At 37.1% G+C, this 144,179-nt stretch overlaps 10 protein-coding genes, 1 long non-coding RNA gene and 1 other non-coding gene across 35 annotated transcripts in view; 5 read left to right on the top strand and 7 right to left on the bottom strand.

Moving 5' to 3' along the window:
- The window catches only part of LOC110889499 (protein DETOXIFICATION 54), a 5,529-nt gene extending 1,021 nt beyond the window's left edge, over positions 1-4,508 (bottom strand). Inside the window, exons 1-4 of the mRNA XM_022137034.2 lie at positions 4,461-4,508; positions 4,245-4,333; positions 3,283-3,767; positions 1,797-2,184 (exon numbers count right to left, since the gene is read on the bottom strand). Coding sequence (XP_021992726.1) covers positions 1,797-2,184; positions 3,283-3,767; positions 4,245-4,289 — 918 coding nt within the window. The 5' untranslated portion in view covers positions 4,290-4,333; positions 4,461-4,508. The remainder of the gene's footprint in view (positions 1-1,796; positions 2,185-3,282; positions 3,768-4,244; positions 4,334-4,460) is intronic.
- A 10,679-nt stretch (positions 4,509-15,187) lies between these two features.
- On the bottom strand, positions 15,188-33,277 carry LOC110889498 (long chain acyl-CoA synthetase 9, chloroplastic). 2 transcript variants are annotated; one of them, XM_035979576.1, is made up of 12 exons: positions 25,647-25,841; positions 24,606-25,073; positions 23,380-23,460; positions 23,031-23,300; positions 22,128-22,259; positions 21,199-21,372; positions 19,610-19,839; positions 19,388-19,505; positions 18,715-18,846; positions 17,290-17,424; positions 16,549-16,755; positions 15,188-15,591 (listed from the first exon to the last, which is right to left on the bottom strand). In XM_035979576.1, the coding sequence occupies exons 1-12, from the start codon at positions 25,647-25,649 to the stop codon at positions 15,424-15,426; spliced, it is 2,118 nt and encodes a 705-aa protein (XP_035835469.1). In that variant the 5' UTR covers positions 25,650-25,841; the 3' UTR covers positions 15,188-15,423. The 2 variants fall into 2 exon arrangements, with proteins under 2 accessions (XP_035835469.1, XP_021992725.1); XM_022137033.2 differs by lacking the exon at positions 25,647-25,841 and adding an exon at positions 33,117-33,277 and having other exon boundaries at positions 15,190-15,591.
- A 4,806-nt stretch (positions 33,278-38,083) lies between these two features.
- LOC110889497 (ribosomal RNA small subunit methyltransferase, mitochondrial) lies at positions 38,084-41,905 on the bottom strand. Of its 2 annotated transcripts, none has more exons than XM_022137030.2 (3): positions 41,810-41,905; positions 40,675-41,051; positions 38,084-38,927 (listed from the first exon to the last, which is right to left on the bottom strand). In XM_022137030.2, the coding sequence occupies exons 1-3, from the start codon at positions 41,862-41,864 to the stop codon at positions 38,211-38,213; spliced, it is 1,149 nt and encodes a 382-aa protein (XP_021992722.1). In that variant the 5' UTR covers positions 41,865-41,905; the 3' UTR covers positions 38,084-38,210. The 2 variants fall into 2 exon arrangements, with proteins under 2 accessions (XP_021992722.1, XP_021992724.1); XM_022137032.2 differs by having other exon boundaries at positions 40,675-41,016.
- Positions 41,906-71,734: 29,829 nt separating this feature from the next.
- On the top strand, positions 71,735-84,865 carry LOC110889495 (sister chromatid cohesion protein PDS5 homolog A). 4 transcript variants are annotated; one of them, XR_002563635.2, is made up of 24 exons: positions 71,735-71,913; positions 73,399-73,599; positions 73,672-73,853; positions 73,955-74,075; positions 74,279-74,500; positions 74,599-74,815; positions 74,900-75,045; positions 75,134-75,288; positions 75,792-75,968; positions 76,042-76,090; positions 76,243-76,431; positions 76,544-76,723; positions 76,851-76,993; positions 77,076-77,202; positions 78,509-78,688; positions 78,796-78,932; positions 79,061-79,178; positions 79,247-79,384; positions 79,461-79,636; positions 79,711-79,858; positions 79,941-80,075; positions 83,202-83,388; positions 83,487-83,560; positions 84,607-84,865. XR_002563635.2 is itself a non-coding variant. In XM_022137028.2 (24 exons), exons 1-23 carry the CDS (start codon positions 71,803-71,805, stop codon positions 83,545-83,547), a joined length of 3,492 nt encoding a protein of 1,163 aa, XP_021992720.1. In that variant the 5' UTR covers positions 71,735-71,802; the 3' UTR covers positions 83,548-83,560; positions 84,607-84,865. The 4 variants fall into 4 exon arrangements, 3 of the variants coding, with proteins under 3 accessions (XP_021992720.1, XP_021992721.1, XP_021992719.1); XM_022137028.2 differs by having other exon boundaries at positions 76,246-76,431; positions 83,492-83,560; XM_022137029.2 differs by having other exon boundaries at positions 83,495-83,560.
- Positions 84,866-86,273: 1,408 nt separating this feature from the next.
- On the top strand, positions 86,274-95,834 carry LOC110889494 (chlorophyllide a oxygenase, chloroplastic). 4 transcript variants are annotated; one of them, XM_022137025.2, is made up of 10 exons: positions 86,372-86,497; positions 88,544-88,612; positions 88,710-88,958; positions 89,043-89,147; positions 89,621-89,902; positions 90,370-90,517; positions 90,622-90,806; positions 92,664-92,776; positions 94,427-94,721; positions 95,385-95,834. In XM_022137025.2, the coding sequence occupies exons 1-10, from the start codon at positions 86,423-86,425 to the stop codon at positions 95,547-95,549; spliced, it is 1,686 nt and encodes a 561-aa protein (XP_021992717.1). In that variant the 5' UTR covers positions 86,372-86,422; the 3' UTR covers positions 95,550-95,834. The 4 variants fall into 4 exon arrangements, with proteins under 4 accessions (XP_021992718.1, XP_021992717.1, XP_035835467.1 ...); XM_035979575.1 differs by lacking the exon at positions 86,372-86,497 and adding an exon at positions 87,583-88,473; XM_022137026.2 differs by lacking the exon at positions 88,544-88,612 and having other exon boundaries at positions 86,274-86,497.
- Positions 95,835-99,241: 3,407 nt separating this feature from the next.
- On the top strand, positions 99,242-103,207 carry LOC110889493 (BTB/POZ domain-containing protein At1g21780). Its single transcript, XM_022137024.2, has 4 exons — positions 99,242-99,483; positions 99,608-99,753; positions 101,826-101,941; positions 102,400-103,207. The coding sequence occupies exons 1-4, from the start codon at positions 99,371-99,373 to the stop codon at positions 103,003-103,005; spliced, it is 981 nt and encodes a 326-aa protein (XP_021992716.1). The 5' UTR covers positions 99,242-99,370; the 3' UTR covers positions 103,006-103,207.
- A 1,142-nt stretch (positions 103,208-104,349) lies between these two features.
- Positions 104,350-107,812, bottom strand: LOC110889492 (alpha-(1,4)-fucosyltransferase). The gene is made up of 3 exons (XM_022137023.2): positions 107,110-107,812; positions 105,932-106,105; positions 104,350-105,139 (listed from the first exon to the last, which is right to left on the bottom strand). The coding sequence occupies exons 1-3, from the start codon at positions 107,605-107,607 to the stop codon at positions 104,570-104,572; spliced, it is 1,242 nt and encodes a 413-aa protein (XP_021992715.1). The 5' UTR covers positions 107,608-107,812; the 3' UTR covers positions 104,350-104,569.
- A 7,985-nt stretch (positions 107,813-115,797) lies between these two features.
- On the top strand, positions 115,798-118,720 carry LOC110889491 (GDP-mannose 4,6 dehydratase 1). The gene is made up of 2 exons (XM_022137022.2): positions 115,798-116,546; positions 117,872-118,720. The coding sequence occupies exons 1-2, from the start codon at positions 115,975-115,977 to the stop codon at positions 118,410-118,412; spliced, it is 1,113 nt and encodes a 370-aa protein (XP_021992714.1). The 5' UTR covers positions 115,798-115,974; the 3' UTR covers positions 118,413-118,720.
- Positions 118,721-120,847: 2,127 nt separating this feature from the next.
- On the top strand, positions 120,848-120,920 carry TRNAK-CUU. Its single transcript has one exon. It is a non-coding gene; the product is annotated as a tRNA-Lys (tRNA).
- A 569-nt stretch (positions 120,921-121,489) lies between these two features.
- On the bottom strand, positions 121,490-122,098 carry LOC110887721. The gene has a single exon (XM_022135293.1). It carries the CDS (start codon positions 122,096-122,098, stop codon positions 121,490-121,492), a length of 609 nt encoding a protein of 202 aa, XP_021990985.1.
- On the bottom strand, positions 121,864-127,430 carry LOC110891730. 7 transcript variants are annotated; one of them, XM_022139330.2, is made up of 10 exons: positions 127,071-127,429; positions 126,825-126,943; positions 125,741-126,074; positions 124,711-125,222; positions 124,312-124,625; positions 124,154-124,238; positions 123,933-124,069; positions 123,621-123,829; positions 123,387-123,507; positions 122,290-123,285 (listed from the first exon to the last, which is right to left on the bottom strand). In XM_022139330.2, exons 5-10 carry the CDS (start codon positions 124,396-124,398, stop codon positions 123,091-123,093), a joined length of 834 nt encoding a protein of 277 aa, XP_021995022.2. In that variant the 5' UTR covers positions 124,399-124,625; positions 124,711-125,222; positions 125,741-126,074; positions 126,825-126,943; positions 127,071-127,429; the 3' UTR covers positions 122,290-123,090. The 7 variants fall into 7 exon arrangements, with proteins under 7 accessions (XP_035835465.1, XP_021995022.2, XP_035835461.1 ...); XM_035979568.1 differs by having other exon boundaries at positions 124,711-124,812; XM_035979572.1 differs by having other exon boundaries at positions 121,864-123,282; positions 124,711-126,074.
- Positions 127,431-141,804: 14,374 nt separating this feature from the next.
- LOC110889490 overlaps positions 141,805-144,179 on the bottom strand; it is a 5,497-nt gene continuing 3,122 nt past the window's right edge. The window contains exons 7-10 of one of the 10 annotated variants that reach the window (XR_002563631.2): positions 144,036-144,096; positions 143,862-143,911; positions 142,861-142,957; positions 141,805-142,290 (exon numbers count right to left, since the gene is read on the bottom strand). This is a non-coding gene — a long non-coding RNA (uncharacterized LOC110889490). Of the gene's footprint in view, positions 143,912-144,035; positions 144,117-144,179 lie in introns of all 10 variants that reach the window. The other 9 variants (XR_004871990.1, XR_002563628.2, XR_002563629.2 and 6 more) reach the window with 9 other exon arrangements.

Raw genomic sequence — 144,179 nt, 5'->3', positions numbered from 1 at the left:
ATTATTTTCTTATTTTAATTAATTTTTGTGAAAAAGAAAAAAGAATATTTAAAAAGGAAAGTAGGCTCATGGTTGCCATGGTTTAATCCATGCCAACCATGGTGGATAAAGCAAGAGGATGGTGTAGCAATTTAATAATGGTCCTATGTGGCATTGATGATCCAACCTATGCCCCCCACACCCTTTAGCCTTATGCGATTCTTACATTTCTCTCTTTTTTTTTTTTTTTTTTTTTTTGAATTTAACACCCCCTATGTAAATTAAATATATAAGTTTTAATAATTATTTAACACTCTAAAAGGACAAAAGAAGAACAAACCTTGAAAAGGCAAAATCAAAAGTTTATCAATATATTTTACACCTGACTTACATAAAAACAAAATACTTTTTTGTTCTTTATGAGTAGAATAGCTCCAAATAGGAACGCAATATCCATTGTAATCATTAGGAATCGTTTTTTGATATTCCTATATTTATTTTTCTAAAAAGAAAGGATATTTCCTTCTATAAAAATCCTTGTCACCTTTGTTAATAAATTTTTTTAAGATTAAAAAAGATTCACTAGCGCTATTATGTTTAAGATTAAAAAGTATAAATGGACACTTTTAAATTGATTTATTATTTTCTTTATAAATAAACAAATTCTAAAAATAGATTAAAAAAGTGGATAGACATATACCCATAACCTAATCTAACCCAACCCGACCTGATCAATATCAATATGTGTTAGAAAAGACGTGTACGTGACCTAACCCAACCCGACCTGATCTATTTCGAGAAGAAAATATATCCATTTTAACATCTTTAGTATTATCTATATATTTTAGTTTCAAATAATTAATATATTATACACTAATGTATCTATTTTCACTATTGTATTGGATATATATATATAAACACATTAAAAATAAATAATACGTGAATTAAAATTTACATAATCATAAAAAATGTCTTTTAGGATATCATAAGACTTGTTGGAAAGAGTGAAAGTTAAAAAGGTAAAAGATAAAAAAAAATATAAATTTAAGTTATATATCATAAAAAATAAAAACTAAAGAGGTTGTTTTCCTTGGTTTGTTATACATATTTACAGAACAATTTCACATCTCGGTTGAGAAGTTATTTTTATTTGCTTAATGTCATGTACTTTTTTTTAAAAGCCAACAAAGTCTTTAAGTGGCTACTGACGAAATTTATCACATCAGGATACACTTATTTCCGAATAAAAAAAACCTCATCTAGGGCCGAAGCTCGTGAATACTTGCCCGAATGCACGACAGTGCGGTAAGCTAAAACCCGCTTAGTTCAAATATCGAACTAGCGATCGTCGCCTATATGCCTAGTCTCCCATTGTCGCCTCTTTTATCCACAGATACCGTATCAATGGCAGATTATACTAAGTAGTGTTATTAGATACTTAATAGCTAAAAAAGTGTCAAATAAGCTGGTGGTGGAGTAGTAAAAAAGACCTAGTGTTCCAAGTGATCGAGGTTCGATTCTTGTCCCCATCATTTAGTTTCGACAGCGCCTGATGATGATGGGAGACTAGCCGAATAGGTGGCGTGCCTTCGGACGAGTATTCACGAGCTTCGGTCCCAGATATGGGTTTTTCCTGATTCAAAAGCGAGTGCATCCCGATGCAATGAATTCCGTAACTAACATTTGTCATATGCTTGTTTTGTAGGCATATGTGTGGTAACCCAAAAGATAACAAACAATAATAATAAGCTATTCCTGGAGAATAATAATAGTAATAATGATGATGGAACACAAAGATTCTCATGCCAGAAACTTACTCGTGCAGAAACACACCCAGCCAACGCCATGGGAACCGTGTACATCAAACTCGTCGTCTGTATCAATATCCCAGTTCCCGCCACTGCCAGCCGTGGATCTGCCAGATATCCAGCAAGAACGGTCACGATCTCATACCACCACCACTCCAAACATATTCCCATACAACTCGTCACAGACAATCTCACCAACTCCCTCATCCCAATACCCTCCGTCCATCTCCACGTCCACCTCCACTTCCCATACACCCACACGTACCCTATCATTAACCCCATCATGTTCAAATTCGTTAGCACCGTTCCCATCGCCACCCCGCTCACACCCAATCCTTTCTCCACTACTAACACGTAGTTTATCGGCACGTGGAACGCAACCGCTATTAAGTTGCACCTGCGTCCAGTAATTTAGAATTATTGGTGTAAAGTTAAGTATGTCAGAAGAGTAACACTTAGGGTGACAATTCTTAACACGGAAGTTTTTTTTATTCAGGTCGGGTTCAAATTTACCTGTTTTAAAGACATGTCGGGTTCGGGTTGACCCGTTTAAGTATTTAAAAATATATATATTTGTATAACTTTTATTCTCGGTTTTTCATTTTTATGAAGATACACGTGTAATTTTCAATCTATTTTTTGATTTTTAATATTAAAAAAAAACTATTTATATTACTCATTTTACAACTTCACTTTTTAAAAAAATGAGTTAAACGGGTCGTGTTCAGAGTTTAGATTGACTGAAAATTATGTGTGTATAGGTTAGAGTTGAGAACTTTAACACGAATAACAATATGGGTAGGGTTTAGGGTGACAATTCTTAACACGACCCAAAATCCAACCTGAACCCCACCTTCGAAAAGATAAAGGTTTTGGGTTAGTTAACACGATATGTTTTTTATTTGGGTTTACCTGTTTTATAAAAACAAGTCGAGTTTGGGTTGACTCACATAAAAAAGGGTTGAGCCGTTAACTCGTTAAGTATTTTTATTTGGGTTTACCCGAATTTTATATGTCTGCAGGTTAAGGTTGAGAGCTTTGACACAAATAACAATATGAGTAGAGTTCAAGTTTGAGGTGTACAAAAAAAAAAAAAAAAAAAAAAAACAGTTTTAGGATTGAAACCGGAAATAAAAAAATAAAAAAAAACCGAAACTGGTCTTTTTTATTAACAGGTTTTTCTAAAATCTGTTTTCAACCTGCACCGAACCGGCGGTTTGTATACTGGTTAGTATTCTTGAACTTTGAAACCAGTTTTTTTTGGCCGAAATTGGTTTTTAACTGAACCGAATCGTTTAGTACCAGTTCGGGCTCCCACCATGTAAAACCGGTTAAAAAACCGAAGCGTTTTTTTAAACCGGTTTATTTCCCCCCCAAAAAAAAGGTTGGGTTTAAAAACCGATTTGTACACCTCTAGTTCAGGTTGCACATTTCAACCCGTCAACCTGACACAATTTACACTAACATTTTGCGGTTACAAAATGAAAAGCCGTACCACATCAACGGTTTCGTGACTCCTTGTGACCGTAGATAAACCCGTAACGGCTGTAACAAACAGTTTGTTAACAAATCCGGTAGAGAATAATAACAGTACGTCGCGGCTGCTGACGTAATCGCTGCATCCTGTCCCATAAACAACAGAATCGGTTCTAGATTTAACCATAAGAACCCAATAGGTATGATCGCCACCAGTAGTATGAAGATCATTCGAACTAAAGAATTAGACAATAACTCCCACTTGTTGCTCCCGTTGCTACCGTACGCCTGGCTGCACACCGGCTCCAGCCCCGACGCCAACCCGACCAGGACTGAGTAGCCGGTGATGTTAGTGAAACCTAAGGATAACGAACCGCCAGCTAGCTCTAGGCTCCCGAGCCGGCCTAGAAACAGCACGGAAATAACAGCTCGGAGGAATACGAGACAATTTGCTGCGGTTATTGGAATCACCATACGTAGAAGATCATTTAGTTCTTCTACTACCTGTACGTGATTACATCGTTTAAGATTAATCAAATTTTAAACGATGTAATCACGTAATTCGTACAGGTGATAGATTTAGCTCACATATCACCTGTACGAATTATGTGATTACATCGTTTAAAATTTGATTGGATAAAGTGACGATTGATTATAAATCAATAATCAAATTTTAAATGATGTAATCACATAATTTGTAAAAGTACTAATGATAGATAAACTAAATGACCACCTTTGGTGGTGGTCATTTAGTTCATCTACCACGTGCACGAATTATGTGATTACATCGTTTAAAATTTGATTATTGTTTTGTAATCAATCGTCACTTTATTCAATCAAATTTTAAAGGATGTAATCACATGATTCGTACAGGTGATAGGTGAGCTAAATCTATCGCCTGTACGAATTATGTGATTACCTCGTTTAAAATTTGATTGAATAAAGTGACGTTGGTATGAACAAAGTTGGGATTAGATTAACCTGTGAAGTGGTGAACCCTTGGAAGTTGTTATTGGAGTTCTTCATGACCGAAAGTTATCGGAAATGATTCAGGTGATCGATTTAGGAATCTGCAAATAAAAAAAAAAAGTTGAAGGAGAAGAAGAAGAGGTAAATGAAGATTTTGTAACGGAAATTGATATGATTTTGTGAAATTATGGTTATAGATATTGTGTATAAAAATAAGATGAAACATACTAAAAAAAGAAAAGGTGAACCGTTAAGTGGCAAGTGAAGAGAGTGGTTGCGTAGAGAAGGCGAGCTCATGTTTTGGTGGAGAAGTATAATATATAGGGAGGGAGCTTTAATACATTATCATACTTTTGCTAAGAAAAAAAAAAATTAAAATGATGTAAGGACCAATGAGCGAGCGTTAGCGAATAAAAATTAAATCGAGTCAACCAATTAAAACAAAACACTACCATGAGTTTGCTAAAAAAGCGATGGCAAGAATATAATTTTGAACTGGGTAGAAAATCGTAATTTGTCAAAAGCTATAATGATGGCAAGACTGGAATTTTAAACTGGGGCAAAATCATAATTTTGACTGGGGTAAAATCATAATTTGTCAAAAGCTACAACGATGGCAGATCTGTAATTTTGAACTGCGGACAAAATCATAATTTGACTGGGGTTGAAATCGTAATTTGTCAAAAGCTACATAGATGGTAGATCTGTAATTTTGAACTAGGAGTAAAATCGTAATTTTAAACTGTAGGCAAAAGCATAATTTTAAACTGGATGCAAAATCATAATTTGACCGGGGCATACTCTTTAAATATATATGTAACTAGTTTTTCTACCCGTCGCGCGTTGCAGCGACGCCGTGTACACGATGTGAGAAATTATAGACTACAATTAACCTAGCTCGTTTTCAAACTAAATTTACGCTGAAGCGTAGAGTAATTCGAATTCATACCGTTGACTGAAAGTTTATTATATTTGACCCGACTTATTTAGAAAAAAACATTATGTCAAAACATAGAACAACTCAAAACGGACATAATTTAAACATGTGCGGTGGCGTCGTACACAGTGTGATAAAGTTATAGACTACAATCGACCCTACTCGTTTTCGTACTAAATTTACCTCGAAACATATAGTAACTCAAAGTTATAGTGCCGAATAAAAATGTATTGTATTTGACCCATTTTGTTTCTAAACAAAATTTACGTCAACATATAGTCCAAATCAAAATGTACATAAAAAAATAAAACATTTTATAACTGACCCGATTCATTTCCAAAAAAAATACGTTAAAACGTAGACGTTATGTGAATTAAAATACGTATTTTGGTGTAAAAGAAATTAAAAAACCATTCAAATACTTAATTTTGGTGTAAAATAAAAGTTAAAGAAACATTAGTTAAATAATATGATAAAATTAGTATGTTAAATAATAATAACCAGTGAGAACTATAAGGTAAATAATAGGATAAAATTAGTATGCTAAATAGTAATAGAGTTAATTACATAGATGGATCATGTGGTTTATAGCTAGTTTTGTCTTTGGGTACTAATTTTATTTTTTTTAACATGTTCAGATTTCATGGTTTTAATCTTGTAACACATTTGAGTACTAACACCAAACTTATTTAAATTTTATGTTAAATTTTAGTAAAATAACTAAAATACCCTTCCATTTTAAAAGGATCATTTATGTCATTATTGAACAGTTCTGTAGTTTTTATAATTATGCCATTTCAATCATCATTTCACTTTCAATTTTCAAAATTTATTCATTCAATCATCATTTCACAGTTCTGAATGATATCGCGAATTCAGTCATTTCATTGTTCTGATATCTACACGCACCATTAAGAACCGAAGCAAAAGTATTAAACCTTGGATTTAATTTTCTCTTAGACATTTTGTCGAACAGGTGTAATGCAACTTCAAACTTTCCCATTTCGCAACAACAATCTATCACTAAATCATATATCAACAGATCATTTACACCGATATCGATCAATCAAATCATTGCATCAACCTTCCCCTATCTGCTAAACACTTGAGTGATTCACGTTTGATGATTTTTTCAATACATAGAAAATATAAATAGTGTATAAAAATAATACTTATTGTTGCTATGTTCAAACGTAATATTTAAAAAAAAAATTATGTGACTGGATAACCACTTTTTTTTCTCTACGTTCAAACGTAATATTTAACAAAATTTATGTGACTGGATAACCACTGTTTTTTTCTCTACATCAGCCTAGCCATCACTATGTAATATGTATACATAATTTATATTAAATGTGCATCATTATATACGCATAAAGCTTGTAACTTGTAAGTATAATATTTGTTTGATGTTTATAAAATTACAAAAAAGATGATTTCATGCCTCTAATAAAGATTGTAACTTGTAAGTATAATATTCATTTGGTGTTTACTCTTTACAAATATAAAAGAGATGATTACATGCCCCTAACAATCAACCAATACAATTCATTCTACAAATTTGAATTTCCATATCATCATCATTTACTCATTACTTCAACATTTATTTTCCATAAACATTTTTTTAATACTAGTCTCAGCATCTAAAATAAATACAACTAGTCTTTGAGACCTCACGTTGCGGCGGAGGCGTAAAAAGAGTAAAAAGAATAATGTTAAAGGTTTCAGTGAACTCGTTGTTGATAACATACGTGATTTTATTCGAAAGTTTATATAAAAAACAAAACTGTCACAGACCCGTACGTTGTGTCTAATAATATTTGAAACCTTATAAAAAAGAAAAAAATGAGAAATGAGAAACAATAAATAGATAAAATTAGTTTGTTAAATGGACTTTGTAAATCTCTAATTTCTCCTACGATTTTCACTCAAACCATTACCTTTTCAATGTCATTTCTCAATGGCTAATTTCTCCTACGATGACTTTGGTATTTTTATTACCGCCCGACGATTTTGAAGACAATATTTTGTCAACCGATAGTAACTTAATTTTTTTCAAAGAGATGCTTGAGGAAGCCGAAGCGTAAGACACAACAATGTCGTCGTGCATTCCTGAAAAAAATCGTCAAACGTGATCATGTACAAGGTAAAGAAAATCTTATGAATGATTATTTTGTTAATGAACTAAAGTATGATCAGGAAACATTTCACTGTCGGGTTCGTATGTCGAAACAATTGTTCTTAAAAATTGTTGGTGATGTCAGATGTGGAAGCACAATATTCTTGGTTTCAAGAGGGATATGACGGGAGGTTGAAAAGAGTTTTACGGCAATACAAAAAGTTGCATGCTCCGTTAAACAACTCGCGAGCAGCAATAGTCCCGACGAGAACGATGAGTATTTACAAATGTCCGAAAGGACTTCGCGGGAATGCCTACATTTTTTTGTAACGTCGTGAATCAATTGTATGGTGATGAGTTCTTGCGTAGGCCGACAAGCAACAACGTAATGAAACTGTACAAAAATCACGAAGATAAACACCACATTCCACAGATGTTAGGTAGCATCGATTGTACACATCTTGTTTGGAGGACGGGTCCTAATGACATCAATGAGCTCAAACAATCTCCGATATATCTCGCTGAATGGAATGGAACCGCACCTAAGTATCCATTTCAAGTAAATGGACATACATACAAACATGGATATTATCTAACCGACGAGATCTACCATACTTCGTCAATGTTTGTGAATACGTTTTCATATCCCGCCGATCATAATGAAAAGATGTTCAAGAAATTGTCAGAATGGGCAAGAAAAGATGTGGAGCGTGCTTTTGGTGCGCTAAAAGGAAAATGAGGCATACTTAGGAGACCCATGCGTGTTATGACTGAGGACAAGATTATTAGCGTGACGTATACGTGCATCATACTGCACAATATGATCTTAAAGGACGGCGCGCATACATTCTCACCGGTCCACATCCGAGATCCAGTCGTCTAACCCGTTTTGACGATACTGTTATTGCGAGTTGTTTGATCGAGATACGCATTTTCGACATAGAAATGATCTTGTGGTCCATCTTGCAACTTAAGATCTACGATACCTCGAGCACGAAAACAAGGAGTAGTTTGTTTCATATTTTTATTGTTTTTCTATTTTTATTTTAATTGTGTGTTTTTTTATTTTATTAGTTTGTTTAATTTAATTTGTTATTTAATGAAATTTCAACTATAGATAAATTTAATTGTTGAATTTATTAAAACTAAAAAAAAAAGTCTATGGCAAGGGTTGTGCGCCGTCAGTCAGTGTTTGTGGCTTAAGGGTATTTTGACATGGTGCAATTTTATTGGTTGGGCAATTGTTGGTGATGTCAGATGTGGAAGCACAATATTCTTGGTTTCAAGAGGGATATGACGGGAGGTTGAAAAGAGTTTTACGGCAATACAAAAAGTTGCATGCTCCGTTAAACAACTCGCGAGCAGCAATAGTCCCGACGAGAACGATGAGTATTTACAAATGTCCGAAACGACTTCGCGGGAATGCCTACATTTTTTTGTAATGTCGTGAATCAATTGTATGGTGATGAGTTCTTGCGTAGGCCGACAAGCAACAACATAATGAAACTGTACAAAAATCACGAAGATAAACACCACATTCCACAGATGTTATGTAGCATCGATTGTACACATCTTTGTCACACCCCGATTTCCACGTGTATCACCGGTGGGCCCGGTGGGGGATTACCGTGACGTAGTTGGCAACAATATAGTCAAACCACACAATATATAAATGCACAGCGGAAGCATAAAGATAAATATATTTCAACTATTGAATGTAATATCCAAGTATCACTATCGTCGAAATGTAATCCACAGGGGATCAAAATAAGATAGAAAATAATTGTTCAACAGATATTGGCATCCCAAGCTTGCGAGACTCTAACGATGCTAAGGAGTGGCCAGCCTATTACGAGTAGAACTTGCATTAATCTTTTTGGGGAAAATACGTCAGTTTACACTGGTAAATACATTCAACCGACACTTTTGTAAAATGTTTAATAAAAATTGATTTGAATGCACATGGCACAAACTCTTTATAACTTGGGATAATTTATAATTAAATCTTGTAAAAGAATTACATGTTCACTATGCGTTCGGTCGCCCGGGTCGTGCCGGGTTTAAGGCTAATAGACACGCCACAAAGCATAAAGCCGTGGCGGGAAAACCAACGGTTATACCTTTAATTAATATAGACACATTGCCGGGTGTACGCCTACACCCGCGTGTCGAGGTCGTGGCCATTTCATAAAATGATGCCAAGGATATCCGGGACATGGTCATTAAGCTCCCAAAGGCGTAAAGCCAACAAAACCAATTTTTAAACGGGTCACATTGAAATCACCCGACTACTAATGAGTTGGGGACAATTGCCCGACCAAGCGGTATTTTAAATACCGTAACCCAAGCCCGTATAACGGAAAATAAGTTAAAAGTATTTACCTGAGCAAGTAATATCCTTAATAAACAAATGCAAGTTTCTTTTACTGGTCTCCTACTCTGGAACGAAGGTTTAAACAACCTATTAGAATCCTAACGGGTCTTTAATTTAGCCTTAGCTTAGACCGGTTAGTTTCAAAGGATAATTACGGTTTAATCGCGTGAAAGGCGAAAACCGGGAATGGAATGTGGTTTGGACCCAACAAGTTTGAAGACTTGTTTTATGTGGGTAATATAATCACACTCTGGATTTTGAGGTCAAAACAATAAGGTTTGACCCGTTTCGGCTAGTTTATGTAAACTAGTTACATAAGCCGAACCGTGCGCGTATAAGGCGTAACGGGTAACCGTAAGAGTCCTACACAAGTTTCCTAAGTCAATATGCTTTAAAGAGGTTGTGGTATCAGTAGGATACCTTCCATAATGCCCGTAACGAGTTTAAATCCATTATATGCCCCGTAGGGGTATTTCGGTCATTTTAAAGATTATAAAAGAGGTTTCTGAGTTCTACAGGAAATCTGAGTTTTCCGAACAGTTTATAAAGTCCAAAATACTCTATTTATTATTTAAAATCAGTAGCAACTGGAATCGGGTCAAAATACCTTGTAGAACTCAAGTTATGCTCGAAAAGGGTATATTCGGTATTTACCGAACCGATGCCATAACCGCAGGTTATGAGCAGGTTAAAAATGATTAAAAATCTTTAAAAATCTCAAAATATTATTTTACATCAGTGTGTAAAAGGTTTGGTGTCGAAATTTGGGTTTAGATAGGCTTTACGCTAAATGCGTCGTTTTATTACTAAAGTTTCCGTAATTGCGCTATTTAGCATAACTCTTATTCTAGACCTCGGATTGACGTGAGATTTTAGGGACATGCTTAGAAATCAGTAACTAAGGTTATTGTCCCTTCACATGTCCAAAATTCACGTTTTAAAGTAAAAAGGGCGTTATGGTCAACTTTTAAGCTTTTAACGGAAATGTGCTAAAGACTCGGACAAACCACACCGGTCACAGAGGGTTATACCATCATGTAACCTGGTCCTAAGAGAGTCCTAAGGCATATCTAAATTATACCAAAACGGGTCAGAACTGAAGTCAAAGCAAAAGTCAAAGTTTTGCGACTTTCGGTTCCGAACCGGGTCAAAACAGTAAATGGTCGGATCAAACAAGCTTAGACTAGTTAATATACTTATTATCATGTTATATGGGTGTTAAAACAGGTTACACGCTATCTACATTACCGATTATGCATAAAATCGCAAAATAGCATTATGTTGACTTTTTCTAAGCAAGTTTGACTCGACATTCGGACTAGTTAGAGTGGAAATCAGAGGGTGCCCTTTTAGGGGTTTAAAGCCTACATGATTACCAACATATAACTACCTTTGATTCGACAAACCACTGGACCATTCGTGATTTATCGTAAAGTCAATCGTTAATTACGACGGATTGACTTTTAAGCTAAAACTATGTAAAAACTAAACCACAAAGGGTTAGGCATACTTACAGAAGCTTGGTACACGACCAGAGATGTTAGAAGAGTGCTCTTGAGCTCCAGAAGTGATCAAAAAAGCAGGTTTGAGGTGTGGTTACAATGTGTGCACTACATGGCCTTTTATAGTGAAAATTGGAGCACAAGATCATTACAACTAGGGCTATAATTGTTCATGGATGATCAACATGTGTCCCTGAGTGCTAGGGGACGTTTAGGGGGCGCCCATGCTGCCATAATTGCCATATAAGTCGGTTAAAATAGCAAACAGTGCTTCTGTCCCAGTATTCTGCATTTGGCGCCTTGACGCGGCCCGCGTGAAGGATCAGGCTACCCTTACGCGGGTCGCCTGGATCCTCTTGTCAGGCAACGAATCTGCATATGGCTCGCGGCCCGCGTGAGCTTCCTTGTTTCTCTTACGCGGGTCGCCTGAGACCTGATTTTCAAGATTTTCAAATCTTTTGCCATTATTACCCTGGCCTCTCGGTTCCGAAGGGGTAACTTTGCGTTTTGGGCCTCGTTTATTTACGAATAAGGGCCTCGCGACTTTTACCCGCATCGTTAAGTCCCCGGTTAGTTTAATTACTATCCGAAAAGCCCTAACTTTCATTGTTGACGCTTCTAACCCCTTGCATACGAAATTGATCATAACTTTCTCGTTTTAAAACGGAACTTCGCGAAATTTATATCGTATATTCTAGTGAGCGTAATCTACTGTTACAAAGCCTCGGGTATGTTAAAGGGTCACTCAGAGGTATAACTTAAACATGTTGACACAATTAACCCCTGTAGTTTGTAATCTCTCACTTTCTTCCGCATTTCGTTCAGTACGATCCATGATTTATCCGTTTGAAGGTACGAGCATCATTTAGGGTTACTGTACAGTGTATTTATCCCTCGTTGACATTCTTAACCCTCGAATTTACATACTTTCTATGTTTGTCAACTTTAGTCCTTCCTGTAGTATTTAACACCACGCGTAAACTTAAGACACGTGTCAATACATCATTAGACGCAAAATTTCGAGGTGTTACAATCTTATTTGGAGGACGGGTCCTAATGACATCAATGTGCTCAAACAATCTCCTATATATCTCGCTGAATGGAATGGAACCGCACCTAAGTGTCCATTTCAAGTAAATGGACATACATACAAACATGGATATTATCTGACCGACGAGATCTACCATACTTCGTCAATGTTTGTGAATACGTTTTCATATCCCGCCGATCATAATGAAAAGATGTTCAAGAAATTGTCAGAATGGGCAAGAAAAGATGTGGAGCGTGCTTTTGGTGCGCTAAAAGGAAAATGAGGCATACTTAGGAGACCCATGCGTGTTATGACTGAGGACAAGATTATTAGCGTGACGTATACGTGCATCATACTGCACAATATGATCTTAAAGGACGACGCGCATACATTCTCACCGGTCCACATCCGAGATCCAGTCGTCTAAGCCGTTTTGACGATACTGTTATTGCGAGTTGTTTGATCGAGATACGCATTTTCGACATAGAAATGATCTTGTGGTCCATCTTGCAACTTAAGATCTACGATACCTCGAGCACGAAAACAAGGGGTAGTTTGTTTCATATTTTTATTGTTTTTCTATTTTTATTTTAATTGTGTGTTTTTTTATTTTATTAGTTTGTTTAATTTAAATTGTTATTTAATGAAATTTCAACTATAGATAAATTTAATTGTTGAATTTATTAAAACTAAAAAAAAAAAGTCTATGGCAAGGGTTGTGCGCCGTCAGTCAGTGTTTGTGGCTTAAGGGTATTTTGACATGGTGCAATTTTATTGGTTGGGCAAGGGTACTACCCTTTGGTGCCCCTCCTCCCCCCCCCCCCCTTAAGACCACACGAAGTGGTCGTGGGATTTTGGTGTGGTGCCCTCTCCACGCCGTGCACACCGGCGCGTGTACAATCGTGACTTCAAACATGTTTCGGTATGGTAGATAATTAGATTTTTTGTTTAATTATGTTTTGGTTAAACGATTAATTTTAAGTAGGTAATGTTTTTTACTTTATTTCGTGTGTGTTTTTTTAGTTTCGTTTTTTAACTTATGTAATGTTTTTATTTTTTAAATTATGTGTTATTTTTTTTATTAATGTTATTTCTTTAATTAGTATTAATGTTCTTGTTTAATTAAATTTAATAGATTTTATGTAATTTTTAGATATGAAATAATGATAAAAAGTGTGTGTCACGTCGAATAACGCCACTTTTTTACGTCCTATTCCACTTCTCTTTTTTGCACTATGTCATTTTTCTGACATGTGCTGATGTGGCTGTCACATGTGTTTTAAGCCCTCAAACTCCGTATAAATAGAGAGACAAAGAGATATGACAGGAAATAGAATTATAAAAGTGGACTAATAAAATGATAGGAAATTAAATGGTGTTTTAGTGAGAAAAAGAAAATATCTAAATTAATATAAGAAAATACAATTAAGAAAGTATATCCAAGTATTGTATAAAATATTTATAACTCTTATACAACTAAGACAAAATATTAAAATACAGAAAGACAATAAATGAAACATTACATGCTTACCATTACAATAAGTTAAATGTTGGAACCGCTCTTCAACGGATTTATGGGTTTTGAGTTGACTAGTTGAACGAATGAGACATTTATTTGTGTCGAAGAAATCAACTATAACTTGTTATATGTGTAACCCGAATATGACTCGTTTAACATATATATCTAATTCAGTAAAAAATGCATGTTGAAAGAAAAAAACAAAAGACTAAAGGTTTTGAGAAGTCCTTTATCACAAACTTTAGACTCAAATATAGGGGTCGTGGACCTTCCATCATCACCTTTTATGCAACTTTTATTAATAAAACATTAAAATATCCTAGATCCTATGAAGCATAAAACACTTTAACATTTTTATATTATTGTTTATAGCATGTGAATTTATCAAACTCTCATTAAAACATAAAACTTAAATCATATAATACACCAAATTTTGTATTTTTGTTATGTTATACATATATGGATGCGGTGTAGATGAAAATGAAAATAGAGACGAGGTTAAGAGAACACATAAGAGGAGACGAATAGTGGATTTTCACATTACTTGTGCGGAACTTCGAGGGTAGATCAAGGCGATATGTAGTGGATCCTATGTTGCCCAGTATCATAAACGGGCCAAAAATACTTCGGCAACAACTTCAAATGCTTATCGTGCCGATTCCCAAAGAGTGATTTGAACATATGGATGTAGGTTAACGATCACCCAAGTACCAACTTTTTTCTTCTGTACGACGCTTAAATAATTTAGAAGAACCTTTATAGATCCTTACTAATGATTTATTGCCGACATGATCTAATTGCTTCGGTGAAAAATCACGACAACTCTAATACTAATCATAGTTTTTAGAGTGAGAAAGTTAATACATGCAACAATATTAAACTACTGTATAGTTAAGATTTATCTATTTAATTAGATCAACTAATTTCTTATGTATATTGCATTATTTGGTTCCAAGTTAATCAAAGCCTATATCAATATGGCTTTCTTGTAATCACTTTATTCATTCAAATTAACCAATACCAAATTCTCTAAAACCCATTGGGCTCTACAAGCCCGAGTTTGAGCCTGAAATATGACTCATTTAGTTATCAAGCTCGAGCTTTACATACAAAGCTCGTTTACGCTTGCAAACCTAAAAAATCCCAAACAAATTTTATATTATTTTTTTTATATATAATACACCTACTAAACTACTATTTAACATTGGCAAGCCGAGCTTTGGCTCGTTTAAGCTATCGAAGCGAACTCGAGCCGAACTTTTAGCTGGTTTAAAATTGTTTTCAAATTACATCGAGCCGAACTCGAGCTCTTGGGTTTTATTTTCGAGCCAAGCTCGATCTCAAAATAGTAGACTCAAACCAAGCCGGGCCGAGTTCGAGCCTAGCCAGGCTCGACTCGGCTCGTTTACACCCCTACCCACCACCCCAGTTCCTTACCGATTAAAACACACAAAATCAGACCCAAATCGAAACGTAAACCACAAATGAGAACAAACTAAGTACAACGACTAAAACGATACAAATGTTAAAGTACATTGGTATTTTATGAGATGTGGCCAAATATTTCTGTCCACCCTACTTCATGATGAATATGGATAGCAAAACTGAGCAGATAAAACTAACAAAATTCAGTTGAATTAATAGATAGGGGAAAAACAAAACTAGTACATAAACAAACTATTTAGACGATCGTATCGTTTACGCCATCAATCAAGAAAGATAAAACTTTGCCAGCTCATCTGAGAAAGTCTTTCTGATAATGTCTCTTTTGAGCTTTAGTGCTGCAGTCACCAGTCCTGATTCAGGAGTCCATGCGTCCGGAAGCAGCTTGATCTTCGCCGGAATCTCAAACTTCTCCAATCGCCCCGTTTTTGCAGCCTGTAAATGTTTTTTTTTTTTTTGTTGGATCAAATGTGACATCTACTGCAACTTTATGTACATATATAAAGGACGGATCATGAGAAAACTAGTTTAAATGAGAAAATTAAAAAACTACCAAGAAAAGTTTAAAAAACACACCAAAATTATCATTTTTTACAACTTTTTTATTAAATTCCGGGATTATTAGTATATATAAAAAATATTTAAAAAATAGTACTAAGGCTAAATTGCATGTACAACATATATACATATAATGCACATGTGCAGTACTAATTTTTGTTAAATTTTTTATACATTAAAAATCGCGATTTTTAATAAAAAAAAAAATGGTGTGTTTTTTAGGTTTTTTTGGTAGTTTTTTAGTTTTCTCATGATCCTCTCCGTAAATCCATAATACTATAATAGTGGATTAGGATCAAATACAAAGGATCCTAATTGTAAGAAGTGTAAGAAGGATTTATAGAGTGACAAGTGTCCAATAACCTAAAAAAAACCCACTACACAAAAAAACCCCACTACAAAAAAAAAAAAAAAAAAAAAAAAACCTTAAACATCCACCACCACCAAAAACCTAAACCCCCACCCCCACATCACCCACCCTAAAAAAAAAAAAAAAAAAAAAAAAAAAAAAAAAAATTTTTTTTTTTTTTGCCGAGGGGGTGGGGGGTGGGGGTTTAGGTTTTTGGGTGGGGGTGGGGGTGGGTGTTTAGTTTTTTTTAGATTTTTTTTTAGGTTTTTGGGGGGTGTGTGTTGGGGGGGTTGGGGGGGGGGGGGGGTTAGGTTTTTGGGTGGTGGTGGGGTGGGGTGGGGGTTGGTGTTTAGGTTTTTGGTGGTGATATGTGGGTTTAGTTTTAGGTTATTGGACACTTGTCACTCTATAAATCCTTCTTACACTTTTTACAATTAGAATCATTTGTAGAATAACTTGACCCATATAATAGTATATACACTTACCTTCACCAGGGAACCATAAACTTCCTTCACGGTTTCCGACATTTCACACAAACTTGCGAAATCGACAACCTTGATACCTTTCTGCAAAGCCCACGATTCTAACGCAGATTGTGAAGCGACCACAATGGCAACGCAGTAACTGTGGAATGAATTGGCGTACACCATGATGTTATCGACGTAAGGGCTAACACTCAGAACCGCCTCGACCTGTAAGAATAATGTATTAATTTATAAAGAGAAAATAGGGCAAATTGCATTTTACGTCCTTTAAGTTTGAGTATTGCTGGCGTGTTTCTTTAACTCCCGAAATTACAGTGGATGTCCTTTATGTTACAGTTTCTCATCATGTGGTGTCCTTTTACAGTTTTACCCTAACCAACTTATTTTTTGTGTTAACTCTAAATATGTGCCACTCACATGAGGGTCTAATGGTCACTTTCACTTAAAATATATCTTCCTCTTGAAGTTTCACGGGTAATTTTTATTTTTTTTGTTTTAGTTATTAAGTGAAAATGACCATTATGCTCTCATGTAAGTGGCACGTGTTAAGAGTTAACAGAAAAATTTAACCGGGTTGGGGCAAAAGGACACCGCATGATGAGAAACTGTAACATAAAGGACATCCAATGTAATTTCGTTAGTTAAAGGACAGCGCATGCAATTTTGCTCAAACTTAAGGACATAAAATACAATTTACTCATAAAATTAGAAAAAAGAACAAATCTGTAAAAGAATATGTACCTTTCCTAGAGAAACATATTCTCCATGTTGAAGTTTAACGATATCCTTTTTACGATCGATTATCTCAAGGCAACCGTCTTTATGGAATTGTCCGATATCACCGGTGTAGAACCACCTCAAGCCTCTCTCATCAACCTTTATGCACCAACAAAGTTAAAAGTTAGGATTAATTTCATATATACCCTCACAAACTTTAAAAACTTCATATATACCCAACCAAAACTAAAAATATCATATATGCCCTTACAAAATAGGTAAAATATCATATATACCCAATTTATTAAAAACAATCTAATAAATGATAATTTTACCCATGTTTTTTTAACTTCAAGTTTTCATAAATGCTCAACTTTTTAACTTCATATTTTTATATAATACATTTTTAGCTTAAATTTATTTTTTACCCTTTTTTATTTTATTTTTTTTATTTTTACGCATAAACAGTAGTAGGGGAGGGTTATCTTGAGAACGCTAAATATTGCGAGAACCGTGAGAACTAATGAAAAAATCAATCAAAACCAATTTTTTAATACAAACCTCATTGTAATTAAGATACAACATCAAAAAAAGAATTTACAACATCAAATAATTCACTTCTTCTTTCAAAATCACTCTTTTTAGATTTTTTACACGTGTAAATATAACAGATTTACACATGTGTAAATGGCAAACTTACACATGTGTAAATTTTCTTTATTTACGAATTCACGTAAATTTAAACGTGTAAATTAAATTTCTAACATTGTATTCGAATAATAATAATAAGTGTAGAAAAAAAAATTGAATTTGAATTGTTTTTGACAAAGTTCTCGCGGTTTTTTCATTTGTTCTCACGTATTAGACTAATAATCAGCCCTAACAATCAGCTGAGACTTATGATAATTAGAATAATGTTAGCCAAGATTTATGCTTAGCTTTAGAATAGAGATTTTCATATTTACCTATATTTACCTGTAATCATCTCTATTTATACTCCTTATGTATTCTGCTAATTCACATCAATAAAACACAAAAATCTTTATGTTTAATATCACGGTTCTCACAATATTTAGCGTTCTCATTTAAACCTTCCCCAACAGTAGCATACTCCATATATAACATTTAAGCTAAATACATTATGCTAGAAATAAGTAAATATAATATTTGAAGTTAAAGGTCATAGCTGAGATTTCAAAGTTTTAGAAAAATTAAGGGTAAAATTGTCATTTATTATATTGTTTTTAATAAATTGGGTGTATATGATATTGCAACTACTTTGTAAGGTTATATATGATATTGCAACTACTTTGTCAGGTTATATATGATATTTTGCAAGTTTGTAGGTGTATATATGAAATTGCCCCAAAAGTTGCATAAGAGGTGGCAACATTTTCTGCACGACTCTCGCAGAATATAAAGCATTTAGCATTAAAAGAGGAAGATTACTTTGTATACTTCCTTCGTTTTTTCGTCATTTTTGAAGTATCCAAGAGTAACATTTGGCCCACCGATCACTATTTCTCCACGAGGCATAGGTGAATCGCTGGTTAAGTAACCACCTTCGGGCCAATTTATTAACTGCAGAAAAGTAATACAACCAAAGATTAAATGCAACAAAATTGATCGAGAACATACAAGGTGAAATGCTTTATATACAATAATATATACTACATGTAGCCAGATAAATTAACGTTTCAATAAATCAAAATTTTAGAAGTAAAGTACACCGATGGTCCCTATGGTTTACCAAAATTTTGGATTTGGTCCCTAGCTTTTCAAAAGTACACGGATGGTCCATATGGTTTGCATTTTGTAACGCAATTAGTCCCCAACCAACAAAAAAATCCAAAGGATTCAGCAGGTCCAAGTTAGGGACTAAATGCGTCATAAAGTGCAAACCACAAGGACCATCCATGTGACTTTTGGCAAAGTTGGGGACTCAATGCATTACAAAGTGCAAACTATAGGGACCATCCGTGTACTGTTGGAAAGCTAGAGACCAAATCCAACATTTTGGTAAACCACAGGGACCATCCGTGTACTTTACTCAACTCAAAAGTCAACCAAAAGTGTCCAAAGTACCAAAATTATATGTGTGTGTGTGTGTTCAAATGGATACCTTGATATAGGAGCAAGGAAGGGGTGCACCAACACGACCAACGGATGTATCATCATACTCCGAAAAAGTCCCACCGGCACACGTCTCCGTAAGACCATAACCTTGACCTATTGGAGCACTGGTAATCGTCCACATAAAAACACGGTAATATCATGAAAAAAAAAAAAAAAAAAAAAAAAAACATATAGTATAAATGATCAATTAGAAATTGTTAGTACTAACCCAAAACAAATGTTGATAAATCTTTGGGTATCAGCAGACAACGGGGCTCCACCGGACAGAATAAAGCGGATACGACCCCCTAAAATGGCTCGAACCTTTCTAAATACTAAATAATTCCATAGAAGCTTTTCTAAACCCCATGCCCCAAGCCAACTTCCATTAATTGCAGACAACCGACGATTATACGCTAAATTAAACAACGTCTTTGATAGCCCACCTGCCGAATCTACCTGAAAATATTCAGCCAAATTTCATACAAATTTTCTACCTTGGCTGCAAGTACCGAGCTTTTTTTAAAGAGTAAAGTACACGGATGGTCCCTGTGGTTTACAAAATTTTGGATTTGGTCTTCCAAATGTACACAGATGGTCCCTGTGGTTTGCACTTTGTAACGCATTTAGTCCCCAGCCAACAAATCTAAAGTTTTTAGCATGTCCAACTTAGGGACTAGATGCATTACAAAGTGCAAACCACAGGGACCATCCATGTACTTTTGGAAAAAAGTTGGGGACTAAATGCGTTACAAAGTGCAAACCACATGGACGATCGGTGTACTTTTGGAAAGATAGGGATGGTCCCTGTGGTTTGCACTTTGTAACGCATTTAGTCCCCAGCCAACAAATCTAAAGTTTTTAGCATGTCCAAGTGTACAACTTAGGGACTCGATGCATTACAAAGTGCAAACCACAGGGACCATCCATGTACTTTTGGAAAAAGTTGGGGACTAAATGCGTTACAAAGTGCAAACCACAGGGACGATCGGTCATCGGTGTACTTTTGGAAAGCTAGGTAGGGTTGTAAACGAACCGAACGTTCAGCGAACAGTTCATGAACCGTTTGGCGGGAAGTTCGTCTATGTTCGTTCGTTTAATAAACGAACGAACATGAACAAGAAATTTCGTTCGATTAGTTAAATGAACGAACATGAACAGAGGTCTCGTTCGTTCGATTGTGTTCGCGAACGTTCGGTAAGGTGTTCGTGAACATTCGTTGATTTGCGTTCGTTTATGTTCGTATGTTTGTGTTTTAATTGAAGATCTTTGTACTTTCTTATATTTTATTTGTACATTTATATTATTAAACTTTTATTTATTTTATTACCCTAACAATTAAACTAGCAAACCTACTTTTACCTTGTTTATGCACCATTTCCCTTTCATTTCTCATTATTTACATCGTCGAATACGATCAACCTCTGTTCCACAATAAGGGATTCAAGTTCGAGTGCTACTCTCTGGGCCATCTATCTTTATCCTTCGCCGCGTTCGCCAAATTTATTTGTGTTCGTTTTTGTTCGTGAACCGTTCACGAACACGCTCATTTCCTTAATGAACGAACACGAACATAAAATCCCGTTCGGTAAGTGTTCATGAACCGTTCGTGAACACATTTATTTCCTTAACGAACGAACACGAACAAGGCCTTGTTCGTGTTCGTTCGGTTCGTTTACAGCCCTAAAGCTAGGGACCAAATCCAAAACTTTGGTAAACCACAGGGACCATCGGTGTACTTTACTCTTTTTTAAAAGGACATAAAAAGGTAGTGATATCAGAGTGATAATACTATATACGCGTGGAACTTCAACCAACCTTTTTCCTCACGCCGTCTCTGACACGATCAAGAATAGCCGGAACAGCTGCCATTAACGTTGGTCTTAAAACAGACGCATCGCCCTTTGTGCCCCTCTTAATCTTGCTTGATGTATCCGTAAGAGTTAAAGGAGATCCATAACCTATCGAACTTCCTACAGCCGCTATTAAATTCTGTAACATGAAAAATAAAATTTACACAAACATCAGTATATACGTTAATTATATTATAATATTTTTTGTAAGAGTTAACTGCCATTTTCAACCCTATGGTTTGTCCAATTATGCCCGTCCATGTCAAATTTCATTTTTGTACCATTTCCGTCCCTGACATTCTTGAAACATGTCAGTTCCGTCGAAAACTTATCGTCTGTTAAAACCTGCCGTTTAATGAAGGGTAAAAACGTCCTTTATCCTTTTTTTTATTTTCCCTTTTTTTCTTAAACCCTATTAATAGGGTTTAAAAGAAAGGATTAAAAGGGGTGGGATTTTAATAGGGTTTAATATAGGGAAAATAAAAAATGGAAAATGAGGGTTTTACACTTCATTAATAAGCAGGTTTTAACAGACGTTAGTTTTTTGGACGGAACTGGCATGTTTCAAGAATGTCAGGTACAGAAATGGTACAAATTTAAATTTGGCCTGGACTGACATCAAGGGCGCAGCTTTGTGAGGGCGGGAGGGGGCGGCCGACCCCCCGAACTTTTCGCTCATTAGTGGAGAGTATCTAGTTTTCGTATAGAAATTTTTTGGTATATACGTTTTTGGCCCCCCGTTTTTATAGAAATTTTTGGTATATATGTTTTCGACCCCACGGTCAGAAATCTCAAGCTTCGCCACTGACTGACATAGTTGGACAAACCACAGGGACGAAAATGGCAGTTAACTCTTTTTAAAAATACATCATATTTTTTAAAGAGTTGGTATACCTCGGCTGCAAGTTCAAGAATATGTGCCAGTGGTAAGTAGGCTAAATAAACATCGTTGCCTCCAAGGCCCGGCACAATGGTCATTACAGCGGAAACGGTAGCTAAAACATTGCCATGTGTCATCATAACACCCTGCACAAAGCGAAACAACATATATATTTATAAATTATGGGTCAAGTTATTCTACAAAGGCTTCTACTTGTAAGAAGGATTTATAGAGTGACAAGTGTCCAATGACCTAAAACTAAACCCACTACATCACCACCAAAAACCTAAACACCCACCCCCACCCCACCCCACAACCACCCAAAAACCTAACCCCCCCCCCCCCACCCCCACCCAAAAACCTAAACCCCCCACCCCACCCCCCACCCCCCCGGCAAAAAAAACAAAAAAAAAACTATACCTCACCAAAAAACCCCCAAAAAACCTAAACCCCCCCCCCCCCTCACCCCCCGAAAACCTAAAAAAAACCTACCCCCCCCCATCCCCCAAAAACCTAAAAAAAAAAAACTAAAAAAAACTAGACACCCACCCCCACCCAAAAACCTAAACCCCCACCCCCTTGGCAAAAAATATATATATATATATATATATATATATATATATATATATATATTTTAGGGTGGGTGATGTGGGGGGGGGGGGTTTAGGTTTTTGGTGGTGGTGGATGTTTAAGGTTTTTTTTTTTTTTTTTTTTTTTTTTTGTAGTGGGGTTTTTTTGTGTAGTGGGTTTTTTTAGGTTATTGGACACTTGTCACTCTATAAATCCTTCTTACACTTCTTACAATTAGGATCCTTTGTATTTGATCCTAATCCTATAAATTATAATGTTATGTAATTAAGTTAATAAACTACTAAAATGACCAACCAAAATACTAGCTATCGTAATTTTCTACTAACCTTAGGCAAGCCGGTACTTCCGCTAGTATACATAACCACCGCCACATCAGCAGGGAGTGGTAGATCTGCTTCAACAGCGTTCTCTCTACCGATTTCTTCTACTTCGGAAAACGGAAAGATTTTCCAACTGCTGCTTCCGTCAGTTAAGAAAGGACTTGAATATACTTCGTCGTCCATGCATATTACGCGTTGTACTGTGTCTATTTGTCCGCTTATATCTATAAGCTTCTTCAGCTCTTTGTTTCCACAAATTACGGTAGTAACCTCCGTCTGTAAAACAACTTAAAACGTAATCAAACGGTTGTATTATTCAGATTTTATACAACTTGTCCTCATAAAAAAAACGTACCTCGTTTAATGAGTGGCAAATGGCTTCTTCTCCCAAAGATGCATACATGGTCACAACGGTGACGTTGCGCCTGAAACACGCCTGATTGACAATATAAGATTATTAGTTACAACACTTCACAACTCGAGAAATCTTACTAGCCCTGTAAATGAACCGAACGAACACGAACATATAATCGGACACATTTTTTTGTCCATGTTCGTTTATTAAGAAAATGGATGTGTTCGTTTATGTTCATTTGTTTAAAAACTAAACGAAAAGTTCACGAACGTAAACGAACATAAACAAACAAACTTAAACGGACATAATTTAATAATACAAATGAACATAATTGAACAAACATAAATGAACACAAATGTCTAAACATAAACGAACATAAAGTAATTTTTTATATAAATTAGTGATTAATTACGATAAATTCCATTGGATAACCCATTCTTATTACTAAAAAGCCCAATTACCAATTAGTTATATTTATATAAGTAGTTAGAAAGTTAATATTTAAATAAATATAACTACTTAGTGTGAGGTTCACTGAGGAACACTAACAAAGTGGGGAACCGGGGACACTCTTAAAAATTTAACTTAACATATTAAAAATTAATTTTTTAAAAATCTTTTTCGGCGCTTCTCCTTATATATACCTGTAGAAGCATTTTTAATAAAAAAAATCAAAAACTTAAAATATTAAAAAAAACAATTAAAAAAAGGCTAATTTTTTTTTTAGAAAAATTATTTTTTTATTCGACCAGTTTCTCCTCCTTTTTATAAAGAAAAGCGCTGAAATTTTTTTTTTAAAAAATGATTTTTAACATGTTAAGTTAATTCTATAAGATATAACTGTTTTTTAAACATTTTTTTATATTTTTAGTTTTTGATTTTTTTTATTAAAAATGTTTCTACTTGTATTTATAAGAAAAAGCGCCGAAAAAAATTAGAAATTTTTTTTTTAACATGTTAAGTATAATTTTTAAGAGTGTTCCCCTGTTCCCCACTTTTTTAGTGTTCCCCAATGAACCCTCCCCTAACTACTTATGTATTTAAATTAAAACGAACAAACATAAACAAATGTAAATAAACAAACATAAATGAACGAAAATACACGGGCGTTCATGAACATAAACGAACTTCCCGCCGAACAAGTTCACGAACAGTTCATGAACGTTCGGTTAGTTTACAGGCCTAAATCTTACTGTTAAGTTAACGGCAGAGTGAATATAAATTACCTGCAATGCAATAAACCATTCTTCCCGTGTATCTGCAAAGATTGCAACACGTTCACCCGATTTATGCCCGATTTGCACGAGGCCCGATGCAAAATTACACACAACTTGATACACTTGACCATAGGTCATCCACTCGTAATCACCTAAATGAAGCTTTTCAAATGATCTCCCGTCTTGATTTACTTCGGTCTCTCTAGAAATTATTTTTCGCGTTCCGAGTAGATTCTTGTCACCGTGCTTTTTGCATGCTTGTTCAAAAAGATCTGCAAGAGTTTCGATCCCGGCCCATGCGGTTTCAACCGGAGATGTAAACCGGTAGTTTCGGATCGCGTACCCCGGTTCTCCGCTGACATCAGCGGGCAAACCTCGGCGTTTTTCTTTTTTTAAGTTCCGAAGGGCGAGAGTGAGTAGAAGAGGAGCCAAGACACCAACTACATATGCACTCATGTCCAAATTACTCTTGTAATCCTAGAAAATCGATAATTTCACCGATCAAGAATAATTTATAATCCAGAGAACAATACAATATTAAGACTGCATGTTGCTAGTAGCGAATAGCGACAAATAGCGATAATATGCTACATAGCGAATAGCGATAAATAGCAGGCGCTATTTTATAAATAGCGATAAACTAGAAAAAAATATTTAAAAAATTTATATGCATATTATATCAAAATACCCTGGTATATACGCTATTTTACATGTACATTTAACAAAAACCTAAAATCCAGCTATTTATAGCTATATTTAATCGCTATTTATATTAAAAAACAAAAAATAAATTAAAGGCCGCTATCTATCACTACAGACCACATGGCGAGCATGGACCTATACGCCACGCTATTCGCTATAAAGGCTGTAGCGATCGCTATTGACAACTATGCTCGCTCCTTATTTTAAGCTCAATGTTGTTATGTCATCGAAGAACAAATATGCAAGTAGCAAAGAACCAAACTTATCATGTAAGAACAACGCATTTTAACGTCATTTCGTACGATAGAACTTGGAAGAAGGTGGAACAAGAGTCCAGAAGACCCGTACCATAAAGAATCATGCAGATATGCTGACGAAAGTATCGGTTGCAATCAAGTTGAATTCTTGTTTAGAGTTTGAACAGTATTGAGAAAATTCGAAGGCTCGTTTGAAGACACAAACGGTGGCCGAGGGATTCGATATATTGGCGTTTTTCCAAGGTGGATATTTGTTGCGTTTTGCTCATTTAGATAGTTTCACGTCAAAGGCGCATGAAAGAAAAAAGGAGGAGTTACGGAGAAAGTAAGCAACAAACTTTAGGTTGTATTTATTTATTTATTTATTTTTCCTTTTTGTGATATATTCCTTAAAGAAACATATATGTGGGTGGTTTTGGAGGAAGTAGGCAGAATTTGGTTGAACCTCATCAAGTTCTTGTATTCATTTATATATTGTCAGTTAGTTATTATGGTTATAGCATCAATTTTACGTGATAGTGCGATTTTTAGTTCAAGTTCATACTATTTACCAATTAGTATTATTTACTGAGGAGCTTGCAGCAAGTTGACCTGAATCATGAAGCAGCCACACGCACACAACGCGCGCGCGCACATACACACACACACATATAGAGAGAGAGAGAGAGAGAAGAGTTTATAAAACTTAACAGATACTAGAAAATTTTGAGAAAACCGCAACAAAAACCTATATGTAGGTCGCGAGATACATATATGTAGCTTGTAAACTACATACATGTACCTCGAATGAGATACATATATGTAACTTCGCAAAGTACATATATTTAAAAAAAAGAGTAAATTACGTTTTTGGCCCCTGCGGTTATATCACTTTTACTATATTAGCCCAAAATAAGAATTTTTAACATATCTGCCCCCATGGCCTCTAAAACTAACCATTTTGGCCCCCATGATCTCTAGACTTAGGGACCAAAATGGTTAGTTATAGAGACCATGGGGGCAGATATGTTAAAAATTCTTATTTTGGGCTAATATAGTAAAAGTGATATTACCACAGGGACCAAAAACGTAACTTACTCTAATTTATAACTAAAAAACAGAAAAAGAAATATATAAAAAAAATTTGATTAGTAGTAGTTTTCTCGGTTTTCAAGTTTTAGTAGTTTTCTGATGAACCTAACCCTATATATGCGTGTGTGTGTGTGTATATATCACATTGACCTCAATAAGAAATAGTCAAAACTATGAAAGTTCAAGATGATAAAATATAGAGTAAATTACTTTCTGAGTCCTTGTGTGTTAGCCTGAATTGAGAGAACACAGAGAGAAAGGGAAGGAAAACCCAAATCAAGCATGGTTGTTAGCTTGTGGGCAGTTGTCTTTATTAACTGTCATAACAAACTCACTTACACACATTACAACTTTAGTCCCTCTATTACTATTCTATTACAAAAGTAGTCCTTAGACTATTAAGCTATTCTATTATGTAACAATTACCCCCTCCTTATCAAGATTTTTTGACCTCAAAAAGTGAAATTAGGGAATCTGATCTGCATATCTTCCAAAAATTCCCAGGAAGCTTCAGTTACAGGCAGGCCTTCCCAATGAACCAAAACCTTCATAGTTGCTTTGTTTCCTCTCTTAACCATCTGTCTATCCAGCACTGCTCTGGGCTGCAACACAAATCTTGGACCTTGTGGTAGTTCAGCAGTAAGTGTAATTGATCCATGAGCCCTCTTTAGTAAAGAAACATGAAAGGTATGATGAATTTGAGCAGTGTTTGGTAGGTCCAACTTATAAGCTACCTTCCCCACCCGTTGAAGGATCAAAAATGGCCCAAAATACTTAGGTGATAGTTTTCTATTATGATGATTCCTTAAAGAATTCTGAGCAAAGGGGTGCAGTTTTACATAGACCCATTCTCCAACCTGAAATTCTCTGTCAGTTCTGTGGGCATCAGAAAATTGTTTCATTCTGTTTCTTGCAGACTCTAAGTTCACCTTTAGTTTCCGAATCATGGCTTCTCTTTCTCTATGTAATTCTTCCACAGCAGCTATGGAAGTATCACCAGGTATGTAAGGAATATGAAGACTTGGTTTGATTCCAAACAAAGCTTCATAGGGTGACATTTTAATAGAAGAATGCCAAGAGGTGTTATACCACCATTGAGCAAGAGGTACCCACTTGACCCATGTTAAAGGAGCATCCATACACATGCTTCTTAGATAAGCTTCCAGGCATCTATTCAGTACCTCTGTCTGTCCATCAGACTGAGGATGATAGGCTGAAGACATTGCCAATTTTACCCCTTGGAGTTTCATAAATTCTTGCCAGAAAGCACTGATAAACACTGGATCCCTGTCAGACACAATGGTGTCAGGATTCCCATGGATTTTAAAGATATTATCCAAAAACACACTGGCTACCTTAGCAGCTGTATAGGGATGGCTTAAAGGTATGAAGTGACCATACTTAGTAAACCTGTCCACTATTACCATGATTGTGTCTTTACCCTGGATTCTAGGCAATCCAGAAATGAAATCCATTGATATGTCACTAAAAATGGTTTTAGGAACTGGTAAAGGCTGCAGTAGTCCCGGATAAGCTACTGTTTCATTCTTAGCTCTTTGACAAACTGAACATTCTTTCACAAACCTTTGCACATCTTTAGCACACCCTTTCCAATAGAACAACTCCTTGATTTTTATATTGGTAGGAATTACCCCTGAATGGCCACCCATAGGAGATGAATGGTAAAGGGTAATAATGTCTTTTCTCAGTTCCTTGTCATCAGCTATCAACAGCTTATTCTTTCTTTTCAACATTTTTCCATCCCAAGTTCTATTTTTAATCACTATTCCCTGTTGTAACTTGTCAATTAAATCTTTGGTGATGGAATCTTTTTGCCATGCTTCTTGAATTCTTGGCCATAATACCGGATCCACTGCACTAATGCTTATCTCAAACAATGTCATACCTTGTACCCTTGACAAGGCATCCGCCACTACATTTTCTACCCCCTTCTTATAACAGATCTCATAGTCATATCCCAGCAGCTTAGACAGCCACTTTTGCTGTAAAGGGGTGACTATCTTTTGTTCAAGCAAGTGTTTCAAACTTTGATGATCAGTTTTGATCACAAAGTGTCTGGTCACCAAATAATGGTGCCAATACTTAACTGCCATAATGATGGCAAGTAATTCCTTCTCATAGACAGATAGACTTTGCTGTCTATTAGAAAGAGCCTTGCTAATGAAGGACAAAGGATGTCCTTCTTGCATTAAAACTGCCCCCATTCCCCTGGTTGATGCATCTGTTTCTATGACAAAAGTTTTTGAAAAATCAGGCAGTTTTAACACAGGTGGAGAACTCAGTACCTGTTTCATGTGATCAAAAGCTTTTTGTGCCAACCCATCCCATTTGAATCCTTCCTTCTTTAACAAATCAGTCAAGGGTCTAGCCAACAATCCAAAATTCCTAATAAATCGCCTGTAATAGCCTGCCAGGCCCAAAAATCCCCTTAACTGTTTGATATTGATAGGTGCAGGCCACTCTTGTATTGCTTTAATCTTTGCAGGATCAGTTGATACCCCCTCTTTGGTAATGATATGCCCCAAATATTCAACCTTTTCACCAGCAAATGAACACTTAGACTTCTTTGCTTTTAAGGAATTTTGCCTCATTAATTCCAATACAGTCCTTAAATCAGCCAAGTGTTGGGCCCAACTGTTGCTGTATACTAATATATCATCAAAGAATACTAATGCACATTTCCTTAAAACTTCTTTAAAGGTAGCATTCATTAATGATTGGAATGTGGCCGGAGCATTTGTCAGACCAAAAGGTAACACCAGGAATTCATAATGGCCTTGATGAGTTTTGAATGCAGTCTTGTGAATGTCAGGTTCATACATTCTTACCTGATGATAGCCTGATCTGAGGTCTAACTTTGAAAAGATTACAGCCCCTTGTAGCTCATCTAGCAGTTCTTCAATGAGAGGAATAGGGAAGACATCTTTCACTGTAGCTTCATTAAGTCTCCTATAATCAACACACATCCTCCATGAACCATCTTTCTTCTTCACAAGGACCACAGGAGCTGCAAATGAACTGTTGCTGTGCCTAATTACTCCTGAGTCCAATAACTCTTGAGTCATTTGTTCAATCACATCTTTTTGAGTACTATGGTATCTATAGGGTTTCAAATTAAGATTGGTCTTTTCATCCTTGAGCACAATTCTGTGATCAAATGGTCTTGCAGGGGGCAGCCCTTTTGGTACATCAAAAATATCTTCATATTCTTTTAACAACTCATTCAACTCTTCATTTTCTTGCCCTTTACTAATTATTGGCTGATACATGCTTTGAGAACTAGTTGAGTCTTGAATCATGAACAGCTGAGCTTGTACTATCTTCTCTTCATTTTGAATCAAACTTGTAATTTTCTCCATAGAAGATAGATTTACATTGTTCCTTTTTGCTCCTTTTAACTCAAAATCTTGGCCAGCTACATTAAATTTCATAGTGAGATTCTTGAAATTCCACACTATGTCATTCAATGTCTCTAACCATTGTATGCCCAACACAATATCGTAATTGTCTAAATCAATGACCATCATATCAGCTGTAAACCAATTTCCCTGCATGACCCATTGAAAGTCTTTACACAAGTTAACACACTCCACTTTGTTACCATCAGCCACTGTCACTTGCACATTGGAAATTTGTGTTATGGGACACTTTAATTTCTGAGCCAAAGCTTTGCTCATGAAATTGTGGGTTGATCCACTGTCCAACAAGATGTACAAATATCTTGTTCCAACCATACCCACTACTTGCATAGTTGAGTAAGATGGGATTCCCATTAGTGCATTTAATGAAATTTGTGGTACACCTGGAATCAGTTCTTCCTCTTCTATTGACTGATCCTCATTTCCCTCCTGATATTCCTCAACCTCAACTAAGAACAACTGTTTTTTCCCTTTACAAACCCTACTATGACCTGCCACATATTTCTCATTGCAAAAGAAACACTCACCTTTGGCCCTTTTATCATCCAAGTATTTATTACTTACTTTCTTTGGTACAATAGCATTGGACGGAGCTGTATTGACAGGGGTTGCCAAAACAGGTTGCTTCCCAATGTTTGTCAAATTGTTAGTTCTTGAAGAACTGTATTTGTGGCTAGAGTATCCTGTACCACTATTACTACTCCCTACACCCAGTATCTTATTGGACTGATTTTGCATTCTTGCCAAAGAGTATGTTTCTCTTAATGTTTTTGGCTTAAACATTCGTACATGACACTTAATTTCTGGTTTAAGGCCCTCAATGAACAAACTGATTGTATATTCATCAGGCAGGGTCACCTTATTCAACAACAAATCAAATTCATCACAATAGTCTTCCAACTCACCTGTCTGTGTCAGTGCCTTCAATGCACCCATGGCATCCTCTATTAAGGTTGCTGCAAATCTTGTTGATGCATTTCTTGTGTACTCATCCCAAGTCACATCACAAATCTGCTTCCCAGTGGATTTCATAAAACCTTGATGCCATTGCAACGCTCTTCCCTCTAAATGGACAGCAGCATATCTGACTTTGTACTTCTCAGGGGTATCATCGATTGAAAAGAAGTGTTCACATTTATACAACCATCCTTCGACATCATCACCATTGAACTTGGGAAATTCCACCTTTGTTAAACGATTGCTACTTAGTCTATCCCCCTCATTTCTTGGAATCAAAGTGCCTTGTTGTTCCATCTTTGAAAACGTTGCTTGCATCTGATCAAAGGCTGCTTTCAAACTCATCAACGTTTCTTGATTTTGTGTTGTAAAAGCGTCTATTCGGTTGATGTCTTTTGCCAGACGTTCAACTTCCTGATTTCGAGTAGCCATATTACTGATTTAGCAAGAATGAATGGAATTTGTAGAGTTGAAATGAAAACAAGAATCAAGAATCAGGCAACTGATTAATGATATGGAATAGAATGATCAACAACTGATCACTCCTCGAATCAATGAATTGAATAAGAATTTTGAACGAATCGAAGAATTGCTGAAGAAATTGGAAGGAATACGCTGAAAAAGATGATCGGAATACTGGTGGTAGCCGGAATCAATGAACTCCGATGAGAATCGGGTAGCTCTGATACCAATTGTTAGCCTGAATTGAGAGAACACAGAGAGAAAGGGAAGGAAAACCCAAATCAAGCATGGTTGTTAGCTTGTGGGCAGTTGTCTTTATTAACTGTCATAACAAACTCACTTACACACATTACAACTTTAGTCCCTCTATTACTATTCTATTACAAAAGTAGTCCTTAGACTATTAAGCTATTCTATTATGTAACAGTGTTTTAGTGGTTTTAACTATTTGAGTCCAAAATCAAAATGTTTAACGCCCTGAGTCCCTGACGCTTTTTTATAACCATTTGAGTCCTTTTGAGTTGAATTTTTAACCTTTTGAGTCCATTTTTTCTAACAAAATTGGACTCAAAACATTATAAATGAACAAAATTGGACTCAAAATGTTATAAAATGAGCGGTTAGGGATTCGGGGCGTTAAACTTTTTGATTTTGGACTCAAGTGGTTAAAACCACTAAAACACGGGACTCAAAAAGTAATATAGCCTCTTCTTAAAACATACTATTTATAAAATTTATAGGCAGCCTTGTAGATTAAGCCCTTTGGTGTTATATAAGATCCCACAATGTAGCTTCACATATATACACAAAAAAAAGAGTTAATTACTGTTTTCGTCCATGTGGTTTGTCAAAAATCATTATTTCAGTCCATTAGTTTAAAAATTGTGATTTCAGTCCCTGTGGTTTCACCTTCGTAACCATTTCAGTCCACCTCGTAACCATCGGTCCCTGTACTTAACAGAATAATGGATTGAAATGGTTACGAAAGTGTAACCACATGGACTGAAATGGTTACGAAAGTGAAACCAATGGGACTGAAATCGCAATTTTTAAACTAATGGACTATTTGATTTTTGACAAACGGACGAAAACAGTAATTAACTCAAAAAAAAGAGTTAATTACTGTTTTTGTCCCTGTGGTTTGTCAAAAATCACTATTTCAGCCAATTAGTTTAAAAGTTGCGATTTCAGTCCCTGTGGTTTCACTTTCGTAACCATTTCAGTCCCTGTGGTTTCACTTTTGTAACCATTTCAATCCATTATTCTGTTAAGTACAGGGATTGAAATGGTTACGAAAGTGAAACCACAGGGACTGAAATTGCAATTTTCAAACTAATAGACTGAAATAGTGATTTTTGACAAATCACGGGGACGAAAACAGTAATTAACTCCAAAAAGAAAGAAGAACAAAATTGGGAAGAGAAAACACAAAACATCCAAGCCAAGTGATGTATGATCTAAAGAATTAAAACCATAAAACAAACAAACATGTAATAATCTGAGTCAGAATCATAGCAATTATATTGTAGAATTAATATATAATATGAATTTGGGGGATAAAAAAGAAGTTGAATGTATATAATCATACAGAGAAATTGCATGGCAAATTGGGGATTAGGAAACATACATACCTGGAGAGTTGCTGTTTAAGACCCAACTCAGAATAAAGGGTTTTTGGGGATTTTAAGGTTGTTGGCGGATGAACATGTAAAAGGCGCGTGTGGGCGACGGAGAAACCGAGGAGGAACTTGTAGTTGTTTCAGACGGTCGTTCGTGCAAGTGTTGAGGAGATTCTGTTTTTTTTTTTTATTTATTTATGTTTTTTTTTATATGTATTTTTCATTTTCAAGCGTAAATAGGTTGGCTTTTTTGAGTTAATTACTGTTTTCGTTCATGTGGTTTGTAAAAAATTACTATTCCAGTCCATTAGTTTAAAAATTGCGATTTCAGTCCCTGTGGTTTCACTTTCGTAATCATTTTAGTCCACCTCGTAACCATTTCAGTCCCTGTACTTAACAGAATAATGGATTGAAATGGTTATGAAAGTGAAACCACAGGGACTGAAATGGTTACGAAAGTGAAACTACAGGGACTGAAATCGCAATTTTTAAACTAATGGACTGAAATAGTGATTTTTGACAAACCACAGGGACGAAAATAGTAATTAACTCGGCTTTTTTTTACCCATAAATTTCCTTTAATCCGTATCGTTTATGAGACTTGAACTTATTTAGTGTAAATAGTAAGCGTTAAGTAATGTTTTTGACTAATTTTAATGCTTTTGATTAGTTTTAAGTAGAAAATTGTGTGAATATAGTTAGTTACATGTAAAATGGGAGAAAGAATATAACGGGTTATTATACAATTATATTTATATTGCTGTATTATTTGTCGTAGTTTAAGCAGCGGCAGCAATAACGACCTTACCCGGTATAACCCTAGTTACAGCCAAACTATTGATAGGGTATGGGGAGGGTAGGATGTAGTCAAGTCTTACCTCTATTCCAGTGAATAGAGAGAATGCTTCCACTGAGATCCGCAGCTCCAAAACTACAACTAAGACCTATGATTTTGGAAAATATACATAAGCACACAACCACTAGAAAAGGTAAAAATAAAAATAATAAAAACAAACACATAAATAAATTAGTATTTCTTAGTAAAACTACGACACCAAGAATAGATGAGAAGTTATAAAACGCTATATAACACCTTATACAAACTGAAAATTAAGCTCCTACGACAGAACCTATAACAAAGCAAAGTCAACCTCCTAAAAGTCCTTAACCCCAATCCTACGTCTCCAAAGAGTTCTATCCTATACCACGTCCTTAGAGGGGTGCAATCTAAATGTTTACATGGTATTTGGGTTCTGATGTATGTATCTACACCTGAATATTTAAACGTAAAATTGTGGGGACTACATGAAAACTTTTACGTAACTTTTGTCATAAGGGTAACCGGTTTTAAGTTAAAAATTGCAAGAGCTTCATAATGATTCTCATATAAAGTGGGAGAGAGACAGTAACTAGTTACACGATTACATAACCACATTATTTGTCATAGTTGAAACAACATATATAAATGTTTACGTGGCACTTGTAATTCTCTGCTACATTAAACAATCGTGTATGTATCTAGACGTGGAATAAACTTTTTAAAAGTAAGATATCGGATTGTTTGTTATATAAAGTAAGGGGAATGTAACTAATCATACAATTGCATTACCGCATTGTTTGTTATAGTTTAAACCAGGAGCGAACCGGTTTGGGGGAGGGGGGGTTAAAAATCTAGTGTATTTTATAGGTAAAAATCTTGATCGTACCCCTTAAACGTTTGATTGAACCCCTCGTTTGTACCCCTAAAAAATATTTTTTAGATTCGCCACTTGTTTAAACAATATGCATAAGGTGTTTACATGATAGTTGCAAGTTTTCTGCTGCATTAAAGGATCTCCAATGTATCTAGAAATGGAATAACTATTTTAATAAACAGTTTGACAATGTTAATTATAATTATAATATTTGTAAACTTGAATAATATAAAAGATTTACTATAAACTCCAAATACAACCTGAAATATTGAAGTTTGAGTAGACCAATTGGTGTTTGAGGAAAACAAGAAGAAAAAAACAAAACAAACTTAGGTGTCTACAAAGTCCAACCAGGTGGACACCATCGCCATGGGTCCAATCATATCAACTTTTCTTTAAAAAAATCACCTTTAATAATATTGTTGTCTTATTGTTTAATTTGGTAAAGCATATATCAGAATTCTTAAAAAAAAAAAAAAACAAACTCAAAATGGTGTGTTGTTGTAGGTGTTAAAATCAAGTTTCAAACCGGTTTGGGATCCGATCCGATCCAAAACCGATAGTGAAACCGACCTCAATGTGATATGACCCGCCATTTTAAAATTGGTCTGAGAATATATCGTTGAAAGTGGTTTCAATTTGATCCGGATTTCCCCTCTTATAAACTAGTTTCTTACAAGAACCGGTTTGGTCGATCTGTTTGACTTTCTTTGACTTGATCCGAACCGGTTTATGCACCTCTATGTAAAGTTGAATGCCATGAATATGATATGGTTAGATGTATAAAACTTAGTGTCAAATGAGAGAAGAAAACACGCTAAAGGATGATCAAAGGTCCTCAAACGCCTTAAAAATGGCCCAAGATGTACTCAGTGCACGCACCCAACGATGTGTCTCAACCACCAACTTAGCCTACATGTTTTACATAACTCCAATTATGCATGTTAATATATATTGGTGCTCAAATTATCTCTATTTGATTATGATTTAATGATCAAATCACTTTGAAAATAAAAATGGATTAAAGTTGAATGTTTGAATTTCAATCCTCTTCAATATTATGACTTTCCCATTAGTTTGACCTTTTACGTAACTTTGTACCAACTTGTAAACATTGTTCTTGTAAAAGGTACAATGATCAGTAGCTTCTATGATATTTATTAATGTTTGCTTAGGTGCTGTTTGTTTTTACAGAGGTAAAACAGCTGCAGTCTGCGGACCACATCTGCAGACATCTATAGCAGAAGAGATGGACCAAACATTTGCAGTCTGCAGGAAGAAGACTATTTGTTTTTTAACATCTGCAGACATCTATAGCAGAAGAGGTGTTAACTACTCATTTGCATAAGATTATAAGTTTATAACTATAAATTGTAGTTGGATATTAGCTTAATCAATTTGCTTAATTATGAAAACGGAATTTAAACTTGTGATTAACTACGTAGTTTGTTTAAAAATAGTTGTGAAACTATTAATACTAACGAAATTCATGATAGTTACTTCAGAGGTCACGCTAAACTTGAGACTATCGATCCATCACGCTTAACGCGTGATTTGAGGTGGTTAGAAATATTGAAAAAAAAATGCATACATTAGTTAAAAACAACCAACCAATGGGGTGGTGATCGATCCATTGGCAAAGACAAAGCCTTTAAACACCTAGATTTAGGAGGGGAGGTCTAGGATTAACACCTATGGGTATTAGAGTATACCAGACGGCTTAATTGCAATCACAAATAGTTACCTTTAAAAACTCACCATTATTATCATCACTAATAGTCCTTAAATTGTTATTTTGTGTCAAGCTCTATCGATTAATGTTGTTATTGACCTCATTACCTTAGATATTGGTTGGTGCTTATGGTGTTATGAAATGCATAGGGGATTTGTATTTGTGTATGTGTATGTTCATGACTAATGAACATACTAGACCACAATAACAATTAACAACTATGTAACACATCTAATTGATATAAACTTTAACGCGCTACAACGTGTACCCCTTGATTCAATGTTGGGATTGACAAGTTTGTGACCCATGTGTTACGCGGTTCATAATTTATCATTTGTGAAGACTTGAGGTTAACAAGTAAGTCGGTATATATTTAGTCTGTGTAACATATTTTAATGATTTAACGTCTGGTACGCTTGCCTTGAAACATGCCTTTAGCAAGTATGTTCATTTGGATTAACTTGCTTCAGATTGAATTTGAACACGTGATAGGATTGACGCTCCCGCTTGAGTTGCCCTTGATTGACAACCACAAGACAAAATTTGGTTGTCACTATAGAATTAACATTGTATTGAACAGTACAGGGTCGTTGTCTATAAGTGCATGTTGGTTCGGATTGGACTAGCCTTTTAGTTACGAGTACAAAACAATAGTATTACGGTAATAATCCAAATCTTTAGATACCAAGTTTACGCATAAAAAGTTACTTTGGACGCCTTTCAACCCCTAACATGTTTATGCAGCCTGTGGCTCGATAAGTTGGCTTGTTTCTTTTAAATAATGGTCTTGTATGTTTTTTTATACAATACTCGATAACAGTTTAACAACAATCTTAGATTATACAAAACTAAAAAACACAGTACTAAACTATTACTACTAATGTACAAGAAAAATCAAAGATGAAGTTTATCCGAGCGAGCGAACTTGGCTCAAGCTCGACTCAAATATTATACAAGCCAAATCAACTCAAGTTGAGTTACGAGCAAGCCTTTACAAAATGAGTTACATGTAGGGGTGCAAACGAGCCAACCGGCTCGCAAGCTGCTCAAGATCGGCTCGAGAAAAAGCTATAAACGACAGCACGAGCCAAGCTTGAGCCTGAATTAAAGCTCGTTTATTTATCGAATCTGTCATGTGAAGCTCGTCAGGCTCGTCGAGCCTTATTGTTATACTAGTTTTAATTAATATTTAGTTACACTTGCCCCTTATTTAAAGTTGTCTTGTAAACGAGCAGAGCCGAACTTATTCAAACCTTTTTACGACCCCCAGCCCAAACTAAAAATAAAGTTTTTTTAGTAAACGAGCCCAAGCTTCCCTTATCAAGCTCGCCAGCCTAAACGAGTCTATTAATTATATTGTTTTTACTTAATATATTAATTAATAGATATTAAACGAGTCGAGCCCGAGCTCAAGAAACTACCAACCAGCCGAGCTTGAGCGTTGAAAACAAAGCTAGAACCGAGTAGAACTCGGTCTCTCATAAACTCGTCTCGTTTGCACCCCTGGTTACAAGCCACAAGCCAGTTGGAAAACCCTACCCACAATACACTTATAAGGTTGTGAGGATATTGTCAATAATAGCCAAAATCATATGAGAAGTCCAGAATTACCAATTCAACAAATAAATATTACAGGTATATAGTAACACAAACAAAATCAATGAGCCATATTATCTTACATTATAATCCAGCAAATGCTGCATTGATATCCCTTGGCTTATCCTGATCACGGAACCATATTCCCGCCTGGTTGAATAACGAAAGCAAATACATTAACTCGTCATTCGATAGTTTCGACGGTCTCTTATCTTCAAGCCCAGCGGTTCTAAGAATCCCAACAAGTTTTTCCTTAAACAAATTCACATCCGTTCCCGAAATGTTACATTCATCTTCACCGTCATCACTTTCATTACAACATTCACGCTGCACAACATCTCCATCAACGCTTGTTAATTTTGACAGATTCAAAAGCTCCGCAACTTTTTTCTTCTGCCTGAATGTCGCACCCAACGTCTTGTTTTTCTTACCAAAACAGGTTTTAGTGAACGCCCACCACTCGTTTAGATTTACATCCGGGATTTCGGTTTTCAAACGGATTTTAACAACTGAGGAGTCGACTTTTGGTATGGGTACAAAATCTTTTTTGCTTACGTTCATGACGTGCTCAACATCAGCTACCAGTTTCACGTTGACAGCCAGTCGATTAAACTCTGAGTCACCGGGATTAGCCAAGAGTCGAGTAGCAAACTCTTTCTGGAGAAGAAGAGTTGCACCTCGAAAACTGTACCCGCCAAAAACCAGCTTCGCCACTAGCGGTGATGATATTCCGTAAGGAATGTTTGCCACCACAAGATCAAAATCAGGAAAATCTGCCTTTAGTGCATCCTTACATATAATCTGCACAAAAAAAAACAATTCAATTATAAAAATTCAATAGAATGAAGGTTTTATCTTTTATTCTATGCAGTTAATATCGCGATATCTCAGTCCTCTGTTGAGATAATATCGGAACCGATATTTGACCGATTTTCTCGATATTAGTACCTTTCTTCTTAGTTCTACCATTCGTCGTTCTTCTTATTGCTGCTATAAGTGTTTTAAGTCTTAGTTGTTAATTGTTAGTGTTATAATTCTTAATCAGTTCCTACGTGCTACAATTGTTAGTGTTTTGCAAGTTGCAAAAAATTAATTTGTTAATGGTAGGAAAGTATACTGAATTGTTAGTGTTAAATTGCTATATATATAAATTCAGCATGATATTAAAATTACCGATATCCCACCGCGATAACCGATATCTCAAATATCAGTCCTTGACCGGTATCCGATTTTTTAGCGCACTAACTGCATAGCTTTTTTTGAGGGGTAAATATCATTATAAACCAACATACTTTTTCATTGTTCATGAAAAAGTCACTATATATATTTTTGCTATAGAAAAGTCCCTCCACGTGTCAATAAAAACAGGAAAAAGTCCGCCCCCCTCCCCCAACCCAGCTTCTTTAAAGTCCATACACTTGTTTAGAATGCATGTACTTGTGAAAAAAATAATAATGACGCTAAATTTGACGAAATGACGGTCAATTTTTTGCAAAAGAAACTTATATAAATCATATTTTGAGAAACTGAAAAATTATATCGTACAATTGGTCTTAACGTACATTACGTACGCGATTAGAAATCGCACGTTCATAACATGAAATCGCATGGGAGAATCAAACTTCGCATGTGCAAAAAACCAACCATTTTCGCATGTATATATTTATAAATCGCATGGATGTATAAAAAAATCATTATCGCATGTTATAAAAGAAAACCCAAATCGCATGACGTTCAATAATACCAAAATTGCATGTTGATAATGCCTCGCGTACGCAATGTACGTTAAGCCCTATTGTACAATAAGCGGCCTCTTGAGAAACTTAAGGGGTAATGAGTCATTGTTTTAAAAACTTTTCACAAGTAGATACATTTTAAACTAGTGTAGAGACTTTTTCAAGTTTGACTTTTATATAACAAAAATCAGTGTTGTAAAAATCGCGACTAGGCGGCGATTAATCGCTAGTCGGCCAGTAACTGAGTAATTTTTCATTAATCAGTCTATTAATCGCTAGTCGGGCCTAGTCGGACCTAGTCGGCCAGCCAAAAATCGACGAATCCGACCAGATTCCGGCAAAAAACCTGTATATTCTGGCCAAAACCTCTAAATTCCGGGCAGTTTCCAACCAAACCATGTGAATTCCAACAATTAATCTTGTATACTTAAAAAAATGAGTTGAGTTAGAGTTAAAACCTAGGTATTTAAAATATTTACCTATAAAAATATGTATAAGTATATGTATATGTATACATAAAACTGAAAAATACATATAAAAAACCCGATCCGATTAATCCCGAGTAGTTGCTAGTCCCCACCTCACCGGCCGACTAGAACTAGCGAATTCTCCAACCTTGACAAAAATATATTGAGTGATTTTTCTGTGAAAACGTGAGAAAGTGTGGGGATTTTTCCTGATATGAACCGTTTACTGAATAGACTATGGTAGCATCTATACATACATGTTACTACTGCAAAGACAATTAACACATATTCTGCGAGGCATTTCATCAAACACTTTATAAGCAACTCATTGTTACAAAAACATACCGTCAACTTTTCACGAAGCCCACTTTCAGAAACACGAGTGTGAAGAATCTCCACCATACGATTATCAACTTCCACCGCAACAACTTTTTTAGCAGCTTCAAGAAGCCTCATGGTAAGGTTTCCAGTACCCGGACCGATTTCGAGCACGGTATCAGTTGGGCCAACTCCAGAGTTCCTGATAATGGAATCAAGGACTCTTGGGTTAGTCAAAAGATGTTGCCCCCAGCTTTTGTATAGCTGCAAATGATCTTGTTGAGTGTCCTTTCTCTTTCTAACATTGTTCTCATCTTCATCGTTGTATCGGTTTTTGAAAGGGGGACGACTGTAGTTCGCATGAAGTTGCTGAAATTGGATAGAGAGTTGGTGAAGAAAGTAACCTGAACGATGATTGACAGATGATTTCGCACATTGAAGCATACTGAACGAACACGAACAAGACCTTGTCAGTGTTCGTTTGTTAAGAAATATATGTGTTCACGAACTGTTCATGAACACTTACTGAACGAGATTTTATGTTCGTGTTCGTTTGTTAAGGAAATGACCTTGTTCGTGTTCGTTTGTGTTTGTTTGTTAATTTTAGGCAATACATGTTAACGAACACAAATGGAAACAAACGAACACAAACAAACGTTTATAGACAGAATATATAATACACACACTTATTAAATATTTTATTTGTCGGAATTTTGAAGTATTTAAATAAGATATAAAAACTAAAAACGCTAATGAACTATGGAACAGGTTACCGAACGTTCAAGAACATAAATGAACGAACGTGGCCAATGTTCATGTTCGTTCATTTTAACTAAACCAACGAAATTTCTAGTTCGTGTTTGTTTGTTTAATAAACACGAACGAACACAAACAAACTTCCCTGTTCGCCGAACTCAAACTAAACTACATGTTGCTATCAAAACTAAACTCAAACTAAACTACATGTTGCTATCAAAACTGAAAAGTTTAAAGACCAATTCAAATCACATTTTATAAAACGAGAATATTGTTAATTCAAATCAGGAAACAATACTTTAAACAAACGGTAAACTCTATATTAGTGATTCACAACAATAGCATATAAATTAGGTCAAAATCGATAGAAATTGGATAAGGGTAGTCAAGTGAAACAAGGTTTTACCAGGATTGGAACCAAAATCGGACCAAGTTCCAGTCAAAACGCGTCTCAAAATCATCCCAGCTGAGGCCTGCAGAATTTGGGGGTCTGATAGGGATTAGGTTTAAATGTTTAATAGAGTTTGGGTATTTTAAATATCGAGTAAAGTGCAATTTCCCCCCTGAGGTTAGGGGTCATTGGCATGTCTACCCCTAAGGAAATAATTGCAATTTTACCCCCCACTGTTCACCCTTATGTCGCACTTTTACCCCCCGGCGTCAAAATGGGTAACAGAACTGTTAAGTCTAAGTTGAAATGACTATATTACCCTTACATTTTACCCCCCAACATTCCTGTTAAGTCGCACAATTACCCCCCACTGGTAAATTACTAATTTGTCCTTTGTTATTACCCCCTGTACTTTGTGTTAAGACACAACATTACCCCCTGCAACTTCGAAAACCCTTCCCGCCAAAATCAAATACCTGTTCTATGATTCTATAATACAAAATCTGAACCTGGTAAATTAAATACCAAACATCTGTTATAAGAACTGGTAAATTACTAACAAGCAAAGACTCCAAAACTGGTAAATTACTAATTCTGAACCTGTTCTATGCATCTGTTATAAGAACTGCAGGTCCAATGTGAACAAATCACCCTCCAATACTTGCTGCAGATATATTGATACACTTAGTTCACATTTATATAAGGTGTTCAAATATGATCAACCAGTGCACCAAATGTCACACCCTAACCGATGGCGGAATCATCGGGGCATGGCACTGAGCGAAACGGATTGTTCAAAGAAATTCCATAACAACTATTATTACCGAATAGTTTAAATATCACGTCCCATACCGTGACCCATAAGATAAATTTAGTTATTACAGACATAGATATCCTTCAAACAAAACATGTTCCGACAACTCATATTTAAGTACATAAATATAAAGTGTCTTGGTTTCTAGACTCTTTCCTAGCCTTTATTTCACAGCAGGAAGAGCAAGTAAGCATCCTATATACCTGTCACATACGTTAAAATAAAGTCAATACATACAATGTAAAGGTGAGCACACAAGTTTGATAATAGCATATAGAGTTCGAATAGTTTACGCATAACCAGCACGTACACAGAGAGAAAGGATGCATGTTAATTATCGACATGGATCTATCGATACCAACGTCTGCGGGTTGACTGTCCGGGACAGTTCGCAATACATGATTACCACCGTAATCCATGCAAGTAATTGTCCTTAACAACCCCCGTGTGAACGGGTGCTGAGTCCAAACTATAGTACTACGTTGCTAAGGCAGGTAGACAGCATACCACGTGTAAACATAACAACAAGCATTCATTTAGTCACGTAACACATGCGATCGGTTAGCGTTCAAATAGTTTGAATAGTGTGTTCGATTTTGATAAATAACGTATGTAACCCCCAAAAGTGTTAAAGCAAAAAGGGATTCGAGTGTACTCACAATGGTTGATTATGGATTGAAGGGAGCGCTGAGAGTAGGGTTAGCCTGAATAGTTCGATAGCACAATAATGAGTAACGCGGAAATGCAAACGAGTGTAAATGGATCGAATAGCCTAGTCGATCGACAGCAGGTTCGATCGAACGGGCTGTTCATTCGATTTGAAAGTCCGTTTGAACAGTCCTGTTCGATCGGCCGGTAGGCTCGATCGGCTGGACCATCCGAGTGGATTGTTTCTTCCTCTGATGTGTTTGTGTATGATGGTTTGAACTTTTGAAGTTTTCGTTGTAGTATTTGAGAACACTGAAGTGTTCTTACCTTTCAGGTCAATCGATCGAACGGCCTGTTCGATCGGCCGGCTTAACCGATCGGTTATACACTTCGATAGTGGTTCCTTAGTTGGATGTCGCTCGATCGAGTAGCAGGCTCGATCGGGTGGCACCCCATACTACGAACGAGTTGTAGAATCGATTAAGTGCTGAAGCATAGTATCTCATGATCCGAAGAGTAATGTTTACCAATCGAGTAGCATATTCGATCGAACATCACTTCGTCAATAGCATACTTCATGAAGTTTGAAAAGTGTGGGACCATGTGCTAGCCGATCGGCTGGCCCGGTCGATCGCTGGTATGTCCGATCGGCTGGGCTGTTCGTTCGGACAGCCTAGCCGTTCGACCAGCAATTCTGACCTGGTCGGCCTTTCGTCTACCACTTGGCTGTTTTGATTGTTTTGATATGATTTTGAGGTATTTTGACAACGAGTTGAACCATAGAACGTGGCTGGCCTGTTCGATCAGGGTGCTTCCTGTTCCATCAGCAACCCTTTTCGAGTGTTTCGCGACGGTTTTCGATATTTCGATTTCGATGGACGATGATACGAATACGATAGAGTTCCTAGTCAAATTACTTTCAGTCCCAACCACTATATCTAACATACAATCATCTTTAATTCACCGTTCGACTTCGATTTTGATTGAGTTTCGAGTTTCGGTTCGAGTTTCGATTGATTACCACACAAAACATAAAGTAAACACTCACAAGTAACACATAAGGCACACACACGTAAGTATTACCACACCAGTTTCGCATAGTTCGAATCTCGAGTTCGATTGATGAGTCGATTAGCTTGATTATTGATTGATTAACTTTATCGCATTGTTACTTCCTACTATTCACAGTCGTAAATCGGTCGCATTGATTAAACATTAGATCATTTTATTTAACACTTACTCCACATAATACAAAAATAAGGAAAGACCATTAACAGTCAAAGAAGTCTAAGTTGACTTGGACTTTGACTTTGACATTCGAAAACACGGGGTGTTACAGCCTCCCCTTGTTTAGGGAATTTCGTCCCGAAATTAGGCTCGAAGCTGCACATCACCGTGAGTCATTTTACCAATTTGATGCTTCAGATCTTTATTCAAAGAACTGCGGGTACTTGGCCTTCATGTCGCTTTCGAGTTCCCAAGCGAACTCCGCGCCTCGTTTGCCTTCCCATCGGACTTTCACGATAGGGATGCGTGAGCGCCTGAGTTGCTTGGTTTGGCGATCCATGATTTCGACAGGCTTTTCCACGAAGTGTAAGGTTTCGTTGACCTGAAGATCGTCGAGTGGTACGATTAGATCATGATCAGCAAGGCATTTTCGGAGGTTAGACACATGGAAAGTCGGGTGGACGTTACTGAGTTCTTCCGGTAGTTCGAGTCTGTAGGCGACTTTTCCGATCCTTTCCAGAATCTTAAAAGGTCCAACATACCGAGGCGCTAGTTTCCCTTTCTTGCCGAATCTGACTACACCATTCCAAGGGGATACCTTTAGGAGTACATAGTCGCCAACGTCAAATTCAAGGGGCTTGCGTCTTCTATCGGCGTAACTTTTCTGTCTACTTCGAGCTTTTACCAAGTTGTCTCGAATCTGGAGGATTTTGTCAGTCGTTTCTTGTAGTATCTCGGGACCGGTTAGTTGCGAGTGACCGATCTCGTGCCACACAATAGGCGAACGACATCTCCTTCCATATAAGGCCTCGAAGGGTGCCATTTGGATGCTGGCATGGTAACTATTGTTGTACGAGAATTCGACTAATGGCAGGTGTTTGTTCCAACTACCACCAAAGTCTATGACACACGCACGGAGCATGTCTTCAAGAGTACGGATCGTTCTCTCAGTCTGTCCGTCGGTTTGAGGATGGAATGCGATACTCAAATTAAGCGACGTGCCAAGCGCTGCTTGAAATGTTTCCCACAGTCTCGAGGTAAACCGAGCATCACTGTCACACCCCAACCGATGGCGGAATCATCGGGGCGCGGCACTGAGGGGAACAGATTGTTCAGAAGTTTCCATAACAACTATTTATATAATCCAGTTAAAGATACGTCCCATACCGTATCCAGAATAAACAAACATGTCATTACAGTTAATCATCCAAACAAGAAATTCCGTTCCGACAACTCAGATTCAAATATTATTACAGCAATGGTTTATCTGCTTCTAGATCCCTATTCTGTTGACTTCCTGGCTGTAATGCCAGAGGACAAGATCTACAGACAACTATGCCTCAGATGCTTGTTCTTGGCAGACAACTATTTGTTGGGGGCCTTCTAGAAACTTATTCTAGCCTTGCTTTCCTAGCAAATAAGCATCCTAATTACCTGTCACATACGTTAAAATAAAGTCAATACATAAAATGTAAAGTTGAGCATACAAGTTTGATAATAGCATATAGAGTTCGAATAGTTTACGCATAACCAGCACGTACACGGAGGAAAACGAAGCATGTTAATTATCGACATGGACCTATCGATACCAATGACTGCGGGTTGACCGTCCGAGACGGTTCGCAATACATGATTACCACCGTAATCCATGCAAGTAATTGTCCTTAACAACCCCCGTGTGAACGGGTGCTGAGTCCAAACTATAGTACTACGTCGTTAAGGCAGGTAGACAGCATTCCACGTGTAAACACAATCAACAAGCGATCATTAAGTCACGTAATACATGCATATTGGTTAGCGTTCAAATAGTTTGAGTAGTGTGATCGTTTATGTTTTGATATAAGCAACGTATGTAACACCCAAAAGTGCTAAAAGCAAAAAGGGATCGAGTATACTCACAGTGATTAATTATGGATTGAAGGGAGCGCTGAGAGTAGGGTTAGCCTGAATAGTTCGATAGCACAACAATGAGTAACGTGGAAAATAAGACAAGTGTGAATGGATCGAATAGGCTGGTCGATCGAACGGCAGGTTCGATCGAACGGGCTGTTCGATCGGCTGGTAGGTCCGTTTGGACAGTCCTGTTCGATCGGCCGGTAGGCTCGATCGGCTGGGCCATTCGAGTGGATTGTTTCTTCCTCTGGTGTGTTTGTGTTTGAGGATTTGAACTTTTGAAGTTTTCGTTGTAGTATATGAGAACACAAAAATGTCCTTACCTTTCAGGTCGATCGATCAAACGGTCCGTTCGATCGGCCGACTTAATCGATCGGCTGGGAACCTTAGAGTGATGCTCAACAGGATGTCGCTCGATCGAACGGACTGTTCGATCGGCTGGCATTCCATACTACGAACGAGTTGTAAAAACGATTAAGTGTTGAAGCATAGTATCTCATGATCCGAAGAGTAATGTTTACCAATCGAGTAGCGTATTCGATCGAACATCACTTCGTCAATAGCATACTTCATAAAATTCGAAAAGTGTGGGACCATGTGCTAGCCGATCGGCTGGCCCGGTCGATCGGCTGGCATGTCCGATCGGCTGGGCTGTTCGAACAGCCTAGCCGTTCGGCCAGCAAGTCTGACCTGGTCGACCTTTCGTCAAACCCGTGGCTGTTTAATTACTTGTCGTCATATCGAGGTAGTTTTGATAACGAGTTGAACTATGATATCCTCTGTTCCTACTCGTTTCTTCGACTCGGACAGGAATCACCCAAGTCCGGCCAGTGAACGGTTCGGAACGTCGGTTTAGAGTTTAACCCATCGTCGGTGAACCTAGTATATAGAATCCGAATCTTGAACCTCTTAACTGTTAGAATGATTAGTTAGCCGGTTCAAGCTCCGTTTCTACCGGTTTTAAGGTTTTGAGTATAAAAGGTTGAAGAAAGTTGGAAATTATTCATAAAATGTTAAGATTTGTAAGAATCTTAGTTTGTTTATGTGGAAATCGGTCAGATCTAAGCTATTCACGGTTGAATGAGGCCAAAGTTTGGTGTTCTTCAAGAACACCATGATGACATCACCCAAGAACACTTGGATCTTGGTGATTTCACGGTTAGAAATCGAGTTTTGAAAGATAGAAAGGTGTAGAATCATGTAGTGATAAAAAACGTACAAGAATTAGAGTGAAAACTTACCGGAGTTGAGAGAAATCTGAGAAAAGGTGAAGAAGAAGGCTGGTTCGGTCAGAGCTTTCCAAAAATGGAAAGTGTGACAATGACAGCCCTATTTATAGGCTCCAAAAGAGGAAAGTGGCAGCCGATCGGCCAGGAGCTCCGATCGAATGGGCTGCTCGATCGGCTAGGAAGATGCTAGCCGATCGGCTGGCCTGTTCGATCCGGATGTCTCCTGTTCGATCCGCGACCCACTTTGAGTATTTCGCGACGATTTTTGATGTTTCGATTTCGATGGACGATGATACGAATACGATAGAGTTCCTAGTCAAATTACTTTCAGTCCCAGCTACTATATCTAACATACAATCTTCTATAAGTCACGTATCGATGTCGGTTTCGATTGAGTTCGATTGCTTTCCGAGTTTCGATTCGATTTTTGATTGATTCGCTTGAATACCACACCAAACATATAAGTAAACGCGCACAAGTAACACATAAGGCACACACACACGTATAATAACACCAGAGTTCACATAATTCGAGTCTCGAGTTCGATTGAATCGATTAGCTTGATTATTGATTGATTAACTTTATCGCGTTGTTACTTCCTACTATTCACAGTCGTAAATCGGTCGTATTGATTAAACATTCGATCATTTCATTAGACAACACTTACTCCACATAATACAAAAAGTAAAGAGAAACATTAACAGTCAAAGAAGTCAAGGTTGACTTGGACTTTGACTTTGACATTCGAAAACACGGGGTGTTACAATCACGGTCTGAGATGATGTCGCGAGGCGTACCATGATTACAAATGATCTCGTCGGTGTAGATTTGGGCTAGTCGTTCCACCTTGTAGTCTTCTCGTATTGGCAAGAAGTGGGCTGATTTGGTCAGACGATCAACTATAACCCAAATACTGTCGTGACCTGATGGCGTGGGCGGGAGTTTCGTTATGAAATCCATAGCTATACTCTCCCACTTCCATATAGGTATCGGCGGTCGTTCGAGTAAGCCAGAAGGTCTTTGATGTTCAGCCTTGACTCTTGCGCAAGTTAAGCAACTTCCAACGTAAAGAGCGATATCCCGTTTCATACCCGGCCACCAGTACTTATAACGCAGGTCCTGGTACATCTTATCAGCACCGGGATGAATAGAATATCGGGATTTGTGGGCTTCGTTCATGATAATCTTTCGCAGATCAGTTCGTTTAGGAATCCAAATTCGATCCAGATAATAGAATATCCCATCTGCCTTGCTTACAAGTTGAGCTCCATCGTGATAAATCCTTTCTTTCTTCAAGGTGCGTTCATTAAAACACGCATGCTGGGCTTCGCGGATGAGGGCTTCGAGATTATGCTGGGCTTGAACGTTTCGGATACTGAGCACATAACTCTTTCTGCTGAGTGCGTCGGCAACCACATTCGCCTTGCCTGGGTGATAACGAATCTCACAGTCGTAATCGTTGAGGAGTTCTACCCATCGGCGTTGACGCATATTAAGTTCCCTCTGATTGAAGATATGTTGTAAACTCCTGTGATCGGTGAAGATCGTATACTTGGTACCGTACAGGTAGTGTCGCCAAATCTTTAATGCAAAGACAACTGCGCCTAGCTCGAGGTCATGGGTTGTATAGTTCTTCTCGTGGATCTTGAGCTGATGAAATGCGTAAGCTATAACCTTGTCTCGTTGCATGAGAACACAACCAAGGCCAAGGTTGGAAGCATCACAATAGACAACGAAGCCGTCGCTTCCGTCGGGCAGTGTAAGAATCAGAGCGTTGCACAACATGTGCTTGAGGGTTTGAAAGGCAGACTCTTGTGCATTTCCCCACACAAAAGGCTTGTCTTTATGAGTAATAACGGTAAGCGGCACAACGATCTAGGAGAATCCTTCAATAAATCGTCGATAATAGCCCGCTAGTCCGAGAAAAGAACGAACTTCAGACAGGTTCTTAGGCGTAACCCAACTTTTGACGACTTCAATCTTCGCGGGATCGACGTGTATTCCCTGACTATTCACAATGTGACCCAGGAACTGAACCTCCTCTAACCATAATTCACACTTGGAGAACTTGGCATAGAGTTGGTTCCCCTGAAGTAACTCGAGAACCAAACGTAGATGTTGCGCGTGTTCGGTCTTCGATTTGGAATAGGTTAAGACATCGTCGATGAACACGATGACGAAACGGTCTAATAAGGGCTTACACACGCGATTCATCAGATCCATGAAGACCGCGGGTGCGTTAGTTAGACCAAAAGGAATAACAACGAATTCATAATGGCCGTATCGGGTTCGAAAAGCGGTTTTGGGGATGTCTTCCTCTTGAATCCGCAATTGATGGTAGCCTGAACGCAGATCAATCTTCGAGAAACATTGGGCACCTTGCAGCTGATCAAATAAGTCATCGATTCAAGGCAAAGGGTATCGGTTCTTAATGGTTAGCTTATTCAACTCCCGATAGTAAATGCACATCCTGAACGATCCATCCTTCTTTTTGACGAAAAGGACTGGCGCGCCCCAAGGAGAGGTGTTCGGGCGAATAAAGCCTTTTTCGAGTAATTCCTAGAGTTGGTTTGAGAGTTCCCGCATTTCGGATGGAGCGAGTCGATACGGGGCTTTGGCTACAGGGTTAGCTCCAGGAATAAGGTCAATACGAAAGTCGATATCTCGACTTGGCGGTAATCCAGGAAGTTCATCAGGGAACACCTGAGGAAACTCGCGGGCCACTGGAACATCTTTGACTTCGGCTTTCTTTTTCTTTTCCTTCTCCGCTACTACAATGTTGGCCAAGAAGGCTCGGTATTCCTTGCGGAGATACTTGCTGGCTTGAACACATGACATAAGCTTGAGACCTTTCGACGCTGTTTCACCGTATACACATAGAAGATCACCATTTGCGAGAGAAAATCGAATCATCTTATCAAAACACACAACTTCAGCATGGTTTTCGCGAAGAAAGTCCATGCCTACTATGATGTCGAAACTTCCGAGTTGCATCAGAATAAGGTCGATTGGAAAGATGTGATTGTTGAGCTCCAGAGTACAATCACAGAGAACCGAGTTAACGGCGATAGTTCTTCCAGTAGCGACTTCGACTTCGAATGACGAGGACAGATAAGAGCGCTTACGACTAATGAGCTTCTCGAATTCAAACGACACAAAGCAGTTATCGGCTCCAGTATCAAACAAACATGATGCATACCATTCACAAGGAACGTACCATTAACCACGTTGTTATCCGCCTGAGCCTGGCGGGCATTGATGTTGAAGGTTCGAGCATGGGCTGCTTGCTGCTTTTGCTGAGGCTGCTGTTGTTGCTGCTGGGGCTCTTGCTTTACCACCCTGTTCGGACACCTGTTTGCAAAGTGGTTAGGATCACCACATGCAAAGCAGACTCGAGCATTGATTGCATTGGCCTTGAGGGGCGGGGAGCAGAGCTTGGTTGACAGTAGCTTGCACTGGGCCTTGACGGGGACCAAAGCGACAGTTCGTAGTGAAATGACCGTAAAGGTTGCAGTGAGCACAAAAATGACAGGCTAGACTCACTGGATGATGATACGAGCATGTCGGGCAGAGCGGGTGAGGGCCTGTGTATGCACGCTTTGCTGGCGGTGCATTGATCACTGGAGCTGAGCGGTGCTGCTGAGCTGGTACAGCTTGTAGAGGAGCAGCAGTTGTTGCGGCAGCACAGCTCTTGTTGCTGGAGCTGCCGTTGTTGTGCTTCTTCTTTCTTCTTGATGACTTGGAGGATTGAGCAGTGGCGGTGTCGGTGGATGCTGTTGCGGTGGCTTGGTGCAGAGACTTGGTTTACTTATCCCAGAAGCCAGACTTCACTCGCTTGTCATTGACCTCAGCGGCGAGTAGGTAAGTCTGTTTAATCGTTGCTGGCTTGGCGGCGTGAACAAAGTCGGCTACACAATCGGGCAGAGCTCGAATGTACTTCTTGATGGTTTGATCTGGGGTCTTGACTTGATCGGGACATATGATGCTAAGCTGCTTGAAGCGAGCAGTGAGAGCAGCGTTGTCTCCATCCTTCTGATTGATGGTCCAAAACTCGTCCTCCAGCTTTTGGCGTTCATGAGGAGGGCAGAATTCGTCGATCATAATTGCCTTCAACTCCTCCCATGTTAGCTCGTAAGCTGCATCATTTCCGCGCTTGTTCCGTTCGGCCGTCCACCAGTCCAGGGCGCGGGACTGGAAGACGCCTGTAGCATTGAGAGTGTGGAGATTTTCAGGACATCCGCTTTGGCGGAGAGTGACTTCAACTGAGTCGAACCAATGGAACATGGCAGTAGGGCCATCTTCTCCGGTGAACTCTTTGGGTCCGCATGCTTTGAATTGCTTGAAACTGAAAGCAGTCTTGTTTGCATCTTTGGGAGCGTCTGTTCGCGATTCTTCAGATGACTTGCTGGCGGTTTCATAAACGTTGCTCACAGCCTTTGCTACACTTTTGGCGATGATGGCGGCGAGACGCTTATCTCTCTTTTCCTGTGGTGTCGGGATCCAGACGACGACATGGTCTGCAACAGACATCGTCACAAATCGAATCCCACCTCACACGTCTAGACTACTAAAGCTTAGGAACACGTCGAAACACGTATCACATAAACACATAGGCACATAACCACATATTTACGTAGTCACAGAAACACATAAGCACGCAGGCACGTAGATCACAGAAACTCTGAAGCACAGAAACATAGAAGCACATACGCATTCAGTCACAGAGGCTGTCTGTGACAACTCGTGTTTCGAACCTACTTTGTGTAACGATACATGCTTGTGTGAACCTTGTTGATTTAAATGAATGATTATTATGATTATTTACTTTGTGTCTTGTAATGTATATATCTATGTAAACGGCCCAAACCCACAACACACGCACGATCGCACATGTCATTTGGGCCACACAACTTGTATTCGGTCCAAGGGCAGCCCAAGCAAGGGCCGGCCCACTTCTCTTATACGTACAACATACACACAACCTTAGGGAGGGTCGTTTCTCATTTGTTACTAAACACCCACACACACTAAAACCCTAGACTTCCTCTCTCTCTCGTTTTGCTGGGAACCCGACGGCAAGCATTCTCTTTCTCTTCAAGATCGTTCCTCCTATCGGATTACACACTATCAATTGGTTAGTGTTTTACTATTTGTGATTTATGTTATGTGATCACACATGTTCTAGATGATGCCTGATTGTTGATTATGATGCTATTGGTAGTGTTCTTCTTATTCGGCCATATGTGTATGTTGATTTAATGTTCACATAAATCGGATTGTATGATATAATCAAGTTGAGTGTAGGTTGTTAATCGGCTGTTATGATTAGTAACCATAGTCAATGTGAAAGCTTGCAAATCTTGTGTTTGAGGTTGAATCTTGTGGCATATGTTCATAAAAATCGTTATGTCATTGTTCATACGATTGTATTAGGGTTCATACGAATTAGTGATTTATTTGCTTGTTTGATCGATGTTTGGCTTGATGGGAAGTTGTTAATTGATACTATAAACTTGGAAACTTTGGAATAATTGTAACCGATTGCTTGAATTATGGAAATTAGTTCAAACCATCGCACAAGACTTCTTGGCCGTCCAAGAAGTCCAATCGCACAACGAATCAATCACACAAGAGTCCTTGATCGCACAAGGACCCATAACGCACAAGTTGATGATCTGTTCGCACAAGATGTTACCAGTCGCACAAGGTTCACTGGACCTCATCGGTTGTAATGTTGTTAAGCAGTGGGCCGATCAGCCCAAATAGAACCGCACAAGTCCAATCCAGTCGCACAACCCAAGCAGATCGCACAAGTCTGCTTGGATCGCACAATGTCATTTATATGTTATCTTTTGGGCCGTACACTATTGGACTGTTATGTTGGGCCGGGTATTATAGTTGGGCTGGTTTGGATCGCACAACCCAAAGGGTTCGCACAAGACTTAGGTGTTAATTAATTGGGCCAGGTATTGTTTGGGCCTAGATGTGTATCACACAAGATGGTTGGGCTCGCACAAGCTCAACGGCCCAACCATCCGAGACGCACAAGTAGTGAATGTTATGCTTTGACTGTTAAACGTGCAATACGTGATTCATATGGTTTATACGTGCATTACTAGAACAAAATCTGACTTGTATGGTAACCCTGTTAGGACGTGGTTGACCACTTTAGTTCAAGAAACCCTCTTTGTGTATCTGCCGAGCAACCCAAGGTGAGTTCACACAGCCAAGGCATGGGGTTCCCAGGGTGGGAATGGGATTGGATGATTATTTCGTGCGTACCTAGTTAATGGAACCTAATGATATAGTCCTCAGGGTGAGGATGGTAAATGATAAGATACGGCTAGACTAGTATACCTACTTGAACTGATCTTCGCACACACGCCAAGGGTTGGCTGCGATAATTATGACTGATCTTCGCACACATGCTTCGGGGAGGCTGCGAACTATAGAAACTAAATCTTCGCAAGTAATGCCAGGGTGGCCGCGATACAAATATACATAGTCTAGGATATTTGGGAGTATTAACCCAAATCTTCGCATACATGCCGAAAGGGCCCGCGATGGAAACCAATACTATACATGAACAATGAACGAACATAATACGACTCCTACAATTACTATTACTGAACTTACTTACTGTGAACTCGCTCAACTAGTTGTTGACTCTCTGCTGCATGCCTTGCAGGACCTTAGGTACTAATGGAGCTTGCACAAGGAGGAGCAGGTCGTTGTGGGCAATGGATTGATAAACACTTTATACGTTTCAAACATTTATTACTTATGATTGGGTTTTTACTTTAATGCTTCCGCTACACTTAATTATGTTGGTTTTGATAAACACCTTTCGTATTGATGGATAACTATTACTACTTATTACATGTTCAATATGATTGGTGGCTTGATCCTGGTCATGTCACGCCTCCAAGCGGTGGTACTCCGCGTGTGGGATTTTGGGGGTGTGACAGATTGGTATCAGAGCCATTGGTTATAGAGAACTTGGTTTTAATATGGGGAAAACGTTTTATTAAAACCAGACTATAAGCAGAACAGTGCTCTCAACGATCCACAACGACGCTTCGCTCTACGTGCAAGACTCGACATCCTAGGTAATAAGGTTTATGTTTATTGCCTGTATGGTAGAACTATATAGAACTTTGCTCGCATTACGCTTAGATACACCTGACTTTATTACATGAGAATACCTACGTGCTTACGCTTTTCTGTCATCGCCCTACTCGCGAACCATTCTCACTTACGCTACTTTTACAATGAAGATCATGTCTGGACGAATTAACATGACACAAGCCCAGCTAGAGGCTCTCGTTCAAGCTCAAGTTGCTGCGGCACTTGCAGCCGCACAAGCAGGTAGTATATCCTGTAGTCATAACTTACACTAGGATCTTTAGATCCTACACTCCTAAACTAGCCCTTGTATTTAAACTTTGCCCTATTCGTACACAATAGGTTAACACGCGCAGCAACCTGTCTGCACTTTTAAGAACTTCATGGACTGTCGTCCAAGTACTTTCAGCGGCACAGAAGGGGCAGTGGGACTCCTCCACTGGTTTGAAAAGCTCGAGTCTGTGTTCGAGATGTGTGAATGCCCTGAGGCTCGCAGGGTGAAATACGCCACTGGCACGCTAGAAGGAATAGCACTAACTTGGTGGAACGCCCAAGTTCAGATCTTAGGGTTGGCAGCTGCTAACGCCACACCCTGGAACGACTTCAAGGAACTCATTAAGAGGGAATACTGCACGCGTGATGACATCCACAATTTGGAAAACGAGCTTTATCACTTGAAAATGACGGGGTCAGAGATTGAAGCCTATACAAAGCGGTCAAACGAACTGGCCATTCTGTGTCCAACTATGGTGGACCCTCCAGTGAAGCGCATTGAGTTGTATCTCAAGGGACTTGCGCCAGAGATCCAGAGCCATGTTACATCGGCAAACCTCGACAACATCCAAGACATCCAGCGTCTTGCTCATCGACTCACAGATCAGGCAATAGAACAGAACAAGCTGCCCAAACGCGTCAGTGCAACTACTACTCCAGCTGCTACTTCTGCTACACCCAACGACAACAAACGGAAATGGGATGGGGATTCCAGCAGGGGATCGGTTTCCGTTCAGTCTCAAGCACAGCAGCTGTAACAACCCTCGTCAAAAATATTATTTATTGTATTATTTTGTCCAATAGGAAACCCTAATTGAGACCCCCAAGTAATACTGCATGACCCCTAAAATTTTCAGAACAATTGGAATCAGGATCAGGGCCCCTAAAACTCAGGGTGGGTATTTCCTAGTTAGTATTATCCAAACTGTTTCGATAGAAATTGAATTTTAACAAACCGTCGACTCACACAAGCTACTGAGACGCGTGGCTACCCCATATTAAAAGTGACCTCTCGCGCCACGCGAGAGCCTCTCGTGACACGCGAGCGCGCCGTTTTTCCAGTATAAATAGAGGAGTTTGGCACTTGATTTCCTGCGTTGGTTCGACGGTAAAATTCAATTCGTACACCCAGATATCGTCGAAATACTACAAAAACCCACATAATCTCGAAATTCTGCCGCGATAACAGGGTAATAACTCGATCGCTATTACGATTCAACGTCCGATCGATTGTAACTATCCAACGATTGTCCGGGTGCTGCTCAAATTGAGCTTATACTTTGTTATTCATCGTGATTTCGACTTGAATATTTGAGTGTTGTTCGAATTCGGACTATGCTCTGTTATTCGTTGCGAATCCGATTGAATTGTTAAGTATTGCACTTGTTAAATCGTTGTGAGGGTTTAATCTCGTGAATTGTCGTAACTGTTGTATTAGTTACAACCCCGTTTGTGTGAATTAGGTTAATCAATAGGCTAGACTCTGCCCAAATTGAATCAGCAATATATCAAGGCTTATCTGTAGACTAAACCTTGCCCGTAGAAATCTGCAATGTGAGTTCATTTCTCTTTTCTCACCGTTTGTGAGTCCATACTCTTTTATCACATTTTTATCACCTTTTTGTGATACAATTATGTTTACAAATGCTTTCTAAAATCCTAAATGGTTACCTGTTATACTTACAGTGATTAGATTTTTATATTCTATGAATAAATTGCTGGTATAGGAAGTTTTATACATTATTTGATCCTCGTTACTATTAGCCAGAAGGTTAGCTAATAATAGCATGACCACAATTATAACTAATATTATCTTAACATTAATTTGTTAATAAATTTAATGTATGTTTAAGAATAAATCTAAATGGTGGATACCATAATAAAGTCAAGCATAATGTATTCTATTTGTAGTCAGGTTACTATATCATGATATTACAATTAGTGAATTGACATATTGGATAAGTTATAATAGTTGACATAAAATGTCATTATTCTGGATTACATGATTTTGTGCCATAAACAATATATTTGACAAAGTAATGTCATAGGACATCATCATGTCCAGCGTCACTAGTTGAAAGAATGATCAACAGTGATATGACCAAAGACACTAATTGAGAGAATGATCAACAGTGTTATAATTAGAATCACTAGTTGAAAGAATGATCAACAGTGATATAACCGGAGTCACTAGTTGAAAGAATGATCAACAGTGATATGATCCCGTCATAGGAATTGCCTAATGACAGATAAATTGAATAATAGTAAAGTATAGTTATTTGATAAATTCACTATTGGACGAAAGTAAGCCAATGAGTGATATTATTGCTGTTATATTGGAACTGCCATCATGTGACAAAATACTGATTGAGTGGGGTAAATACAAATAAATATAAAAACTTTAATACTGTAAGGTATAACAATATATTTTATAAAAATGGAATGATCTCACTCAGCATTTTCCGCTGACAAAACCTTTTTCAAACATGTTTCAGGTAATTACCATAGATTGGAATAAAGACTGGATACGGCACTGAAAGGCATCAAGAAATGGCTTATTTTAATCAAATTAAGAAATATTGTTCTATGAAATAAAATTTATCTTTATTAAAGCTACCATTGTAAAATAGGGATTTATCCCATCTATTTAAATCAAATCCGGTGTTTTCTAAACTCTGATATTTTTCCTAACTCACGGTCCTGATGAAAATTCCGCTGCAACGTTTTTCAAAAATAATCACCGGTACCACTGGGCTGTTCGCGGCTCCCGATTCCGTCCAGGGTGGGGTCGGGGGTCGTGACAGCAGCTCAGGACGAATGACTACCAGAATTCGAGTCAGCAATCATGTGGCAGTCAGGGGCAGGGTGGATACCGGGGAGTCCACCCACTATGCAACAAGTGTAATAGGCACCACAGCGGAAGGTGTCGCAAAGAACGTTGTCAGAGATGTCTCAAGCTAGGGCACGAAGCCAAAGATTGCAGGAGCTCACGACCTGCGAACCAGAATCAGCAACTTCCGCCACCAGTTCCTCAAAACCCACAGCAGCAGCAACCACAGCGTGGAAACCGGGGATGTTTCCAGTGTGGAGCAGAAGGTCATTACAAACGCGATTGTCCTCAGTTGAACCAGAATCAGAACCGCAACAACAATAACCAGGGCAACGGGCACAACAACGGTGGGAACAACAACAACAATGGCAACGAAGCTAGGGGACGCGCTTTTGTGCTAGGTCGAGGTGACGCAGTGAATGATCCCAACGTAGTTATGGGTAAGTTTCTCCTCGACAATATTTATGTTACTGTTTTATTTGCTTCGGGTGCGGATACAAGCTATATTTCTGTGAAAGCCAGTAAATTGTTAAAACGTACATCAACACCCCTAAACACCAAACACGTCGTAGAACTAGCTAATGGTAAGAATTTAGAAGCCACGCAGATAGTCAGGGGTTGTAGTATTGTCATAGCCGGTCAAGTTTTCTCCATCGACCTTATTCCCATAGTCTTGGGAAGTTTTGATGTCGTCATAGGGATGGATTGGCTGTCCCAACATCAGGCAGAGATCTTATGCAGTGAGAAGATCGTTCGTATTCCACGTTCTGGTCAAGAACCTCTCGAAGTTCAAGGAGACAAGAGTGGTGCAGTGGTAGGCATCATCTCTTTCTTGAAGGCTCAGAAGTGTCTGCGGAAGGGTCACACCGCAATCTTGGCACTCATTTCAGAGGCATCAGTGAAGGAAAAGAAATTGGAGGATATTCCAATTGTTCGCGACTACCCTCAGGTGTTTCCTGAAGATTTACCTGGTTTACCGCCACATCGTCAGGTCGAATTTCAAATCGAGCTCGCTCCAGGAGCAGCACCCATAGCTCGCGCACCATATCGTCTAGCTCCATCAGAATTGGAAGAATTGTCAAAGCAACTACAAAAGCTCTTGGAAAAGGGCTTCATTCGTCCAAGCTCTTCGCCTTGGGGAGCTCCAGTACTTTTCGTGAAGAAGAAGGATGGCACCTTCAGGATGTGTATAGACTACAGGGAACTCAACAAGGTAACGGTGAAGAACCGTTATCCTCTTCCACGCATAGACGACTTATTCGACCAGTTGCAAGGGTCGTGTTACTATTCGAAGATAGACCTGAGGTCAGGTTATCATCAGTTGAGAGTCCGGGAGAAGGACGTCTCCAAAACAGCATTCAGAACTCGCTACGGCCACTACGAGTTTCTTGTCATGTCGTTCGGGTTAACGAACGCGCCTGCCGTATTTATGGACCTTATAAACAGGGTGTGCAAACCCTACCTTGACAAGTTCGTCATTGTCTTCATCGACGACATCCTGATCTACTCCAAGAGTCAGGAGGAACACGAGCAGCACCTACGCCTTATTTTGGAACTCCTTCGGAAGGAACAGCTGTACGCCAAGTTTTCTAAATGCGACTTCTGGCTTCGTGAAGTCCACTTCTTAGGCCACGTAGTGAACAAGGATGGGATCCATGTCGATCCATCCAAGGTAGACTCGATCAGAAACTGGCCTGCACCACGTACGCCAACGGAAATACGCCAATTTTTGGGTTTGGCGGGGTACTACAGACGGTTTATCAAGGATTTCTCGAAGATTGCTCAGCCGCTTACACTACTGACACAGAAGGGTGTCACCTACCGTTGGGGGAACACGCAAGAAACTGCTTTTCAGCACTTAAAGGATAGACTTTGCAGTGCACCTATCCTCTCATTGCCAGAGGGCACGGATGACTTTGTGGTCTACTGTGATGCATCCATCCAGGGTCTTGGATGTGTGTTAATGCAGCGCGACAAGGTCATTGCTTACGCCTCGCGCCAACTTAAGATTCACGAACGGAACTACACGACGCACGATTTAGAGCTGGGAGCTGTTGTTTTCGCGCTTAAGATATGGCGACACTACCTGTACGGTACCAGGTGCACGATTTACACCGATCACAGGAGTCTCGAGCATATCCTTAAGCAAAAGGATTTGAACATGCGTCAACGAAGATGGGTTGAACTACTTAACGTTTACGAATGCGCCATCAAATACCATCCAGGCAAAGCCAATGTTGTGGCTGATGCCCTCAGTCGGAAAGACACTCTACCACGGCGCGTGCGAGCGCTACAGCTTACGATTCAGTCTAGACTTCCCGCACAAATACGAGATGCTCAGGTAGAAGCATTGAAACCAGAAAACGTCAGGGCTGAAGCCCTACGCGGCTCAAGGCAACGGTTAGAACAGAAGGCAGACGGCGCCTACTATGTAACGGGGCGTATTTGGGTCCCACTTTATGGCGGTCTACGCGAACTTGTAATGGATGAAGCTCACAAGTCTCGCTACTCGGTACACCCAGGGTCGGATAAAATGTACCACGACATCAGAACTACTTATTGGTGGCCTAGCATGAAGGCCCACATTGCCACTTATGTCGGCAAATGCTTGACCTGTGCGAGAGTCAAGGTGGAATACCAGAAACCAGCGGGTCTACTTCAGCAGCCCACGATACCGCAATGGAAATGGGAAGAAATTTCCATGGATTTCGTTACAGGCCTACCTAGATCCCAGCGTGGGAATGATACCATATGTGTGATCGTGGATCGACTCACAAAGTCTGCACACTTCCTGGCTATAAAGGAAACGGATAAGTTCTCCACTCTCGCAGACGTCTATCTTAAAGAAGTTGTTTCGAGGCACGGGGTGCCCACATCCATCATTTCGGATCGCGATGCACGATTCACGTCAGAACTATGGCAAGCGATGCACAAATCTTTCGGCTCACGATTAGACATGAGCACAGCATATCATCCTCAGACGGATGGGCAGTCTGAGCGAACGATTCAAACTCTTGAAGACATGCTTCGGGCATGTGTTATCGATTTCGGCAACGGCTGGGAAAAGCATCTCCCTTTGGTGGAGTTCTCATACAATAACAGTTATCACACCAGCATACAAGCCGCTCCATTCGAGGCATTGTACGGACGTAAATGCCGGTCACCTCTCTGTTGGGCAGAGGTGGGGGATAGTCAGATTACGGGTCCAGAGATTGTAGTGGACGCCACAGAAAAGATAGCACAGATACGACAACGCATGGCGGCAGCACGCGACCGTCAGAAAGCCTACGCGGACAAGCGTAGAAAGCCTTTGGAATTTCAGGTCGGGGACCGGGTTTTACTTAAAGTTTCACCCTAGAAGGGTGTGGTTCTTTTTGGCAAACGGGGCAAACTAAATCCGCGGTACGTCGGACCGTTCGAAATCATTGAGAAAATCGGCAAAGTGGCCTACAAGTTGAATCTACCAGCTGAACTCGGTGCAGTTCACAATGTCTTTCACGTGTCGAATCTAAAGAAGTGCCTGTCAGATGAGACCCTCATAATTCCTTTTAAAGAACTCACTATCGACGAGCGGTTGCAGTTCGTCGAGGAACCAGTCGAAATCACGGACCGGGATGTAAAGGTCCTCAAAAACAAGAGAATCCCTCTTGTTCGAGTACGTTGGAACTCCAAACGTGGTCCAGAGTACACCTGGGAACGCGAAGACAGGATGACAGAAAAGTACCCCCAGTTATTCGGAACCAATGCAACCACTACTGAGGCTGAAGCTACTACTGCGGAATTTCGGGACGAAATTCCAGATCAACGGGGGGAGGATGTGACACCCCAGGAAAAGCCAGTGAACGATTGAACCTACCTAGCTTCCTCAGTGAGTGCATACCAAATTTTGGGACGAAATTTCTTTTTAGTTGGGGATAATGTGACAACTCGTGTTTCGAACCTACTTTGTGTAACGATACGTGCTTGTGTGAACCTTGTTGATTTAAATGAATGATTATTATGATTATTTGCTTTGTGTCTTGTAATGTATATATCTATGTAAACGGCCCAAACGCACAACACACGCACGATCGCACATGTCATTTGGGCCACACAACTTGTATTCGGTCCAAGGGCAGCCCAAGCAAGGGCCGGCCCACTTCTCTTATACGTACAACATACACACAACCTTAGGGAGGGTCGTTTCTCATTTGTTACTAAACACCCACACACACTAAAACCCTAGACTTCCTCTCTCTCTCGTTTTGCTGGGAACCCGACGGCAAGCATTCTCTTTCTCTTCAAGATCGTTCCTCCTATCGGATTACCCACTATCAATTGGTTAGTGTTTTACTATTTGTGATTTATGTTATGTGATCACACATGTTCTAGATGATGCCTGATTGTTGATTATGATGCTATTGGTAGTGTTCTTCTTATTCGGCCATATGTGTATGTTGATTTAATGTTCACATAAATCGGATTGTATGATATAATCAAGTTGATTGTAGGTTGTTAATCGGCTGTTATGATTAGTAACAATAGTCAATGTGAAAGCTTGCAAATCTTGTGTTTGAGGTTGAATCTTGTGGCATATGTTCATAAAAATCGTTATGTCATTGTTCATACGATTGTATTAGGGTTCATACGAATTAGTGATTTATTTGCTTGTTTGATCGATGTTTGGCTTGATGGGAAGTTGTTAATTGATACTATAAACTTGGAAACTTTGGAATAATTGTAACCGATTGCTTGAATTATGGAAATTAGTTCAAACCATCGCACAAGACTTCTTGGCCGTCCAAGAAGTCCAATCGCACAACGAATCAATCACACAAGAGTCCTTGATCGCACAAGGACCCATAACGCACAAGTTGATGATCTGTTCGCACAAGATGTTACCAGTCGCACAAGGTTCACTGGACCTCATCGGTTGTAATGTTGTTAAGCAGTGGGCCGATCAGCCCAAATAGAACCGCACAAGTCCAATCCAGTCGCACAACCCAAGCAGATCGCACAAGTCTGCTTGGATCGCACAATGTCATTTATATGTTATCTTTTGGGCCGTACACTATTGGACTGTTATGTTGGGCCGGGTATTATAGTTGGGCTGGTTTGGATCGCACAACCCAAAGGGTTCGCACAAGACTTAGGTGTTAATTAATTGGGCCAGGTATTGTTTGGGCCTAGATGTGTATCGCACAAGATGGTTGGGCTCGCACAAGCTCAACGGCTCAACCATCCGAGACGCACAAGTAGTGAATGTTATGCTTTGACTGTTAAACGTGCAATACGTGATTGATATGGTTTATACGTGCATTACTAGAACAAAATCTGACTTGTATGGTAACCCTGTTAGGACGTGGTTGACCACTTTAGTTCAAGAAACCCTCTTTGTGTATCTGCCGAGCAACCCAAGGTGAGTTCACACAGCCAAGGCATGGGGTTCCCAGGGTGGGAATGGGATTGGATGATTATTTCGTGCGTACCTAGTTAATGGAACCTAATGATATAGTCCTCAGGGTGAGGATGGTAAATGATAAGATACGGCTAGACTAGTATACCTACTTGAACTGATCTTCGCACACACGCCAAGGGTTGGCTGCGATAATTATGACTGATCTTCGCACACATGCTTCGGGGAGGCTGCGAACTATAGAAACTAAATCTTCGCAAGTAATGCCAGGGTGGCCGCGATACAAATATACATAGTCTAGGATATTTGGGAGTATTAACCCAAATCTTCGCATACATGCCGAAAGGGCCCGCGATGGAAACCAATACTATACATGAACAATGAACGAACATAATACGACTCCTACAATTACTATTACTGAACTTACTTACTGTGAACTCGCTCAACTAGTTGTTGACTCTCTGCTGCATACCTTGCAGGACCTTAGGTATTAATGGAGCTTGCACAAGGAGGAGCAGGTCGTTGTGGGCAATGGATTGATAAACACTTTATACGTTTCAAACATTTATTACTTATGATTGGGTTTTTACTTTAATGCTTCCGCTGCACTTAATTATGTTGGTTTTGATAAACACCTTTCGTATTGATGGATAACTATTACTACTTATTACATGTTCAATATGATTGGTGGCTTGATCCTGGTCATGTCACGCCTCCAAGCGGTGGTACTCCGCGTGTGGGATTTTGGGGGTGTGACACTGTCAGAATACAGAAACCTATTATTCAAAGCTCGCGTGTCATTCGTATATATCGGTCGCGTATAGCGTATTGGGTAGTATAGCATGATCGTATAGCATGTCGAGTATAGTATAAGCATATCTCGTAGCATAATTTCGTCTAGATTTGCAGCGGCTTGTTAGCGTGTTGAAATAGGAGAGTAATGCGAGTCGTGTGTATTGATCAAAGTGATAGCAAAATCGAATAGGTACCAAAATTAAACACATAAACAGATAATCACACATAAAGCACATAAAATTGGCGAATCATCAGAGTCGGCAGTTGCGGGCTCAGAATCGAAACACATAAAATCGAGAGATAGATTGTCTGCAGTTATTAGACGTCGACTACCCAAAGCGGTTCGACTATTCACAATGGACTTGTCGTCACATTTCGACTTTCAGGTTCATGTTCTGCCTCGATTCTTGGGCATTCAACACATATTCCCTAGGTCATACTTGTGAGTTTAGGTCATTGGAGTCCATCGAGGCTTTGGTGAGAATTTTTGGGTAACACCGAATAGGTCAGAAATGGCTATCAAGGTTCGGGTTTCACCCCTGGCTTAACAACCGTTGTTCCTGAGCTTTTAATAAAATAGAGGAGATTATTCATCAAAATATGGATTTCACTCCTGATTTGGTATAATTCTCCTCGTTTGTCATTGAAAATCATGAGGAAATCATCGATAAATTGATGAAATCAGCATTGACCAAACAATTCAGTCGAGAGTTTGCGGCTTTCACACCTAATCTTGACTAAATCGCTTGACTCTATTTGAAAATTCGAGTGCAATGATAGTGTAGAATAAGCGAGAGGTAGCACATAAACTTGGTCTGCTGGTTCCTAACTATAGTCTAGGTCTCTAAGACAGCGACCCGAACTAGGTCGTGTCTAGCCTAATTCCCTATAGTTATGGCTCTGATACCAATCTGTCACACCCCAACCGATGGCGGAATCATCGGGGCATGGCACTGAGCGAAACAGATTGTTCAAAGAAATTCCATAACAACTATTATTACCGAATAGTTTAAATATCACGTCCCATACCGTGACCCATATGATAAATTTAGTTATTACAGACATAGATATCCTTCAAACAAAACATGTTCCGACAACTCAGATTTAAGTACATAAATATAAATTGTCTTGGTTTCTAGACTCTTTCCTAGCCTTTATTTCACAGCAGGAAGAGCAAGTAAGCATCCTATATACCTGTCACATACGTTAAAATAAAGTCAATACATACAATGTAAAGGTGAGCACACAAGTTTGATAATAGCATATAGAGTTCAAATAGTTTACGCATAACCAACACGTACACAGAGATAAAGGATGCATGTTAATTATCGACATGGATCTATCGATACCAACGACTGCGGGTTGACTGTCCGGGACAGTTCGCAATACATGATTACCACCGTAATCCATGCAAGTAATTGTCCTTAACAACCCCCGTGTGAACGGGTGCTGAGTCCAAACTATAGTACTACGTTGCTAAGGCAGGTAGACAGCATACCACGTGTAAACATAACAACAAGCATTCATTTAGTCACGTAATACATGCGATCGGTTAGCGTTCAAATAGTTTGAATAGTGTGTTCGATTGTGATTTTGATAAGTAACGTATGTAACACCCAAAAGTGTTAAAGCAAAAAGGGATTCGAGTGTACTCACAGTGGTTGATTATGGATTGAAGGGAACGCTGAGAGTAGGGTTAGCCTGAATAGTTCGATAGCACAATAATGAGTAACGTGGAAATGCAAACAAGTGTAAATGAATCGAATAGCCTGGTCGATCGAACAGCAGGTTCGATCGAACGGGCTGTTCGTTCGGTTTGAAAGTCCGTTTGAACAGTCCTGTTCGATCGGCCGGTAGGCTCGATCGGCTGGACCATCCGAGTGGATTGTTTCTTCCTCTGATGTGTTTGTGTATGATGGTTTGAACTTTTGAAGTTTTCGTTGTAGTATTTGAGAACACTGAAGTGTTCTTACCTTTCAGGTCAATCGATCGAACGGCCTGTTCGATCGGCCGGCTTAACCGATCGGTTATACACTTCGATAGTGGTTCCTTAGTTGGATGTCGCTCGATCGAGTAGCAGGCTCGATCGGGTGGCACCCCATACTACGAACGAGTTGTAGAATCGATTAAGTGCTGAAGCATAGTATCTCATGATCCGAAGAGTAATGTTTACCAATCGAGTAGCATATTCGATCGAACATCACTTCGTCAATAGCATACTTCATGAAGTTTGAAAAGTGTGGGACCATGTGCTAGCCGATCGGCTGGCCCGGTCGATCGGCTGGTATGTCCGATCGGCTGGGCTGTTCGTTCGGACAGCCTAGCCGTTCGGCCAGCAATTCTGACCTGGTCGGCCTTTCGTCTACCACTTGGCTGTTTTGATTGTTTTGATATGATTTTGAGGTATTTTGACAACGAGTTGAACCATAGAACGTGGGTCCTTACTTGCTTCACCGGTTTAGACTGGAATCACCCAAGTCCGCCCGGTGAACTTGTTCGGATCGGTAGTTTAGCGTTTAACCCGAAATCGGTGAACCTCGTAGATAGAATCCGAATCTTAAACCTCTTGACTGTTAGAATGATTAGTTAGTTGGTTCGAGCTCCGTTTCTATCGGTTTTAAGGTTTTGAGTGTAAAAGAGTTGAAAGAAAGTTGGAAATCCTTCTTTTAATCCTTTTTTTTACCATGAAAATGTTAAGATTCTTACAAATCTTAGTTTGTTTATGTGGAAATCGGTCAGATCTAAGCTATTCACGGTTGAATGAGGCCAAAACATGATGTTCTTCAAGAACACCATGATGACATCACCCAAGAACACTTAGATCTTGGGGATTTCACGGTTAGAATTCAAGAATTGAAAGATAGAAAGATGAAGAATCATGCATTGATAAAAAAACGTACAAGAATTAGGATGAAAACTTACCGGAGTTGAGAGAAATCGGAGAAAAGGTGAAGAACAAGGGATGGTTCGGTCAGAGCTTTCCAAAAGTAGAAAGAGTGACAATGACAGGGCTATTTATAGGCTCCAAATGAGGAAAGTGTCAACCGATCGGCCAGGACCTCCGATCGAATGGCCTGCTCGATCGAACAGCCTGTTCGATCGGCTGGCCTGTTCGATCAGGGTGCTTCCTGTTCCATCAGCAACCCTTTTCGAGTGTTTCGCGACGGTTTTCGATATTTCGATTTCGATGGACGATGATACGAATACGATAGAGTTCCTAGTCAAATTACTTTCAGTCCCAACCACTATATCTAACATACACTCATCTTTAATTCACCGTTCGACTTCGATTTTGATTGAGTTTCGAGTTTCGGTTCGAGTTTCGATTGATTCGATTGATTACCACACAAAACATAAAGTAAACACTCACAAGTAACACATAAGGCACACACACGTAAGTATTACCACACCAGTTTTGCATAGTTCGAATCTCGAGTTCGATTGATGAGTCGATTAGCTTGATTATTGATTGATTAACTTTATCGCATTGTTACTTCCTACTATTCACAGTCGTAAATCGGTCGCATTGATTAAACATTCGATCATTTTATTTAACACTTACTCCACATAATACAAAAATAAGGAAAGACCATTAACAGTCAAAGAAGTCTAAGTTGACTTGGACTTTGACTTTGACATTCGAAAACACGGGGTGTTACAGCCTCCCCTTGTTTAGGGAATTTCGTCCCGAAATTAGGCTCGAAGCTGCACATCACCGTGAGTCATTTTACCAATTTGATGCTTCAGATCTTTATTCAAAGAACTGCGGGTACTTGGCCTTCATGTCGCTTTCGAGTTCCCAAGCGAACTCCGCGCCTCGTTTGCCTTCCCATCGGACTTTCACGATAGGGATGCGTGAGCGCCTGAGTTGCTTGGTTTGGCGATCTATGATTTCGACAGGCTTTTCCACAAAGTGTAAGGTTTCGTTGACCTGAAGATCGTCGAGTGGTACGATTAGATCATGATCAGCAAGGCATTTTCGGAGGTTAGACACATGGAAAGTCGGGTGGACGTTACTGAGTTCTTCCGGTAGTTCGAGTCTGTAGGCGACTTTTCTGATCCTTTCCAGAATCTTAAAAGGTCCAACATACCGAGGCGCTAGTTTCCTTTCTTGCCGAATCTGACTACACCATTCCAAGGGGATACCTTTAGGAGTACATAGTCGCCAACGTCAAATTCAAGGGGCTTGCGTCTTCTATCGGCGTAACTTTTCTGTCTACTTCGAGCTTTTACCAAGTTGGCTCGAATCTGGAGGATTTTGTCAGTCGTTTCTTGTAGTATCTCGGGACCGGTTAGTTGCGAGTGACCGATCTCGTGCCACAAAATAGGCGAACGACATCTCCTTCCATATAAGGCCTCGAAGGGTGCCATTTGGATGCTGGCATGGTAACTATTGTTGTACGAGAATTCGACTAATGGCAGGTGTTTGTTCCAACTACCACCAAAGTCTATGACACACGCACGGAGCATGTCTTCAAGAGTACGGATCGTTCTCTCAGTCTGTCCGTCGGTTTGAGGATGGAATGCGGTACTCAAATTAAGCGACGTGCCAAGCGCTGCTTGAAATGTTTCCCACAGTCTCGAGGTAAACCGAGCATCACTGTCACACCCCAACCGATGGCGGAATCATCGGGGCGCGGCACTGAGGGGAACAGATTGTTCAGAAGTTTCCATAACAACTATTTATATAATCCAGTTAAAGATACGTCCCATACCGTATCCCGAATAAACAAACATGTCATTATAGTTAATCATCCAAACAAGAAATTCCGTTCCGACAACTCAGATTCAAATATTATTACAGCAATGATGAGCTTGATAAGCTCATCGTCAGGTCAACTGTAAAAAAACCAACAGTGAACTAAATCAGACCCTAAACCCTGTTTATAACATGATAATGACTAAATCTGACCCCGATTAACTAACATTGGCCGATTATACCTTTGGTGTGGCGGATGATATAGCGGATTATCCAACAAAACACCGGCATTTCCACTGATCCGACGAGGAGAAGAATGATCGGACGAGGAGAAGAATGATCGGAATAGGAGATGTCGCCGGATAGAAAATGATTGCCGCCGGTGTGTTATGTCGCCGGAGAAGAAGGTTGAATGTCGATGGTGGGAAGGGTAGGGGGTAATTATACGGGGGTCTCTTACTTATAGGGGATGTTGTATCAAAGAAGCTTCACATAAGAGCAAAATGACAATTATACCCTTTGACCAACAGGTTAAAATGTTGACTGTTAACCCATTTTGACGCCGGGGGGTAAAAGTGCGACATAAGGGTGAACAGTGGGGGGTAAAATTGCAATTATTTCCTTAGGGGGAGTAGACATGCCAATGACCCCTAACCTCAAGGGGTAAAATTGCAGTTTACTTTTAAATATTTAACTTTTCTTTTGTTTCTATAAACTAGAAAACTAGTTGTAAGAGCCGTGCGAATACACGAGTATTTTTAATAATGATCGAAATTAAATAGTAAAAAACATATTATAATATATTATTTATTTTTTTTGCGTTTAGTTACATATCTTTATAAAACAATGTTAAAGACAATATGTGTTAGTGTAAATGTTTGATATAGAAATAAACTAAGTAGTTTATAACGTGCAAAGTTTTTTCCTGCATCTATATGTAAAATATGATATGAAATTATTTAATGAATTCGCATTCGCATTATAGTTATGAATTGACAACAACATCAGGCATAAGTCATAAGTGAAGCTACAATACATTCAGAAACAAAGGTCCTCTGTCTTTGTTTCAAGCCAATAATTGACCTTAAAACCGTAACTGGAAGTGGCGCTGAATTTCTTGGTCTCAATACCCAACCTACCTGAAATTGACAATTACTATCTCGTAAGTTTCAAAACCACATTGAAAAATCATACATAACAACCTAAGTTTCGAGATGTATTAAGGAAAACCGTTACTTGAGATGTAAACGGAAAGAATGTGATGGCTCAATGATGGTTGCTGTCATTGGGTGCATTGAGACCTAACGGAAAGAATGTGATGACTTAAGTATAATTATAAGCTTATTAACGAATGAGACCATATTAATTTAAAATTTAACCTTATGATAACCAAGAGGCAATCTCTTTATAGTCTGAAACATAAGTCATCCTTGAACATGGGTCATCGGCCAAATCAAATACTAAAAAACAGACTATATCCCTGCATGAAAAACAAAATCGATAAATTTAGGGAAAATGGGTTTGAAAGATGATAACCCAACAGTAGAGGATCTCATTCTAGAGCTCCGATAAATGCATGGGTGTTCTCAAATCATGGCTCCTAGATGTTTGAAAACCGACAAAGAACGACAAATGTCCACAGTGCTGCTTCTTTGGACATTTGTCGGTCTTCAAACATCTAGGAAACATTATTTGAAAACACCCCTGAATTTATCGAGGATGTAGAATGAGGTCCTCAAATACTGAGTTATCATCTTTCAACCACATTTTCCCTAAATTTATCAATTCTGTTTTTCATACCTCCCAAAGCCACCTATCCGCCTGCAAAGAGATCGAGAAAGCTTGAAGTATAACATGTACTTAATTATATGGCACCGGATTTTCACTGATTCAAGAATCTCAACATTAGCTGACAACAAAGAACCAATTTACAAACATCTTAATAGCAATCCATAATCCAGATTATTAACTTCTGAATGCACTAACCGGTTTTTCCTGAAGAATTGTTGTCCAGTCTGTGTGATGTGGTGTCAATTGTACTGTTATTCTGCTTCTTCGCTGTATTAACACATTAAAATCTTAAAACATAAAAGCAAACAAAATGTTCCAAAAAAAAAAAAAAAAACAAAACACAAGTAGTTAGTTATATGCTACCAACCTTGAAGTGTTGCACCGCAGCCTCCACATGTGTACACCGGTTTGCTGCTTATCAAACTAACCGTCATCGTAATCAGCAAATTGCTATTATCATCAAAACACGTTTAAGAGAAAAGTAAACTGAATGAAAAACAAACAAACATCATTGAATCTATAAACATCATCCAGACTTGCCTGTGTGTTGAATTAACCGGTGATTGTTTAAAATATGATTTTGCCTCCATTTCAAAATTACGATTTTACCCCAGTTCAAAATTGCAATCTTGCTATCGTTTTTTTTGACAAAACTATGGTAGTGAGTCAGTGTAGTTTTTTCTCGTGCCAAACAGCTGCGTAACACTCGCTAATTGGTCCTAACAAATTATTGTTTTGCCCCCAGTTCTAAATTACATGCTTGCCATCGTTTTAGTTATTTTCTTTTGGCAAAACTATGGTAGTATTTTGGTTTAGTTTGTTGAATCGATGTACTACCTCCGTCCCATTAAATGTGTCTTATTTTGAATTTTCAAAGTATTTATATATATAGTTTGACTTTAATTATATATTTTTTTTTGTTATATAAAACTTGATGAAAATTAATCCGATAAAAACACATGTCAAAAACACTCAAATCATATAACTTTCATCAAGTATTATTTAACACAAACAAAATGATTTAAGGTCAAAGTTTATAAATAAAGACTTTGAAAATTCAAAATAGGACATTTTTAATCGGGCGGAGTCTTTTTTTCAGATCATGTTATAAATAGTATGATTTTACAGATTATTAGACTAAGAAATATTCGATTTAGCGCCCCGCAACGCGCGTGACGCATTACACTAGTCCATTACAAACAAAACATTGACATCATTCCTTGTTGAAAAACCTAAATTTCCCTCTCAAAACACACACTTTTCCCGCTCTCGTGCTCCCAACGGCGACAATGGCGGATTCCGACGGTAAAGCTGCAAAAGACCTAATTCGCGACGTCGGCAAACAACTCTCTGCGAAGAAGGAATGTCCTCACAAAGACCTCCTTGTTAAGCTACTCCGTGTAAGTTATCGTTTCCGATGTTTTCCGTTATCTATTTCCGTTCAATACACACGGCGTCAACATATCTCAACCGTCTGAAATCATTCATCTGCAACTATTTCGTTCAGATCCAGTCTATACTTTTAGTTCTAATTTCAATTTCAATTTCAATTTTAAGTGTATATCGTACGGATTCGAGTGGTTTTTTGCAGGTATACATCTACTAAAACCCTAATATGCTTTTTCACTATGAAATGTAGGTGTATTTAACGTTGATAGTGTACTGTACTACTGTGTTTGTGCCTATTTTAGTCAAGGTTTTGTTAGGGTTTTTATTTGGCTAGGGTTTATGTTTTTAAGTGGTTGGATCATGAATTTCAAAATGTAATCATGTATATGCTATAGTGTGTATATATATACAAACACACACACACACAAACACACTATCTCAATATATATTTTGGGAGAAATCGCTAGACTCGATCTAAATCATACATTTGTTATGAATGTGTCTAGAATTCTAACATTACCATTTGAATAGAGACAGAATATAACAAAATTGACTTACAAATGGGTTGAAAATGACATTTCTAGAGGTATGTATGTATTGGTACATTGTTGAAGTGTTATTGTGTGTATATTATAGTAGTAGTTTTTAAGATGTCCTCTTTGTGTTAGTTTTTTGTAGCTTCTAATCCCTGAAAGTCGAGTCACTAATGTTGCATTCGGCATGGAAAGCAAGATGAGTACTCTTAAGTTGTTTACGACGTTTTCAAAAGCGGTATAAGGATAAAATGTTACACTTGTGTTAGGATGTTAGCTGTTTCTAAAAGCGGTATAAGGATAAATGTTACGCCTGTGTTAGGATGTTAGCTGTTTTCAAAAGCGGTATAAGGATAAAATGTTACGCCTGTTTTAGGATGTTAGCTTGTGATTATTTTATAAGAATGATATTTTGGTAGCTTTGAGAAGCATGTTCTTAAATAAGAATCATGTTTTAACTTTAGGACAACCTCGAACACAACTGGGAATTGAAGAGAAGTAATACTTATTATGTTAGGTTCTATAGCTTTTTTACAGATTTTAAATGACCAATGACGAATAATAAAAATTGCCTAATACACTTGTTTATAGTAATTGCTGCCAACAGAGTAAATGTGAGGGTTCTGTTAAGAATATTTCATATGTTTAATGATTTTGTGAACACAAATAAATCTGGCTTGCTTTAGTTAACGTTCTTTGTGTAGATACTCTTGTTTGGTGACGGTATTTGCAAATAGTTACATCATGAGTAGCAACTAGCAAACGGAGAGAAACCGTGATGCTCCTTGCCTCTATTATGTTGTAAATAATGGCTCATTACGGTGCTGAGAATCTTTGGTGGCTGACATAGTCTTATTAAATAAGATGTTTCATTATATATTATATATGTTTTACACGTGATGAGGAGTAGCCATACTTTTGTAAATCAATACTTATATTTATGCACTTTTTGGTTTTTGCCAGCAAGCGGCAAGTGCACTGCCAAAGTTAAAAACACAATCAGATTTGCTAAAGCCTAATATAAAGCCCTTGAGCGATTCTATATTGAAGCATGGCTTGCTGAAGCAAAAGGACAAAGATGTGCGACTTTTGGTTTCCATATGTGTTTGTGAAATACTTAGGATCCTTGCTCCAAATCCTGGCTTTAGTGATGCAGATCTCAGGGTAAATGGTTCGACTGAAATACATTTTCAGTGTTTTACCAACAAATCTGATGTTTGATCACGTTTTTTTCAGAGCATATATCAACTCTTATTGGGTATGTTCGGGGAGCTCGTTGACACCAAAAGTCCATATTACTCAAGGAGGGTAGAGCTATTGGAGACTGTTTCAAAATACAATTTCTGTGTGTTAATGTTAGATATAGGATGTGAAGATTTAGTTCTGAAGATGTTCAATATATTTTTTGGTGTGATAAGGTATGAACGGTGTTATCATATATGAGTTGAAGTCCTTTTTTTTAATTTATGTATATCACATGTTTTGTTTATGTTGATGTGTTGTATGGGTTGCTTTGCAGGAAAGAGCATTCTTCAAATGTATTTGGTGCAATGTCATCGATAATGTCAGCTATTCTAAAGGAGAAAGTTTCTCAAGCACTTATGGAAGTAATTTTGCGTAATCTTTTGAAGGACAAAAAGGTAATTTGCTAGCATATTAGTTACACTTGCTTTATTCACCCTATTGTCTTATTTTCTTGTAAAAGTTCTGTTGTTATAATTAATGTCAATAGTTTTTTCTTGACTTATGTCATCTGTATAGCTTGTGTTAGTAACACACACACATTCTTCCTTTTATTATAATCGTATGACTATATTAAATCCACTACTGTACTGTTTTTCAGGACGCATCTCCAGCTTCTTTTCAGCTAGCTGTTTCTGTTATTGATGATTGCAGTCAGACTCTTGAACCGTTTGTTTGTCGTTTTCTCAACCGTTGTATTTTGGATCGAGACAATGTTAATAGTGAGCTCAAAGAATCGTATCATGATATCATATACGAAATCATTCAGTGTGCTCCACAAATGCTTGTTGCTGTAGTAGAAAACTTATCTCAGGAACTACTGGTCCGTCTTTCTCTTTTATCATTGCAAATATAAAATTCGGGATTATTATGTCTGATTTTATCAACTTATTTGATATATTATTCATTTGTAATTTACAGACTGAACAGGTTGATGTTCGGATAACGGCTATCAAGTTTGTTGGAAAACTTTTTTCAATTCCCGGATGTCACATTGCGCAAGAGTACCACCATCTATTCGCAGAGTTTATAAATAGATTCGCTGATAAGTCTAGTGCAGTTAGACTTAATGCTGTATTATGTGCTAAATCTTTTTACTTATTTAATCCACCAGGCGACAATTCCACTACAGTTCTGTGTAAGTTATCAGCTTTCACTCTTTCAGCATTCTATTTTGGTAATTTTTGTAAATTTTTATTTTTATGCTTTCTTGTACGAGCAGCTGCCCTTGAAGGTCGCCTTTTAGACTTCGACGATAAAGTGAGAACACAAGCAGTTGCAGTGGTGTGTGATCTTGCAAAGTCGAATCTCAGACCTGTACCACCTGAAATGATAACTCAAGCTGCTAAAAGATTACGTGATAAAAAGGTTTCATTTATAAGAAACGTAATTTTAGACTTTTAGTTACTGTTTAAATTTTCTGACAACTCATTATTGTTTGTTTCTCTCTACAAAGACATCTGTTAGAAAGAAAGCGTTGCAAATGCTACTAGACGTCTATCATGATTATTGTGTTAAATGTTCTGAAGGCATCATCAAATTAAGTGTTGACTTTGAACAAATACCTTGTGGTATTCTGTTACTTTGCTATGACAAGGATGTGGAGTTTGGGTACGTTTATTGCTACATAACATTTGTCAGAAATCTTATTATGAGTAAAATGCCATTTTCGTCCCTGAGGTTTGGCCAGCTTTGCGACTTTCGTTCAAAGGTTTGTTTTTCCACATCTGGATCCAAAAGGTGGAAATTTTGCCATTTTCATCCGGCTGGTTAACTCCATCTATTTTTTTCCGTCAAGCCAGGGGTATTTTCATACATAAAGTGAAAAAGACCGGTGCTCTTTAAGTGAATACTTGTACATCATGCTATATGCTTGTACCTAAAGTGAAAAAAACCGAATTGCTTTTTAAGTCGATCAAAAAAAGACGGAAATACCCCTGACTTAACGAAGAAAATTGGATGAAGTTAACGAGCCAGATGAAATTGGCAAGATTTCAAACAAACCTTTGGACGAAAGTCGCAAAACTGGCTAAACCTCACTCTCAGGGACAAAAATGGCATTTCACTCGTTAATTATTTACTGACAGTAACTGTTTGTGAAACGTCTCCCTCAGCGTTCAGAACATAGAACATGTGCTTGAAGAGGATTTGTTTCCCGTTTCACTTTCAGTTGAGGAGAGGATTAGGCACTGGATATTTTTGTTTTCACATTCGGTTTCCGCTTACAAGGATGGCATGTTTACCGCTGCTCATGAGAAGGCACTGACTGCTGTTTTGTGTCAGAAAAAAAGGTTACTAAAATCGTATGTTGCTCTTATCTAACTTGCAGAGACAACTTTTTTTACACGTGTAGTTTTGTTTCAGGTTGCAACTTGAGATGCAGAGTTACCTAGATCTCCGGACAAAAGAAAAGGTTTGAACTTTAAACTGTAGACTATTGTATGCTCCGATAATAAACAGTATATCATCATATATATAAAAAGTTAAGATTTCTAATAGCTTCTTTTCTATTAATGTGATCATAGTGTTTAGTGTATGTAGTGTCTGATAACATCTCTCGTTCAGCAGAATGTCTCTGAAAGAGGCGAAGAAAAAATCAAAAAGTTGTTTGCAAAAATGTCAACATGCTTCCCTGTAAAAGTCAAAGCAGAAGAGTGCTTTAATAAGTTACATTTGGTGAAAGATGTTGGCCTTTTTAACACCTTCAAAGAGATTTTGAATGAACCGGAGTTTGGAAGTTCACAGATCATCAGAGTGAGTTTTTATTTTTTGATTAATTCATGTGCTATATGTATTTGTTTTGCTCTTAAACGAGAGTTTATTGTTTAACAAAGTGTAATCAAATATTAAATTTCTCTTTTTGAAGGATAATTTTGTCAAGAAGATCAAGGACCTGCACACAGATTTTGAATTTCTACAATTACTCGCGACAAAATGTTCATTTAATTTATTCAGTTCTGATCACGTGAGGTGTATACTTGATAATCTCTCCGAAAACAAATTTGGACAGGCCAATTTAAAGAAGGCTTGTGTGGCACTTCTTATGGTATGGCATCGTATGTGTATAAAATGTATCAATTAATATCCAAAAGTTTTTATTTGCTTGATATGCAAGTAAAAGTGCATTGCTTAATGTTTTAAACTAACTGAACTATATGTTTCTTTTTCTTAAGATTATTGTTAATGCTTTCCCGCTACTTCTGAGAGGTTCTGAAGAGCCATTCTGCACACTGTTGTTAGAAGAGAAATCACCATTCTGTAATGAGCTGCTTCAAATGTTGGTAAAAGCTGGACCTCATATTTCTGTTGACCTCAGGTAGTCCACTATTGACTTTAGTCAATCATAGTGTTATATATGTTTCTTCTTTTGTGACACTATGTTTTCTTGTTATTTGTAGTGTTATCTACCCTTTCTTAGAGAGGATCTGTCTGAACGGAACTCGTGCTCAGGCCAAGCTTGCAATCTCCGCCATCAGTGAATTAATTGTTACTTCTCAGCAGTTCACTTTCTCTTACCTGTGCAAGGTTTAATCATATTAGTCCTTTTCTTTTTAGAGGTTTTAGAAAATAAATATAACATACATATGTTTAGATTAAGGTTATTGTACAAATGGGCTTAACATACTAAACATGAGAAGTGAGGGAGGGGATTTTTTTTAGAAATATTTTCCCATCTTGTCAAGCACGCATTTTAGTCCCAGATTTTTTTCGTGTATTTACACTAATAGAGTAATTATGTAATCACTCTACACCTTGGTTTTAAATTGCGTGATGCGCTCCGATGCGTTTGGTCCAAAAATCTGATGCGTGATGCGTAATGCGTGATGCGAACGCATCACGTATGCGATGCGCTCTTTATAAAAATATACTAAAAAATTATTTATACTAAAACAATCGACATAATAAGATAAGAATTGTGCTTTTTGGTTCAAATCAAGCTTCCTAAAATGTTTCTAGAACCATAAAAAGTGTTTAGGAACCATAATGGTTCAAATCAAGCATGCTAAAATATTAATTATTGAAAAAACCCAACCCATTTCATAAAATCTGGGAAAAAAAACGTAACAAACAATGATGCGTGCATCATGGCGCATTTTGCGTAGGGCGCATTACGCGCAATTGTCGCAATATCACCGCATCATGTAAACGCAACGCATCAGGTGTTGCGATGCGCTCTTACTAGCGCAACGGGCGCATCACGCATTATGCGCGCATTATGCGCGCATTTTAAAACCAAGCTCTACACGATTTATTTATTTATTTATTTTTTTCATTTTGCAACTAACCAACATGTTTAAGTAGATGGAAAAAAATAAAAAAAAAAAATGTCTCCACTTCTCACGTTTAGTATGCTAAGCCCATTTATATTTGATCTTTACCCCATATGTTTATATATATCTTAATTATATTAAATATATAATTTACATTCATACACACACACACATATATATGTATATATATTTGAATATTAATACATATATATAGAATTTATGTTTATTATTATTAATATGTATTTATAAATATGAATAATATGTCTTTTTATTAATTTGTGTGTGTGTATATATATTTAGTATAAATACTTGTGATACATATATACTTATTACTATTATCTTTATCAATTAATGTTAATGCGTATGATTATATTAATACATATATAACTTTTAATATTTGCAAATATTTATACTATATTACTGTATATATTTATTAGTATCATGTGTGTTTGTTTGTGTATATATTTATAACAGTTAGTTGTATATATCTTATTAATGCTTATCCATATGTTTATCTCCTATCGTAAACTCATACACTCTACAATATCTTATTTTTCTAGACACTCGTCGATGCTCTTGAAAGTGGGCAGCATACCCCTGCAGTTTTGCAATCTTTGGGTTGCATGGCTCAGCATTCTGTATCTGCGTTTGAATCCCATGCTGAAGAGATCACACGTTATATATTTGACAACATCTTTTCCGGTCTAGAATCTGACTCCAGTGCTTCTTGCAAATTGAAGGTGTGCAGCATTATTTTATTTATGACTTTTTTTTCATGAAATACTGCCATATATGATCTATGTATGAAGGATTACATACTGGTGTTTGATTGTTTTTTCTCTTTCAGATATTTGGGCTTAAAACACTCGTCAAAAGCTTTTTGCCACATCAGCGTACAGGTGTTACTCGTCAAATTGATGAAGTACTTGGCATTGTATCACAAATGCTTCTAAGGGCTGAGATTTCTAAAGGCACACTCTCCTGGTATGGCTTTTAACGTAAACAATCAAAGTTGAAGTGGTCTACCTTTAATATATATATATATATATGATTGTAACTAGTAGATATCTTCCTATAGTTGGAACTAATAAATCATTACATGGGTACAACAGTAAAAAGGACAAAGATCATCTAAGATTAGCCGCAGCTACATCCGTTCTTCAGCTTTCCCAATTATGGGACTCACATATTCCCGCGGATATTTACCGTGAAACAGTCTTGATGGCCAAGGTTTGAATCTTTTCATTTATTAATTTATCTACATATCAAAGATGTAAATAAAAGTTGCATCTTTTCAGGACCATTCTACTCTGGTACGGAAATCGTTCATCAAGAAAACATTTAAGCTTTTAAAGAATAACTTCCTTCATTGTAAATATCTCTGTGCTTTTGCATTGGCTGCTTCTGATACGTTCGATGGTTCACCAAAAGATGATGTATGTCAAAGCTGTGATTAAAATCTTGTTTTTCACTTTTTCCATGTTTGATTTTCTAACACCGTTTTCTTTTTAGTCGCTAAATTATATGGCAGAAATTATAAAGATCCGTCACTTAGAAGCTAAAGTGAAGCGTGATGCAACAGATAATCCTGTATGTTCAATGATATTTTTAATCCACATTCTTGCCCATGATACCAAGTTTCCGTCACAAGATCCCGAAAACGAAGAGAATTCTGGTCCCTTTTTCAGGCAAGTTATCAGGTTGACCCGTTAATCCGTTATCTAACACGCCTTTTTCTGACATAACCCGTGTTGTTTTGCAGCCCGCTTGTTTTTACTATGGATACACTACTCAATCCGTCTTTTGTAGATGGTGATATGAATCGAATCCATACAGTTGTTTCTGAATTGCATAATATATTTAATGCTATCAAGATGGCCGAGGATGCACTTGATGTTGCGAAAACCTCTGTAAGTTTTCGTGGGTGTTGACTTTTTTAAACATTATTTGCTAAATTACCGTGATTAGATTCATGATTCAAGTATTATGTAGAGGCTGCATGTTCTAGCTAACTTTGGATCCAAGTATCTTGTTACTAAAAATAGCGGAAGGCCTGTGTCACACACTCCGACCAATATCTTACTGCCTGCATTACTTTATAAAAAAGGCAATGCCAAACAAAGAGAAGTAAGTTACAAATTTATTCCCATATCTTTTGTTGGTACAAATATATATATATATAGGGTTAGGATCACGTGAGAAGCACTAGACTAATTGAGAAACTTGAGAAGCATTCTGGACCATACATTTTCCCTAAGCTTTTCGTAATATACACATATGTATAGTATAAAATTGAGTATAGACATATATGTATATTGTCAAATCTTGAATTATACACATATGTATATAGTCAATTTTAAACTATACATATGTGTATATTACGAAAAGCTTAGGGAAAATGTGTGGTCCGGAATGTTTCTCAAGTTTCTCAAATACGGTGGACTTCTCTTAGGATCCCTACCCTATATATATATATAGGGTAGGGTTCTAGAGTGAACACTAGGTTGAGACTTGAGAGTGAACTATGTGAACTAATCTTGGCCATTGGATTACATCATCTAGAGATTTTTAAACAATGGCAAGATTGTAATTATAATATTGTAACTTCCCTTTAAATTTTTTGACAGTAGGGTATTTTTGTCTTTTGTAAATTGCATTTATTACACAATATAATCAAAATCCCTAAAATCTCGCTAGTTTCCGTATATACAAGATACACAGCTGTTAGTGTATACACATGTGTACAGTCTCGCATGTATTCGTTTATAGAAGATACACGGATGTTAGTTTATACACATGTGTACAGTCTCGCTAAGTATCAGTTTATAAAAGATACACAACTGTTAGTTTATACACATGTGTGCAGTCTCGCCTCGCTAACTATCAGTTTATACAAGATCATAGTTATCAAAAGCGCTCGCTCTTCCCGCCTAGGCGATGTTTTTGGGCGAGTCGACCTACCTGCGCTTCTCCCTCCTAGGTAAAAAAAGCCACGTGACTTTTTTTTTTGAAATCTTATCTTATATATATACTAGATTATAGTTACAGATATTTATCTATTTTTTTGGAAATTATATCTCAATCAAATTTGAATTTTAAAAAAGTTGAGAGATATCATATCTTCTGTAAAAATATATTGTTATATACAGCCTATGTTGTAAACAAACGTTCATTTTTTTGGCTGGCAAAACATACAATACTACAATTATTTTTCGACCTTATGAGGATTTGCAGTATATTTTTCGACATTATGAGGATTCATGATGATTTTGGTTTTATTATAAGGATTATGGTATTCGAATACTTTTGGAATTTGAAGAGTGTTTTTTTTTCCAATACATAATATTATTTTTTTATGTTTTTTTTGCTTGCGCTTTTTTTTCCTCAGGCCCGCGCTTTTTTTTGCGCTTCTCGCCTAGGCGACAGGCGGGGCCTATGCGCCTAGAGTGCGCCTAGCGCATTTGATAACTATGTACAAGATACACAGTTGTTAGTTTATACACATGTGTATAGTCTTTATACATTTGTTTATTATATTCAAAAATGGTTACATATGTGTAAATTAACAACACATAGTATATTATGCATGTACACGAGTAGATTCATATAAAATTATGAAATTAATGAAAACGAAACATATCACATGTATGCAAAAATAAATAACTTCTTCACATATTCAAAAAAAAAAAGTTAATGCCTAAAAATAATTATAATTTCAATCTCAAAGATTTTTTTCAATATTTATTGAAAATTATAAAAAGTTAAAAATAATATATTATGATATCTATATATACGGATAACAAAAGAAAAACAATATTCAAGTAAAAATTAAAACAAAATCTATGGATAAAGAAATAATGGAGAAATAATTAAAAATGAAAGAGAGAGAGAGAGAGTTAAGAGATGAGAAAATTAAGGGATTTTAATTAAACATACTTGTCTAATGTCAATCTTGCCCTTTTAATCTAAAAAATGATCAAGGTCCAAGATTAGTTCACTCAGTTCACTCTCAAGAAGTTGTTCACTTTTGAACCTAATCCTATATATATATAGTGAGAGAGAGAGAGTCCGGTTAACGTACAAGACCTCCTTATCGTGCGGCGGTACGCAACCACCAATATAACATGCGTAATTATGCAAATAACGTGCGTAATTATGTAATATAACTGCGTAATTATGCAAAGTTATACTATTGTGTCACCGTGTTCAATCAAAGGCCGAGATTAGATCACATGTGTGGTTGAGATGCTTGCGTACATATCGCACGATAAGGTGGTCTTGCATTTTAAACTGGTTTTGCATTTTAAACTTTCTCTCTCTCTCTCTCTCTCTCTCTATATATATATATATATATATATATATATATATATATATATATATAGGGTAGGGTTCCAGCGTGAACAACCTCCCAAGAGTGAACTGCGTGAACGGATATGGACCCTTGATTTCCTTTTTAGTTGTTAAGGGTAGGATTGTAATTATATAAAAAATTAGATTTAAATCATTATTTTAATAATTGAATTAAGTTACATCTTTCCAAATTTAAATTCATTATCCACATTATGTTTATATATTAATAAGATAATTATCAAAACAAACAACAAATCACCAGATTTCAATTTTAATTTTTATTTCAGATTTCATCACCAGAATTCAAATTTTGATTTTTAAGATACACGTAACCTTCATATTTCAACGGTATACACATGTGTACTTGGATATAAATAGAACAGTACACATGTGTACTCAGCATCGTACATATGTGTACAGTAATTCACAGGTGTACATCAACATTCAATACAAAAAAAAATCTGAGATATCACAAAAACAGACGATATACACATGTGTACATTGCATTAAAAAGAGGGCAAAATCAGAATACACATGTGTACATCGCATTTAAACAAATAATTATTTTAATAATTGAATTAAGTTACATATTTCCTAATCCTTGATTTGATTTGTGAGAGATTTATGCAATCAATTTAAGAGAATAATTGATTACTTGATTTGTGAGATATCTATGCAATCAATTTAAGATTGAAATTACATATATACCCTTTTTGTATTTAATTAAATGGAAAAAATTAACCAAATAATTACCATCATGCCACTCACTTTAATCTCAAGATCATAAAAATTAAGGGCCCAGATCAGTTCACGCAGTTCACTCTTGGGATTTTGTTCACGTTTGAACCTAATCCTATATATATACACATATATATAATTATTAACAATCTTTGTATATGTTAGCGTGCTAGAAGTACTAAGAGTTCGCGCAAAAGTTTAGACGATAATGCATTCGATGATGGTCAATTGCACAAAAGAAGCAAGACTCTGAATGCACACAAAAAAAACTCGCATGAAACTCAAAAGCAGACCGTATCTGGTGACAAAGAGAAGCAGGACTTTATTTCTCCAGAATCAATTACATGCCTTGGTGAGTTTTATTAAGAACACTTTAGTAACGTTGTGACATGAATTTTTGTTAAAGTCGGTTACGTGTCAAGGCAATTTAATTTATTTGCTATTTTAAAGTGTAGCAGAAAAGCCTTCATCTCAGGAGGATTCTTCAAGTGGTGACTGGGCTTTGGGATAATTACTGCATAAAGGTAACGACACTGCCACATATCTGTAACACTGCCAGTTAGGGGTGTAAACGATTTGGCTCGTTTAACTTAACCAAGCTTGAGCTCGAGCTAGGCCCGTTTAACATAAAAGAGCTTGAGCTTGGCTCGTTTTGAGATATATGTTCAAAGCTCGAGCTTGGATCTTTTATTTTTTTTATAATGAGTTAATTGCCCGGATGGTCCCTGTGGTTTCACGGTTTTTCATGTTTAGTCCCCACCTTTTGAAAATAGCAGGTATGCTCCCTATGGTTTGTCATTTTGTTACTCGGATAGTCCCTGAGTAGATGTCAGTTAGTTTGGAAATTGCATGTATGCTCCCTATGGTTTGTCATTTTGTTACTCGGATAGTCCCCAGAGTAAATGTTGGGGGACTATCCGAGTAACAAAATGACAAACCATGGGGAGCATACATGCTATTTTCGAAAGGTGGGGACTAAACGTGAAAAAACGTGAAACCACAGGGACCATCCGGGCAATCAACTCTTTTATAATTATATATACACACACACACACGTTTACACACCATAAGACACATTATTTAGTTATTTTTACCATGATTGTATATTTAAATATTTATAGATTGATTGTATTAAATAAAATTTATCATATTTCTATAAATAACATGCTTTGTTTAGGTGCACGAATCTAATCAAATATATAGCTCGAACTTGAGCTTGGGCTTGTTTGTTTTGGAGCTTCAATTTGGGCCCAAACTCATTTAAGCTCGGCTCAATTTGAGCTTTTAGCAAAGCCAATCTCAAGTAGCTCCCTAGTGGCTCGGCTTGTTGACGCCCCCTACTAGTAGTAGTATATGACACTAAAATCTGGCTTAATGTCGTTTATTTTGCTTCATGTTCTATTCTTTGCATCAGTTTGATACGAGTAACTTATGTTGAATGATGTGGTTATATGATATCATGCACGTGTTTTGAATGCATGCATTTTACGTTGTTTTTTTTCAGTCAAACCATGACTTGCATTCTCTGACCCGATAATGATGTAATTCCGGTTTATCTAATGAGATGCAGGAAATACCTTGTAATGGAAATGGCAAGCTAGCTGTGTATTTAGAAAGATGTATCATGTTTTAACATATAGCTTATAAGGAAAGAGACGTTACGACTTACAACTAATGTTGACCGTATACCCATCTGGCTCGTGTCAGAGTTAAGATTTATGTAATTATGCTGTTTTTGAGTCAATTTTTAAGGATGATATTTTATATGTTAGATGAGATGTGGTTAAACGAGTTGGCTTGAGGTTAATACGAGATTAGTTTTTAACTTGTATTAGAATTTAAAAGTTTTGAATCGAGCTAGTCATATTGTTATAAGTTTAAGCTCTAGTTGATGTTGGCTCAACTTAGTTCACTTGTTAGACAATCTAATTAGTAAATTTCACAACTTTAGTTCTTACAACTAATTTATTTAATTAAGTTATAATACACAACTAATTATTTATAAATTCTAGTTTGATACTTTTTAAATATAGTAAGAGAAATTAATTTCCTCTAAAAGTGTGTTTGGTTGAATATAACACTTGAAACCAAAACTGGAATTAATTCCCTTTTTATCACATAAAGAAGAAGGTTTTATGAAATATGAAGGAAAGTTGAAAGATTCATATGGTGTGTGTAACTTTTTATCAAAGTGTTTCTTTTAACTCACAAAAACTTTTATCACAAAAAGAAATTTGATGAAGAAAAGTTGAAAGATTCATATGGAGTGTAAATTTTTATCAAAACGCTAATACTACTAAACTACATCTCATAAATATTACGTTTACTAAGGATAGATCCAGATCCTCCACGTAAATGGTGCATGGTGCTTCTCGAGTAGGGCTGTCACTTTTACCCGAAACCTTTAATGGGTTGGCTATCGGGTCACTTTTTCCTAACAAAAAACCTGAACAACCCACCCGAAAAAACCTCGAACATATAATCTTTTTTATATATGCGTTTTGGTTTGGAGTTTTTGATATTTGATGATACTTTGTGAAAAAAAAAAACAATTTTTTATTCATTTTGCATCTAAACTCGAATACTGAACAACCCAACCCATACCCGAACTTTAAACGGGCCAGTTATCATGTCATTTGTCTCAGGAAAAACCCGAAAACCTGTCCTGAAACTTGAAGAGCACACCTATCCCAGAGGAATTGTCTCTGCCACTGAACCACAAACCCGACATTAGTCATAAGGTTTATATAAAAGTGGTTGTAAATTTAAAATGTTATAAAAAATTGAAAAAAAGGAAAAATATATAAGAAAAGAAATAAAAAGAGGTAAATGCCATTTTAGTCTTTGCTAGTTTAGTTCAAATGTTTCATTTTTCGTCTGTGGGTCTAAAAAGGTTTCACGTTGCCATTTTAGTCTACTGGGTTAATTTCATCCATTTTTTCTGTTAACGAGAAGGGCAATTCGGTCATTTTAAATGACCGAATTGCCCTTCTCGTTAACATAATTACATATAAAATGACCGAATCGTCCTTCTCGTTAACAGAATTTAAAATGACCGAATTGCCCTTCTCGTTAACAGAAAAAATGGATGAAGTTAACCCAATAGACTAAAATGGCAACGTGAAACCTTTTTAGACCCACAGACGAAAAATGAACCATTTGAACTAAACTCTCAAAATGGCCACACACTAAACTAAAATGGCATTTAACTGAATAAAAAAAATCTAGAGGGAACGGAGAGTCCTGTGGCTAGAAACTGTCCTAACGTCACCACCGGTGGCCCAGCCGGACACCAACCGCTAATATTCAAAACCCCGGCGACAAATATCTCTGTCTCTCTCTAGGAATGCCACTCTCTCTCTCATCCTCTCACATTTGGCGACACCATGTCCGCCATTGCTACTGCAGCAGCTCTATCTCTTCCTTTCTCTCTTTCTCCTTCTTCCACTAATAATAATAAGGTACCCTACCCTTTCTTATCATCATCATCACCTTATTTTACCAGAGTTAAATTTGTTTAATCATCTTTATGCTTTAACAAAATCAGTTGTTGCACAGAAGCAATAAAAGATAAATATTCTCCAAGATATTTGATTAAAATCATACATATACGCGTAAATTACTATGCTAATCAATAGTTGTTTACGCGTTTTAAGCTAAAAGCGTAAAAGTATTATTGACTATTGGAGAAATTAGGAAAAATTCCATAGTTGTCAGCGATCGCTATAGCGTGCTATGTAGCGTATACGTCTAGGCTCGCTATTAGGGTTGTAGCGATAATAGCTAGTTTTTTTTTAATATAAATAGCAACTAAATATAGCTATAAAATAGCTGGATTTTAGGTTTTTGTTAAATATATATGTAAAATAGCATATATATATAACATTATATATATATGTAAAATAGCATATATACCAGGGTATTTTGATATAATATACAGGTAGAGGATCCTGTACATTAATCCAGAAGTGTACTATAACACTATATATAACATTATATAAACACCGTATAACACGATGTAACACAATATAACACCATATAATACTATGTAACACTATATAACACTATATAACAAATATAACACTATATTTTGTCTGATAGCATGTCTATGATAGATGTATAGTGTTATATATTGTTATATACTGTTATATGGTGTTACATAGTGCTATACGGTGTTTACATGGTGTTATATAGTGTTATAATACACTTCTCACACTTCTGAATTAATGTACACTATCCCTACCCTATACATATAATTTTTAATTTTTTTTCTAGTGTATCGCTATTTATAAAATAGAGCCGCCCGCTATTTATCGCTATTCGCTATGTAGCATATAGGTACGTTATCGTTATTAGTCGCTATTCGCCCTTCACAACTATGGAAAAATCTTTAGTGGTGCAATGGAAGCACTAGAGGAAGGAATTCGGGTGGGTTAAACCGCCACACATGATTCGGCTGGTCGAGACATTTCCGTCTGCTAATCAATAGTTATGCTTGTTTGAAGTTCTTTATCGAGCTGGTTTAGTTAAGAGTCGGCCAACTCATGGATCAGCTCCTCATCAAGTTATTCCCCATGTGTGATTGGTCTCCAGGGCTTTAATTCATTATATGTGGATATATAATCCACGTACTATCTTTTGATGCTTGATTGTAGGTGTGGGGTGTAATGATGTTGTGGAATGAGATTATGAACTGTTAATTGGTTGAGAGGAGTTATTGATTGAATGGGAATGATGGTGTTTGTGAAGTGCGGATCGAATCTTGTTTCGATAGGGGGTATTTTGGATTAGAATGATTATGATGAGGTTGAGAATTTTTCTTTGAACGGCAAATTTGGATCACTGACGGACCACTAGAGTATCATCGTGCCACCAGCAGAACCACCCGATCATATCCATCTCCACTAGGCCATGCCTATACACCAATTCAGGAGGAAACCCAATAAATATGGGAAAAACCCCCCTTGTAGGAATCGAACCCAGGACCTATTGGTCCCAAAGCTTTATCCCACCCCCAAGATGCCACTAGGCTATAAAGCCATGAGCGATGAGGTTGAGAATTATCAGGATGAGTATGATTATGTGTTTGTGTATGTAGGGGGGGGGGGGGGGTTCAAACGAGAACCACTAAACAGTTAAGAACTAAAGGAACAACTTTTTAGCCTTTGATCATGGAATAGACAAAGGGAGGGAAACGGTTGCGATTCATGGAGTGAAGAGACGTATGAGACGGAGATCGACCATTCATTGAAATACGATCCAAGGGCTAAAAAGTGGTTTATCTGGTTCCTATTTATTTAATAGTTCTCATATGAACCACCCTCTGTAGGTAAGTTATGTATGTATCTCTCTGTATATGTATACACACGCGCAAGGGCGTAGCATAGAAGCGGCCGGGGGGGGGGGGAACCCCGAACTTTTCACTCAGTAGTGCCCGGTATGTAGTTTTTGTATAGAATTTTATAGGTATATACGTTTTTGACCCTCCGGATTTATAATTTTTTAAGGTATATTCATTTTCGACTCCACCGTTGGAAATCTCAAGCTTCGCCACTGCACACGCGCGCACATGCAAGGTTAATGTGACAACTGTGAAGCTAATGTTGTTAATCAATAATCATCTCTTGCTTATGATCGCATGTAATGGATATACGGTGTGTTTTTTTAACTTAGGGGTTCAAAGGAAGATTCACGGTATTCGCTGCGTCAAACGGCGGGGAAGAAAATGGATTCGACGATAAGAAAAACTCATGGAGTAGTAGTCTATTTAATATCGAAGATCCAAAGTTTAAAATAGTCCCACAAAGTAACAGAAAGTTTTTAGATGTTAATCAAGCACTTGAAGTGGCTAGATATGATCTTCAATATTTGGATTGGCGAGCGCGTCAAGACGTTCTTACGATCATGCATCTTCATGAAAAGGTTACATTTTTTTTTCAATCTTTACACCACTCTTGAGTTGTCATTTATAAGTTATATGATTATATATTTATATCTCTATTGCAGGTTGTAGATGTTTTAAATCCTCTTGCACGCGAGTACAAATCCATCGGGACATTGAAGAAGGATCTCGCAGAGTTACAAGAAGAGCTTGCACAAGCACATAAACAGGTGAACATATAACATATATGCGAATTGGCACGATTCCACGAATACATATCTAGGGAGGGGCTCATGCGAGAACTCCATTTATTGCGAGAACCAATGTGAACACAACCTAAAATAGCTAAAAAAAACCTAACCCCCCCCCCCCCCAAAGCTAAAATGCTAAAAACTAAACCCCCAAAAAACCTAAAAAAATCTAAAAAAAATCTAAATTTTTTTTTTATATTTTTTATGCTCAAATCGCTATTTTAGTGGCAAAAAAAAAAATTTAATTTTTTTTTTGGCTTCGAAAAGTAGCGATTTTTATATAAAAAATATTAAAAAAAAAAAATTTGTGTGATTTTTAGCTATTTTTAGGCATTTTTGGTTGTGTTCACATTGGTTCTCGCGGTTCTCGCAATAAGAGGTGGTTCTCGCATGATCTTCTCCCTACGTATCTATTCAGTTATATTCATATTGTGGATCCACATAATTTGTAGGTACATATATCCGAAGCAAGGGTTAGTGCAGCTTTAGATAAGCTAGCATATATGGAGACCTTGGTGAATGACAAACTTTTGGAGGACAAAACGTCGGTCACGTCCGACACCGCAACTCCAACTCCAACTCCGACAACGTATTCCGCGGCCTTTGAAACTGCTAAAAGCAAAGCTCAAAGAAAAAGTATAAGCGTATCCGGTCCAGTCAAACCGTACCATCCTTGCTTGAAGAACTTCTGGTACCCTGTTGCTTTCTCCCGTGACCTTAAGGATGACACATTGGTAAGCGAATTATGAATTAGTAGTCATTTTTAGGAATATTGGATTTAAATAACTCCAACTTTCACCCGACAACATTCGTAACTTACGAATTGTACCACGCCACTCCCAACTTTCAACTTATTTTCCTCTGGCACTCCCAAACTAACTGAACCCTAACCCAGTTAGCTGACGTCAGATGCCATGCCACTAAACAAGTGCCACATCATACGCCACGTCATCAAAATGGTCACGTCAGATGCTACGTCAAAAAATAAGTGCCACGTCATTACAAAGGCACGTAACTACACAAGTGCAACATCAACAAAAAACTAACTGGGTTAGGGTTCGGTTAGTTTGGGAGTGCCAGAGGAAAATAAGCTGAAAGTTGGGAGTGGCGTAGTACAATTCGTAAGTTGGGAGTGCTATCGGCCAAATGCTGAAACTTGGGGTTATTTAAATCCAATAACCGTATTTTTTAATTGTTTTAGATACCTATCGAGTGCTTTGAGGAACCTTGGGTGTTATTTCGTGGGAAAGATGGAAAACCGGGATGTGTAAAGAACACGTGTGCGCATAGAGCGTGCCCTCTTGACTTAGGCTCTGTGAACGAGGGTCGGGTGCAGTGTCCTTACCATGGTAAGAAGAACTAAACATTGGTAAAATATATCATATATGAACCTTTTAGTATATTAACAAACCGCGAATGATGAAATGAAGTCATAATATATTTTGTTTTTCAGGGTGGGAGTACTCTACAGACGGGAAATGTGAGAAAATGCCGTCTACAAAATTCGTCAACGTGAAGATAAAGTCACTTACATGCATTGAGCATGAGCACATGATATGGATCTGGCCCGGAAACGAGCCTTCTTCACCCGTTATTCCTTCACTAAATCCACCCCCAGGATTCCAGATACACGCTGAGGTATTTTTTTTTTTTAATTATACAAGTTAGATACTAGAGATGGCCGTTCGACCCATTTTATTGTTAGTAATGGACCGCTTTGGTTTGTGTTTGATCTCAAATGGGTCAAATATTTTTGGTAAAGTGGGATGTGGATCAAACAGGTTGAAACTTGAAAGTAGCCTAAAGTCTCCTTAATTGCATACAACCTCTAAAGGGGAATTGGCCTGTAATAATCTCAACTAGAGGTCATTGGCCATTAAAAGTCCCACCTTTAAATATTCCCCCCACCAGTTCCACCTTTCACCTATTTTTCCTACACCGGTCCCCCGTTAGAAAAACTTAACGGAGTTATGTTTTTTTTCCAAATTACAACAGTTTTTTACGGCTTTTGATCAGAACGACGATACGAGTTCATTGATGTAAAACTTACCTCGAAACGGTGCTCCAAACGATGAAAACGGCGCTTCAATTCGGGTGTTTAAATTTCCAATTAACAAAAATCAAATCATTTGGAGTACCATTTCGAGGTAAGTTTTACATCAATGGGCTTGTATCGTCGTTATGATCAAAAGCCCTAAAAAATCTGTTTGTAATTTGGAAAAAAACTTAACAACTCCGTTAAGTTTTTTTAACGGGGGACCGGTGTAGGAAAAATAGGTGAAAGGTGGGACTGGTGGGAGGAATATTCAAAGGTGGGACTATCAATGGCCAATGACCTCTAGTTGGGATTATTATAGGCCAATTCCCCACCTCTAAATTGTATTATTGAAATATTTATATCAAGGCAAATTGGAATTTAATAATCCCACTTTTAGGTGGTTGGCCAATCGCACTGGACCTCCGTTAAAAAGACTTAACCGAGGTTAAGTTTTTTTTTTTTCCGAATTTCGAACTTTCAAACTGATGTTTTAAGGTTTTTGATCAGAACGAGGATTCGAGTCGATTGATGTAAAACTTACCTCGAAACGGTGCTTCAAACGGCTTGATTTTTGTTGATTGGAAGTTTAAACACCCGAATCGAAGCACCGTTTCGTCGTTTGGAGCACAGTTTCAAGGTAAGTTTTACATCAATTGACTCGTATCCTTGTTCTGATTAAAAGCCCTACTACATCAGTTTGAAATTCGGAAAAAAAAAACTTAACCGAGTTAAGTTTTTTTAACGGAGGTCCAGTGAGATTTTTTTTAAAAGGTGGGACTGCCAGTGGCGATATTTGACGGTGGGATTATTAAAATCCAATTTCCTTTATATTAATGTTTTCGTAAAAGTGGACAAAAGAGTGTTTGCTGATCGACCAACTCGACCTGACCCGTTGTAACCCGTCCTAAAGAGTAACCCATTACAACGTGCGCCTTTTCTGACATATTTACGAACTTGTCCATATTGCCACCTCTATCATAAACTACTAAATGAGTTAAATGTCATTTTAGTCCCTGTGGTTTGGGCCATTTTGCCAGTTTAGTCCAAAGGTTTCATTTTTAACCTGTGGGTCCAAAAAAGTTTCACAGTTGCCATTTTAGTCCACTTGGTTAACTTCATCCATTTTTTCTGTTAACGAGAAGGCCAATTTGGTCATTTTGTATGTAATTCTGTTAACTAAAAGGGCAATTCAGCCATATAAAATTGACCGATTTGGCCTTCTCGTTAACAGAAAAAATGGATGAAGTTAACCAAGTGGACTAAAATGGCAACTGTGAAACATTTTTGGACCCACAGGTTAAAAATGAAACCTTTGGACTAAACTGGCAAAATGACCCAAACCACAGGGACTAAAATGGCATTTAACTCCTACTAAATCGTGTTAACGGAAGATTAACATTTTCTTCGCCATAATGAAAGTATTAATGAACGTTTATTATGCTTATTGTGAGGGACAGATTGTCATGGAACTACCAGTGGAGCATGGGCTGCTTCTTGACAACCTTCTGGATCTCGCACACGCGCCTTTCACTCACACTTCCACATTCGCAAAGGGCTGGAGTGTCCCAAGGTGTTCTTCCCACCTTCACATTTATAATTATGAACGTTATCCAACTAGTATTCTGACCCGCCGCTCGTTGCGTCGGTGTCGAAACTTAAAGTAACTCGAACTTATACCGTCAAATATTTGACCTCATTCGTTTTCGAACAAAATTTACGTCAAAACGCAGACCAACTGAAAACGCACAAGAAAATAAGCATGGAAATGTGTTATATTTGACCTGACTCATTACCGTCAAAATTTACGTCGAAACGTAAACCAACTTGGATTTATAACAAAACGTACTTAAAAATAAGCACGAAAGAAAATAGTGTTTTTTAAGTTAAAGATTGGTACCACGCTTTGCAGGGGAGTCGAAACGTAAAGGAACTCGAATTTATACTGCCTAGTGAAAACGTATTATATTTGACACGACTTGTTTCCGAACAAAACATAGACCAACCAAAAACACACATAAAAATAAGCACGAAAACGTATTATATTTGACCCACGTACATGAAATTAAGCACGTAAAACTCGAGAGGGGGGGGGGGGATTCAAAATGACATTTTACAAAGTTTTTAGAAAGCTGAGGGGGTGTAAGTGGCAATGCTATAAGTTGAAGGGTTGAAACACAAAAGGAAAAAAAAAACATGTGTTGGACGGCATTGTTGTAAATTTGATGAAGAAAAATAATATAAAAATAGAGGTTATGTCTTAGGTGTTGTTTGTTTTTTAAGAGGTAAAATGTCTGCAGTTTGCGGACCACATCTGCAGACATCTGTAGAAGAAGAGGTGGACCAAACCTCTGCAGTCTGCAAGAAGAAGGCTGTTTGTTTTTTAACGTATGTGACTTCTAAAATAAACTGGTGGTGGTGGGTGGTGGATGTGGACGGTGGGTGGTGGTGGTGTTTAACCCTTTGCAGACCTTAGAAGATCTTAGAAGTGGTTGGGCCAAGTCTGCACCAAGAAGAGCTCGCGCAAACGTTTTTTAATGGAACGTCTTTGGAAAAACAAACAGTCTGCAGATGGCAATGTCTGCACGTGGTTTACGTGGCGGACGGTGGTGGTGTTTAACCCTCTGCGGACCTTAGAAGATCTTAGAAGTGGTTGGGCCAAGTCTGCACCAAGAAGAGCTCGCGCAAACGTTTTTTAATGGAACGTCTTTGGAAAAAATAAAAGTCTGCAAATGGCAATGTCTGCACGTGGTTTACGCGGCGCAGACAGAAGAGCCCGCGCAGATCTTTTTTAGAAAAACTAACACCACCTTAGGAGCTATGTAGTTAATGCGGTAAAATATCGGATATCGGTCAAGGACCGATATTTGAGATATAGGTTATCTTGGTGAGATATTGGTAATGTTATATAATGCAGATTTATATATATAGCAATTTAACACTAATAATTCAGTGATATACCGGTGATATATCAGTTATTTCGGTCAAATATCGGTGCTATATCGGCTATATCGGCCATATATCGGTGATATATTGGTTGTATCGGTCAAATATCGGTCAATATCGCCGATAATATCGGTACCGATATTTTACTAGGGGACGGATATGACCGATATATCACTGATATTAACTGCATAGCTAAGGAACTATTCCTAAGACACCCTTTTTTTGTTATATATATATATATATAATTTAGTTAATTGACATTTGCTTCGCGTTACAGCTTTGTAAAGTTTTTTACCCCTGAATCTGGGCTTCAAGGATACTGGGATCCATATCCGATCGATATGGAATTTAGACCGCCTTGTATGGTTTTATCAACCATCGGGATTTCAAAACCTGGAAAGCTAAAGGGCCAGAGCACCAAACAGTGTTCAACACATCTTCACCAACTACACGTGTGTTTACCGTCATCAAGAAATAAGACTAGACTGTTGTACCGAATGTCGCTTGATTTTGCTCCTGTTTTGCAACACATTCCTTTTATGCATCACCTATGGAAGCATTTTGCCGAAAAGGTAACGTCCGACAACCTTAAAAACGATAACAGTTTCTTATTGGTACATATCGGTCATATGAAACTTCTCGTTTACCTTTGCATGGTCATAAATTAGTAAGGGTGGCAAGATGGGCAGGTCAGGTAACGGGTCAAAAAAGGGTTCGGGTTGACCCACAGATGCACTTGACTTCTTTTTTTTGATGATTCCAAGAAAATTGTTGTTACAAAAATAATCTAAAAATTCGAATAAAAACCAGTTAGGAGGTTGTATGCGTTAAAATAGTCGTGGGCAACTTTAACCCACTCTACCGATTTGAGCCATTACTTGACCCGTTTGAGATAAAACACAGCCCAAATCGACTGATAAGTATATGGGTCAAAATTGCCATGACATATCTTGGCCTATTAAATAGGGGGGGGGGGGGGTCCGAAAGTTTTAAAGGAAAAAAAATAGAAGGGGGGGGGGTCAATACATATAAAATTTTTCGACTTTTTCGGTAAAATTTACACTACGAAGCGAAAAAACAGGGGGGGGGGGACAATAAGCTCCGCCCTTGGCGCCATTATTTTAACAATATGCATCCTTTTCTTGTAAATAAAAGAAGATTCATCGATTTCCATTAATCGCGAGTAGAGGAGGATTCAATCAATGAATTGGACGGAAACGATTTTAACATTACAGGTTCTAAACGAGGATTTACGGCTTGTGCTTGGGCAACAAGATAGGATGATCAACGGGGCGAACGTGTGGAACTGGCCGGTATCATATGATAAGTTAGGAGTAAGATACAGGTTATGGAGAAATGCAGTGGAGAAAGGTGTTAAGCAATTACCCTTCACCAAATGAACATATAAAACCGACTTTTTGGAGTGAATTTAACCCGTTTGTGTCGTTTTGGTCAACGGATTCGTGGTCCTGCACACATTTTTGCAGAGCATCATGAGTCAAGAGACTCTGCAGAAGAGATGATTTTTGTGGACCAAAGGTTGTAAAAATGAAAGCCAAGTATAGATACCCTTTGTAATGCCCCAACCCGAAACTGCGCTCACGTGTTACTATTACAGATATAAAAAAAACATAATTCTGTAAAACTATTGATTGATATTGATCATCATCATCATACTCAGTAAATCCCACCAATAGCAAAGCATTGATATTGATCTACTTTCTAAATAGTAATCACATCGATATTTATAGTATCTTTAAAATTTGTGTTACAATTATTAGTAACGTGTTTGACGTTATTTAAAAAAAGCATCATAAAATCTAACATTTTATTCTCTTTAATTTGAGTATAGTCTTGTTATACACTAAAGTTAATTACAGTTTTAGTCCCTGTGGTTTGTCAAAAATCACTATTTCAGTCCATTAGTTTAAAAATTGCGAGTTTAGTCCCTGTGGATTCACTTTCGTAACCATTTCAGTCCACCTTGTAACCATTTCAGTCCCTGTACTTAACAGAATAATGGATTGAAATGGTTACGAAAGTGAAACCACAGGGACTGAAATCGCAATTTTTAAACTAATGGACTGAAATAGTGATTTTTGACAAACCACAGGGACTAAAACTGTAATTAACTCCACTAAAAAAACAACAAAATAAGTCGATGTGTTGTGCGTATAACATGCATAATTATGTATATGTGTAATTATCATATAAGTTTCGTAATAATATGTTATGTATGTACATAATTCTAGCATAAGTTGTGTAATTATCGGTATACGTTGATTAATTATCATTAGAAGTTGTGTAATTACGAAGTATGAACAATTTTCTTTTTCACATTATATATGCTACAGTGAAATACATGGGATGCTAACCTAGTTTTATATAAGACATGATAGAGGATTTGGATAGCACATTGTTTGTAGATTACAATGTGTGATAGCTATTAGGGTTAATGCTAGAAGTTTATGTTCTATTCTTATACAACTGTTGCATGTTAATAGTGGAATAGTTTTGACCTTTTAAGTGTTGTGGAGTTGGTTCCACACTAGGGTTTGACCATATACAACATACCTAGGTTCGAGTCTTGGGGTCAAAAGGAAGGAACCTTACATAGAGAAATCGATTGTTGGCAGATCGCTGTATGAGCTTGATTTACCTCTCATCTGATTAACTTTCTGTTGTTTACATGGCCCGGTTATGACTTTCTTGTTTCACGTGCTAGAATCTTTATTAGTAAATGACGGGTGTATATTTTTGTGGGGTATATGAGTTTCGTATCAAGAAAATTAAAAGGTTAATGACTTTTTTGATTTAACTTGTTAAGAGGAGAGACACCTATAAAAGAGGTTTGGTAATTCAAGTCAATATTAGCCACTTGGGTTGTAATTGTAACCCAGTTGTAAGAGGCAAAGCTTCTTTGGAAAAGACCCATGTTCAAATATGGGCAAGGTGTAATTTAGGTGAAATTGTCGTTAAAAAAATTCAGTCAAAATTAACACTACGAACATGTCGGCCAATAACTAAATACACCACATACATAGTTACGTATTGTAAATCGATAACTAATACCCTACGGACACGGTGATAATACACTATAGACATAATCTGATTGGTAATTAATATACTATGATAGATAATGACAGTTTTAGTAACTCTTAACGTAACATACTACTACCATGGTTAGACAATGGCAATTTCTATAACTGTTCATAGGCAAATGTCTGACCAATTCAGATAAAAGGTTTTAACCATTCAGACTTAGTATAATGTTTAATCATTCAGAGGTAAATGTCTGAATGATTCAGACACCTACTCGTAAAACAAACAATCTAAATCATTAAATACTGAACTACTAAGTAAGAAATCTGAATCATTAAAAGCGTTATAAGAGTTAAACAAAAAGCTCTTAATGTGAAGAGGGTTCCTTCATGGAAGTGGTAACCATGCTTAAAGTGGAGCTTAAAGGAAAAGGATGCGATTTTCAAATTTATTTTACAAATCACAAAAGTCTATAATTGAAAATTTGGGACCACATAATTGAAAAAAAGCCAAAACTGGAATTTGACTTTTACGTGGGCGGTGGAGCATCATGTAATTTGCTCTTTTTTTAATAAAGTAAAAAAGTTTCAGTTTATTTTACAAATTACAAAAGTCTATCTTTAAATATCTTTTATAATATCCGAATTTATTTAAGAACTTTTTAGATATACACAATTTCATTTACTTCATGTTTTCAACTTCCTTGACATAAAGCAAGCTATTTCTTTTCTATATATAAAAAAGTTCATTGAAATGTACTGTTATTTATAAACTTGAATGACTAAATTGATTCGACAATGTATACAAGAACTAAAACATAATATTGGAAAGTTATGTTGTTTTGTGAAAAAAAAAATAATAACAATCTTTTCTTATTAACTTGGTTAAAGCCAAAGAAATTTATTCTTAGTTTTTAAGTTAAAAAAACTTGTCATACATAAAATGTAGATTAACTGAAACGTAAAGTAACTCGAACTTATATACCGCCTAGTGAAATGTGTTATATATGATAAAATGTAGACTAACTGAAAACATACATAAAAGTAACCACCAAAACGTATTAAAAAAAACATAAGGCAACCAAAAACATACAAAAAAATAAGTACGAAAACATATTATATTTAATGCACGTATATAAAAATAAGCACGTAAAACTCGAGAAGAGTCAAATTGATATTTTATAAAGTTTTTATAAAGCTAGAAGGTGTAAGTGACAATACTGAATATTGAGATTATTGAGAGTAAAAAAAAAAAGGAAAACAAAAAAGACAAAAGGCAAATTAAAGAAAAAATAATAAAAACACTTGATGTAACAAATGCTACAGTGGAAAAACCGTAATTTACGTATCGCAAACAAACGTTTTCTTCTTTGTTAAGTATATAGTAGTAATAAGACCCGTGTGTGTTGCGGCGCGGGTACTACGCAAATATTGAACAGATTAGTTCAAGCGTTATGTGATGTGTTAACCCTATGAAAACGCATATTTTGACGTATCCGATTGAACTCAATGTATTCTATAGTTGCATTGCGATTGGATCAAAACGTAACGTAAATCGAATTTATATCGTACAATCATAACGTTATACGCGACCCGACTAACTCGAATTTATATCGTCAATCCAAAAACTCTCGAGAGGGTCAAAGTGGCATTTACAAAGTTCATAAAAAGTTAAGTGGTTAAAAATTACATTTCCTAAACTTAAGGGCTAGAAAGGATAAAGATAAGATTTGATAAAGTTTTGGGGCAAGAAGGAAACTATAACAAACTTGGGCCTGAAAAGAAAACTACCACAAAGTTGGGGTGTCAAAAGCAAACCATGTGTAAAATGAAGTAGTAGTTTAGGGACTAAATTTGTCATTTTATGAAACTTTGAAGGTACCAAAATCAAGAGGCTAAATTGCAACATCGTAAAAGTACCGGGGGAGGAGGCAAAGCCGGTGGAGTTTCCACCAACTTTGTCTTATAATATAATGAAATATCTAGAATTTTTTTTAAATATCTTATAATTACAATTTTAATATTGGCAATATTATTTTATATAATAAAGACAAAAGAGAACAGAAAAAAAGAAGTTATATTACAGAGTTCATAGTCAGCAGCACTCATCACTAACCATTGGAAGCCATTAAGCGTTGAAATTCAGTCACTATCCAAACCCTAACACTCCGGCACCGGCGATGGTGGACACAAAAGTAGAAACCATATCCAGATTAGCTCAATGGCGGATCGACAACTTCGGACCCTGCACCTACAAAAGATCCGACCCCTTCAAAATCGGCATGTGGAACTGGTATTATTATTATTATTATTATTATTATTATTATTATTATTATTATTATTATTATTATTATTATTACTATTAACATTTATGATGATAACTAACTGATTTTGAGATTATGATATGATGATTGCAGGCAGTTATCGGTTGAGAAGAATCGGTATTTGTATGTTCGTTTGTTTCCGGAACCTTCTCGGTTATCGAAGGAGCAACCGCCGATTGCTAAGTTTATTATTCGAGTAACCGCTGCCGGAACTAATCGCCGCCCCTATATTTCACCGAGTATGAGCCCTAATTGTTTTATTTTATTATGCTTTTTGTTGCTTTTAGGTTGAGCTCACCAAGTATGAGCCCTAATTGTTTGTTTTTGTTGCTTTTAGGTTGAGTTTTGTGGAATTTGTTGTATAAGGAGTTTCTAGGGTTTGTTATTGATAATAGTTTAAAAGGGAGACATCATGAGAAAGCTACTTAAATGTGGTTAGAAAACTAAAAAAACTACAAAAAAAAAAAAAAAAAAAGCTTAAAAACACACTAATTTTTTTTAAACATTTTTTGGATGTAAGTCTAGCATTTTTTTAGCATTTTTAAGATAAAAAATTCAATTAGTATTACACATGTGCAATGCTAATTGTCTTAGGGTTTAGGTTTAATTTTTAGGGCTAAGGTTTAGGGTTTAGTTTTTTTGTAGTGTTACACATGTGCAATGCTAATTTTTGTTGTACTCTAAAATTGTAGATTTACAGCCAAAAATGTTAAAAAAATCGGTGTGTTTCTAAGCTTTTTTGGTAGTTTTTTTAGTTTTATTAGTTAAATGGTATCCATGAGTTTTTTGTGTCAATATGATGATTTAGTAAAGCTAGTTTACTTGATTCCTGTTGTGTTGTGGGGGTTTAGGTTTTTTCGTAGTGTTACACATGTGTAATACTATTTTTTTCAATTTTTTTTTGTATTTTAAAAATGTAGATTTACAGCCAAAAAATGTTTAAACAAATTGGTGTGTTTTTAGGCTTTATTTTTTTACCGTAGTTTTTTAGTTTTCTCATTTAAATGATATCCATGAGTTTTGTGGTCAATATGATGATTTAGTAAAGCTAGTTTACTTGATTCCTGTTGTTTTGTGGTTTAACATAACGTTCGCCACGTCACTGCCGTGTACAGTGGCGGATCTAGAAAATCCGCCAAGCCGTAACGTTTTATAAATAAGCCGTAACGAAATCGAAAAAACCTCAAATTTTTCCAAAATTTACACTAATTTTTCCAATTTTTTCCGCGCCAAGCCGTAGCGGGCGTTGCCCCCGGCATAAAGGTAGCTCCGCCCCTGGCCGTGTAGACAATGGCTTTACCTGACCAACTCTTTAACTATCACGTTGTGGTTTAACTAATAATTAAATAAAAGAAAAAAGAAAATATGTGATTGGTGCAATGGAGGTGGGCCCCACCTCTTTTTCCCTCTCGCGGCCGTGAACATGCTCACGCCCCCGGGGCGGTGTTATGGGGCATTAGGGGGGACGGAGTGGAATCGGGGAGTGTATCGGGGAGCCCCATTCACCGATCGGTGAACGGATGCCGGCGTGGAATCGGGGAGCGGGGAATGGTTTGGGCGGTGTATACTCACCGATGTGGGAAGAGGAGGGAAGGAGGAGAGAGGGGGGTTTAATGGTGGGTCCCAACCCCTTTCAACCAATCACATTTTTTTTTAATTTTTTACCAATCTCCATCTGTTTGATTATTGCCAGTGATTGAGTGCAAAATGGGGAGTGGAATGGGGACTTGACTTGGCATGATATTATTGACTAGAGAATAACTCAAACACTCAACTAGTGATTGACCACTCCCTCCACCCTTAAAGTGTGATGTGGCTGGTGGCGTTAAACCACAACGAGCAGCCTTATGGTTGGTGAATGTGAAAGTGTTGCCACGTAGACATGATCGGTTTCACTTTCACATTCACTTGAGGTGTGTTATGTTCAATGAAAGGTGAGCGGTGTGATTTCATTGGCTAGTTTACTTGATTTTAGGAGTACATAAGAAGTTTTTAGGGTTTGTTATTAGTAATATCCGTCAGTTTCTGTCTCGACAGAATGATTTAGTAAAACTGGTTTACTTGATTTTGATTCATGTTGCTTAGGGTGAAGTAAATTACATGTTGACCTAAAACGTTGAAGGAATTCAGAACAATTTAGAAAAAGGAGTGTGTTTGTGTGCAAAGGGAGAATATCTGTTAACTTAACTGTCTATGTTAACCTGATTATGTGTACATGTTATGGATAACGGATCAAACTGGTTTAAAACACTTGTAATTGTAACTAATTGAGTTCCCTAATAGGCTTATACCGCATTGTTTAATGTTGTAGTACACGAAAGACTTCTTCGAACAAGTGAAGACTTTGTCTGGCCTGTTGATTCCACTTTCCACGGTCGTTTCGTCATTGATGTCGAGTTTCTCGACTTGCAGATTTATTCGGTAAACGTAAGCATCTTGATTTGATGACATTTCATGGTTAAACTGCCACATCTAGGGTTTTTACTTTTTACATTACCAAAGCATCTGGAATTTTACTGCAGGCGTTGTTGTCAATAGCGAGCGTAGCGATCGCTGTAGCGCGCTACGTAGCGTGCCATATAGGTCTAGGCTCGCTATTAGGGTTATAGCGATAACAGCGACCGATTATTTTTAATTTTTTTATTTTTTTTTAATATAAATAGCAATTAAATATAGCTATAAAATAGCTGGATTTTAGGTTTTTGTTAAATATACACGTAAAATAACATATATACCAGGGTATACATATAAAAAATTTTAAAATTTTTTTCTAGTGTATCGCTGTTTATAAAATAGCTGCCCGCTGTTTATCGATATTCGCTATGTAGCATATAGGTACTTTATCGCTATTTGTCGCTATTCGCCATTAACAACTATGACTGCAGGGTGAAGAAGCAAGTTCAATATGGCCAAACGACGGAATGCTAAGATCATCAGCAAACGAAAGCATTCTCCGTTGTCTATCCCGCATGCTTCACGACTCAATCGACGCTGACGTCACCATCAACACATGTGACGGAGCCTTGAAAGCTCACAAAGCAATTCTCTCCGCAAGTTCACCGGTTTTCCACAGCATGTTCCAACACAACCTCCAAGAAAAAGAATCATCCACCATTAACATCAAAGACATGTCACTCGAATCATGCACCGCCCTTCTCTCGTACCTATACGGAACCATCGTACAAGAGGACTTCTGGAAGCACCGCCTCACGCTCTTAGGTGCGGCAAACAAGTACGCGATTTCAAACTTGAAAGATTTGTGCGAGGAAAGTTTGTTGGAGGATATAAACACGGGTAATGTTCTCGAGAGGCTGCAAGAAGCATGGCTTTACCAACTTGACAAGTTGAAGAAGGGGTGTTTGACTTATTTGTTTGACTTTGGGAAGATATATGATATTAGAGACGAAGTTAACGACTTTTTTAGGAGTGCGGAGCGGGAGTTAATCCAGGAGATGTTTCAAGAGGTGCTTACCGTATGGAAACCGGCTTAAGAGTTCTGGTGGTGTGTTGGATTTTGATATGAAATGGATGTATGTATAGGATATAGATGTGTGTTTAGCTTCTATAACTGAAGCAGTGTGTATAAATTCTGTATGTTTAGCAGAACACTTGGACTGTTATAATGGTTGTGAACTTTAGTAGATTTGGCTTTATACTTGGTTTTAATTAGAGTTGACAAATTGGGATGATGAACGAACATGAACGATGACTTGTTTGTGTTTGTCCGTTTATTTTTAACCAAACATGAACACTTAATTGAACAGATTTTCTTGTTTGTGTCCATTCAATAAGAAAATGAACGTGTTCGTGTTTGTTATTTGTTAATATATTAAACGAACATACATGATTGAAGATAAACGAACAAAATAAGGATTAAATGAAAGATCCAAAATCTGAAAATCTAATTGATTCTAGCTTAATAGTGGTGATAAATAAATTTAAATATGTAAACACACATAAGCAAACCTAAAAAATGAACATAAACGAACGTTTCCGAATCTAAATTAAGGAATGGATATACGTTCTTGTTAGGAGTGCAAACAAGCCGAGCCGAGCTCGAGCTTGACCAGGCTCGAACTCGAGCTTGACCAGGCTCGAGCTCGAGCTCGATTAACTTATGAGAGCTCAGGCTCGAGCTCGGCTCGATTCGAGCTTTGTTTTCAAGGCTCGAGCTCGGCTCGTTTGTATTTTCTCAAGCTCGAGCTCGGCTCGGGCTCGGCTCGTTTGTATTTTCTCAAGCTCGAGCTCGGCTCGGGCTCGGCTCGTTTATTATCTATTAATTAATATATTAAATAAAAATAATACAAATAATAGACTTTTTAGGCCCGCGAGCTCGATAAGTGAAGCTCGAGCTCGGGCTCGTTTACTAAATAAGCTTATTTTTAGGTTCAAGGTCAGCTTGTAAACAAGTTTGAATAAGCTCGGCTCGACTCGGCTCGTTTACACTAAGGCTCGATAAGGCTCGACGAGCCTAACGAGCTTCACATGTGAGGCTTGAGCTCGGGCTCGATAAACAAACGAGCTTTATTTCAGGCTCAAGCTCGGCTCGGGCTCGATAAGGCTCGGCTCGTTTCGAGCTTTTTTCTCGAGTAGCTCGCGAGCTGCTCGGCTCGTTTGCACCCTTAGTTCTTGTTCATTTATTGGTTTAATTAAATGAAAATAATTTGTTAATTTGTGTTCATGTCTTTTCGTTTATTAAATAAGCGAGCAAAAAGAACTTCTCATCAAACCATTTACTAAACGTTCGATTCATTAACAGGCCTAGACCTAAACCTTTCTGTATGACTAGAAAACTTTACTGTTATAAAGATAATCCAACTTTAGCAATAAAACTATTTAAGTTTTCACAATCAAGAAACAAATTGTTGCCTCAAACAAGATAGGATTATCTCAAGTTTTGTACACTGTTTGTTCTGCCCAAATCTAAATCAGAAATTTCTATATAACACAGCAAATGGACTCAAAACTGGAGTTCTTAATACCAAACTCTTATTGTCTGATATTTTCTGCCTAAAAACTCTATATGAATTATCTTTACACCCACTCAACAAGTTATCAGAAACCTGTAGCATCTCGGCCACCTCTTCGGCTAACGGCTTCGCAGAGGCGACATGGCAACGTGTCCAGGCTGGCGGCCCGTGTAAGCCCATAGTTACCCAACACACCACACCGTCTCCAAGCATGATACTCCGCATAAGCTACCGGATCATTCGCAAGTGCCTTCACATAATCAGCGAGTTCCTCCATGGACTTAAACTTGGTGCCGTCAATAATCGAATGTGGAGGTACAAAATCCATCACATTTGGTGCACCGAAATATATAGGGACCGCCCCTGAATCCAACGCGTAAAACAACTTCTCGGTTACGTAACTCTCGGTGTAGGTGTTTTCGATTGCTAAAACGAACTTGTAGTGTGACATGGCGCAGTGTAGATGGTCCCACCATTGAGGTGATGCGTTAGGGTCTTTTGCACACTCGGGGTATAGAGATAGGGCCATATCCAGACCGCCCATGTTGTTTAAACATTTACCGAATGAATGATGTGGCAGCAAGCTGAGTATGCGCTTTGCAAGCTGGTTTCTTTGAGGTAAGCAGCGTGATGAAGACCAATACACGAGGGTATCCTGGTAAACGCGAGACCAATAAACGTTTATGATTATTATTGTTACTAGAGTTGGCAAAGTCGGCAGGTTGGAACTTGGAAGGTTTGGTACGGGTCGGGTCAAAATAGGCCCTTCATGGTACAGGCCAGAACGGACCAGATAGTCTGAACCGAAACACCTTTTCTATGAAATTTTTCGATAATATGAGGTTGAGTAAAATGCCATTTTCGTCCCCGAGGTTTGGCCAATTTTGCGACGTTCATCCAAAGTTTTGTTTTTCCGCATCTGGATCCAAAAGGTTTGAAATCTTGCCATTTTCATCCGGCTCGTTAACTCCATCCATTTTCTCCGTTAAGTCAGGGGTATTTCCGTCTTTTTGTTAACTTAAAGGGCAATTTGTCTTATTCACTTTATGTAAAAAGATCAATACCCCTGGAAAAAGTCTGAATTGCCCTCTAAGTTAACAAAAAAGAGATGAATACCCGACTTAACGGAGAAAAGTGGATGGAGTTAACGAGCTGGATGAAAATGGCAAGATTTCAAAACCTTTTGGATCCAGATGCGGAGAAACAAACCTTTGGACGAAAGTTGCAAAACTGGTCAAACCTCAGGGACGAAAATGGCATTTTACTCATATGATGTTTTATGCATGGGAACTTTCACTTACTGACCCACTTTCTTTTAACCTAATACTTATTATTTTACCCGTTAGAGATAAATAACCCGAACCGATCCAGTTATATTCAAATGGGTCGAGATTGTCTTCTCTATATAATTCTATACAAAGTAAAAAAATGTGGTTGGGCAACTTACGTTGTTTTTAGAGGGAGAAAGATGATAATTACGATTATTGTGAAAGAGGCCACCGGCATAAGTTGACTGAACATCATCTTTGGCATGATAACTGATGAAAATGTCTTCGAAACCGGATTTTTTTCTGCCCGCCTCAAGATCCATGTACACTCGAAGTGGATCTCCAGTGCGTCTCTAGAAAGATTTAAAAAGAAAAATAAGTGGCTTTAAGGTCAAACTAACAAACATTGAAAATAAGAATGTAAATAGAAAATAATGACTACACTATAGCTAGCACACACGATTTCTTACAGTTCTATGCCGTCTTTAACTATATAGATTTCGTGACTATAAGTATAAACCATTCGGAACCACCAAACTTTAAAGTACATATCAACAAACCATACATCCACAAAAATAACCACAACTACGAAGGTATCATACGCTTAAAACTAAGGGGCTGTTTGGCAACTGCTGAATGGGTAAGTGCTGAACAAATAAGAGGTCTTAACCATTAAGAGTCAGGGGCTGTTTGTTTACCTCTTAATGAGCCTCTTACTGGTTCAGCACTTAATGGTTCAGATTGTTTGTTTCGCAAGCAGATGTCTGAATGATTCAGACATTTGCCTCTGAATGGTTAAGCATTATACTAAGTCTGAATGGTTAAGAACTCTAATCTGAATTGGTCAGACATATGCCTCTAAACGGTTAAGCATTATACTGGCTCTTAATGGTTCAGACATCTTATTGGTTCAACACTTAATTGTTCAGACCTCTTACTGGTTCAACACTTAACCATTCAGAAGTTGCCAAACAGCCCCTCGGTATTAACCATTCAGAGGCAAGTGTCTCACCAATTCAAATATGAGGTCTTAACCAATCAGACTCGGTATAATGCTTAACCATTTAGAGGCAAATGTCTGAACCATACAGTTGCTCGCGAAACAAACAGTCTAAACCATTAAGCTGAACTAGTAAGAGGTCCGAACAATATAAACAACAGGAACAGCCCTAAGAACAAGAGGAACATAAATGATCAGAATAGGAACATTTTCAAGATCAATATCAACAACAAACTATATGCCAATTATATATCTATAAACAACCAAATCCAATTCACAATCACAAAACTAGATCCATAAGGAAAATATCATCTCCCACAATCACAAATTACTTATAAAAACTGTAACTACAGTTACCCGAAAAGGCGGTGTGGTGGTCTCGAAAAACACTGCATCCGGTTTATCAACCATAACAGAAGATTTAGTCCACAAACAACTCAACCCGCATCGACACGAATACAAATTATCCAAATTATCAGGAATCCAAGTCCACCCTTTAACCAACACACCCACATGATCCATCTTCAACTCACCACATTGATCTTCACCCACACCCACACCCACCTGCAAAGATGACAACTTTACATCTCTTTTCACCAAACCCACATGTTTTTGCTTAAAATTAGCACAACCCACTTCCAAATCCCACTTCTTGAAAGCACCCAACAGGTTCTTGAATGGGTCAGATTGGGGGGGTGTTTGGAGTTGACTTTGACTTTGACTTTTGGGAATTGGGATCTGGGATGTGGTGGCAGATGGGAAATTGAAGAGGATGTAACAGAAGAAGATGAGGAGAGAGAAACCTAACATGGTGGCTATGGTGAATGAATTTAGGGGTTTGAGATTCAATAGCATTATGGGTTTGGGGATTTACAGAAATTGGGTCAGTGGGAAAGGTTAGCTGAGATTGATTGTAATAAGGGTTTGTTGAGTGAAATGGTGATTGTTCATGATCATAAAGGTTTGTTTGCAGAAAGATCAGGAAGAAAAGTGTAAGAAATAGAAGGGGTTGAGCAATTGGATTTTAACTAGGGTTAGGGTTGGAACACAGGTTAGGCTTAATTTGGAAGTTAAGTTAGATCAATTTGGTGGTAATATAACCATTGTGTAACTGAATATTATTATACTAATCACTACAAGATAGGTTCTCAAAACGTTTTTCTTCAACTCTGACGAATTACTCGGAATTGATCAAATGCGGTTAACCTCGGCCAAAATCGAATCTATATGGTCAACTCAGGCCGAATTTGACTAAAAAATATAACACATAATTCCTATGTCTATCGTATTAGTTTTCAAAGATTTTTGTATTGGTGTTTTCAAAGAGATCAGTATTGTACCATTACAGTCCACGATATTCGATTTTAAGTTTAGCCTCTTTTCGGTTTTGATATTTTATAGTACGGTATCGGTTCAGTATACTATCAATACCAATCTCATCCTAACGTGAAGGGAGATTGTGGTTGGACGAGGGTGGAAAATGGGTGTATGGGTGAATAGTAGGGTATTAATATGTCACTTTTTGTAAATCTTGTATGCACCTAAAAGGCATGGTTAGACAAGATTTTACAATGAATAAAGGGAAAATAGGATTATTTAACCTGTCCAATAGACCTTTCTAACTGATAAATAAGTTGGTTGATTCTTGGATACATTTTCATATTTAAGGGTTCTAAATCCTTAGAGTTTTGGTTTTACTTCGCAAATCATATTATCATCCATTATTAAAATTATATTTAAATTATTTTTGTGTTGGTTTTAATAAAGTTTTGAATAAGGATATTTGAATTTGTGTTGGTTTTAATAATGTTTTGAATAAGGAAAAGTAGAAGAGATAAAAGTCTATATATTTGACTAACAGCCATGAAACTAGATCATGTAAAATTATATTATATTATATACTCTAACATTAAAAATAAAAAGTTGGATCTAAATTTTGTTTAGAAACAAGTCGGGTCAAACATGGTACGTTTTCATTATACGGTATCAATTCGAGTTGTTTCAACACTGCCGCAACACGCGGGGAAAATTACTAGTTATATATACAAGATTAAGTTAAACGGTTTAATTTTTTAACTGTCACGTCATAAAGTGTCAATCACATCATCACTAACACACCACCACCACAATCACCACGTCTATCTCGGCACTCGTATCTTATCTTCCCTAGTCGACTTGCAGTACCAAACATCAGTACCACCTGTCTTTCCCTTTCGTACCAAACATCATTAATTTATTATTATATTTTATTTAAAGGCAAAAAAGAAAATTAAAAAATAAGTGTGTGTATATATAAATGTGTGTATTTATATATATAAATATTTATAATTATATTTAGAGTTAATTACATAGTTAGTCCCTGTGGTTTGCACAAAGTAACATACTTAGGTACTAATAGTTTAGAATCACATTCTAGGGTATTAACTTTTCATTTTGTAACGTTTGAAGGTATTAACGTTATTTTTAGGCTTAAAATCACATTCTATTAGTACCTAAATATGTTATTTTTTGCAAACCACAGGGACTAACTATGTTAATACCCGAGAAGTTAATACCTCCAAACGTTACAAAATGAAAAGTTAATACCCTAGAAGATGATTTTAAACTATTAGTACCTAAGTATGTTATTTTGTGCAAACCACAGGGACTAACTATGTAATTAACTCTTATATTTATTTAAAGATAAAAAAGAAGAATAAAAAAAACAAATGAATAAATGGGTAAATTGCCAAAATCAATCCTGAGATTTGAGAATTAACGATACATTTTAACTGAGTTAGTTATTTAAATGAAAATGACAACAATAATTAAACATTAGGTTCTTAAGAACATATATAAAACCATGTACAAAATTGAGTTAGTCAAATATTAAGTTTTGAAGAGACCTCACAAAGTATGTATCCTAAACCACTTTTATCTAGTGAAGAGAATAAAAAGAGTGTTTTGATTTCGTCTTTTTACCCCTAGAATTTATGAGAAAAATAGGCATGCCCCTCACTATCATTGACTCCTTCGAATAACAAACTAAAAATGGCCGACCAATAACTCTTAAATAATTCAGCCACTCTCACAATCAATTTGATCACTACGTTACGACCGAGCATGAGAAATGAGGAGCAAGTTTCTACTTCTTGTAATTATATATGTAGAATTAGTGAAGTATAAAAGTCATAGTAGACCTTTAGTGACAACGTTTCAATTATTAAAAATTATTAAGAGAGTAAACTGCTAAAATGGTCTCTGAGATTTAGTCAATTTTGACATTTAAGTTCAAAACTTAAATTTTTGGAATCTGAGTCCCTGTGGTTTCAGTTTTGTTGTCATTTACATCCAAAATCAAAATATGGTCATATTTTTCGGTTAACATCCAATTTTTTGTCTTTTTCCTCCCTTTTAATAAAGAGCAAAATGGTATTTTAATGTTTTATTATAACAAATTAGAAAAATATAACCATTTTGCCTTTCATTAAAAGTGAGGAAAAAGACAAAAAAGTTAGATGTTAAGTGAAAAATATGATCAGATTTTGTTTTTGGATGAAAATGACAACAAAATTGAAACCACAGGGATCCAGATTCAAAAGATTTGAGACTTAGACTAAAATAACAATAATGACCAAAGCTCAGGAGCCATTATGACAGTTTACTACTTTACTCTTATTAAGATTGAGGTAATGGTAAAATCTTAATAGCTAGTCAAAATGGTTGAAATGGTAAAAATGAATGAGCCCTTTTGATATACAGAGGCGTGAAATTTAGGAACAAATTAACCCAATGAATTCTGTGTAGAAATTAACAACAAATCCCCGAGTTACAGTCGCACCACTCGAAAACTGGTTGGGCAACCTCCTTGATTCCATGCTACAGACTCACCACGTAGAATTCAATTAGGGTCCTAGATCACCTTCTAACCTGCCACCGATTAGAATAGCAAGGAACAAAGAAATTCTCAGAGAGAATTGCTAAATTTTAGACTCCAAAAACTCCCTTCTCATTCATGTACGATCATTACAAAAAGCAGTGGAATCAAGAAACTGATTAACCACCCACTAAGCATACAATTAGGGAAACATAAAAACTAACTTGAAAAAGTCAAATAAATTAAAATAAAGAAGGAAAACTTGCGCAGGAAATTGAAATACGAACTGGACTTGTAAGCGTGGTGGCTGGTGGGCTGGCTCATGGATTGGGCTGTGCTTGGATAGAGCAGACCCAATTTATGAGAACCGGAATTTGGGCCGTGGCTGTAGAGTCGCTGGGATTGGGCCCCTGCCTATCACCTTTAATCGTTTTTTTTTAATCTAGGTACATTATTTTTCTAACTCTAACACTCTTGTATATTTTAGGATTTTTCAAAAAAGTTATACCAGAAAATAGATCTTTTTTATATTTAATCTGAGTATAGTATTATTATATAATTTTTCTAAAAACAATTAAAAAACACATTGACTTATTGTGTTGAAAGTATGCGTAATTACACATGAATGTGCATGATTATATATAGAGGGGGGTCAATCATATACAAAGGTGAAAATGGTGTATCAATCTTGCAATCCAATGGTTAAGATAGCACAATCTGTAATAGAGATGTTAGTAAGATATTGTAATCCATAGATTGTGTAGTTGAAAAGTTCAATGGTAGGGAAAAACATTGTGTACATCAAGTAAAAATCAACTTTCTGTGATCACACTCTGGTCCGATAGATTTGTGGAATTGGACGAAATTGTAATTGTAATTGAAAAACTTTCCATCAAAAGTTATGTAGGTGGTATAAGGTAGAATTGGAACACATTCAAACAAATTCCCTCAAACAAGGATTATCAAAATACACTCATTTCTTCCCTTCTCAACCTTATGTTCCTCCAATTCAGACAAGACAAGAGACATACCATCATCGATCAAAACTTAGACCAAACAACTACTAGCAATCAATTACCATTTAACAAAAAAAAAAAAAAAAAAAAAAGCCACAATCAACTTTTCCTAGTTCTTCAATCAAGTGAAACAAAATTCTAGTCATTTTAGTTTCTTTAAACTTTAATAATATTACGAGAATAAACCACATATTGATATCAGAAGGGATATATAAATCGTATTAGGGTGGAGAGTGTATAATTCCCATCCCTAAACTCTCACATATTCCACATTAACGCCACATCAGCCTTTTTTTCTTCCTATTTCATCTCTAAACCATCCCTAACTTTGGAAGTGGTCATATCCCTTTCATCCATAAACCATTTTTTAAATACGTACAATACCTGGAACATAATGTACAAGTCAAGAGAAACCAGACGCGCATGAAGTCGAAAGTTTCTAGGAGTTGGTTGTCTATCTATATATATTAAAAAATTCTGGTCTGGTTTGGGTCTCGTCACTTAATGAAAAGATAAAACCAATTCAATTTCAAATACATAGCAAAAAGTACATCAATCGACATTAGAAATGCGTAATATGAATACACATATCCCTACAGTTGCTATATATGGGTTTTAATTTTTTGAAATATAAGCATTGCAATTTGCCCGTATGATTAATTTAAAAAAAAAGCATTGCATCATTTATGACAACATTATTACGCAACTCCTTTCCAATATAACAAATACAACTATCACTCAAATTCTCATCACCAAACTAATTACGCAAATCAGACTTCACATACTTCATTGTAGAAAATATCTTCCAACACTTGTTGTTGCAACAGGTAAATAGAGAGCTAACTTCAACAACTTACTACAAGGCAAGTAGGCCACAAATAAGTTATCAATTTGGAAATTGGATTGTTGGAATCGAAAAAGATGAATGAAAGCCAAGACGCTATTTCCGTTTTGGAACTCATTGGAAGAATTATCATTATATATTGGGAAGAAGTCAAGAGACAAGAATGGAACCTGAATATGTAGGTGAATTGGTGATCGTCTGGTTCCCGTTAAGAGTATATGTTCATGATGGTACCAAGCTCTTTAGGGTTAAAGAACTCGCGAATGGTGGAGAGAGAGGAGGTCGAATTTGTTATGTGATGTTATGATTAATGTCTAACCCAAAACCCTCTCTAGTAATCTCCTTAAATACATCAAACGGGAAACCTTATTAGTTAATAAGGGTAAATCGGTCCATCAACAATTACCAACTAATATATTATAAGGTTTTAATATATTTTGATTTATATTATATAGATAATAATGATGACTACTAGATTAAATACATATTTAATCTTACAGGGATCGAATTGATCTAAACAACTATAATAACAATCATCATCTACCTTCGATATGGTTGGTATAAAATTATTGAAATAATGTATAATATATACATATTTGCATGTATGTTTACAGGGAAAGCAGCTAAAAATTTATACATAACTTAGTCATAGTTTTTACATTATATTCTTACAAAAATACTAGATCTGACAAATGCTACCATGCCGGCCCCCCAAATCATCTTTTTTGTTGGCTGATTTCAATATGTATGCTACAACAAGTGGCATTAATGTGTCTTTTCCCATAACCAAAAAGCAAACAAGTAAACAAGATTCACATATTAACCCATTCTTCGACACTAGAATCAACTTCAATGACGACATTGTTTAACAATCGACACATGTTTCCGGTTTCCCTCTCCTAATAAGCTTAATTTTAAAACATTTGAGGCCCAAAGCAGAAATGGGGGGCCCTAGAAGGGTGGAGGTCCAAAGCAGGACCAACTGTTTTACCTACTACACCCATGAGCCCAGCTATTTCACTTGATACTGGGCCTGAGCCCACTTCACCTTCTACCACTGCTACCTCTGAGCCCGCTTCACCTATTGTGTCGTCGACCCAATCCTACCCACAGCCCAGCTCTCCCTCCATTTTTCACTCGACTGTGTCTCCGGCCCAGCAATCATTTCAGCCTAATATCGAGTCTTCTGCTCACTCGTCTCTGACCCCGTCGGTTCCTGCTCCTCCGCCTCTTCCCACCCATCCGATGACGACTCGTTCAAAATCTGGAATATTTAAAATTCGTCATTGGGTTGACTTAGCTCATACTAAAACTCTCCCATTACATCATGCTTTATTTGCATCCAATGATCCTACTACTTTCCTTAATGCTTCCAAAGACCCCAAATGGATACATGCCATGGAGGAAGAGTTTAATGCTCTCACTAGAAATAACACTTGGACTCTTGTTCCAAGACCTTCTAATGTCAATATTGTCGGATCTAAATGGATTTTCAGAACAAAGTTTCGAGCTGATGGTTCCATTGAACGTTACAAAGCCTGTCTCTTTGCCCAAGGCTTCAGTCAAATTCCGGGACTTGACTACTCTCATACTTTCAGTCCTGTTGTTAAAGCCACTACTGTTCGAACCGTTTTGGCGTTGAGTGTCATTCACAATTGGCATCTTCACCAGCTTGATGTCAATAATGCTTTTTTACATGGCCATTTGACTGAAAATGTCTTCATGGAACAACCTAAGGGTTTCATCAATGCTCAATTTCCATCACATGTTTGTAAGTTAAACAAAGCCATTTATGGGTTAAAACAGGCTCCTCGGGCCTGGTTTCATCGCTTAAGCTTGTTTCTCCCAAACAATGGTTTCTCCTGAAGTCGTGCGGATCCATCATTATTTGTTTACAAACGTGATAACTGCATGATGTATCTCCTTGTCTATGTGGATGATCTTATTCTTACCGGCAATCATCAACCAACTATCTCCTCCTTTATCTCCTGTCTCAATAAAGAGTTTGCAATCAAAGATCTTGGAAAAGTCAACTAGTTTTTGGGTCTGGAGGTTACCTACACTAAAAATGGTCTCTTCGTAAATCAGTCAAAATATGCTTTAGACATATTAACGCGTGCCAAGATGTTGGATGCCAAACCGGCTCCAACACCTTTAAGCACCAATGTTTCTTTTGTTTCTACAGGTACTATGTTTCAAGATGCTACATTCTACCGTTCAATTATAGGTGCTCTCCAGTATTTGACGATCACACGGCCTGATATCTCCTATGCTGTCAATCAAGTCAGTCAATTTCTTCATGCCCCTACTACTGACCACTTTCAGGAAGTGAAACGCATTTTGCGCTATCTCAAGGGTACACTTGCTTTTGGGTTACATTACAGTCGTCCCACTACCACATGTCTTCTTGGTTATTCTGATGCTGATTGGGCTCGTTGTCTAGAGACACGTCGCTCAACGTATGGTTATTCTATATTTTTGGGTGGAAATCTAATTTCTTGGAGTGCTAAGAAACAACCTACTGTTGCTAGATCAAGTTGCGAATCTGAATACCGTGCTATGGCTAACACTGCTGCAGAGATTGTATGGATAACTCATCTTCTTTAGGAGCTTCATGCTCTTCCGCCTGACAGACCTACTATTCTTTGTGATAATCAGAGTGCCATTTTTCTGACTCAAAACCCTGTTGCACATAAGCGGGCCAAGCATATAGATCTTGATTATCATTTCTTACGAGAATTAGTCCAAGCAGGAAAACTGGTTACCAAATTCGTTCCAACCAAGCTTCAGGTTGCTGACATTTTTACGAAAAGTCTTCCTTCATCGCAGTTTAGCTCTCTTCGAAATCTGCTTTGCGTTGGTCCGCTACCGTTCAGCTTGCAGGGGGATGTTAGATAGTATTTATATCTATTGTATTTTTCCTTATTCTTTAGGGGTCTTGTTGTAGTTTTCTCCTCTTTATATTGTTGTATTCATTCTATTCTTACAATCAATGAAATTCATCTTTTCACATTCACACAATGACAATGGTATCGAATGGTAATTGAGATTGTTGAAGAAGAGAATAGAATATAGAGGTTAGAGTTGAGCAAGTTTCTAGAACTTTTTGCTTAACGGAGACTAAAAATACACCTTTCGTCACAAGGGGCGAGCTTTGTCCACCTTCTACCAGAGGGGTCATCACTATTAGAAGGTGGACAAAATCGCTTCCCCTTGTGACGAAACATGTATTATCTATTTATCCTATGTACCTGGTTTATTTGAAATGACCATAATACCCTCACAACGTAAAACATAAATCGTATTGCTAAATGCTAATTACACAGGGTTCCGAAGGTCACCGACACAGTGAGATCTGAAATCAATGTGAGCACGTTGCAGTGTTGCACTGTCATGCAAACAACTAACAAATCAAGCGCGTCACTCCACTCGCCCCCTTTATAAATAACCGCTACACTTTCCCCCGTCAAAACCCTCACACACCAAAACACACAGTCAAAACCACAATGGCAACCACCACCGACAGATCTGAAACCACCACCGCTAACGGCGGCACCGCCGTATCTCCACCTAAATCAAAAGTAGCTCTAATCACCGGAATCACCGGTCAAGACGGTTCATACCTCACTGAACTCCTGTTAAACAAAGGCTACGAAGTTCACGGTCTGATCCGACGGTCCTCAAACTTCAACACGCAACGGATCAACCACATCTACATCGATCCACACAACGCTCACAAGGCGCGTATGAAGCTCCACTACGCTGATCTAACCGACGCCTCTTCTCTCCGCCGTTGGATCGATACGATCTCGCCTGACGAGATCTATAATCTAGCGGCGCAATCGCACGTCGCCGTTTCGTTTGAGATTCCGGATTATACTGCTGATGTCGTGGCTACTGGTGCGTTGCGGTTGTTAGAAGCGTTACGATCGCATATTACTGCTACTGGAAGAACTCATGTGAAGTATTATCAGGCAGGTTCGTCGGAGATGTTTGGATCTACTCCGCCACCGCAAGCGGAGGATACTCCGTTTCATCCGAGATCGCCTTATGCTGCTTCCAAATGCGCTGCTCATTGGTAATTGTAAATTCGATTCGGTTATTAACTGTTGATTTCGTTTAGTGCTTGATTTGATGATTTGATCTGGTTAATGATGCTAGAAATTGAGCTGTTATGAGCTGGAATAATCTAATTTGTTCGTATTTCAGTTCACATTGTAGGCATTGTTATTGACTACTAGAAGATTTTAGGTTATATAGGTCAGACATGTTATATTGTTCATCGATTTTGACCTGATTATTGATTCTGGAAATTGAGCTGTTCTGAGCTAGAACGATCTAATTTGTTCATACTTTAGTTCACATTGTATTCATTGTTATTGACACTAGAAGATTTTAGGTTCTATAGGTCAGACACGTTATATTGTTCGTCAATCACTATTTGTTTAATTATAATACTTAATTTGATCTGATTATTGATTCTAGAAATTGAGCTGTTCTGAGCTAGAACGATCTAATTTCGCTATGTTTTAGTTCACATTGTATGCACTGTTATCGACTACCAGAAGATTTTTAGGTTGTTTAGGTCAGATATGTTATATTGTTCATCGGTTGATATTTGTCTGATACATGAGAGTATTAGAGTTTCAGCTTGATCTTACAAGTCGAAGTCTATATATGTTTTCGAGTTCAGAGGCTTAGCAAACATTGTTTATGTTATGAATGTATATTCTGTTCATATATTTTAAGCCACATTATATACTCTGTTCACCAATCACTATTTGCCTGACACGTGCAAGTATTAGAGTTTCAGATTGATCTTACAAGTCAAAGTTCATATATGTTTTCGAGTTCCGAGGCTTAACAAACATTGTTTGTGTTATGAAGGTTTACTATAAATTACATATTTCAATCTGCATTATATATAAACCGTCCATTAATCAAGGTGGTCAATGATTGATCTCCTTAGGCGGTCAATGATTGATCTCCATTGACTAAAGTTTGATAACACATGAAGCTTTGCATTTTCAGCTTCCATGTTGAGTAGTTATTAACCGACAACCTTGGAGGTTTGTTGATACTTCCAGTTTTCTGATCATAGTTTGGAACCGCACCCATTTTCTTACTTTGATGCTTAGAAACAGAGAAAAATACTTCACAGAAATAGTAGGATTGATCTAAGACGGTGAAATCAGTGGATCTAGAGCCCAATACTCTGATAAGACTCTAGACTTCTTGGCCAAACATGTATTAGATGCGAAAATAATGTGGATATTTTATACAAATATGGTACATGTAACCTGTATCTGGCCGTTGGTAGCATTGGTTAGAAATTTGATGCATCGATCAAACTTTTGTATGTTTCCACGTTCAGTGGCTTATACGAGATTGTTTGTCAAACAGGTATACAGTCAACTACAGGGAAGCATACGGCATCTTTGCCTGCAATGGCATACTCTTCAACCATGAATCACCTCGAAGAGGTGAAAACTTTGTGACCAGGAAGATCACGCGGGCAGTAGGCCGGATCAAGATCGGGCTGCAGAGCAAGCTGTTTTTAGGGAATTTGCAGGCTTCAAGAGACTGGGGATTTGCAGGGGACTACGTGGAGGCAATGTGGTTGATGCTACAGCAAGACAAGCCAGACGACTACGTGGTGGCAACTGAGGAATCACACACAGTTGAGGAGTTTCTTGAAAAGGCGTTTGGGTACGTGGGTTTGAACTGGAAAGACCATGTTGAAATCGATAAGAAGTATTTTAGGCCTGCAGAAGTTGATAATTTGAAAGGCGATTCAAGCAAGGCCAGAAAAGTTCTTGGATGGAAACCTAAAGTTGGATTCGAGCAGTTGGTGAAGATGATGGTTGATGAAGACATCGAGTTGGCTAAAAGAGAAAAGGTTCTTGTTGATGCAGGATACATGGATGCTCAACAACAGCCTTGATCCCAATCTCGATCATCTGGTACGAAATACGCTACCTATACCCACGTATTTAAGTGTTTTCTTGAAAATTATTGCATTAGTTATTCAAATCTAGTTGTTTCCAATTTAAAGTCGGGTTGATGTTCAGTGAGCACAATCTTTGTTTAGTGTTAAAAAAACCCCAGAGATTTATTGAGGTTTGTAGAGAGGGAAGTTCATTACTTTAGGGGTTGTCGTATAATCTTTTTATCCTGCAAAATGTTACACAATGTACTTTCTGGGCTTTTCATCATAATGCTGAGTAAATTATTTTTGTTTTGTTTTCATAATTTTGGTATGTGGTATGTAGTATGAAAATGGTTTCTTAACTTACATTAACAACTACCCATGGCATTATAGCCTAGTGGTATCTTGGTGGTGGGATAAGGCTTATGACCATTAGGTTATGGGTTCGATTCCCATAAAGGGGGGTTTTTCCCAGATTTATTGGGTTTCCTCCTGAATTGGTGTATAGGCATTATCTCCTAGTGGAGATGGATATGATCGGGTGGTTCTGCTGGTGACACGATGATACTCCAGTAGTCCGTCAGTGATCCAAATTTGCCGTTTAAAAAAAAAAAAAAACTTACATTAACAACTGGTTCCGAAGACACCAGTTAACACACACAGCCTCTGTTAGCTCCATGGTCGGGCCGAAAAGGCAACTATGTGCCTGGAGTTACCTAACGGCCCGGATTTGAACTCGTGACCAACCCGGGCAGGAACCACAAAGAGGATAAACCTTCCCACCTCCGACCAGTTGGACTGGCCATCATTGCCTTCTTAACTTTATTAATTGGGCGGCATTAAGAAGTCTTTTAATTGCCCTCACAAGTCATGAGGGTTGACATTGTGTTGACATTTTGGCCCTAATTAACACGTTAGAAAATTATCTCTTCATAATCATGGCATGAAATTAGGTCTCACGTCTCATTGTTTGATGTGATACATTGTAGGTCCTAGTCGAGAAATTATCTAAACTAGCTTTAAGCATGGTTCAAATATTTTTGGGTTATTGGATTTCAATAACCCTAAGTTTCACATGTTGGCCGATAATAATCTTAACTCTAAAAATTCTCTCCAACAATCCCAACTTGTAAAATTTGGTCCCCATTGATCCTTTTATAACCGCAGGTGCACTTAATTCAATTAAAGAGACTATATGTGCATTTGAATCTATCAAAGGAGCCAATTTCTTATATGTTAGAAAAAGATCAATAGAAGCCAAATTCTTACAAATTGGGATCGTTGGAATGAATTTTTAAAGTTTTGATTATTATTGGGATTATTAAAATCCAATAACCCAATATTTTTCATCATTAACTCTAATTCAATATAAAACTAATTAACAATCTAATTTGGTATTTAATAATCCATAATTTAATTCATTAGCCAATAATAGTACATGCTAGCAATGTGACTAATGAAGTTTATAACTCTTATTGTAAATTGCAATCAACAATCGACTGATTTTTAACTTAATCAAAATGTTGTAAATTAGTGTGAAACGACATAAACTGAGTTTAATTTTATGTTGGAATGAGATTGCTCTTAGCAATAGATTGTTGTTTGATTTAAAGCTCAAATTTTCTAATTAATTAAATTATTTTTCTATCATTAGTTCATGTCCATTTATATCTTGTGGGTTCTTTTTAAATATTTTTAATTAATTTTACATAAAAATGACGGATGAAATACTACAAATTCAAATTTAAGATAAGAACTAATTACAAGGATGGTAATTGTAGAAAGGTTAGGTTATGGTTTTGGTGGGACAAGTCTAGACGCTAGTTCTTACTATTCACGTAGTCGGGATTCGCTGAAAAAACGCAATTGTATTCAATTAACACAATCGCTTGTTCAAGAACCTTATTGATGATTTGAAAATATTACGAATTTGAAAACTCACCACCCGTCTTTGTCCATCTCCTTTAATGTCCGTCAGTCGCACAACCACTGATGCTGATGATCATCGCCAATTCGCCATCTGTAAGAACAACAGCCATACATCCGGAGGAGCGAGAGCGCAGATTGCGGGAAATCCTGAGGCTCATTCTGATCCAACACCTTCAGTTATGGTTCGGGTAGATGGTAAGACGTAGGGGCGCAGCTTTGTAGGCGCCCGGGGGGGGGGGGGGGGGACCCCAAACTTCTCGCTCAGTAGCGTCCGACTGTCCGGTATGTAGTTTTCATATAGAATTTTTTAGGTATATACGTTTTCGACCCCCCGGTTTTATAATTTTATTAGGTATACGTTTTCAACCCTACGGTTAGAAATCTAAAGCTTCCCCACTGGTAAGACAAACAAAACCCGCACATCCACTTGTTTTTATGCTCAATGATGGTGGCAGATTAAAGCATAGCTGGTACCCTGTAAGTATTAGAAATATCTTCGAATTTATGCAACACTACAGCAGGCCCGTCTAGCTCAGTTGGTAGAGCGCAAGGCTCTTAACCTTGTGGTCGTGGGTTCGAGCCCCACGGTGGGCGTTTTTATTTTTTGTGTGTTTTTCACTATTTTATTTTACATAAGAATAAAGAATGCCAGCTCACCAACATACAAAAAGGAAAAAGAAGGGCAGTAGTAATAAGAAAAATATTCTTTCACCGGAGGGGATTGATTCTATATTTTATACTAGGTTAAAACTCGCGTATACACGCGGTTTAACAAATAAGGATAGTTTAATTTTGTTTGGAATTAATAAAAAAAAGAGAGAAATTTTATTCTATAGTTAAAAAATATAGCTAACAATATATAGGATAGTTTAAAAGTACAAAATATAATTCAAATTTCACTAAAAATCTCCTTTTACATCACATTTGTTGTCTTACTTGTAACATTTCCATCCTCATCTAATATAAGTCACTTCACACCAGCTCTGTGTTACTCTTGACAATGCGACACAAAGTTGGCCATGTGTGAAAACGGGATATTTCAAATACAATCCAACACTCGATAGAGATTGTCCTTGACTTTTGTTTATTGTCATTGCGAAACATACTGATAATGGAAATTGACATCATTGAAACTTGACTGGATTTTTTTTGTTAGATGGTATTTAAGTGATTCGTGGAATATATGTTTTCGTACCGATGTTTCCTCCGGATATAATTTCAGCTTCAATAACACGTTTTGCAAGTTTAGTAATCCGTAATCTAGTCCCGTTGCATAAACCATTTTGTTGATCAATGTTATGCAACAACATTACTGGGACACCCACTTTAAGTATTAATCGATGATTAGGCAATCCTGATATTTTAAGACCATTAAGAACGTCAGGAGAGTATAAATTTGCGTGTGACGGATTTTTAGCCTGGTCAGTATGACATATACTATCAGAGCTCAAATACTCAACTTCTTCTCCCGGAAACAATGCAAGCAATTTTTCATTGATTTCATGTATGACTTCATTTGTAGGGGCAAGTATGGCTCTTTCTGCAAAATAATATTGATTTTTATAAAGTTGAAGCAGATAAGGGTATACAAAGTCGATTAAACTCGACAAAGGATCCACCGAGTTCTTAATTAGTAGGTCTTCAGGAATATCTATGGTTACCTCAAGGTCATCAGTATCACCAATGTTTCCCTCACCCAAATCTAGAAGCCACTTTGCAAAAGATTTGGTCTGTTCTGTTTCAGATGTGTTATTCCCTATAGTTAACCTCATGTTTTTCGTTAGCCTAAGGACTTTGCATGCCCCCCAAATATAGGACGAAGTGATGGAAGCATTTACAATTTCTACTACCATTGACAATAACCAGAAGGATTTGTCTAAAATCACCACCCAAAACCATAACTTTTCCTCCAAATGGCATTTCTGAATTCGGTGAATCATCTGATTTGAAGATATCTTTCATGGTCCGGTCTAGTGCTTCAAATGCATGTTTGTGAATCTTGGAGCTTCGTCCCAAATTATCAACTTTGTTTCTTTAAGTAAATTAGCAACTTCACCATCTGGTTTAATGTGACAGATTGCTTCTTCCGTAAGATTTAAAGGAATATGAAACCTAGAATGTGCCGTCCTACCTCCAGATAATAACAGAGATGCAATTCCACTTGATGCAACGTTTAATACAATTTCTCCTTTAGATCTGATGGCCACAGACAATGTCTTCCACAAAAATGTTTTACCAGTACCTCCATAACCATAAACAAAGAATAAGCCTCCCATGTTTTCATTAACGGCATTTGTTATCTCATCAAACACTAACCGTTGTTCAGTTGTTAAAGTAGTTAGATGATTATTAAACTCTGCACCAACAACACTTGCATCATATGAGAGTTCATATGTTATTAAACGATTGTTTGCTACGGATGTGGAATGAATATCAGGATAAGGCATAGAAGGAAATCTACGTAGGGTACTTTTCAATTTTAGGAATCAAAAGTTTGTCTTTTGATTGAGCCTTGACATCATCTTTTGGTTCACTTTTTCGACTTTTTGTTAGAGTAAACGAAGATGAATTTTGTAGATCATAACAATCTTCCAAGGTGCGTTTCAGATCAACATTACTCTTCATAATCTCATTATTCTTGGGCGGCGATGTTGCATCACTTTGTGACGACGAAGCAGTGGGGGGAGATTCATTGAGTTAATTTCTTCAACCTGTCACGTTTAACTATTGGTTATAACAATTTTAAGAGGCGTGAAAGTAAATTTTAACCACATTCCGGAACATCAAACTTCTTTTCAAGTGTTGCAATTATAGCTGGATCATCCACTAACTTATAGATAGAAAATCCATCAACATTCTTGTCCACATTATACGTTCCAACACGAATTTTAAATGCATACTTTTTGTCGATGAAGGAATCGAATTCAACAAGTGTAACTTTCTCACCACCAGAAGACTGCTAGAATTTGAAAACATTACAAACATTCGAGCAATATTAAAAGATTGGAATAGTATTTGAAAACCAATAGCATTGACTAGGTTTAAAGAAAATCAAATTACCTGTAGATATTTGTCAACCATTTGTTTGGCGGATAAACCCAAAAGTTTTACTGTGTCACAGTCAAATAGAGTTAGATTTACGGTTCCTGTACAATCCTCTACTCGTGGTGAAAGTTTGTACCTGAAAACCCAAACATTTTTTTTTTCAAAATCAATACAATAGCAAGTAAATGTATATGTTAATGTAGTTGAATAGTACGATATATATGATAATAGTATATGTTGATTAAATACATGCAAACCGCCGGTATGACATCTCTTTTGCAATCCTTATTAGTACATATTAAAACTTCTTTCATATCAACATCATCACTTCCATCGTCATCTTCTGGGAATATTAAACTTGGGGAAGCCTTGCGATTACAACTTTCACAACCTAGATAATACAATTCGTTGTCTTTGTTTACAACTGTCACTGTACCAACAACAATAACATGCATATCCTGCAAAATGTATGTAAATATGTAAGGTTTAATGTTTAATTAGGATATGAGTATTGGCAAAGTCAATATTTGTTATGGGTCATAAATTATAGACTGAACAAACCTTGGTAATTTCCCTAATCCGACCAATAGTGCTGAAAAAATTATTCTGCAGGAACTCTGCTTCGTTAGATGTTACCCTGGACTGGTCAACAGGACGATGAACCGATGGTGTTGCAGCAGATTTTTTTCGCAATGTAACTGTTAAAGATGTAAAAGATTGTGTAATCAACAATACTTACATTATGGAAATATATCTATTATCACAAAACATGTGGATTTTACCTTCTTCTAATATTAATAATCTTTTCATTGCGTTCATTGATGAACAACTTAGTGATATTAAAAGCGTCTGAGACATTGATGTTGCCTAAGGTTAAATATATAGTAAGTCAGTATAATAACTAAATATAAAAAGTTAAATCTACAAAAATTTGACAAACCTTTGTAGTCATTGATGCTACCAAATTGAACGATAAGTACAACATGTACTTTTGGCTTATATTTTGAGATGTACTCTTGCATCTCATCGCAATATTCCTCCTACAATGTCAACGTTAAGACAATACCCCTGAATTTTTTTATTAATTTAACGAATAATAAGCAATAAAGTATGAAAAAGTTAATAGAAAAACGATATTTAAAAGAAAAATAAACTCCAAATCTCTCAAAATTAAGTCCATCTTATAGGACGTTTTTCCATGTCGTGTTGTTGTATCCTCCCTTGGAAACCATTTCTCGACATAACCAATAAAGTCTACAATGAAAGAAAAAAAAGGTTATAATAATAACACTTGATTATGACGGGTATATTATTAGTTTGCTTAGTTTAGGAAACGAACCGATTCAAAATTTTGAAGAAACTCCACCATCTTTAATAGCCTTAAATGTTGACAAATCAAAACCATATGTTGGGCCTATGAAGTTGTTACACTTTCTAATAGCTGTTTCGAAATTGAAGGTCAGCAAATATTTGGTGTTAAAATGTTTAAACTTTGGATTATTTTCATCAACTCGGGGTTTAAAAACTGTATAACATTCATTTTCTTCTAACATTTTTCATGTCTTTTAAAGTTATTACTCCATACAGTGACTTGCACTTTAGTCCCCTGACATTATAATGAAAAATAATGTATGTTAAAAAAACTTGAAAAATCCTTAAGTAAATACGTATTAACTAATTAAAGTTGTTAAAGATGTAACTTTTCATCCATGAGCATTATCTCAATAGATATCTCACCAACCTTTTTGGGATTTGGTTTTCTGCAAAGCCCAAGTACTTTTACCTTTATCGTAAAAGCTGCTGTTTTGCCATCAATATCATTCAAATAGATTAGATTTCTGTCTTCCATATCTGATTGTTTTGAATGAGCTCTGATTGTTAGAATGATTAAGTCCAATATTTATAAGGTAAAGATGTATAAATAGATTATGATTTTTTTTTTGAGTTATCATGAATTTTTAAAATTGATTTATCTAGAATTTTATAAAACTGATTTTATAATAACTTTAGATAAAACTAATTTTATCTAGAATTTTATAAAACTAATTTTATAATAACTTTAGATGATTTTATAATAACTTTAGATAAAACTGATTTTATCTAGAATTTTTAAATTAAAAACTGATTTATCTAGAATTTTATAATAACTTTAGATAAAACTGATTTTATCTAGAATTTTATAATAACTTTAGATAAAACTAATTTTATCTAGAATTTTTAAATTTAAAACTGATTTATCTAGAATTTTATAATATCTTTAGATAAAACTGATTTTATCTAGAATTTTATAAAACTGATTTCATTACAGATAAATTTAAGGTATATATTAATTACAAAAACTATATTATTACAATATTAATTAAAGTTACCTTGAAAACTTTTAGTTCCAAGTCAGTAAGCTCAATCTCATGATGATTCTGTGCATCTTGTGTACAGAATACAGACCGAAATACGGGGGTTCGAGCGGCTAACACCAACTTATGGGCATGAAACTTTTCTCCAGCCACATGGAAGACAACGTCTGAACCTTCCATGTTATCGAGTAACGTACAAAAGACTCGGGTACTTTGATCGAGTGTTGTAACCTAGGACAATCTACTGCGGAAACCACGATTTCGACAATACAGATAATCTTCAAGCAGTCGTCCTTGAGATAATCTGAAGTTTCTAGCAATAGCCGCTTGAAAAAAACGCTTGTATCCCCTGTGCAAGCACAAAAAAAAATGAAACAAACCAGTCCAGTATAACAAAAACAGAACTTATCATAAGCATCAAAATTTGAGACAATAGGCGTTTCCAAGTAACGATTTCCTTCTTAACACTCAAAACATATGTCCATGAGACTATGAATCCTACTATAAAAAAACGGATTCACACATGAACAAAGTTCATACAATAAACAATAGAATCGTATACAAAACCGCAAAATACGAAAGATGAAGTGATAACAATAAGATAAATAGCTAAAGAAAGAGTGTTTACCGGTAACAAATCGGAAAGTGGTTCAAGAACGCCAGTGTTTACCGGTAAACAAATCGGAAAGACCGTTTACCGGTAAACGAATCGGAAAGTGGTTCGAGCAACGCCGACCGATTTTCAGTCGCAAATTGCTATTTTCTATTAGTGATATCAAGATTTTTTTTCCTGGAACAAAATGTGTAAACTACCCTATTGAAATTATTAAAATATGTGGAAGCTTGTTTATGTAGAATCAAAAGGATTCTGAACTAAAATTACAAAACTCGTGAAGTAATTAACCACAAATAGTTTTCTAAGTAAATTGTTAAAAACTTCTAAATTCAAATTATAAACATGAATAATCTTGAAAATAACTAAATCGTGGAGTAAATAACCAAAGTAAGTTTTCTAGATAAATTATTAAATACTTCTAAATTCAAATTATAAACATGAATAATCTTGAAAATTACAAAACTCGTGGAGTAATATATATACCTGGCTCTTCTGTTTTGGAACCAAACTTCAACTTGCCGGGGCCTACCGATTTGCTTCTCTCTGTAAATTTCATCTCCGACAGAGAAGATGTGGATATGTCCATGAGACTATTAATCCTACTATAAAAACACAGATTCACATACGACCAAAGTTCAAACAATAAACAATAGAATCATATACAAAACCATAAAATACGAAAGATGAAGTGATAACAACAAGATGAATAACTAAAGAAAGAGTGTTTACTGGTAAACGAATCGGAAAGTGGTTCGAGCAACGCCAGTGTTTACTGGTAAACGAATCAGAAAGAGTGTTTACCGGTAAACGAATTGGAAAGTGGTTCGAGCAACGCTTGCAACCTTAATGATTTCAGTCATAAATTGTTTGCTAATTTTGCGACCGTTGCTTCTCTCTGTAAACGTCGTCTCCGACAGAGAAGATGTGGACTTGCTTCTCTCTATAAACGTCATGTCTGACAGAAAAGTCTTCGAGAGAGAAGATCATAGAAGATGAAAAAGGATGATAGTGCGATTGACGATTCTGACATTAGGGTTTCCACATAGAAGATGAAAAGGGAAGCAGGAGGTGATGGAAAATAGGGCGTGGGAATGGGTTAAAAGAGATTATATAGGATCCAGATGTTTGTTCATGGGTGAGGGTTTAGATCCGCATCCATTAACCCTTTAATCAAAGGAGCCCTCATTGAGTGACACTTGTCCTAAAATTGGTTTTTTATTATAGTAGATAGATTATTATAACTAGTTTATAAAAAAAAGAAATATTTAACATAGGTAGGGTAAACTAAAACAGTCCACCAAATATATAAACTCAATGTGGCATGTAAATATCTTCTATAATAATGACCTACTTGAAGTGGGATACTGTTATTTATAATCTCTACTCCTCTATTATATTGTGCAACATATTTGTGGATAATGTTAATGATTTCATCGGCTTGAATGTTTACAATGAGTACTTCTTAATTCTATTTTTTGGCCCTGCCTTAGGGACCCCCAATGTGAACTCTTTCTGCTAAGGTCATGCATGGGGGTTGCTAAGTTACTTTTTGGGTTGCGGACTTGTCAACCCCATTTGATGGTAGATGCGGCATCTTGGTTCGATGATGGCCTCCGGGAGGCTATTGAAGACATATTCGTGGGTGGTGGCCCCTTCTTTGGTGACCTCCAATGGCCTCTGACATCTCTGCTAATACGTCTAGGTGGTTTGGGCCTCCTCTCAGCTCGAGATGTTGGGGTTTTTGCCTTTGTGGTGTCCAGAGCTTAGTTTTGCGAACTACAGGATATATCCTTCGAAACAGTGGGGTTGTCGGCCTCAACCGGGACTGTCTGCAGGCGCTCGAATGCTTAAATATCTCCCTCCCAGACTTTGATATCGGCGGTTTCTCTAACAAGGACACCGCCCCCTCGAAGCCACAAAAAAAACTTTGGCAAATGCCCTATTTAGTAAAATCGCTCAAAGTCTGGGAGAAATTTTTGATTTGTCATCTTGCCAGAAAGCGGTGTTGGAGTGCCTGAAGGGTCCCCATACTCAGGATTTCTTGACCGTTATCCCGATTGAGGGGCTGGGAGAATGTATGTCAGCAGTAGAATACAGAGCCATTCTTGAATACCGGTAGGTTTAGTAGATTTGGCTTTAAAATGAAAGATCATTCAGCATCTGCTTTATATTCTGATATGGCATCGGATGGTCCTTCGTCCATCTCCGAATCGGACATATGTTGGAAAGCATCAGACACACTTTTATCACTCATACTGTGGACTTAGAATTGTCAAAATAATATAAAAATTCCACATATGTATGATTTTTATATTTACAGAATAACATATAAATTATTCTATATTAATTTCCTAACATTAATGTTTAAGTTTATATATTAAAAGAACACCTAAAATAGCTTAAACCAGTGGCTCTGATACAACTATCTGTCACAGCCCCGACCCCACCCTGGGCGGTAGCCGTGAACCAGATGTAGGTGGTGCCGGTGTTTATTAAATTTGCAGCGGAAAACATCATCAGGACCGTAGTTAGGAAATATTTCAGAGTTTGTAAAACACCACATTTTTAATGTTAAAAAAATGGGATAAAACCCATTGCTTCATAGCATGCTTCTATTACCTTCACAATAATTTACCTGAAACACGTTTTGAAAACATTTTATCAGCAAAAAATACTGGTGAATTCATTCATTTGTATAAAAAGACACATTGGTATATTTTACAGTATCAAGGGTGATTACATTTTTTATATCTAACAAATATTCCATTCGGTATTTGTCACTCAACCGGATTTATGACTATGGTCATATCACACATTGGCTAACCCGTTGTCCAATGGTGAAGATTATCAAGTAATGTATACAAAACCCCACATACCAGTAGTAATTTTTAGAATACACAAACTTAATCACTGTAAGTATAACTGAAAAACATTTAGGATTTTGCAAAGCATTTGGTAAAAAGAAAGAATGACTCACAATGTTGTGAGAAAAAGAAGAATGACTCACATTGTAGACTTAGGGTTTTAACTTAAAGCCTCCTGGTATAATTCCTAATAAAAATATACAATGCACACGTGTTAGTGTAATAACCCAACTCAAACTTTATTGATACATCACGAGATCAAAACCCCAACGTAGTTTACAAAGTATAGCCTTATTCAGGCAGCACCTTGGCATCCGTTGCTGGGTTTTGGATCGATCGGACAGGGTATCGAATCAGTGATTGATAGAGGGTGTGAAACCCGAGTGTTAACGTGCTTATTTTGTGTGATTTATTTCCGTTTACGTGATTATATGCTTTGAATATGTTCACTACGAGCTTTCGTGAATTTACAGGTTAATCGCGTAATATGGCAAAGTTAGAGAGTTTAAAGATGATGCGGAACACTTGTGGATGATAAACATAGCGAAGGGCGTTATTTGAGACTTGTTCGGATCGAAAAGGTTGACAAAATATACAAGATATGCGAAAATTGAAGTATAGGGGTTGATGGTTAATTAAATGAAAGTTAAAAAATTTAGCTAAAAGAGTTCCAGCCCAAGTGAACCATAGCATACGGTTGGATTCCGTAGAATACAGTCAACAAAAACATAAGTGGACAGAAACATTGAACCGTAGCCTACGGTGTCAATTTGTAAGCTACGGTGTATGTATGATGGCATGCATGTGAGAAAAAAAAGGGATTCATCACACGAGAATAGGCACGCATACAAAAGGCAGCCGTCATACAAGGTTTAAATCAAATCACCATCATAAATAATCATTCTTATAATCTCAACGCAGACTTTGGTGGGGTCTCTTGGGCTTGGTGAAAATCATACATCATCATCATTACATTAATGCATAAAATAAGAGTGAAGCCACGTGAATTTGCAGATTGGAAGAACAAAAATAACTTTTCAATTAAAAGGAATCTATTTTTGTTTGGAGAAATCAACAACCAACAACTCAAGTGAAGGAAACATTACATACAAGACTTGAGAGTGGGCTTGTGGATTTTTTGGATTGGGCCGAGAGACAACATTGGGCTGGATTCTTTGTTTTTGACGGCAGAAAATACACACGCACGGAAAGGGGTTTGGGCTTGATTTGACGGCAGACTTGGTGGATTTTGGAAAATATACACACGTGCAAGGCCATAGGGATCAGGGAGATAACATCATCAACACTTGAGACGGCAACGCAACAGGAGGGTTTCAACCATGATTCAAGCTATTGAAGATCACTGAATCCACATGAGCGGCTAGTCTTTGTATGGTTTCCTCTGGATGGAGGGTTTTGTAAGTTAACAGATTTTATATGTTTGGTGACAATCGTTTGACCAGTGATCTAAGCATTCGATGCTTTTCACTTGTGATTTAGTTGATTAATTGTAATCGATTGCATTTGCTTAACCTTAGTCTTTGATCATTCAGTTCCCGAGAGTTCTAGTAATTGGGATATATTTGTTATGGGATTAGGGTTGGTAATTGTGATTGGTAACCACTAGATAACCTCCCGTTATGTATTGACCGGAGTACTTAGTCTTTGGTTATCACAATTAGTTGATTAGGTTAGTCCACTTATGTCTATGTAAGTGTTCGATTAAACACATAATTGAAGTTACTGCAAAACCTGAAATCTGGAGGAACCATTGTTCTTTCTATTGATTTAAATCTCACTTTTAGTTTGTAATTTTAGATAATCAATCAACTCACAACAAAGCTTTATTTTTATTTTTATAGTTGTTAATAAATACTTAACATTACACACTTTCCACAATCCTCCTCTGGTTCGATATCCGACTTACCCTAGCTATAGAGTTAGTTGGTTTTTGCATGTCCTTAACGACAGACATCAGTGATCAGGGGTTAAAACACTTACAACGGGGCAGAGTTTCGTAGTTTAGGGGAGGGGTGTTGTGCAAAGAATGAGCAGAACGAGAGCAGAATTCGTCAAAATGAAATCGAATTTATGTAGAAGCTTAAGCCCCAAGCTGCTGCATTTATAGCCCAAATGGGCATCTCCCGCGTGTCGCGCACGGTACTGAGGTCCCTTCCGCGTGTCGCCTGAGACACCTATTTTGCCTAGACAGGCTTCGTTGCATGTATAGCCCTGCCACTCGTTGCGCTCGAGATAAACACATCTTGGTACTCCCCCGCGTGTTGCGAAAGATTTAGGGGTACCCCCACGTGTCTCTTGAGAGTCCAGTTTCAAGAGTCTTTGTTTTTCGTACTGGTTCGCGACGTACAAGTCCAGGGTTGCGATCAGGGGTCCTTATAAGGTGTTTTGGGAATTGTTACATTCTCCGGAACTTGTTTTAAATCTCATCCTCGAGATTTCGGCTACGATGTCTCCTTTAGGGTTATGTTACATTTTAGTCAATACGAATAATATTAAGGTAAATGACATAGTAATAGGATCAAGACATGTTCAAATGAATACGAGGATATCATATAACAATTAGAAATCAATGGTTCAACTGAATTAGTTCCAGAAATCGATGTCAAATGAACGCGGTGTAATGATGTAATTTCCAAGGTGACTAAGTGTACATGGGTCAAACCAAAAGAGAGATTTATGATCAATAGATGTCTAAATTGAATTTGTGAATGACTTTTAAAAACAATAGAATTCACGGTCAAAGGAAAACTTACTTAGGTGACAAATCACCAAACTCAAATGAAATGGAGGCATGAAAATGATTTGTCAACTATTGAACCGTGACATGAGGAAAATTAGTGTTTTGACATTATTGAATTTCAAGGATACACCGAAATAACAGAGTTTAGTGTATCATTGTCTAATACATAATTGTATTAAGACTACTTTCAATGATGATTCAAACGAAAGACATACGTAGTTTTGCATGATCTATATGATTATGATTAGCCCAAGCTAAAAGTTTATATCGAAGCCGCAAGGTGTCGTAAAATAGTTCAGTAATTACGGTGACCGAACAAGTTCACAGTGTTCGTGTTCAAATGAAAGGTTAATAAAGTAAATTCGGATATTCATTTCAAATAAATCTTATAGGATTTTCAATTGATGATGAAAGAACAAATGAATATCATAGAATTTTCGATCAACGATGAAAGAAACGTTAGAGGTACACTGGAATATAACATGGATTTATGTACCTTTATCTTAACACATAATTATATCAAGACTGTTTTAAGACAATGAACCAACAGAAAATAAACGAATCCGTACATGAGGTGTGCAAACGAGATTAGCTCAAGCTTCAAGTTAATGAAAACGCCACCACAAGGTGTCGTAACCAAATAAATGATTTTATGAAGGTGAAGACCAAATAAGTTAAAGTAAGTCCGAGTATCGAACCCACGAGACTCTCTAATTACGTTACTAGACTCAACTAACTTATCTAAGACTGACTCGACTCTAACTGTTTTTATGTTTTGAGGGGGCGTTTTCTAAATATCCTAAAAATGGGATTTAATTAAATTAATTAAGTTAACTAGACACGAACGAACTTGAGTTTACTCAGATGATGGAAACGACTACACAGACTGGAATCCTGGATTGCACTAGTAATGATTTATTAGGATGTTAATTATTATGGAACCGGGATCGTTTAGGTAGCGTTTGGTACGAAGGAATAGAAGGCGGAATGGAATTGATCAATCTGTTGGAATGAAAAGAAACATGTTTGGTTGTCAAGTGGTAATGGAATGAAGCATTCCACAAGGAATGTAAACCTTCCAAATATAATAATTTTCATTCCTTGATAAGGTGGTGTTTTTTTTTCATTCCTTCAAGGAATGGAAAGATATATTATTATTATTATTATCATTATTTTTATTATTATTTTTTACCATTATTATTATTATTATTCTGAATGGTTTTAATAACTCACTCACGGGCGACACCACTACTTCCATAGTTGCCGCCGTGACTACCGTCGCCGCCGTCACCCACTTCCGCCGCCGCCACCACCACCACCACCCACCTCCACCCCAGCAGTCTCCCGCCGCCACCCATCTCCACCCCAGTCGTCACCCACCTCCGCCGCTACCAACCGTCACCCACCATCCACACCTCCGCCCCCCGTCGTCACTCGCCACCACCCACCACCCCCGACACCATCGCGCCACAGCTGCCACCCACCCCGCCTCTGTCGTCAACCGCCACCCACCTCCACCACCGACCACCATTGTCGCCGTCACCCACCACCGTCCCCGTCACCCACCACCATTGTCATTGCCACCACCTACCTCTGCCCCCGCCACCACCCACAGCTGCCACCCACTGCCACCACCTCCGACCATCGCTACCATTGCCACCTATCACCACCCACCACCACCGACTACCGTCACTCATCACCGATTTTATTCATTCGTCTATTCTTTCCTTCCAAACAACACAAAGTAATGATTCATTTCATTCTCACATGGTAACCAAACAAGACATGGAATGGTAATGATCCATTCCATTACATCGGCCATTCCATTACCTCGTACATTCCATTCACCCGTCTATTCCATTACGCCATACCAAACAGACCCTTAATGCTAAACCTATCGAGACACCGAACAAGACCCCCGACCCTTCTCAGGAAGACACTTATGGAGCTCTAAAGGCTGTTATGGACACCGGTTGGTTTAGACTCCCTCAAGGGTTATCTAAGTGGTTTATGAAAGTACCCTAATTCGATTTACTCCCTCGCGGGTTATAAACCTAGGATAAACTTGGGTTTTCAATTTGACTTATTAGACAACGGTAACTAGTTCAGACTCCTCACGAAGACCCTACCTAGCAATTTACTGACTTAGACCTAACAATAACCTCAAACATCACAACTATTGAGATTAGTAGAACACTTAGACTTATCTAACTATCAATTACCGCTTCTAAGGTATATTGGCCAATTAACCCAAAAGATCACAATATAAAATTATAATCTAACATGACTCTATTATGTGAAAGACATCCACCAAGAATCATACGAAGCAATAAACGTCAATTAAATAAAACTAAGTATGTATACACATCGAACCGATAATCAAGTCGACTACTTACATAAAGAATCCATAAATAAACAAACATCCATAATAAAAATCAAAACTTTAATAATCTGATCATCCTAGTCTGGGCAGTACAAAGGTTTTTAGCCAGACATCATAGTCAAGAACAATAAGTAAATTCGAACCGAGTAGCAACACATGTTCATAGATTTGAATAATATAAAGAAATAAAAATCAAAACTGACACGTTTGTGAACCCGACTTGAATCTTGATCGCGGTCTTGAAACTAGAACCAAATAATCTTCTAATGTCGCACGTCCCTCGACACCTTCTGTTTTTTCTTTCGTCTCCTCTGCCTCCTTCGTATTTATCTTTTCTTGCGATATCACACATTCATGACTTGGGCTGCCTTTTAGCGAATTATGAAGATGTGTATTGGGCCTGGGTTAGCGACGAAATAAGAGCCCAATCAAATGAATAAAATCAGCGGTCAACTTGCTTTTCCTTCGGTCAACACCCAAAGCCAATTCACAATTCACTCACGTGAACCCTTTATTTTTATTTTTGTCATGACCTTGGGAATTAATTCCACTTTCACACAATGTGCACTTTAGTCCCTTGAATTCTATAAAGTATTTTTTTAAACAATCTTTCTTTAATTGCAATTTAGGCATTCATTTTGCAACTTTATTTAATATTTTCCGATTCTTCGTTTAAGCTTGTTTCAGCGGTCAAGTAACTTCAATATTTCTCTATTTTAGCTCCACACTTCACGAACACCTATAAAAATATAAATTTAGTAAAACCAAACAAAACCGACTCGAATACTGATAAAAAACATTAAAATATTATACAAAATACATAAGATAAATAGTATGATTTACATAATATTAATTTCTCCTATATATAAGACCACCTGTAGTGGCTTGGCGATTGGGCGTGAAGTGGGCAAAAAAAGCCCATCACTGGAGCACACCGCCCCCATAGGCTTTGTTTAGTGATTTTTGGGTTGGGGCATTTCCACAAAAACGCCTGATTCAAAAGTGGATGACTAATAGAATTTTTGTGATGTTTTTTTTTTTTAATTTTTTTATTTAATTCAATTACAATATCTATATATTGCAAGGGGGCTTGAAGTTCAAGCCCTTTTGCTGACTAGGAGCCACATGTCGGATAATGCCCAAGGGAGGTACTTGAAACTCCTAAACCACTGCACATGGTCTAAGTATCTCATTGTAAAACACACATATCAATGATGTATCAGATCTCCTTCTCTATATCTCTTCTTATATTAGTTTACTATTCGACTAGTTTCATAACACTTTAGTCTTTTTTTTTTTTTTGGTAATTACCAACTAAGTTTGTCTGCCGGTAAAAACCATAATAAATAGATAAATTTGTTGTGGTGTTAAGTCATGACACTAGATCAAGGATAGTAAGGTGTTGTTTGTTTTTTAAGAGGTAACATGTCTGCAGTCTGGGACCACATCTGCAGACATCTGTAGAAGAAGAAGTGGACCAAACCTCTGCAGTCTGCAAGAAGAAGGTTGTTTGTTTTTCAACGTATGCAGATTTCTAAAATACGCTGGTGGTGGTGTACGGACGGTGGTGGTGCACGGTGATGGTGGTAGACGGTGGTGGTGGGTGGTGGACGGTGGTGGACGGTGGTGGTGATGGACGGTGGTGGTGGTGATGGATGGTGGACGATGGTGGTGGGTAGGTGGTGGATGGTGGTGGTGGTGAACTGTGGTGGTGGTGGTTTGTGGTGGTGTTTAACTCTCTGCAGACCTTAGAAGATCTTAGAAGTGGCTGGGTCAAGTCTGCACCAAAAAGAGCTCGCGTAGACGTTTTTTAATGAAACGTTTTCGAAAAAACAAACAATCTGCGCGTGGCAATGTCTGCACGTGGTTTGCGCGGCGCAGACAGAAGAGCTTGCGCAGAGCTTTTCAGAAAAAACAAACAGCACCTAAATATCGTAAATAGATGATTTAGAAGAGGGCAGGGGCGGACCTAAGAGATAAGGTGGGTGGGCGGGCGCACCCCTTAAGAAAAAAATAATTAGTGTATTTTTTAGGCTAAAATCCCGATCGCACCCCTTAAAAAAGTGTATTCGCACCCCTTAATTACGAAAACTGATATATAATGCCCGGACTTTTTTCTCCGAGAGGTGACGCCGGTCATCGGAGAAGCAGCGACAGTACCTGTAAATGAGATGAAGAAGACGACTATTCATTTAAATGAGTTTTTTTTCTGTTTTAATTTTAAACAGAAAAATGCCCAGACAGTCCCTGTGGTTTCGCCTTTTTTCACCTATAGTCCCCAACTTTCTAAAATTACCTGAATAGTCCCCAAGTTTTCATTTTTTGTTCCCGGATAGTCCCTGAGTCTAACTTCAGTTTGTTTCTCTGTTAAGAGGGTGTGAAATGACAAAAATACCCTTTCCTTAAAAAGGCCAAACCACAGGGACTATCTGGGCATCTACTTCATTTTTATTTATAAAACCCCACCACCACACTTCATCTTCAACCTCCACCTACCATCACCCTCCTCCACCCTCCACCATCACCGGTTTATAAGATCTGGTGATGTTTTTTTTTTGTTCATCCAGCAAATTTATTCACAGATCTAAAAATTTTAGGTCAAAATAGATGGGTCACAGCAAACAATTCCTCATTTATTCCATTCTGTCGTTCTAGAAATTGAGAAACATCACAAAAACCCTAGCCACTTTATCCTTTTCACACTTTGTCTTCACACACAAAACACCCACAACCATCTTCTTCACAGATCATTTCTCTTTCGGCATAATCAAACCAGGCTCAGGCCAACCGTCGGCGGAGCTCCGTTGATAGCTGGCAACGCCGATGAAACCCCCATGTTTCCCCAACCTTCTCCTTACCTTAAAGTCCACCATTGCAGCTCATTTTACTCGATTAAAGGACCGACCACCACCATTGGGTGGTGATGAGCGCGGCAGACACCAGGGAGCGAACGAGAGAGAGAGAGAGAGAGAGAGAGAGAGAGAGAGAGAGAGAGAGAGAGAGAGAGAGAAAGAGAGAGAAGTAGAGGAGCAGTCCGGCGACTGCCCGTCGGCTGCGGCAGCACATCTTGTTCCGGAAAAATCAATGGCAGTCGCAAGGGTTTTATATCTGCTGAGTCTCATGTTCGAAGAATAATGAAGCTTGTTTTATGATGATGGTTAATTGTTATATATTTGAGGATTCATGGTTGGTTACAGTCGTTCAAGGTGTTGTCGGTTAAGGTTGGGTTTTGTTTTCTGTTGTCATAATAGAATCTGGTTGGAGAATGGTGGTGTTGGTTGTGTTTAATGATGACAGAGGTGTTTCTGTATATATTTTATGGAGTTGGGTGTGGTGAGGGTGGTGGTAGCAGAGTAGTTGCAGGTGGTTGACGCCGCCCTAATGACATTGGTGGTCGGAGGTTGACGGCGATTGTGATGGACGGTGTTGAAGGTGGAGGAGGTTTACGGGAGTGGGTGGTGATGGTGGAGGGTGGAGGAGGGTGATGGTGTGTGGAGGTTGAAGATGAAGTGTGATGGTGCGGTTTTATAAATAAATATGAAGAAGATGCCCGGATAGTCCCTATGGTTTGGCCTTTTAAGGAAAGGGTATTTTTGTCATTTCACACCCTCTTAACAGAGAAAACAAACTGAAGTTAGACCAAGGGACTATCCGGGAACAAAAAATGAAAACTTGGGGAGTATTCAGGTAATTTTAGAAAGTTGGGGACTATAGGTGAAAAAAGGCGAAACCACAGGGACTATCCGGGCATTTTTCTCAATTTTAAAAGTATATGTTATTTTATATTTTCTTTTGTTGCTTTTCGCCTTTTCCAAGGCTTGTGTGATAAAATCCTGCAACCATCATAGCTTATTATCTTCAAAGATAAATAGATAAAATAATGAATTAATTTTGTTTACCTGTGTAATTTTAATTTTTTTGTGGAATCTCTATTTTCTTACGGTAATTTGAATTACTGACGAACCACTGGAATCTTTATTTGATTCGGTTTTTAAGATAGTTCGGTATGTTATATTATATTATAAAATATAATATATATGGTTGTAAATTTATTACATTCTTTGTATTTAAAAAAGAATAAATAAAACATAAAAAAATCGTAGTACATATATCATATTCAAAAATGTATTTTATTGCGATCAATTTGACCCAACTTGAACTATTGAACTGGTCCAAAAATTTCTATATCCGTCTCTATGAAACTGAGACATCTGAAAATAGTTACTCCACTGGAATAAATTATTGGATCCCTTCCTGTCAAAGGTTTTTTTTTAGCCACGTTTAAGAGCTATGCAAATAGATTTTTCCAAACCGACCCGATCCAAACCGAACTAAAAAATTTATTATGTAGCGATAGATAAAAGACCCAAAAAATTTCCGCACCCCAAAAAAAGAATTTCTGATCCGCCACTGGGAGAGGGTGAAAAAATGTTAATGTAGAAGGAACTAAATTCCAGAAATGTCAATTTACGGACCCATTTCTTGTTGTCTTCTTAATCGAGATGGAACTAATACAGCAAGTGGTGGGGAAAAAATTATAAAAAAAAACAAGTACGAAAGTAGGGTCAATTTATGGTCCCATTTCCATCGGATCCCTTTATTTGGGTTGATTCCAAATATTCAAATTATGATAAAAAAAAATGAATAACAACAAATATGAATATTCATATAATAATTGTATAATTTATTTATTTATTCATACCAAAAAAGGAATGACAACAAATAGCTTTAAAATCCAATTTCAAATCTACATTAAAGGGTTTGGTTCTAATATAGGATTTTTAAAAGGGGTGATGCTAAATGTACCCCCCTTTTTCAATTTTTTACTGGCTACACCTCCCCTCTGAAGTTTGTAAATAAAAACAATGAACCCTTGTGTTTTCTACTTTTTTAAAATTGCATAAGAAACTATCCCTATTTTTTATAGGGGTTTATCCACTTCCCATAATTTGAATACTTACTTAAACGTGTTTTTCTTTTACATTAGAACGGCTTCATAACAAAATTCCTGCTGATTGAAAGAAGGAGATTAAGAGAGACCTTGAAAAACGATTTAGTGCAACTTTGATTTTCATCAAAAATCTAATTGATTGAGCGTTCTTGATATGTATTCATCTTTTCATTAATATAGTTCTTCTTATTTTTTTTTTCGATTCAAACTTTACCATAAATCATGTCTGTGGTGGATTTACAAATAAAGATATCCCATGAAGACTTCAAGAGTTATACATATTATATTTTTCGATATGCGCATGAAGACTTCAACAGTTATACATATTATATCTCTACTGTTTGTTAATATATTATATTCCTTCCTGGACATACTTGTTTAATGTTTAATATAGAGTATATATTAATTAATATATTATCTTATGTATTATATTATTGTACTAGGTTATGACCCGTGGTACCCACGGGTCGCTCTATTTTAAGGATATTTAATATTTTATTAATTTTATTATAAGGGTTTTTTTATACAATTTGTGAGGATATTTATACAATGATTCAATGTGAAACGTATATAATAATATATGCAAACAATGCAATTTATCAATGGTAACAATTACCATATAATTTTCAAAATATTACCAGATATTTTTCTACATTTGTAGAATGATTCAGACCAAGATGAAAGGATGATAGCCCGTCTCTCCATTCTCTGGATACACATTTGAATCGATGAATTGATATAGCATTTAGGTTGGTTAAAATCTCAAAGAGTAGCATTTCAAAAGGAATATAAAACATTGTATGAACGAATGAAACATATAAATGTATTACTGAGTATAACATATAGATTAATAACCTAATTTATAAAAGTAAAATGAAAATGGGCTTGAAACATAAATTCAATTTAGCCCATATCCATCGATTTAAATGGTGATTACCATTTAATAGAATCAATTAATCCATTGAAATATTTGTTCAAAGTTATTGCAAATATTTCCCTTTTTTCAAAATGTTGAACCATCTATATCTTAGCAATAATATAAACATGTGATTTTTATATTTTGAATTATTTACATACAAATAAGTCGATTGCAAACATAATGTTAGATGTAGCCTTTAATTTAGACAAATATTTCAGTGACTTTTACAAAACATACTTTTCGAATTATTGAATTATTAATTAATAGATGGCCAGTTTGTTAGAGAATTGATTAATTAATAAATCAATTCATAAAAATGAAATCAAAATTCCATTAACAAACCAATGTTACGGTTAACTAACTTATAATGACTTAATTGATTTTTAAATTATAATTATAAATACAAAATATATAAAAAATCAACATTAACATTTATAAAAGAATAGGTTATAACCCATGGTACCCACTGGTTGTTTTATTTTATTAGTTATTAATTATGTATATTTTTAAATATAATGGATTATTTTTTTAAAATTTGTGAGGACATTAACTGATAATCCTATATAAATTATGATATAATATTATTGGTTTCCTGTTTGAGAATATAACTTTTGATTTTAAAATAAATAACATGTGGCTATTTAAACAACTGGTATAATTACTTAGCATACCCACTTGAACATAATAAAGTAATCAATATAAGACACAATGAAGGAGTCAATACAATTTACGAAAATTTATTTCAAACCAAGATAACTTAAATATTAGGGTCCAAGACATGAAATTGTCCATTTTAGACATTTTATATAATAGCATTCACAATGGACCCTCTATATGTATGTGAGTGTAGCCTCTATATTTGTGAGAGTGATGGTAAATTGTTGTGAGCGAAGAAGAGAAAAAAACATAAAATATTATTGTTCATCAGTACTGTCTACCTCTATAATTTTTTATAATTTTTTAATATTTTCTAAAACTGGTTGTAAGTGGAAGAGAGAAAAAGGTAATACAAAAACTATAATAAAAAAATATTATTTAATTAAAAAGAAGATAGAAAAGGTAGTGTTTTTAGTGTAATTATAAAGATGGAATAAGATATTTGATTGTGAATGCTGTAAGACGTCGAAATTGACCATTATTAAACGTACACTCAGTTAAAAAACCAAAGTTGACCCGTTACTTTATAGAATCTTGAATTCTTCCTAGGTCTTTACAAAATAATGGTCACTTTTTTATCTCATGTGATAATTTCACTTGTGGTTAAACAGATTAGGACACTAAGAGCTAGGGATGAGCAAATCGTTTCCACGGGCACGTGTCTCTGAATTTAATAGGAATGAAGTTCCAGGTTCTAAAGCTATGATGTAGACCCCATATAACCTTTCTCCACATTACTTTATTATTTGGGAAATTATCTTACTGCCATGTTAATTTATGGCAAGTTTCATCAAATTTCTAGTTGTGCAACTTGAAACCTCATGCCATAAAACAGGTCAAACAAATAAATTAGAAAGAGAAAGAGTTTAAAAGTACATGGGTCTAAAAAGGTCACCAAAAGTGTAACATTATTGCATAAACTACTGAATTATGTTAGCCAAAACTTAGTCATAAATGATGAAGTTCAACTTAAATCATATTTGGCACAGTAATAATGTATTAAAAAAATAGAAACAATGTTGGTAACCCAAACCGTACAAAACCAATCATTTTCGACCCATTATATTTATCCTTTTCGCCACCACTAAATTAGAAGTGAAGAGGACTTTACTTGTCTACAATTCACATTTCACAGTGTCCAGATTCCGAAGCAAATGAATCAAGTATTCATGCATTGCAGTCATTGCACGATCTGTTGATAGACTGTTGCCTCCTAAGTGTTACGCGTATCATTGGTAGCCTGCACTTGATGGAACCCGTATCATAATAGTGATGATTAAATATTTCCATCGACCTTTGTAAAGTTAGATACATAAACGATCACTCATTTATAACACTTCCTTCGTATTTAGTGTCGTTACACTGTCGTCGGGTTCATCGTCCATGCATAACCGCTGGTTTGTTGGGTGGTCCCCTATTGTTAGCTCATCAACACACACACATACACTATTATGTTTTTTCTTTGTACGTTCAGGTGTCTAGAGATGGTGTATCCATTGAAGCAGTCCATAATGTAAGTATTTCACAAAATATATACTACTAAAGAATGATGTGTGTACCAAATAAAAGAGATTGAATCCTCATGGCGGATTCAATCCGAAAAGTTTTCATGCAGGTAAAAAACATTAAGTTACATCGAAATCACATGTTTACACTTATAAAGGTAGCAAATCTTATATTTTTTAACTTACATCGAAATTACCTGTTTATACTTAGAAAAAGTCCTAGGAAGGTTGAATAGGATTGCTAGGCCATGGTACCCAGTAAGGCTACGGTTTGTCAAAGTTAAAATGCCGGTTTTCCATTTTAGGCTTTTAAAAAATGCATGGGTTACATATATTTCCATCAAGTTTTTTCTTATTTAAGAACACTTAGTCTTTTCTTTTCCTTCAGTTTGGAAGCACACTCAGATCTAACAGCATATAATAGATTGTCTATCATTTAAAAACAAAATATATAAATAAAAAAATAAAAATACACATACCATCGCTTCCATAGTGGGAACTTGGAATTAATAGTCAAAGGGCAGATTGGGAATATAGGTTCTTTGAGAAGCGTCTTCATGAGTGTAACAGCGCTGCCTTTGCGGTTGTCGATCCGCCGATCCATAGATTTAATAAACCATCACAAATACAAATTAAACTTAAAAGTTGATTTTAAAAGAACACAGTGATAAAAATCGGAAATTGAAAGCTTTGATTTCTGAAAGAACGGTTACAATTAGCGCCAATATAGGCTTGATCTCCAATGTTTAGGAAAGAACCCCAGTTTGATAATAAAACATCGCCACCCTAATCTAACAACGTATATTAAATAAAACCTTGTCTAACTGATTACCCCACTTAACAACCATCCCCACTAATACGGTTTCTCATGTCGCTAACTTCTAATTGACTGGGTTATCTGGGTTAGTTAGATTATTTGTCAAATCCTTTAAAATTTCTGATCCACGTTCTGGGCTTCTCCAATTCGGCCCAAACAGATTCAACCCATTATGATTTGAGGTGGTGAGGTTTCTATCACACAACTTAGGCCTCTTTCTTAGGTTTTAATTTTAAAACTAATTACCTATCATCTAACAAACTTAAATAAATAGTATCCCCATTAAAACATGAAAAACAATCTCAAAAAATGAATTTCAAACATATCATTATTAAAATAATTCTAAAAATATTGAAGCTTCAAAAGAAACAGTTTTACTTTCATTTACGTTCACGTGTGTGTGTTAAATCAGTTCCAATCCTAATAGCTTTTACATAACACATCATAAAACTTTAGCATATCAATAACAACCATTATTCAACCACTAATAACCTAAAACCACACCTTACACACTAATAACCTAACACATAAAATCAAATATATCACATACAAATCCAATTAACAATCATAAACATATTTAATAGACAATAGTAATAGTAACAGTTATTTGTCCACAACTGTTATCATAAATGCAATACACTTAAATGTTAAAAGAACTCATACCTTCAGATCTATCTGGCGGTAATAATCTCTCTTTGATTTAGATTCAGTCCCTGAAAATGTAAGAAAAATTGTTAGTAATAGCAATGTATCTATGCTACATGGAACCAACCGAAGAAATCCAATACAAAATCCTATCAAATGTTGAACCCAATTGAAAAAAAAAAATCCAGTTACCTAGCTATAGGTATCCATGTAGCTAAGGTGTGAATTAGTGGTCATTCACACATTGTTTGAACTAAAGAAAAAAAAATTCACCTATCAATATAATAAATATTAAAAGGTGCAAGATTGATGGACTAAAATTTTAACATATTTACA

Source organism: Helianthus annuus, chromosome 11 (genome assembly GCF_002127325.2).
Source record: "Helianthus annuus cultivar XRQ/B chromosome 11, HanXRQr2.0-SUNRISE, whole genome shotgun sequence".
Classification (NCBI taxonomy): Eukaryota; Viridiplantae; Streptophyta; class Magnoliopsida; order Asterales; family Asteraceae; genus Helianthus; species Helianthus annuus.
This window is presented reverse-complemented; position numbering and strand designations above follow the sequence as displayed.

What these genes read in the sequence shown, in the direction of transcription:
- LOC110889498 (XM_035979576.1), bottom strand. An exon ending in GAGACGGCGTGAGGAAAAAG is followed by an intron (nt 19,840 to 21,198) that starts GTTGGTTGAAGT and finishes GAATATTTTCAG; the next exon opens with GTAGATTCGGCAGGTGGGCT. An exon ending in TTTATGGTTCCCTGGTGAAG is followed by an intron (nt 15,592 to 16,548) that starts GTAAGTGTATAT and finishes AAACATTTACAG; the next exon opens with GCTGCAAAAACGGGGCGATT.
- LOC110889492 (XM_022137023.2), bottom strand. Translation starts at nt 107,607, where the DNA reads ATGCTATTGAATCTCAAACCCCTAAATTCATTCACCATAGCCACCATG. An exon ending in CCACCACACCGCCTTTTCGG is followed by an intron (nt 106,106 to 107,109) that starts GTAACTGTAGTT and finishes AAATCTTTCTAG; the next exon opens with AGACGCACTGGAGATCCACT. An exon ending in TTTCTCCCTCTAAAAACAAC is followed by an intron (nt 105,140 to 105,931) that starts GTAAGTTGCCCA and finishes CGCGTTTACCAG; the next exon opens with GATACCCTCGTGTATTGGTC.
- LOC110889491 (XM_022137022.2), top strand. Translation starts at nt 115,975, where the DNA reads ATGGCAACCACCACCGACAGATCTGAAACCACCACCGCTAACGGCGGC. An exon ending in TCCAAATGCGCTGCTCATTG is followed by an intron (nt 116,547 to 117,871) that starts GTAATTGTAAAT and finishes TTTGTCAAACAG; the next exon opens with GTATACAGTCAACTACAGGG.
- LOC110889495 (XM_022137027.2), top strand. Translation starts at nt 71,803, where the DNA reads ATGGCGGATTCCGACGGTAAAGCTGCAAAAGACCTAATTCGCGACGTC. An exon ending in ATCTCCGGACAAAAGAAAAG is followed by an intron (nt 76,091 to 76,242) that starts GTTTGAACTTTA and finishes TCTCTCGTTCAG; the next exon opens with CAGAATGTCTCTGAAAGAGG. An exon ending in CTTTCTCTTACCTGTGCAAG is followed by an intron (nt 77,203 to 78,508) that starts GTTTAATCATAT and finishes TTATTTTTCTAG; the next exon opens with ACACTCGTCGATGCTCTTGA.
- LOC110887721 (XM_022135293.1), bottom strand. Translation starts at nt 122,098, where the DNA reads ATGAGGTTAACTATAGGGAATAACACATCTGAAACAGAACAGACCAAA.
- LOC110889497 (XM_022137030.2), bottom strand. Translation starts at nt 41,864, where the DNA reads ATGATTTTGAGACGCGTTTTGACTGGAACTTGGTCCGATTTTGGTTCC. An exon ending in CGATTTTGGTTCCAATCCTG is followed by an intron (nt 41,052 to 41,809) that starts GTAAAACCTTGT and finishes ATCATCGTTCAG; the next exon opens with GTTACTTTCTTCACCAACTC. An exon ending in GGCTTCGTGAAAAGTTGACG is followed by an intron (nt 38,928 to 40,674) that starts GTATGTTTTTGT and finishes TTTTTTGTGCAG; the next exon opens with ATTATATGTAAGGATGCACT.
- LOC110891730 (XM_022139330.2), bottom strand. Translation starts at nt 124,398, where the DNA reads ATGAGATGCAAGAGTACATCTCAAAATATAAGCCAAAAGTACATGTTG. An exon ending in TAGCATCAATGACTACAAAG is followed by an intron (nt 124,239 to 124,311) that starts GTTTGTCAAATT and finishes ATTTAACCTTAG; the next exon opens with GCAACATCAATGTCTCAGAC. An exon ending in TGGTTGACAAATATCTACAG is followed by an intron (nt 123,286 to 123,386) that starts GTAATTTGATTT and finishes TTCAAATTCTAG; the next exon opens with CAGTCTTCTGGTGGTGAGAA.
- LOC110889493 (XM_022137024.2), top strand. Translation starts at nt 99,371, where the DNA reads ATGGTGGACACAAAAGTAGAAACCATATCCAGATTAGCTCAATGGCGG. An exon ending in AAAATCGGCATGTGGAACTG is followed by an intron (nt 99,484 to 99,607) that starts GTATTATTATTA and finishes TGATGATTGCAG; the next exon opens with GCAGTTATCGGTTGAGAAGA. An exon ending in CCGCCCCTATATTTCACCGA is followed by an intron (nt 99,754 to 101,825) that starts GTATGAGCCCTA and finishes TTAATGTTGTAG; the next exon opens with TACACGAAAGACTTCTTCGA.
- LOC110889494 (XM_022137025.2), top strand. Translation starts at nt 86,423, where the DNA reads ATGTCCGCCATTGCTACTGCAGCAGCTCTATCTCTTCCTTTCTCTCTT. An exon ending in TTGCACAAGCACATAAACAG is followed by an intron (nt 89,148 to 89,620) that starts GTGAACATATAA and finishes CATAATTTGTAG; the next exon opens with GTACATATATCCGAAGCAAG. An exon ending in AAGGGCTGGAGTGTCCCAAG is followed by an intron (nt 92,777 to 94,426) that starts GTGTTCTTCCCA and finishes TTCGCGTTACAG; the next exon opens with CTTTGTAAAGTTTTTTACCC.